Here is a 140,298-nt window from a genome sequence, read left to right as displayed (position 1 = left end):
GAAACTCATTGAGTGACTCTGGGCCAGTCATGCATCTCTCAGCCTAACCTACCTCACAGGGTTGTTGTGAGGATAAACGTAAGCATGTACACCACTCGGGGCTCCTCGGAGATATAAGCGGGATATAAATGTAATAAATAAATACATAAAATGGACAGGGAGCCACATTTATTTCATCTTTCTTAATTATTTTTCCCCTATGGAAACCACTTTGAGAACCTTTGTTGAAAAGCGGTATATAAATATTTGTAGTAGTAGCAGACAACAAGCTGTATCTCACATTTTCATCAGATGCAAGTGAGGTAGTGACTGTCCTGAACTGGTGCTTGGATGTGGTAATGGAATGGATGAAGGTGAACAAGTTCAGACTCAATCCAGACAAGACGTAGTACTACTATGGTTGGTCATTCATCAGGTTGAGTAAATGAGCTTCAGCCTGTTCTAGATGGGACTGCTCGCTCGCTCTCTCTCTCTCTCTCTCTCTCTCTCTCTCTCTCTCTCAAAGGACCAGGTTTGCAGTCTGGGGGTGCTCATGAATCCAGCATTGGCACTAGAGACTCAAGTGGCTTCCATGTCTTGGAGCGCCTATTCTCAGTTTATCACCACCTGCAACGAGGTCCAACCTGGAGACAGCTTGGACAAGTTGTCCATGCTGATAACTAGGGCTGTGCATGGAACTGGTTCGGAGGCCCTTTATGGTTCGAAGGCGGCGGGGGTCTCACTTTAAGAGCGGTGGGAGGGTGCACTTACCCCTCCCACCGCTTCCCCCCCACACCGGCCTCCATGTTTATTAATGCCCATCGGGGCGGCAGCATACCTCCCTGCCGCCCTGTTGCCTTTGTCTTCCGGATATTATTGGAAGTCGCCGATGTGCTAGCATGTGCAGGCATGTCGGCGGCTTCCAGTCATATCCAGAAGACAAGGGCAACAGGGCGGCAGGGAGGTATGCTGACGCCCTGATGGGCATTAATAAACACGGACGCCGACAGAGGAAAAGCAGCGGGAGGGGTAAGGGCACCCTCCTCCCGCTCTTAAAGGGAGACCTCCGCTGCCTTCAAACAGCCCCACTGCGGTTCCGTGCACATCCCTACTGATAACCTCCAGTTTAGACTACTGCAATGTGTTGTGTATGGGGCTGCCTTTGAAAATGGTCCAAGAATATTTAGTATTTAAGAGAGCGTCTTCTTCGCTATGAGCCCCACCGGCCGTTGAGGTCACTTGAGGAGGTCCGTCTCCAACTCGTTTGGTGGCTACACAGAGACGGGCCTTCTCGGCTGCTGCCCCGAGATTGTGGAATGTGCTCCCTGCTGAGATACGATCCTCCCCATCTCTGGCAATTTTCAGAAAACACCTGAAAACACATCTCTTCAGCCAGGCTTTCTTAGCTTTTTAAAACTTGTTTTTAAATTGTTCTGATTATTTAATTGTTGTTTTATGATGATTTTAATTGTTAATCATTGTTTTATGCTTTATAAATTTTGTTTTAATTATTAACTGATTTTAATGGTGTTTTAATGTAAACCGCACTGAGCCTTTTGGAAGGGCGGTATAAGAGTTTTAATAACAACAACAACAACAACAACAACTATAGCTGGTCCAAAACAGGGTCCCAAGATTATAAACTAGGGCTAGGCATTTTATTTTATTTATTTAGTACATTTATATACTGCCCCATACAAAAAAAGTCTCTGAGCGGTTCACAATATGTTTTGATCACATCACGCCAGTGCTTCATCAGCTGCACTGGCTCCCAATCAGTTTTGGGGCCCAATTCAAAGCTTTGGTTTTAACCTTTAAGGCCCTAAACAGATGGGGACCAGGTTACTTGAGAATTAGCACCTTGCCCCATATGTCCCTATCAGGACCTTGCAATCTTTTTCAGAGGCCCTGCTCTGAGCATCCCTGCCAAATGAGGAGAGGTGGGTGGCTACTAGGGAGAGGGCCTTTCCAGTGGTGGCACCCTCTTTATGGAAAACCCTACCTGCTGGCACCATCATTTTGGTCTTTTAGATAACCTTCTCTTCACGTAGGCCTTTTACAAAATGCTTTTAAATGTTTTAAAAATAACTTTGCACTTTACTGCAATTTGTTTTATTTTAACATGCTTTTTAATTGTATTATTTATTCAACTGTTTATTTTTTATTTTATTTATAGAGGCAGGCAGGCGTCAAAAGAGCACCAGGCAGTCCTGCAAGCAGGTAGCATTGCCCTGTCTTCCCTGCAATGTGCCACTCAGGTGCTTTATAGGAAATAAAGTCTTTGTTTTATTCACAATCACTCTTCTTCTTGGCACCCTGAATTCCAGTATGTATCATGAGCGGGCTTCTAAGAAAACAGTCACATACACGTGCTGCCATTTTAATCTCCATGCATCTGTCCACACACTACTACTACTATGAATATTTATATACCGGCTCTTCAACCAAAGTTCGCAAAGCAGTTTACATAGAAAAAATAAATACATAAATACGATGGTCCCCTGTCCCCAAAGGCTCACAGTCTAAAAAGAAACATAAGGCAGATACCAGCAACAGCCACTGGAGGGATGCTGTGCTGGGGTTGGATAGGGCCAGTTGCTCTGACCCTGCTAACAAGGAGGTGCTTGCTGGTTTTTCTTTTTTATGTCTTACCTTTTGATTGTTTTGCATGCATGCAGTTAAAGGGTGGCGTAAGATTTTGTTTATGAAGTAAATTCCCAACATTCCTAAGTCACAGAGGAGGCATCTGCAACTCGAAGAGCTGAAAAATGTGCCTGGCTCCTATATTTTTGGGCTGTCTCCTAGATCCAAAGGAAGTTTGTCAAGGCCTGAGGAAATTCTCCCTCCCATTGAGGAATGGGATTGAGAGTCTAAACAGGAAGTGGGAAAACAGATCCTGCAAAATGTGTTGACAGACCAGATCTCCCACTTATATGACAATGCCAGACCCAGAGAGGGCCAAGCAGGGGGCAACCCTCACAATTATGAGATTATGGAACAGCTGAAGTGTTTTGAGTTTTACATACGAGGCCTTGTGCATCCAAGAAGTGTCCTCATTACAAACCCTCCCATTCACCTATACAGAGAAACAATAGCAGCCGATGGAAGGAGGAGCCTTACCCAGAGAGGCCAGGTGCCCACAGGTTTCTTCCATGACATCTCTGTGGAGAGCCCTTTGGTCTGGATCCAGCAGAGCCCACTCCTCCTCTGAGAAATTCACATATACCTCCTCTAAGGTCACTGGATACTAACAGAAGAAGAAAACGGTTTGTCAACCCAGGTAACATAGCAATCCGATAAGATACAAATGGGTGGGAGTTCTCCGGCAGGGCCCAAAGCTCCCCTAGTAGCCTTCAAAGTCTTGGGCAGCTTGGACCAGCTAAACCAAGGGAGAGAAGCAGATTCTTTTAGGCCCAGGGATATGCACAAGGGACGGAGATCCCCAGAGGCTATGCTCCCTTCTTCTCCAGCAGGACCTTCCTCCTACCTGATCCAGTTGCACAGAGGCGGTCTCTGCTCTTCCACAAAGAGGAGAAGGCCCGGAAGGGAGAGTCACTGTGATTCCGCCACCTGTCAAGGAGACCATGGACAAAATAGGGCTTATTTGCTGCCTGGCCCCACTCAAAGGGTCTGTTCCGACCTTTCTTTAGTTGTCGAGATGGATAAAACATGTTTTAACAACAGATGAGAATTACATAAACATCTAAGACAAACAAAGTTCAACAGTAAAAACAGATTCAATCAATCACAGCACAGAAATGAAGATCAGGGACCATTAAAAGCCGGTGAGAACAAAAATGTCATCAGCTCTTGCTTAAAGGTGGTGCTTGATGGAAGTGGCAAAATGTAGGGAATTCCTAAGACGTCACACCCAAAAAGGCCCTGCTCAGAAGGTGGAGAAGAGTCGCAAAAGAGGATATGAAAAGTCAAGCAGGCTCCTTCCTCTCCACCCAAGCTTTACAGCTTTTAAAATTGTTTTAGGTTTTAATCTTTGTTTGATTTTAAATTGTTTTAAGTTTCTGTCTATGTTTTTAACTTGTTTTTATGTTATTGTTAACTGCCCAGAGACGGAATTTTGGGGGGGTGTACAAATCAGATAGATAGATAGATAGATAGATACGGGGTAGTTGGTAGGGGTGTGTCCGAACCGGTCTGGAGGCCATTCTAAAGGCCTCCGAACTTCCAGACCGGTTCGGACTTGGCCGGTCCGGGTCCGGGTGGGGGGTCTTCCTTTAAGGGCGGGAGGGCTTGCTTACCCCTCCCGCCTCTTTGCCCCCTCCAGCGCCCGTATTCTATAGTATAATTGGGGTGCTGGAAACCAGCCGCCTCCGCCGCCCCCCCCGCGCGAGCGGATTAGGGGCAAAGAAAAGCTGCTGCTTCTTCCCAGCGGGTAGACCGGGCCTCCGGCGAACGTTCTATTAGTTAAGGAGTTCTATCACGCGTGCGCGCGCGCCCAAGGCCCCAGTTGGGCCGGAGACTTTGGCAAGAGAGGAGCTCTGCGTGAGCTCCTCTCTATTTTTCGGGAAATGTGGTGAGCACTCGGGGGGGTGTGGGTGGGTGGGAGGGAGGGCGGCAGCAGCTTTTCTTTGCCCCTAATCCGCTCGCGTGGGGGGGCGGCGGAGGCGGCTGGTTTCCAGCACCCCAATTATACTATAGAATACGGGCGCTGGACGGGGCAAAGAGGCGGGAGAGGTAAGCAAGCCCTCCCCGCCCTAAAAGGAAGGCCCCCCTTCGGTGCTGGTCCGGACTGCTCCGGACCATGCACATCCCTAGTAGTTGGTCTTTCTGCTATTCTGGGCCCCAGTCATTTAGGGCTTTAATGGCCCCAACCAGCACTTTGACTGGGTACCTTTAAAGCCTTCAGTAGCCTGAGACCTGAGCCACTCCTCTTTGCTCAGGAAGGTCCACTGGAGATGCTTCACATCCCTGAGAGAGTCTGGAGCAGGGCCTCCTCCATCATGGCTCCTACCCCTTGAAATTGCCTTCCTAGGGAGAAGGGTGCAGCCCTCTCCTTATATACAGGCTCTCTACATGAGCCAAATGGGGTTTGGCGGGGAGAGTGGGCTTGACCCACCCTCCCTGCACACAATGCAGCCCTCCCTGGGCAGCCGGATTGGCCGCCCACATGATTACTGGCTCTATCATGGAGCCGGTAGAGGCGGTGGGGATCGAGGGCATCCTGGCCCCCAGAAGCCTCAGAATGCCCTGCGCAAGTGCAAGGGGCATTCTTGGAAGCCCCCCAATGTTGGGAGGCTGGCTGTAGCCACCCGGTCGGGGGTCTCCTCACAAGTCGCTACACTGTGGAGTGACTCACGATCCAAAAAATGGGGTCAGCGGAGCACTTGATCTGCTAACCTCGTGTAATGGGGGTGGGGCAATTAGGCGGGCTAGCCGCCGGGAGTCGTACAGCTCCCGGCGGTTCACACGTGCAGGGGAAACTGAGCTGGGTTCCCTTAGCCCAGTTTCCTCCATGTGTGTGAATAGCCTCACAGCCTCTTTCGCCAGGAGCTTCCCCGGACAGAAGGCTTTATTGTGGGTTTACTGTGAGTTCAAAGTGGCCCCAAAACACCAACGCAAAAAGTGGATTTTTTTTACCTCAGATATAAATCAGGCTACACTCTCTAACGCACAATAAAAAACCCGAATTGTGTGTGAAGTTCTCCCTGATGGCTCGCAGGGACTTTGGGGTAAATCTGGCCGATATGTGAACGCACCCCCTCCACTCCGGAGGAGATGCAAACTAAAAGCCGGGAGTGAAAAACTCCCAGGTGAAAATGTTTGGAACTATTAAGACATTTGTTGCTTTCCATTTATCCTGCTGAACTTGTGGCAAATTTTACTCGTCACTCTGCATTTGCATATATTACTTTGAGGGCTTAATATTGGAGGGCGGGGATCAAAATGGATAAAAAGTTAAATATTCAATTTACTACTGAAAATCTCCTCACACACTGAATCTTGGGTGCAATGCAACGTGCTTGACTGGACATATAAAGTTTGGGAGTTCATTTTTAAACTACAGGAGGAGGCTGGAGATAAGCTTTCCCTACACGAACTCTCAAGATGAATGAAGAAGCAGCCCACACATTTCAGGTATACTCAAGTGAATGTTTCCAAGATGCAACATGCCCCATTACGCCTTACCCATCAAGGTGGGCCCTCCAACCCCCTCTTGCACATTTCTCCTGAATAGCCGTTCCCGCCTGGGATCCGATAGAGCCTTCTCCACCTCAGAGAAATCAGTGCCTGCTGCTGAAGGCCTCAGTTCCTGAAATACCAGAGAGGCAAGGGGGGAGGGATTAGGAAATGGATTGCTTTGACCTGTTTCAGCTTCCCCATGCATTAAGATCTTCCTTGGGCACGTTGCTCCATGTGCCCTCCCTCTCTAAGCCATCTGGGACAGGGCCTTTTCAGCAGTGGCCCCAAGACAGGGGAAACTCCAGTCCCAGGGTAGCCCCCTCTGTTCCATCCTTCTTGGTTTTCAGGCACAAGGCAAAGGCAGATTTAGCTCAGAGGGCTTTGGGTGATATGGCAAGTAGGACGTGAAGCTCAGTAAACTACAGCTGCTGTGTTTTTATTTCTCTTGCTTGATTTCTATAGTAGTTTCAATAGATTTTGTAATCAAAAGATGGAATAGATCTCAATATTCAAATCATTTAGGGATGTGCACAAAACGGTTTGGTGGTCCTTTTATGGACTGCCGAACTGGTTCGAAGGGCCAGCAGTTTGGAAGGTTTGACAGCAGGGGTGTGTGTTCAGGGCTCCCCGCCCCCCGCAGCATTTTCCCCACGGGTGCGATCTTTAAAATTGCTGGCGTGGGGTAGCTGTCTACCTCCTTGCTGCCCTAGCCAGCATCATACGAAATGTCCAGTGCGCATTCACATGTGCACTGGCCACTTCCAGTCTGACGCTGGGCAGGGTGGCAAGGAGGCACACAGCTGCCCTGCGCCAGCGATTTTAAAGATAGCACTGGCAGGAGAAGTGCTGTGGGGGATGGGGTGAGAACATCCTCCCCGATCCTTAGTCCCCACCGTCGCACCAGCCATCGCCGGTTCTGTGCACATCCCTAAAATCATCATGATAAAGATATGGTGCAAAACAAGGGAGCTTGGAACAACCCTTACTGGAATGCTCCCCACACCAAAACTGGGCTAACTGCTGAGATTTCTAGGGCAGTCTTGTTCCCACATACAGCCCCAGGGAGTTACCAGGATGAAAGAGACACTCACCTGCTCTTCTTCTTGCTTCTTCTCCTCTGCCTGGCTCAGGAGGAAACCTTCTGCCAGGGCCACTGCCTGGCAACTGGTCTCTGCTCCACATTCTCTGATCCAGCTCTCCAGCTCTGGGGGAAGGAGGTCCAGGAACTGCTCCAGGATCACCAGGTCCAAGATCTGAGCTTTCGTGTGTCTCTCTGGCTTCAGCCACTGGTGGCAAAGGCTGTGGAGTCGGCTGCAAACCTCTCGGGGCCCCTCAGCCTTCTGGAAGTAGAACTTCCTGAAGCACTGATGCTGTGTATCTGAACAGGTGGCATCCTCTCTCAGCCTCTTCTGCTCTTCCCCCCAGAATTCTCCACTGTTTCCAGCCTCATGGCCTCTAACTACTCTGAGGCCAGCTGCATTTTCCTCTTCCATCTTTGCTCCAAGGAAGCTTCCAGAAATACCCAAAGATCTCCTTGCTCTTTGGCCAATTTCTCTCTTAAAGGAAGGGCTGCCCAGACATGTGGGACTATTAAGTCGTGTAATGGAAACAGATTCTTCTCTCCGCAGAATTACATCCTGCAATGCACTGGAAGGAATTTTACAAGCAAACCTGGATTATTCTAGCTGGCAAATGAGGCTTCTTCCTGTAAGAAAATCAGAGGAATCACAAGACACATGGAGATATGGGAAGCAGGAAAATCCTTCACTTGACTGATTTAACCCTAGCACAGCATCTCTCCAGTGGTTGTTGCTGGTATCTATTTAATATTTCCTTTTAGATTGTGAGCCCTTTGGGAGGACGGAACCTTCTTATTTCTCCCCCCCCCGCCCCCACTGTAAACTGCTTTGAGCTCTTTTATTGAAAAGTGGCATACAAATATATTTATACATATTACAGCATACATTTATTGTTGGTTAACTAAGCAGAAATATAATGGACAAGATGTTTTGGCTTATGCCTTCTTCAGTTGCACTGATGTTATAGACAAGATACAGTAGCTGCAGTAACAGTTATAGACTATCAGTTATAGAATATCGGTGATGTAGTGTTCAGCATCCTGGGACTGGCTTGCAGTAACAGTTAAAGAATGGCTAGTCAATCCTAGGCTGCTGAACACCACATCACAGAATTCTATAACTGTCACTGCAGCTACTGTAAAGGTAACGTGTGCCGTCGGGTCAGTGTTTTTCATTTGATTTCTCAGCACTGTTGCTTACTTTTGTTTATGTTGTTTATTTTACCTCCCTCCCTCCTCCGTAATAAAGTAAAGTTGTGCTGTTGAGTCAGTGTCGACTCCTGGCGACCACAGAGCCTTGTCTTTGGTAGAATACAGGAGGGGTTTACCATTGCCTCCTCCCGCACAGTATGAGATGATGCCTGTCAGCATCTTCCTATATCACTGCTGCCCAATATAGGTGTTTCCCATACATATAGGTGTTTCCTATTTCCCTGCTGGAAACATACCAGCAGGGATTTGAACTGCCAACCTCTGGCTTGCTAGTCAAGTCATTTCCCCGCTGCGCCATTAGGTACTTTGCCTATACATATCAGAGCAAATGAAGAAGGTGGAAGATGAAACCTTTTGCCCATTCCTGTCTGTTCAATCAACAATACATATATACTATTCTTTTTTATTAACATCTGGGATTGTATATGGAGTTCAGTTTGCAGCTTTACAAATAATCAAAATTATATGTGTTATATTTATATATAAATTTATAAAATATAAGATCTTTCTTATATTTTAAAATATAAGATATAAAATATAAATATAAATATAAAATATAAGATCTTTCTATTACAGTATAACCTGTTAAGCATACTCTGTTGTTATGTTTATCCTACTATTGCTGTAATATACAAATATATATTTGAATATATTTGTTATGCAAATATACACATACTCGTAGATGAGTCCCATTGTTGACCAGGCAAAGGCATTTTGCACAGACTACACTTATAGGAAAGTTCAAGAAATTAAATATATATAATAGAATTTTGATTAATGTGCTTCCAAAAGGGAAGTAAAATAACAGTTTGGAATTTGTAGGCTTTCAACTTCAAACAGTATTCATTTTATTTATCATTATCATATATGGTAAGTTTGAATCATAGTAAATTTGAATCCGAGAAAGATTTTCTGCTTCTCTTGAGCATGATATTTAATAATAATAATAATAATAATAATAATTCGATTTCTATACCACCCTTCCAAAAATGGCTCAGGGCGGTTTACAAAGAGAAATAAGATGGCTCCCTGTCCCCAAAGGGCTCACATTCTAAAAAGAAACATAAGACATACACCAGCAACAGTCACTGGAAGTACTGTGCTGGGGGTGGATAGGGCCAGTTACTCTCCCCCGCTAAATAAAGAGAATCACCACGGTAAAAGGTGCCTCTTTGCCCAGTTAGCAGGTGAATTATTGTTCTGACTGAGTGTTGGAATAGGACCGGGAAGGCCCGAGTTCAAATCCCCACTCAACCATGAAATTCACTGGGTGACTCTGAGCCAGTCATGTATGTCTCAGCCTAACCTACCTCACAGGGTTGTTGTGAGGATAAACATATGCATGTACACCCCTCTGAGCTCCTCGGAGGAAGAGCGGGATATAAATGTAAAAATAAAATAAATAAATAAATAAAATAACAAAGTATTATCTTCAGCATTTCTGCTAAAAAAAAAAAAATTATTTAAACCTTTCCCTGAGCATACTCAAGTGTAAAAAGTAGTGCATTCAGCTAATTTCAGTGGCAAGATTATGTATGCAAAATTTGGCATGTGTAGGTAATCAGGAAGTATAACTTGATTTCTCACCAAAATATTTCAATCAATAGATAAGATTTACAGATATAAAAACAGTTGTAGCTATAGCAGTAACAGTAGTAGATGGGCACTGGCCAAACCTCCATACAGCAGAGTAGCCAGCCGTCAGGCCCCCAAAACTCCCTCCCCACATACCTGTTTCCCTGTCTGCCCATGAACTCCCCTCTCACAAATGCTGGATCTTATAGTAAAACTGAGTTTACTCTACTGGGCAAACAGCAGAGGCACCTGCTGCATATCACCAAGCAGGAAGTAGAAGGCAGGCAGGGCTAAGGAGCATCGATCTCCTTCTGGCTCTCTGGAGCCTGTCCCCAGTGCATGTGCATACAGATATGGCACAGATTTACATACCACTTTTCAGCAAAAGTTCCCAAAGCGGTTCACATAGTCTCCTTGACAGTTCTTAGGGAAAAAGTAAAGACGTGGCTCTTCACCCAGGCTTTTAAGGGAAAGTATTGTTTCTACTGCTGCTGCTTTGTGTTTTATGTATTACTGTTTATTAACTTTTTATTAACTTTTAAAATAAAGATATTATTTTAATGTTTAGATTATCTGTACTTTTGAATTTTAGAGCCAGTGTGGTGTAGTGGTTAGAGTGCTGGACTAGGACCGGGGAGACCCGAGTTCAAATCCCCATTCAGCCATGAAACTAGCTGGGTGACTCTGGGCCAGTCACTTCTCTCTCAGCCTAACCTACTTCACAGGGTTGTTGTGAAAGAGAAACTCAAGTATGTAGTACACTGCTCTGGGCTCCTCGGAGGAAGAGCGTGATATAAATGTAAAAATAAATAAATAATAATTGAAAAAGTTGAAGAAAATGAAGATGTAAAAATATTATGGGACTTCCGACTACAAACAGACAAACATCTGCCACACAATACACCAGATATAACTGTAGTCGAGAAGAAAGAAAAACAAGTCAAAATAATCGACATAGCAATACCAGGGGATAGCAGAATAGAAGAAAAATAAATAGAAAAAATCACCAAATACAAAGATCTACAAATTGAAATTGAAAGGCTGTGGCAGAAAAAGACCAAAATAATCCCAGTAGTAATTGGTGTCCTAGGTGCAGTTCCAAAAGACCTTGAAGAGCACCTCAGCACCATAAGGGCCACAGAAATCACCATCAGCCAGTTACAAAAAGCAGCTTTACTGGGAATAGCCTATATTCTGCGACGATATCTATAACAATTGCAAATGTCTACCTTTTGGATTGAATCTCTCCAGGAAGGAAGCAAAGCCCCACCCTCTCTGTTTGCAGGTTGGGAGCATGTTGCTCAAGTCCCGCTGTGGCCATTCTTCAGGGCGTCGCTCCCTCCCCCCAAACTTGAAGCTATGCCGGGGTGAGGTGGGGAAGCAGCTCCCCGTCCCCAACGCAAAAGAGGGGGAGCGAGGGTGAAGGTGGCGGTGGGGTCCAAGACCATCTCTTTCCAAGAGGCAGGAGATGTGCAGGAAGGGACTGTCCCAATACACAAATTTGCAAACATCTCCCTTCTCCCCCTTCTTCTGAGGGAGGGAGGAAGGGGAATCCGCGTGCCTCTGCCCCCTGTCCATGTTTTTTGCGCCTGAGGATCACCTTGCTCAACTGACGCATGTACCCTTCTTCAGGGCTCAGCATGTCCCTCCCCACCACTGCAGAATCTGAAGCCATGATGGGATGCGGGGAGAGAAATAGCCCCCCCCCCCCATGCAAAAATAGGACAAGGGAAGGGGGAGATATCTCCTTATCTGGATCCCAATGCGGAGCCACCGCCTGAACACTTCCCTGCCCAGCCTTGTCTGGGGCTGCCTCCTCCTGCTGCCGCCATGGTCTTTACACTCACCAGGTCCTTGCACCAAGGAGCTGCTGCTGCAACAACTGGGGGGAACAAAGGCTCCTGGAGGGGCCGCCAGGGTTCAGAGGACAAATTTTGCAGTGAGCAGCACCACCCATCCATACGACTCTCTAGGAGTATTCACTCTTTCCTGTTAACCCTTTGCCTGCCTCGTCCTCCTTTCCCCTGCAAAGTGAAAGCACAGAATTAAAGATGTTATCCTGTGTTCTTATGGATAACTTCATAAGAATGTTGGGGGCAATATGCTAAACCATTGTAAACCGCTTAAAGCGCTCCGGCTATAGAGCGGTATATAAATATAAGTGCTATTGCTATTGCTATTCATGGAGGAGACGTCTATCGTTGGCTACTAGTCAGAGGGCTACAGGCCACCTCCAGCCTCCAAGCCAGGATGCCTTTGAGTACCAGTTGCGGGGGAGTAACAGCAGGAGAGAGGGCAGGCCCTCAACTCCTGCTTGTGGCTTCCAGCAGCATCTAGTGGGCTACTGTGCGAAACAGGATGCTGGACTAGATGGGCCTTGGGCCTGATCCAGCAGGGCTGTTCTTATGTTCTTAAGGGCTTCTGCTGGAAAAAAGACAGAGAGGAGGCGGGTTCTCGGACAGAACCCCCGTGAGCTCGTTCCCCCCTGGATGCCTGTTCTCCTTTGCTCCCTAGCGGTTGGCTTTTGCACTGCACTGTCTGTCCGCAGGGATGTCTGAACGAGGTTTGGTGTCGCGCTTTTATTCCTTGCTATTCCAGCTGATGGTGTGTGTATTTTGGATGGCAGGTTTAGAATGTAAAATCTTTTCCAGTGTTGCTAGTTTGGAATGTAAAATCTTTTCCAGTGTTGCGGAGGCGGGGCTGATTGCAGTACATTCTGTTACTTTCTCAAAAGTGGGGTTCATTTTTTGATTTAGGGACGAAAGAGATCGGTTGGCCTCCGTTTGGTTTTCCAAGCACAATTTGCAGAAGAGGAGAAAAGGAAAAACATGAGCCCCAAGCAATAAAGTTAGGCCACAGTAATCCAGCACTCCAAGGGCTGCAGAACTGGAGCAGGGGTCCATAAGGGAAACACCTAGGTAATTTTAGAGCTTGGACTGAAAGGCCTTTGGAGGCCCACCACTTGCTGGAGCCCCCCCCCCCCCGCAAATTAAGCATCATTCGCACACACACAGACGTCATGGGTTTTTGAGGGCACAAAAAGCAACTGAACTCACAAGAATGTAAGAATATAAAACAGGTATATTTATGCAAACATGCATTAGCAGAAACATTTCAACACATAACAACATATTCCCATCCATCCCACATATTTCTTTCCCCACTTCCCCCTCTCTCTCTAAAGCACCTGGCACAGGTCACAATCACACTCGGCTGACCGGCACAGTGCGGGCCAGTGGCAACCACACCACCCAGGCCAGACTAAAGAGGATTTGGAGGTGTGGGGTAGGGTTGCCATGTCCCCCAGAATTTAGGGTAAAGGTAAAGTGTGCTGTCAAATCGATTTCGACTCCTTGAGCCCACAGAGCCCTGTAGTTTTCTTTGTTAGAATATAGGAGGGGTTTACCATTGCCTCCTCCTGAGCAGTGTGAGATGATGCCTTTCAGCATCTTCCTATATAACTGCTGCCCAATATAGTACCAGTGGGGATCTGACCCTGCAACTTTCTGCTTGTTAGTCAAGCATTTCCCCAGTGCACTACTTAAGCAGGGAAGAACGTAGGGTAGCCCCCCGGATTTTGGCTCCTCCACCCGGCTGCTAAATTCCACTTGGATTTACACGGATTTCAAATGCACTGCCCAAACTGCCTAGATTTTACTCTGGATCTGACCATATGGGAGGGCAGAGAAGGAGGTGAAAGTATACAAATCTGTCAAATAAATAAAATGCAAATTAGTTGCCTCATACTTTGCGGATGGCCTAATGAAAATTAGGCCATCCGGATTTGTGAAACTTGGATGTGGCAGCCCTACTGTGGAGGAGGCCCTGGACTTCGGCCCTGAAGTCCAGGGATAAGAGTGCCAGTGACTAGGGAAGTGTGATGGAATGGACCATGGTTCAGCCCCAAACCTCATTCACGTTTCATATCAGAACTTCCCTCGGTTCTAAAAGCAATTTTGGCCTCTCCTGGTTGTCCTGTGTATTTCATGTCTCATACTAGCCTGTTGTGAATCAGGTCACAGGAAAAGACTCAAGAGTATGAATAACTACCAGAACGTTATGATCTCCTATTTTTAGCCTACTTTCCAGTAGGCTTATGAGTTCATCCAGCATTCCGTGTGTGTCTGACAGTGTGTCCATCCCCCCATAGGCGTAACTATAGCGGGGGCAGGGGGGCACGTGCCCCGGGCGCCACTTGGCAGGGGGCGCCAAAAAGTGCCCCTGCCGGTTTGCTGGAATTTTTTTTTTTAATTTTCTGCAGAGCTGTCCCCCTCCCCTGGTCCCGGCGCCCCCCCCCAATTGGCATTGCTCATCCAGCACTGGGCGCCGCGGTGTCTTCGCAGTCCAAGTCTCTGACTCTCACTCCCCGGCGCGCCCCGCCGCCCCGCCACCAGTCGCGCATGCGTCGAGAGGAGGACACGCACCAGAGCAAACTTCCTGAACAACTCCCTCTTCTGAACAACTTCCTGAACGCCCGAACCAGTTCCCCTTTTTGCTCATTCAAGTCCTTTCTCCCCTATAATCTAACCACGTTTTAACTGAAAAGGTTCAGGGAGGGGGAGATGGGGGGATGTGGAACCTTGGGTTCCACATCCCCCCATCTCTCCCTTCCTGGACTTTTTCACTATGTAATGCAAGCTAATTTAATTATATGCCATCATCAAAATGGATTAGCTGTTTCAGCCCATCAGGAAATTCTAAACCTCCACCGATTTAATTAACCAGACTGAAAATCAGATGAACAGAGAATGTTTTAATGAAAGGTGGTATATAAATTTAACAATAAGTAAAACTATCATTAGGAGCAATTAGCGATTACTTAAACATTGGTGCTGCCAAGCAATTTGTAAATAAAACTAGAAGCCCTTTGAAAATAAGCTGGAATTAATTGTAGGTTGGGCAGGGGGTGAAAGTATATACTTCTAAACATTTATTGTTAAATTTATATGCCCCCTTTCATTAAAAACAACCCCAAAGTGGTTTGGTTTTAGTCATGGATTTTAATTTTAATTGCTCTTTTTGTCAATGTGATGAAGATTAGTTAAATCTGAGTGGTCTTAGGCAACCAATGTTGCATCTGAAATGCCATTTCATTTTTTATTGTCATAAATACTCTCCAACCAATTTAAATAGCAAAGGTGTATATTATCGCTTTATTCAATTGCAGGGAATCTCAAAAAAGCAGGATTTGCAACTAAGGCAGTGCATATCTTCTCTAAAATGGCCCTTTTATAGTTTTTCTAACTTTGAAATCTTAACATAAAACAAAGCATAAATGCATAAATGCTTCCCTCTCCATTTGAAACCTATTCTGGTGTAAATAGCGCGCAGTTTTGGAAAAGGGGAGTCTTTCTTTAACAGCGGGAGAATAAGGAGTCTTTAGCACTATCACCCTAGTCCCTCGAATTACTTTGGAGTCCTTGGTTTTCGTTTTGTTAAAATACAGTCACTCACAAGGGAAAGTCAGGAACAGAACCAGGGCGTGAGGGAGGGGCATCATAATCATAATCATCATCATTGCATCATAATTCTCATGTTTGAGATACAAGCCAACTTCACAGGGTTGTTGTGGGGAAAAACCTAAGTATGTAGTGCATTTTGAAATTTTTGGTAATTTTTGTAATTTTTTAAAATTTTAAAATAAAAGTTTTCTGAAACGTGTGTCAGTCAGATGTATGTTGGGGGGGCGGCAGGGGGGACGTGGTGGTGGTGGGGCAATTTCAGTGCTTGCCCCGGGCGCCGTTTTCCCTGGTTACGCCTCTGCATCCCCCCTAGCAACTTTGCAATGCCCAGACCAATTTGAACCAAATTGGGTACGGTTGTAGGGACACACAGGGGCACCTCAACAGCGTATTTTGTGATGATGTCATCCACCCCAATCCAGAATGGATGCATAAACCTTTGAGGCGCAAGTGAGCTAACTTGTGAACCGCCTAACCGATTTGAATCAAATTTGGTACAGTTGTAGTGAGTGACACACAGGGACACCTCAACAGCATAGTTTGTGATGATGTCCTCTGCTCCAATTCAAAATGGTGGACATGTGAACATTTGAGGCAAAGGTGTTCACACTTGTTCCATGGTGCATAGAAGCAGCTCTTCATGCATTACCAGAGGAAGTGAAGGGATCCCTCTTCCTCTCTGCCCTCATCCCAATCTGGAAAAAGATTCTGGGGACTTCTCAGCCACTTGCATTGTATTCCCTTCCTGCCTGCAACTCACATGCCTTTTGCGCTCACCCAAGGGACTCTCCAGATGGCACTTTGAAATGGCTTCACTCTGTATAGGCTTTGCTCTCCGTTTGTATGATTTGGGTGTTGACACTGTCTTGCATACGGGAACAGCAAGGTGCCATTCGCATAGCTGCAGCCTGTTTCAAATCTTACCTTGACATTTCAGGCTTAACACGTTACATGTGCGCCATGAAATAGTAGCTGGTTTTCTGAGTTCTGGGAACAGTTTGCAGGCTCGCTGGGATTACTCAGAAGTAAATGATTCAATTCAATGGGCTTCCTCCTAGGTAAGAGTGCATAGGACTGCAGCTGTAGAAGTGTGGCTTGCTTTTAGAGGGGTGTCTGTCAATGACCAATTTTATTTTTTATTTTTGGCAAGAGTCCGCTGAAGGGCCGCAACTATAATTGAGTGCATGGTTCAAAGAACCTGCCCCCCCCCAGCTCAACCCCTCCCTACTTTCTTCATTGTCTCCCTCACTCTGAGGGACCACTGGGGAAAGGGGTGAACATGGGCTCCCTCTCTCCTAGCTACGCCCCTGGTCCACTGCCCTTGAGGGGAGAAAGGGAAGGCAGGGGAAACAGGGGGGGGGAAGCTGTCAATCACCTGCCCTTGCACAATTTTGAGTCTGCTGCCCTTGCACAAATTCACCAAGAGGGGAAAAGGGAAAAGGGGGCCAAGGAAAGCCATCGGCCACCCACCCCTCCTCCTCTTCTCCCTCAAGGAAGTGCCCTGTGTGCAGATCCAAGGGTGGGGGGGGTTGCTTCCTCTCCTCCGCCTTTCTCTCTCCCCTCAAAGCCTCAGCGAGGGAAGAAGTGGTGTAAAATCCAAAGCAGCTAACTCTTAATGGGTTTCAAAACATTAGGGCTAGCTGTTGGATTTCACCCCATTTCCTCCCACGCAGTCTGGAAAGCACCCAGGTCCTTGCATGGGGCCATCACTAAAGGAAGCAAGGAAGGAAAGAAAAAGTTCACTTCTAGGGAGGTGGAGGAATTGTGGGTGGGGGTCAAGGAACCCAGAGCCCCTCCCACACCCCTCTGCCTTCCTGGGCAGAGCCACCCCCAGGACTTCAGCTGTTATTCTTCGCTGCCCTTATTCTTTAGGGGTCAACTTTTGTCTCTCCCCAGCAACACGGGGGGAGGGAGTTTAGCCTCCCCACAACAGAGCAGGCCCCCCCCCCAGCAGTTGGGCAGCAGCTGCAGGGAAGGGTTGCTCCCCACAACTCCGGGGACCCCCACTCTCAGTCTCTCCGAGTGGGGAGGAGGAGGCCAAGTGCATCATAGTGGGGAGGGGAATAAAGTCTTTATTTATTTATTCTAGGGGTGGGAAGGGGAATGCCGGGAAGAAGTGTCAGTCTCCCCACCCATCCCACCACCCCAGGCTCCATGCACCGCCTGGAATACGGATGGTTTCGCACGGAAAATTAAAAATAATAGTCATTGATGAAAACTTTCGTTATGGATTCAGGATGAATATCCCATGAGCAGCAGGTACAGGTGTTGCTATGGGGAATAATAATGCAAAATAACAACAATAATAATTTCATTTCTGGATAATAATGCAATGCCAGAACTAATCAGGTGAGTGTCCTCAAATACCTTTCAAGGTTTCCCAGAGGGGAAAATGTGAGAATTTGGGGTGGGGGGCAGCAAGTGTCCCATCATTGGCATTTGTAATTCTAGTAGTGTAAAATAGACTTTGCATAGTCTGCAAGATCTCACTTGCCCCCCCCCGCCCTTCTGACATCTGCAGTGAGGCCAGTCACCTAACCAACCTTACAGGGTTGTTGTGAACATCAAAAGAGCCATGCACACCACCCTGAGCTTCCTGGAGAGAGAGTGCAAAAGAAATGCAAAACAAGCCATGCAAAGAACAAAAAAGGTGAGGTGGGCAGTGGGCTCCTTTCCAAGGCAGAATCCTCCTGGATTTGGGGACAGAAATGCTCCTAGCCTTTCATTACATTCTCTGGGCATTCAGGTGTCTGTACACATGTACATGTGTTTGTGTGAATGACTCTACATGTCTTCTGTGAGGGCTTTGCCTCAGCTGGCCCTCAGTTTATCAGCTCGCTGCCACCAGGTAGAGATTTTTAGCTTTTCTCACAGACCTTACCTCTAGTCTCCAAAGCCTCGGTCTTTCAAATCCAACAAAAGCACAGTAGTGTGGTGAGGCAATTGGGCATGGAGGCATGGAGTGTGGATTAAAATTAACAGACAGAGACACTATTGGAATAGTGGAAATTGAGAACAATTTATTTGTCTTAAAAAAGCTTTAAAACTTCAAAATCAAATCAGTACAAGAACATCAAAATTTAGGTTCAGTGTAGCAAGAGAACAAGTAAGGCAAGGGCAACAACAAGTCTGCTATCCTGTTCCACTCAGGCCTAGAGCTAAGTAGGCCGTTCCTTCACTTCACCCAGCAGCTTCTGCCCCTCCTAATTTGCAAAAAGTCTCTTCCTTTTATTTTTAAACCTTCCCTCCAGTTTCCCCCCACCTACCAATCACAATCATTTATTCTTTGGCCTGGAGACAGCCACCCAGAACCTTCTCTCATTTCTGCCTAAATATGACCCAACAGAATGATTTCTCTTTTTCCCTGGATACAACTGATCCACCCAATCAGGACACTTTCTCATCTTATTTTATTTATTTATCATATGTTCCCTCCTAAACTAGTTAATTCCACCTAACAACAACCTGTCAGCCAGGGGCTGCGAACGTTTGACCCTTGTTCTGCTTTTCAATACACCTACGGGGAATTAATACACATATACAGAACTATATAAAACACAATCACAAATAATTATGCAATACACAAAACACCAAAGGGAAAGATTCATTCCTTCACATGTTCATTTTAAAAGGTGATCCCGGGTCCAGGCCTCTAAAAAATACAAAGTACAGATCCACTGTACATTTAATTTAATTTGTTTATTTCATTTATATACCGCCCATCTTGGAACGTGTATGAATGCGGCTAAAACTTCTGGGTTCCTTGGCTGGCTTGTGGGAACCAGGTACAAGTCTTGTTGTACCCTTAATGGGTTCTACGCTTCTCTTTCAGGTTCTTCAGGGATGCTTTCATGCCTGGGGAGTGGTGTACGCCCAATTCCTCTCATGCAGCAGGCAATGGCTTACTGCAGCACCAGCTAGCATCCTCCACAACCACCAGCAGTGGGCCCAATGCCCCCTTCTATACATTTCCCAAGTGCCACACCCCCTCCCACACTGGCCCAAATGTGAAGGGCCTCTAGCACAGGTAGAGTTGTGAAGACCTGGGGAAACTGGGGCAGGAGAACCATTGTTTTCCCAAGGTCAAAGATGGAAACATTGGACATTTTCTCTGGACTTGGGGGAGCGGGGAGACACAACAAAAGGAAAACATGTTTTCCAGGCCTTCTCATCTCTATGTACAAGTGATCAGCCAGTCTCACCGCTCCTTTGGGCTCTGGCACATTTATTAATATTGTAAATGTAGAACCAATATGTTTTGAATTAAAACTGGAAGACATACATAACCAGCACATAGCCAAAAATAGGACAAATCTTCGCATTAGAAAAGGATGGATCTGTGAGTAGAAACAGGATTCTCCCTCAGAGTGGGATTGTATCCTGAATGTGGGTAGATTCCTCCACATGCTCAGAGACAGAACCATCCAATAAGCATTTGCTTACATCACCCCATGGGAGGATCTAGCCCTTGGAGTCCAGTTTCTGCCCTGTCTTTGCTCGGAGCATGAACCTTTTTTCCCAGCAGCTCGGTGCCCCTTGTATTTACAGCATCTCCCTCCCCTCTCTGCACCTTTCCCTTTGTGGATTAGTCATGAGTCAGGGGGAGAGAGGAGATGGAGGAGCGCATGATTGACAGCCACTTGGTGGAGAAGAAGGCCATTTATCCAGCCCTTGGGAGATCACCGCTAGCACATGCAGCTGCAACCACATGGCTGCACACGAGCCCAGGAGTGAGAGGAAGGCTTCCCCTTCCCTCTCTGAAGACTCTCTGGCTGCATCCACCTATGAGCTGGAGTGGCAGCAGCACATGGTCATCGCTACAATGAGAACTCCTTCCATGCCTGCGGGGCCTTCTCCTTCCACAAGGCCTCTGGAAAAGGCTCTGCCCTTGGGAAACACCCGCGATCCCCAGCTAGCCAGTGCTCCTTGGCAGCAGCTGAAGCTGCAGGCAAGGGAGCATGTGCCCTGGCTGCTGAGGGGGCCGCTCCAAGTAAAAAAGGCAAGGGCGTTCTGACGACCTCAGTGCCCAAGGAGCACACTGGCCAAAAGAAAGCCCAGAGCATTGCAACGCACACAGAGTCCTGAATCGGGAGCCAGTTAAGCAAAGGTGGTCTACGGGGTGGGGCACCTGTCTCTCCTAAAATTCCCAATAACAGGGGGCGTTCTACATATGAATAGCCCCAGTGAATCAGAGTGCGTCTCCTCCCCGACCAGGGACAGAGGCTCAGACTCAGACCAAGAACCGGAGGGAGTCAGGCAGCTGTTTCAGACAGGGAGAAGGGGGAACTCTCAGAAGATGAGGCTGATCCTTCATCTTCCTCTCAGTGCCCTTTTCACCTCGTGATTTTCCTGCTCTTACACAAGGTGCGTAAAGTCCTGAGTCTGGAGGGCAACTTTAACCCCACCCCCACTGAATTCAAAGGGAACCCAAGGACCTCCCCATTGTCCCCACACAGGAGATGGTGGTGTCATGTCCCCAGTTGTTCCTCAACACCATCCAGGCTGAGTGGGACAAGCCTGTGGAAGGGAAGGGCCCTCCACTGCCAGTCCTCAGTTGCTATACCGCCCCAGGGACATTATGGAAAAATTAAGGCCGAGGTGGCCTCTCTGGTCACTGGAGCTATTTTGGCAAAAGACAGGGAGGACCATCTGAAAAACCAGAATGTGCTGTCTCTTGTTTCAAAGACAGTGGAGGACAGACTAGTGAGTCAGACTAGAGGGTCAAGACATTGGTCATCCCTTCTCTACTGCTCTGACACTATCCCTTTGGAATGTAGATTGCGACTCTTAGGGACTACCTTCCTTCCTTCCTGCTTTGCACTTCCTCTCTCCCTTCTCTTCCTGTTCCTTCTACCTTGCAACATGAAAGCTCCTCTCCCTGCACCATGTGTGCAGAGATGCAGAATCCATCTGCATCCAGCTAGCTAGCTAGATTAGAGATCCTAACGCCTCACTTTCCTATCTAGAATTGAGTTTTCTAATAAATACCATTTATATTGATTTGAAACTATGAACTGGCTCCAAGTTACTTTACTCTCAGCATACACGCATGCCTAACTAAATTCTGCTGTGTTGTGCCACTGTGCACTCTGCTATAATGAAAAAGGGTTTCTCCTACCAGAGAGAATTCCCAACAAAGAGAGCATCCAGGGATCAGGGACCAGCTGGCATCCTCCTCAGTGATATCCCTACAGGCAAGTGATGTAGACCAACAAGAGCAGAAATTCCTATTTTCAGTGTCAATCTCTGCCAGGAATGAAGAGGGAGCCTTATCCAGAAAGGTCAGATGCTCCCAATTCTCCAACATGACTTCTCTCTGGAGAGCGAGAAGGTCTGGATCCAGCAGAGCCCACTCCTCGTTGGTGAAATCTACAGCCACCTCCTCAAAGGTCATCGAACTCTGAAAAGTGGGGGGAAATCTCCACAAGTACTGTGAGTGTCCCAAAATCTATTTAAAAAGTGAGGTGGGTGGAAGTTCTCTTGCTCCCAGGTTCCGCAGTGGCCTTCAAAAGTGCCCCTTTCAAGTGGGCAGTGAAACATGCAAAGGGGGAAAAGCAGATTCTGTAGGCCTATGGCCAAAAACAGTTTGGCTATCTGGCTTATTTCTGGCTTTTTTCACCAGCCATGAAAAAAGCCAAATAAGCCAAACCAATTTTTTTGAGTCACCACGTGCATCATGTCTCAGCGTGCCTCCCTGACGTCATCACCACGTTGTCGTCAACATCACACACACAAACACACACACAGAGCAACTCTCGCACCTCCCTCCTGGACACGGGGTGGGGACGACGACAGGGAGTTTGCGGGGGGGGGGGCTGCTGCTGAGTGGTCCACTGATTGTCTGTGACTGGGGTGGGCTCTGGCCTGCCACCGCCGCCATCGTGCAGCAATTAGAAGAAGAATTTAAAAGGGCTGGGGGTGCTGCACATTTATTACAAGACAACTGCATTGAAGGGCCAGGTGGTGGAAGGTGGCCACGTGTGTTTGTGGCTGTTTAAATGTTTTGCTCAACTTAGAGGGGGTGGGGGGAGAGTTTTTGGAGGGGGAATTGGAGACTTAAGACTTTGGATGCGGCGGGTGGCGGGGGAGAGTTTGGGGTGGTGGAGAAAGTGGCCATGCCAGTGGCTGGTTGCGTGGTGGCGACGCTGGGCTCTGCTGTGCGCTCCGGGCGATTCATTGATGCAAAAGCAAAGCGTGGGGGGGGGGGGGAGGCGGTATGATGATATTAGTGCGCATAAAAGGTGGAACCTACCATTGCCCAGTACTGAGTTAAGTCGAGTCTGTCCTCCTATATGGACAGAGCAACCCTATTCTTAAAGGGGCAGCAGCATCTGTTTGTTTTAAAGGGAAGGCGGTGGGGAAAAACCAAAACAAAACCAAAAATCAGAATTATTACATGATTCATAGCAGCAGTTTAGAAAAGGGATCTTTTGCTGCCCACTTCCAACCCCGCCCCCATTTGGGCACCGGTAGTACCCTGGTGGGCAGAGATGCATGTTGGCTTTATTTTCCTGCTACCACCACCAGCAGCGTTCAGTTTAAACACGTCCAAGGGAGAGAGATCACAGAGGTTTGGATGTACATGTACATAACTGCACAAGGTTTCAATTCTATCAAGTGCAGTTTCAGTCATGTTTAGTTGCGTAGGTCCAATTCCATAATCTATTATGCTTGATCTGGCCAGAGTGTAGTAAAATGCCTCTGACACTTAGCATCTTTCTGAGCTAACTTCATTGTACTATATGGTAGTTCTTCAATGACAGCAGAATGTGCACTCACATCCTCGGCTTTTTTAAAGCCAAACTGGCTGCTACAGAGTCGCTTGGCTCTATAAAAATTGTTTGGCTATTTGGCTTATTTCTGGCTTTTTTTCACTAGCCGATGAGAAAAGCCAAAAAGCTAGAGCAGGTGTGCGTGCTGGGGCTGTGTCCTCCCCCGACGTCATCACGTCGCCTCCACGTCGCCTCTCACACACCATCATCATCATCATCATCATCATCACATGACAGCCACCACGGGCCTTTTAATTTTCCCTTTCCTTCCGCCCCCCCGCACACGTGCTACCTGCCGCGTGCACATTGCGCTCCTCCTCCAGTCCAGCCTCCTCCCCTTCGTTTCCCCGCCCCCCCAGCCAGCCAGCCAGCCTTAAGTTTTTCGGCTCCGCCCACAGGTCCCCTCTTTGCCACGTGCTCATGTGCTGCTGCTCTTTCTCGACGGACGACGACCGACGTCACCGAGCGAGCGCAAGTGGACCGGACAGTCGTGGTCGACTCAACTGACACTGGTCTCCTCTCCTCTCTCTCCTCTTTCGGAGAGGACTCCAAGAGAACTCAGTAGCACTTACTCATAGCCAAGAATTCACTTGGCTCAGCTCTCAGCAGCGTGCAGCCGGGCCCCGGACTCAGCTGGTGGCATCGCAGATTCGGAGTCTCGGGACCCGTCGCTTCAGGACCAGGTCGGGTTTAATGATGGAGCGACTCGATGCATGGGGTGGGATTCAGAATGGGATGGTTACACTGCTGTGAGAAAATTAAGTCCTGTCCTCGAAGGAGGATTGTGTGTGTGTGTGCGTAACGTGTGTGTGTGTGCAAGCTGTGTGTGCACTGTGGTTATATTGATTGGGGGTGGGGATGGGGAAGGGGGGGAGCGCGAGTGTGGGGCCCATGCCCGAGGGGTGTGGGTAGCAACCCCGCCAGGGAGAGAGCCACGGGTTGTCGGTGTGAGTGTGTGTGCTGGTGGGCGAACTCCTCCGGGGGCCGGGCCGGGCATCCTTCATTCGTGCCGCGTCGGTCCCTGGCCTGGGGGCATGTGGTGGGTCGCGCCGTGGGGCGGCTGCGGCCGGTGGCGGCACGTGCGTCCCCCCCCCTGCAGCTGGTTTATTTGTGTCAGCTGAGTTGAATTTGAGGTGGAAGGGGATGCCTCATATGATTTCAAACTGAAGCAGGGTGGAGGAAAATGGATGATTTTTTAAACAGGATTTAAATTGGGTATGATTGTGTTGAATAATACCATAATTAAAAAGCCGAGTGCCGAGCCCCACTGGTTGGTGTGGTGGTTGCGGGCGTTGGAGAACTCCTCCAGGGCCGGGTGTCCTTCGCGCGGCAGATGGTCCTCCTGTCTTGGCCACGACCAGGGGCGTGCTGCAGGTGTGCCGGCTGCCGGGTCAGGGACCGGGTGGGTGGGTTGCACCGCGCCGGCCCGGCCATGGCGGACAGTCCTCCTCCTAGCCAGGGGCGGTGAAGCTGCCAGTGCCGGCCGGGCCCGGCCGCCAGGTCAGGGTCAGGGTGGGACTCATTGTGCCGCCAGCGGCAGGCAAGGCAAGCACGTGTGTCCGTCCCCCCCAAAAAGAGAGAGGCTGGCCCGGCGGCGGCTGCGCAGTGTGCATGCGCACGCAGATTGCCCGCGCACGCAGATCGCCCACCACGTCGTCCCCCCCCCCACCCGGTTTATTTGTGTCAGCTGCTGACTGTAATTTGAGGTGAAACTAGGGCATGCATCTGGGTGGAGGAAAATGGATGATTTTTTGAACAGGATTTAAACTGGGTGCTAATTGATTGTGTTGAGTAATGTACCATAATAATAATAAAAAAAGAAACTAACTAATAAAAGTTAACCAATGATTTAAAAGCAAATCTGAATTCAGTACAAACCTTTTAAATCTTACGTATCATTTCCTTAGAGCAGGATCATGACTATATAGCAATTGCGTTGCGAATATATCGCATGCACTGGAGGTTGCTTTTTTAATATAAAATGGAACCATGGTGGGGGGAAAGATCTGATTTCTGAGGTTACATATTATAAATGATATGAAGCCATGTGCTGCATGGATTATTGTGGGCCAGCATTTTACCAAAGTCCTCCCCCGGCCTGGTTCAGATTATGTTCTGAAAATTGTGGTTTTTAGATTGATCACAAATGACTGAACCATGGTGATGAGTGTCCTCCTGACTCTCCTGTGCCACTGCAATCATCATCTCGATTTACTCTAATAACCAGACTGAGAGAATTTGGGGAAGGGATATGATAATATTCCAGCCCCAGTTAGTGCTGGCACAATAAATGTACCCAAGGTACTACACACGTGGAACTCTGCATGTGTAGCAGAACTGGAGTTTCCTTTCAGCCTCTTGAGTTATGGGAGGGAGGGAAGGGAACTCCTGTGAGCATTCTGCCATGCTGAACGGAGCTATGATTAGCAGGAAAATAGGGGAGCTCACCCACAGGCCAAGATACTGCTTGCATGTGCCTGAGTGGCTCTTTGGACCCTGATCCTTAAATTCATGGGCCAGCAGATTTAATGAAGAATGACTTAAAATGGCATCAGCTTATTGGGTACACTTCTCCATGTTGTAGTCTGGGGGCAAAAGAAGACAGTAAGTGCACTCTGTCAATTGAATGATAAATGTTTACTGAAAGTTATGAAGAGTTCTGTTTTTGGGGGAAAATTTGGTTTGAGGTGGGGCCTTTGGATTTTTGATAGTGGTTCCTGAGGCCTTATGTTGTAGCTCTCACTTGTTTATGTTGGAGATTTTCTCTTCTCTTGTTTTGGATTAAAAGGAAAGATTAAAGGAAAGGTTTTAGTCAACCAAGGGTGTTTAAATGGACTTTTTGATTGGAACTTGCCTTTGCTGGACTATTGGACCTAGAGCTGCTTCATTCATGGCACACATGGAAAGCAGTTGCACTGCAGGCCTCCAACATGCTAGACCCGAGTTCAAATCCCCATTCAGCCATGATACTAGCTGGGTGGCTCTGGGCCAGTCGCTTCTCTCTCAGCCTAACCGACTTCACAGGGTTGTGGTGAGGAGAAACTCAAGTATGTAGCAGTACACCGCTCTGGGCTCCTTGGTGGAAGAGCGGGATATGAATGTGAAAAAATAAAAAGTATAAATAAATGGAAATAAATACTGTGTGGCTGTAAGCTGCTACTTGCTAAGCAGTTTTTTTTTGGGGGGGGGGATGTTGCTGAACTTGTCAATCTGGTCTTGTGACACTACATGGTTCCAAAACAGGGAAAAGCAGCTGAGGTGGCCGTTGTATTATTATTGTTGTGTTTGACTTTATTTGAAAATGACAGCAGAATGTGCACTCACATCCTTGAAAATCCTCACAATAGGGATCTGGGACAGTCAGCGCAGCGGCAGCTGCAGTGCACTGCAGACAGAGGACGACAACAAGTTAGCCCAGCCCCCAGGAGCAACAGGCAGCATTTCTTTGTGCAACTCCTCCTGTGACCAGCCATGTCATCGAAGTGGAGGGCAACATATGACAGCAACCGCAAATACAACACAGCTTGGAAGAAGACTTTCGTGTGGGTGAAGAAGGCTTCCGATGGGACCGAGGAAGCGTACTGCAAATTAGGCCACTGTAATATCTTGCCTCGGTTCAGCAACCTCCAGACCCACGAGAAGTCTGATAAACATAAGAAGCGCATTCCAGTACAGGGACAGGCGAAACTCCTCCCAAGGCTCCTTCAAGACTCCTCCCAGGGCAGATGACAAAGTCAAATCGGCAGAAATCCAGCTAGCTGTCAGCATGACTTGCCACTGCGCTATACCCCTGCGGTAGACCACCTGATCGACCTCATGGCAGCACTAGGGAAGGGCAGCACACTAGGGGTGTGCACGGAACCGCAGAGCTGCGGTCCGGCACTGTGGGGTGGGTTCCTTTAAGGGCGGGGAGGGTTTACTTACCCCCCCGCCACTTGCCCCCGTCCAGCGTGCGTATTTAATGTAATAATTGGGGCAGCAGGATACTTCCCTGCTGCCCCTTGTCCCTCTGCAATGCCGCCAGCTTTGACTCACAGTTTTGAAAATAAATTACTGCTGCCCAGTGCCAATAATGAAGTTGAAGAAGAAGCCGGCCTCCACTTCGGCGCCTCTCCACCCGGCGGCTCCCCCAGGAGCCGCCGCCGCCTCCCAGCAGCCACTGAGGGCGGCTCTGCCATGGAGGACGTGCCGCGGCGCCGCGGCAACCCTCACTTCCGGCTACCATGCGACTTTCCCCCACATACAGAGTGGCTGCATTCTGCCACTCTGTATGCGGGGGAAGTCGCATGGAAGCCGGAAGTGAGGGTTGCCGCGGCGCGTCCTCCATGGCAGAGCCGCTCTCAGTGGCTGCTGGGAGGCGGCGGCGGCTCCTGGGGGAGCCGCTGGGCGGAGAGGCGCCGAAGTGGAGGCCGGCTTCTTCTTCAACTTCATTATTGGCACTGGGCAGCAGTAATTTATTTTCAAAACTGTGAGTCAAAGCTGGCGGCATTGCAGAGGGACAAGGGGCAGCAGGGAAGTATCCTGCTGCCCCAATTATTACATTAAATACGCGCGCTGGACGGGGGCAAGTGGCGGGGGGGTAAGTAAATCTTCCCTGCCCTTAAAGGAACCCCCCCACCCGGACCCGGACCAGCCAGATCCGAACCGGTCTGGAAAGTCCGGAGGCCTTTACAATGGCTTCCAGACCGGTTCGGACACACCCCTACAGCACACTCGAACACGTTAAGCTGCATGGGACAAAATGTTCCTGTTTGATTCGAAATGTGATCTCCCCTGCATTGAAAAATGAACTGATTGCAGATCTGAAGGGCAAGAAATATGCCATTCTGATCGATGGATCAACAGACATTGCAGTCCAAAAACATCTATGTGTTCTGATTCGATTCTTTAGTGGCAGGAAGAAGACAATTCAGACTGCGTTTGTGGGCTTGATCCCGGTTGCTGATGCCACAGGAGAGAATATATTTAATTTGATATCTGAGGAGACCAAAAGATGTGGCCAGAATTTGGCTAACTGCATTGGCTTCGCTTCTGAAGGTGGCTCGAACATGGTCGGTTGCTAGAACTCCGTGTGGTCAAGACTGAAGACAGCATCTCCCAACTGTTTGCAGCTTAGATGCATCTGCCACCCGCTGGCACTGTCCATCCAGAATGCAGCATCGAAGCTCCCCTCGAACATTGGTCACATGCTGGCGGAGATACTCCGCTGGTTCTCCAAGAGTGACTTGAGACGGGAGGCGTATAAGCAGCTGCTCAGCGTGATGAATGTCCCGACGGATTTTGCACCAACATGGATTGTTCCTCTTCCCTTTGAAAAAACATCACAGACTCGGTGGCTTGTGCGCGGGAAGGTGATGTACAATATCTTGAATTGGCACGAGCTGCGTGCATATTTCACAGCCTGTGAAGATGCACAACCTACATTTGACGTGAAATTCAGAGCAAGGCAGATGAAAGAAATGCTTCAGGACGACAGGAATCGACTGTACTTTGAATTTGCCACACCTGTCGACCAGGAGTTCGAAAGACTAAACCGCCTTTTCCAACAAACTAAAGCTGACCCATACGACCTGCACAGCCAACTCTTTATTCACCAGAAGGGTCTTGACAGCAGACTTCATGATGACCGAGAACAAAAAAAACCTATTGGCCAAGTGGATTTTGGCATCAAGTTCCTGGCAGAATGCAACACATACCTGCAGCAAAGGAAGAATAGTGCTCAGGCTCATCGGGACATAGTCGGCATTAAGGAAAGATGTCTTTCCATGCTGGAGGAAGCTCTACAACATGTCACAAAGAGGCTTCCTCCAGCCAGAGACACATTCATGGGCCTAGCAAAACTCAGCCCCTCGGTGGTTTTGAATCAGGCCACAAGGCCCATGTTTGCGGAGTTGCCCTTTGTGCAGCAGCGGGCAGGGGACAACATCAACGCAATCGAGGAACAATACAGAAAATTGCCTTATGCCGATTGGGCTAAAGAAGAACAATTGCAGCAAGATTGTCTACCTACAGACACCGAGCAGTTTTGGCTCAGTGTATTTGAACATCCAGCTCTTAAAGAGCTCGCCAGCTTTGCCCTCACTTGCCTGGTCACGCCTGTGAGTAACGCGGTGGTCGAGAGGATATTCTCGCTTGTATCCTGCATTAAAACAAAGGCACGAAACAGGATGCGGCTTAATCTCCTCGATGCTATCCTGAGGATAAGGGCGGAATTGGTGCTTTCTGGCAAATGCTGCAGAGATTTCACCCCCTCACCCGAAATGCTACGGAATTTCACGGCAGACAAGGTCTATGCTGCCACAGCCACCACATCCACACAGGCGGTGGCAGCCAGCGGCGAGGGATCTACTGCTGATCCTGCCGACCTGGATCTGGACCTTTTCCTGTGACGTATGAAAAACATTTCAAATTATGCTTTGCCTTTTTTGGCCTTTTTGTGCTTGGCTTTCCTTGGGCTCTTTCTTATAACACTATGTGTCTTTAAAGGTGTTGTGTCCCTTCTCTTCTTCCACAGCAAAGACACAGGACGGGGAATGGGTGGGGCACGCTGGAGAAGAAGAGACACATCTTGAAGCTGCTGCCATCTGTGTGAACAGGTGATACACCTTGCTGTGCCTTTGAGTGTGTGTGTGTGTGTCTAGGGTGTCTGGGCTGATGCAGGAATGTCTCTGGTTTCTCATGGTGTGCGCTCATCTCCTGCCTTCCACAGCCAACCAAGAGACACACAGGTGTGCGTGCTGCCTGGGGGAGAAGACAGAATCAGAAACACCATCTCAACCTGCTGCTGCCACGCCAAGGGGGAAAGAATACACATCTTGCTTGCTTGCTGCTGCCGGCTGTGTGAACAGGTGATACACCTTCCTGTGCCTCGGAGAGTGCGTGTGTGGGTCTGGGGTGTCTGCGCTGATGCAGGAATGTCTCTGGTTTCTCATGGTGTGCGCTCATCTCCTGCCTTCCACAGCCAACCAAGAGACACACACCTCATCTTGCTGCCGCCACGTCAAAGGGGAAGAAGAGCTCCTCCTCTCCCTCTGGTCTCTTGTCGCGCTCACTCCAGTCAGTGTCAGAGTTGGGATGAAGGAAGCACGAGAGATGCGAGAGAAAGGAGTACTGCCACCACGGCGGGCAAGTTGAACTTGCAGACAGATGCGGAAGGGGGGCTGGTGGCGATGGATCGCGATGCTCGCCAGAAGCAGTGGCTGCAGCAGGACAAGGTCAGAGAAGGGTGGCTCCAACAAGCTTTTGTTTTGGTGCCAGCTGCCATTTTTTAATTTGCAGGCGCTACCATTCTCTCTTTTGTCTCGTGGGCTCCACTCCAGTGTTAGAGAGTGTCGGAATGGAGGCCCGAGATAAATGAGAGAAAAGAGTACTACCACCACGGCAGGCTAGATGGATCGCACTCTCGGTTGCTGCTTTCTCTACTTTACTGCAGCGGCAATAAGGAAGTGGCTAGCCTGAAAAGTCTGTCTCCTGTCCCACATATAGGAAGGGAGGCTGCGGAGTGACCTGTCTTGTGTGTTGATCAAAGTAACTGACAGGGCAGGGTACTCCGCTGCCTCCCCTTCCTATATTCCTTCATCAAAGGAGAGGGAGGGGCTGGGGCTTAATTACTTCAAGCGGTGGCACTGGCGAGAGAGAGAGAGAGAGAGAGAGAGAGAGAGAGAGAGAGAGAGAGAGAAAAGCTTTCTTGTTTTGGTGCCAGGCCAGCCACCATGGAGGAGCTCCCTTTCTCTTTTTTTTCCTTGTTGAGTCCAATCCAGTGTCTCAGAGTCGGAGTGGAAGCACAAGAAAAATGAGAGAATGGAGTACTATCACCATGGCGGGCTACGCTCACCAGAAGCAGTGGCTGGCTACAGCAGGACAAGGTAAGAGAAGGGCCTTCCCTTGCCTGCCAAACTTGGCAACCCCCCCCAATAAGCCCCAAAGCAGCCAAGAGCCCCCCCAAAAGGCCAAAACGCCCCCCCGTTCTGGCATTTTTGGGGCATTTGGCTTAATTTGGCTTATTTTTGGATTTTGGGGGCTTTTTCAGATTTTCAATCTGGCAACCCTCCTTCTACCTTGCAACATGCAAGCTCCTCTCCCCTGCACCATGTGTGCAGAGATGCAGAATCCATCTGCATCCAGCTAGATAGATGGATTAGAGATCCTAACTCCTCACTTTCCTATCTAGAATGGAATTCCTTAATAAATGCCTTATATATTGATTTGAAACTATGAATTGGCTCCAAGTTACTTTACTCTTAGCATACACACATGCCTAACTAAATTCCGCTGTTATAATGAAAAAGGGTTTCTCCTACCAGAGAGAATTCCCAACACTTTCTACAAAAGAATGGCCCAAATACCCTGAAACGCCAGGTAGCCACCATCTTTTCAATGTTAAATTACTATGGGTCTCCTAGCGTTGCCACTCACTCTCACATTAAGAGTTTCTTGAGGGGTGCTACCAGTACTAATCCACCCACAGTGCACAGGTTTCCCACCTGGGACCTCAATTTGGTTCTAACAGCTCTGACCAAGGCTCCCTTTTGAGTCCATTTGTTCTGTTTCTTTGAGATTTCTGACATACAAGGTTGCCTTCCTAATATTTATCACTTTGGCCCACAGGGTATCTGAACTGGGCACGCTGTCAGTTCACAAGGAACTCTGCATGGTGTTTCCCGACTACATGCTGCTTAGGCCTGAGCCTACCTTCATTCCCAAAGTGAATTCCCTTTTCCACAGGACTCAAGAGCTTATGTTGGCTTCTTATTGTCCGTGACCACCTTCCCTTAAGGAGAAAGCCTGACATTTATTGGATGTGCATAGAGCAGTTTGGGGGTACTTGCACCGCACCAAGCCCTTCGGGTGCTCTGAGTCCTTCTTCGTTTTGGTTAGGGAATGTTCTTTGGGCAAAAGGGTTTCTAAATCTACCCTGGCAAGATGGATCTGCCAATGCATTGCTCTGGCCTATTCTGCCCAAGGCCTTACGCCTCCGAAAGGAGTCAAGGCTCATTCAACCAGAAGTGCTGCGACCTCAGCCACCCTTTCTACCCTGGCACCATTGGTGGATATTTGTAGGGCTGCTACGTGGTCTTCCTTATCCATGTTCATCAGGCACTATTAAGATTCAGCAATTGGCCTCTGTAGTCGCCTCCTTTGGCTGCCATGTTCTGCAGCAAGTGGTTCCTTCTTAAGAGACAATCTTGCATCCCACCTGCACTGGGTCTGGGGCTTTGGCAGGTCCCATGTTCAGGATACAGTCTTACTCTGAGGGAGAATGATACATTGGCATTTAATTGAAAGTTCATTCTCCTCAGGGTTGGGGATTGTATCATCCCTGTCTGTGCTGCGTCTGGGAACTCTTCATATCTATTTTCTTCTTTCGGGCAGTTTCCCAAAAACATCTCCCCTGGGGTGTTGTGTTACTCCTAATTCACGTTCTTTAGGGTTTTTCCTTCCTCAGGTTATTTGTTCTTGTTAGTTGTTATGCTGTTCTTGTTACTTGTTTCTTAATGTTTTTATCTGTACCTGAGTGTGAGCTGACCAGAGCTTACAACTGGACTCCAGGGGCTAGGTCCTCCCATGGGGTGACATAAGCAAACACCCTGTCTCTGAGCATGTGGAGGGATCTACCCATATTCAGGTTACAATCCCCGACTCTGAGGAGAATGACCTTTCAAGGTAAGTGCAAACGTATCATTTTGTATGCAGACCTCCATCTCCATCCACTGGACAGAGTGATAGAATGCAAGAGCTAGAAGTAACCTTGGAGTTCAACCCCTTGCTCAGAGCAGGAAGTTGCAACAGTATCCCTTACAGATGCCTGTCCAGGCCCATTTGCAAACCTCAAGACCAGGGATTTTCAACCTTTTTAAACAAGTGTTAAAAGCTACCCACTCCGAACACCCCACCCCTGCCATATCTATTTCCGAAAGAGCTGGAAATGAGCTGGAAATGTTATGATCCTTATGGACAGATAACTGGAGCACCCGAAGGCAAATGGGAGGTACCAGAAGACTCGGGGTGGCCCGTGAATACGTTCAAAAAATCTGAAGAGAGAAACTTAAGAGGTCCAAAAACCCCACCCCAAACTGCCCCTTTCCAAAAACGTGCTCGATCTGGGGTTCGGGCACATCCCTACACCCATGGCAAGCATGCTGGGGCCTGTGCAGGGATGACCCAAGACATTTTGCTACCTACGGTAAATATGAAGCTACCCTCCCCTTTATGAAGGAAATATGAAGCTACCCTTTAGTCCCCTCAGCTCAGTGGAAAAACATAGTGGAAGGCCATAGCTCAGTGGAAGAACATTTACCTGCTTGCATGCAGAAGGTCCCGGGTTCACACCCTGGCATCTCCAGATAGTGAAAGACTCCTGCCTGTAACCTTTGAGAGCTGCTGGGATTCAGTGTAGACAATTCTGAGTTAGATGGACCAATGCTCTGACTTGGTATAAGGCAGCTTGCCATGTTCCTATTCAACCTTCCTAGCCAAAGCAATGGATAAGGGAGGAGCAGATATCTAAGGGGCTGTAAGTAGTTAAATGCCTTTTCCTGGTTGTGGATTCTTTGATGTTAATTAATGTCTTCTCTCCAGATGAAGCTTTTCCTACACTCTACAATCAGTTGGTTTCCCCCCTGCATGGATTCTTTGATGGGAAGTAAGCTGTGAGTTCTGACCAAAACTTTTTCCACACACCAAACATTGATATGGTTTCTCCCCTGTATGGATTCTTAGGTGGCAGCTAAGATGTGAGCTGCGGCGGAAGCCCTTTCCACACTCTGAACATTTGTACGGTTTCTCCCCTGTGTGGATTCTTCTATGGGAAATAAGGTGAGAGCTATTAATGAAGCTCTTCCCACATTCTGAGCATTTATATGGTTTCTCCCCTGTGTGGATTCTTTTATGGTAAGTAAGGCTTGTGCTGTCACTGAAGCTCTTTCCACATTCTGAACATTGGTGTGGTTTCTCTCCTGTATGGATTCTTTGGTGGGATGTAAGGCTTGAGCTGTATCTGAAGCTCTTTCCACACATTGAGCATTGATATGGTTTCTCCCCTGTATGGATTCTTTGATGGGAAGGAAGCTGTGAGCTGTGCTTGAAACTTTTTCCACATTCTGAGCACTGATATGGTTTCTCTCCTGTGTGGATTTTTTGATGGGCAGTAAGGCTCCAGCTATCTCTGAAGCTCTTTTCACACTCCGAGCACTGATATGGTTTCTCCCCTGTGTGGATTCTTTGATGGGAAGTAAGGCGAGAGCTGTCACTGAAGCTCTTCCCACATTCTGAGCATTTAAAGGGTTTCTCTCCGGTGTGAATTTTTGTATGGGCAGTAAGACCTGAGTTCTGGCTGAACCGTTTCCCACACACTGAGCACTGATACGGTTTTTCTCCTGTATGGATTCTTTGATGGCAAGTAAGATGAGATCTGCTACTGAAGCACTTTCCACACTGTGAGCATTCATATTTTTTCTCATTGGCAGGAATTCTTTTTTTACTGAAAAGGCTTGACTTACTGGCTAAGAATTTTGCATGTGGAGAGTATTTATTCCTTCTGTTTTCTTTACAATCTTTCTCTTGGACTGGAATTTCATGGGAGTAAGAGTGCTCAGAAGTGGTGCTCTTCAGCCACTGATGTTTTGCTTCTGGTCTCCCTCTCTGCTGCTCATCCTCTTTCTCGTTCTCTCTTCGCTGACCTGCAGGAAGACAGACAGCCTCCCGAGGAGGCAGAAATGGAGCTTCAAATAACAGAAGAAAGGAAATCTAATGCTGTCTGAATAAAAGACTATTAAAGACTTTGTAGGGCAGCAGAACCTGTCTCATACTGCACCTGAGCTGCACTCCCCCTCCTCCATCCCATTGCTTCCATCCCCCTCACCCATCTTGGTGTCACTCCTCCATCCCCCTCACCCCTCTTGGCTGCAGCGTTGTGGCGCCTACTGGCCAAGCTGCAGCCCCCTGTCCCTAGAGACCTCCCTACCTTCACCTGAGCCCCACTCCTGCTCCTCCCTAAAGGAGCAGCAGCAGCGGTTGACCAGACCCTTCCTCACTGCCGCCACCACCATGGCTGTTCGTTCCCCTCAGGCCGCTGACAGGCCCAGGCCCATCCCTTGCCTGCCTGCCTCCCTCCACCAATGGCCTCAGTAGCCCTAAACAGCAGCAGTGGTTGACTGGGCCCTTCCTTGCTGCCACTGCCGTAACTACTCACTCCCTTCAGGCCACTGATTGGCTCAGGCCTGCCCCTCACCCTTCCTTCTTTCTCTCTTCCCCTCCCTTCTTTTTCTCTCTCTTCCACTCGCTCCTCCCCCTGCTCCCCTTTCCTGAGCTAACAGATCTTGTTCATCTTGTTTCCTCATCTAATTTACACAATGGCAGCCTCCTTCTCCTGAAGGGGCTCTTTCCCTCTCATGACCCCTCTTCTTGCAGACCCCTGCCCACTATCCTTTTATATATATTCCTCTCCTCTACAATCAAGAGCATCTTCTGACCAGTTAACAGTTGCATTCCAACTGACCTTAACCATCACAGGCTCCTACTCCCTATTCCTGCATATGGAATCCCCACTGCCCAATCACCATGGTGCCACAGGCTCCTCCTCCCTATCTGCATATGGAATCCCCACTTCCCTATCATCATGGTGCTTCTGCTCTCACAGGCTCCTCCTCCCTATCTGCATATGGAATCTAATCTTCCCAATTACCACGGTGCTTCTGCTTACAAACTCTCATGAGAGCTGCCACGCACAGGATTAGCTACGGGTATGCCTTAGAGAATTATATAGATAGATAGATTGCTCCAGCAGCCTCTCAGATTTCTGAAGAAACTTCCCTGTTTTGATGAGGAATAACTAGGAACTTCCTTAATGTCTGGACTAAATGCAAAGATCAGAGTGGGAAAATAGATACAGCAGAAATCACTGAAGGACCAGATCCCCCACTTACATGCCAGTACCAGACCCAGAGAAGGCAAAGCAAGGGATAGCCTACACAATTCTGAGACCCCTGATAACTGTATGTATGTGCCCTGCTGAGTAAAGAGGCACCTTTTAAAAGTGGTGATTCTCTTTATTTAACAGGGGGAGAGCAAATGGGCTGATCCATCCCCAGCACAGAATCCTTCCAGTGGCTGTTGCTGGTGTTTATCTTATATTTCTTTTTTAGATTGTGAGCCCTTTAGGGGCAGCGAGTAATTTTCTTTATTTAGATCTATTTAATTTCTATGTAATTCCTTTGGGAACGTTGTTGAAAAGCAGTATATAAATATTTGCCATCGTATTCGTATCTAAGAAACACAGTCCAGCCACTGACATCCTCCCTGAAAGCCCTCCAGTTCACTGATGCAGACCAAGAACAGCAAAAGGGCCTTACCCAGAGAGCCCAGATGCCCACAGATTTCCTCCATGATTTCTCTGTGCAGAGCCCTTTGGTCTGGATCCAGCAGAGCCCACTCCTCCTCTGTGAAGTACACAGCCACCTCCTCTAAAGTCATTGGATCCTGAAAGAAGAAGGAAACATTCTCTCCTTAGAGATAAGGGCTGTTCTCATGGCCATAAACTGGGATGGACAAGTGTCCCACCCAGCTTTGAGAACTGTGAGCGCTTCTGATTGTCAGTAATGTATGAGTTAAAACCTAGGTAAGAGGAGGGGGAAGAGGTCACTATATTAGTAGTAGTACTATCACATGGGTGGTGGGTGCAGGCTCTGACAGCAGGATCCGAAGAAACTAAGAAGAAACTAAGCAGTCATGGGATAAGGGGACAAGTTCATGTGTGGATTGGTAACTGGTTGAAGGACAGGAAACGGAAGGTAGGAATAAATGGAAAGTTCTCACAATGGAGGGAAGTAAGGAGTGGGGTCCCCCAGACATTGGTACTGGGACCAGTGCTCTTTAACTTGCTCATAAATGATCTAGAAGTTGGGGTAAGCAACCAAGTGGCCAAATTTGTAGATGACACACTAAACTATTTAGGATAGCGAAATCCAAGACAGATTGTGAAGAGCTCCAAAAGGATCTCTCCAAACTGGGGGAGTGAGCAACAAAATGACAAATGTGGTTCAATGTAAAGTGATGCATACTGGGGCAAAAAAAACCCCAACTTCACATATACATTGATGGGGTCTGAGCTGTCAGTGACTGACCAGGGGAGAGTTCTTGGGGTTGTGGTGGACAGCTCGTTTAACGTGCTGACTCGGTGTGCAGCAGCTGTGAAAAAGGCAAATTCCATGCTAGGAACCATTATGAAGGGGACTGAAAATGATAATATTATAATGCCTTATACATATCTATGGTGCGACCACATTTGCAGTACTGTGTACAGTTCTGGACACCATATCTTAAGAAGTACATTGTAGAACTGGAAAAGGTACAGAAGAGAGCAACAAAGATTATAAGGGACCTGGACCGCCTTCCTTACAAGGCAAGACTAGAGTATCTGGAGCTTTTTCGTTTGCAAAAGAGGTGACTACAGAGAGACATGATAGAGATTTATAAGAGTACTAGCTGGGCTGGGCGGAGAGCATCTGCATCTCTGGCCGGCCTACCCACCACTGCTACCTTCCCGCCCCCCCGCTGCCAGCCAGCCCAGCTTTCTGGCCAGCCAGCCAGCCTGCTTCTCCCCCCTCCCACTTCCCCACCCCATGCTTTCTAGCTGGCTGGCTGGCGCTTCTCTTCCTCCCTTCTCCGCACACGACTGAAAATCAGGACCGCACACAGCTCCTGAAGTAATGAGAAGAAGCCCACTATCTTTTTTAGACTTGCAATCCATGTTTCGATACCTGACTGCATGATCTAAAGAATTTGAGGAGGTAACAGCTGAAGATGGTAAAATGGAATCTGAAGGAAGTGATGGGCATGCTGAATTGGAAGAGTGCTTTCACGAAGAAAGTTCCGGCATCATTTCTGAAAGTGACAGGGAAGGTCTGTCAATGTTCACTTAAGCATGAAGCTCACTGGGTAGTGGTTAAGCATCTATAGGCATAAAAAGCGATGACATTATTAGTTCAGCATTTTGTGGGGTCTCTTTGACCCAAACTTCATGACCATAGGTAGGAGGAGGGGGAAGTGATTGTGTGGGAGGGAGCCCTACTATGTAGCAATGCAAGAGAGCATTGGTGGCTGGGAGTTCTCCTGCAAGGTCAAAGCTTCCCCAATTGCCTTCCAAGTCTCCTGAGTGGGCAGCTTTGACAGCCTAAGCCAAGGAAAAGAGGCAGATTCTTCCAGTCCCAAGGAGATGCTCGGGACAGAGGCCCCCAGGTTGTGCCCCGCTCTTCCCTGCATCATCCCTCCCCTACCTGGTCCAATTGCACAGAGGCTGTGTCTGCTCCACCACAAAGAAGAGAAGGCCTGGACTGAAGAGCCAGTGGGATTTCGCCACCTGGGAAAAGACAAAAAATACTTTGTTTCCTACCTAGACACACTTCAGGGGTTCCTCTTTACCTTCATTTTTAAATTTTAACTAACAACTTTTTTAAAAACTCTGCCTTTCAGTCAAATGGTCCCAAGATGCCTAACAACGAATTTTATCCATGTGATATTTACCATTCAGGGCTGGTTCAGGTGAGGAATGCCCTTATAAGGCTGGGGATGTGCCAAGAACATGTGCACCCTGACATTACAGGAAGATGTCCTGATGCGCTCCCAGGGTGTCCCTCAATCATATGAGGGGGGAGCTCTTGTGTTTTGGAATACCTGTAGAGGGCTGATTCAGATTAATGCCTCCCTCTCGCAATCAAGAAGTGCTTGGAGATCAGGACGTCCTTCTGTGATATTGGGGCAGGTGTACTTGTGCCAGATGCTCCTGGAGGCAGTGGAGAAGGATGGAGAAGGATCAAGAGGATGGTGGGTACTCCTGGCAATGGTTGCTGGGGAAACGAGAATGTTGGGGAGTGGCAGTGAAGGAGGGGAGGACAGTGGGCAAGGGAGAGGAGGGAGAGGGATGAAAGAGAGTTAAGAAGAGCAAATAGCAGGACTGAGACTTTGGCAAGTGGAGGGAGCTGTGTATTGTCAGTACAATAGAGGCAAGGAGCAGGAAGACTGGAAATGAAGAATGACGGGAGTTGAATTTCAGGGGACTGAATGGCAGGGAGGAGCATTCTGCAGTGCTGACCTACATCGCGGGACCATCAACTTCTTGGACCACTCAGGCAACACAGTGGCAACTACGAGGACTCCTTTTGTGGCATACTGGAAAGCAGGGAGGGGGAGGAACTCCTGCATAGAGGAATTTTAGATGTTTGTTTCTATTTATTGTGATTCCTTTATTTCTAGAAAAGCCATTTGAATAGCTGAAGTGTTTGTTCTGGGTTCTATCTCTTCTCCCAGATTATGATTCAAGTGGACTGTGGCTTGGGTTGGCCACATGCTCGTGGCACATCCTCGACGTCATCACGTGTACCGGGCAGCACTCCTCCAAACCAGCCTAGAACATGATGGAGAGTTTTAAAAGATAGTAAAAAAGTAGATTCAATCAACTCAAGTGGTAAAATGAAAATCAGACTCCCTTACAAGTCTGTGAGAATAAAAGCATCCACAGCTGCTGCCAAAAGGCAATCAGGGTGGATGGAACTACCGTAGTAGGGGTAGGAACTCTCAAAGATGAGGCACCACAACTGAGAAGGCCCCACTTAGAAGGTTGAAGTGAGCCTCCAAAAGAGGATATTAAAGGCCAGTCAGTCTCATATGAGGAAGGAGCTCCTTCACGTACCTCAGGTCCTGGTCATTTAGGGGTTTAAAGGACCAAACCTGCACTTTGAAGGGGTACATCAGGCTCTGACCTGCATACCTCAAAGGTAGCTTTCTCTCCCTCAATATCTCCTCATTGCTCATGAAGGTTCCTTGGAGAGGCCTTGCTTCAGATCTCTCCATTTAACATGCTTTAATCTTAGAAGCCTGACAAACTTTACTCTGCCGTATTTCAATTTAGATATGTGACTTTGAGTGCTTAGGTGGTGGGGGTGGGGGTGGGGGAGGAATCTAGGTAATAAAAATATAATAATACATACATACATCATTTAATTTTTTTGAAAAAAACCTTCCCAAAATTGGATCTTGGGCACAGTTCAAAGTGCTGGATTGGAACTCGGAGATCTTGAAGTGTTGAAGCTAAACTCATTTTCAAACTAGGGGAAGCAGCTGGAGAGAAGCTTTTCCCCTAGCAAAGTCCCAGGGGGAGTGAAAAAGCAGCCCTCAGATTTCAGGAGGGAGAGTGACTGGGTGGAAATATACTCCCCATTCATTCTTACCCATCAAGGTGACCCTTGTGTCGCCCTCTTGCACAATCCACCTAAACAGAAAACGCTGGTGTCTGATGGAGCCTTCTGTCTGGTGTCTGGTGTCTGACGGAGCCTTCTCTGCCCCAGAGAAATCTGTATCTGCTGTTGACAGCCTCTGCCCCTGAAAGACCAGAGAGGGAAAGAGGAAGGGATTAGGAAATGGTTCACATCTAGTTCTGCTTTCTTTCACATGAACACATGATGCACTGAGATCTTTCTTGGAGATACCGCTCCATATCCCCTTACAGCAGAAGTTTACATTTCTGACTAAGGACAATGGGTCTTATAGTGCAGTTAGCTATGATTACTATGTTTTTATAAGTCTTGATCTATTTCTACTATTTTTAAAAGCTGTTTTAATACAATTTTGTTGGCTACTCTCTAGATTTATCAGTCAATCAATATTTCAGATCAACATCAATGAGACTCTTCCAGCTGGCATCCACTCCTCAATCTCCACCACAGTTTTTAGAAAACAAGTAGAGAATGGCTCTTCACCAAGGCTTTTATATGAGAGGACAGTTTCTACTGCCGCTTTGTGTTTTGTATGTTACTGTTTTATATAGGGTTTTAAACTTTTAAATAGAGATGTTATTTTTATATTTAATATTTATACTTCTAATTTGTATTTTAATTGTGCATTGTTTTAATTATATTGGAAACAGCTTGGGGATTATTTTAATGAAAAGCGGTATAGAAATAGAACAATAAATAAAATATAGTGCAGTCAAAAGGAAGAAGTTTGAGGTAGCCCCTCTTGGAACGGTTTGCCCCACCAAAACTGGTTTATCAGAGGTGATTTCTAGATCAGTCTTGTTAACATTTTCAACCCTTGGGAGCTACCAAGATGAAAGAGATGCTCTCTCACCTGCTGCTGTGTCTGCTTCTTGTCCTCTGCCTGGCTCAGGAGGAAACCTTCTGCCAAGGCCACTGCCTGGGAACTGGTCTCTGCCCCACATTCTCTCACCCAGCTCTCCATCTCTGGGGGCAGGATGCTCAGGAACTGCTCCAGGATCACCAGGTCCAGGATCTGAGCTTTTGTGTGTCTCTCTGGCTTCAGCCACTGATGGCAAAGGCTGTGGAGTCGACTGCAAACCTCCCGGGGCCCTTCAGCCGCCTGGTAGCAAAACTGTCTGAAGTGCAGGCGCTGTGCATCCAAAGTGGTAATGTCCTCTCCTGGGATCTTCTGCAAGGATCTTTCCCAGAATCTTCCACCGCTTCCAACCTCATGATCTCTAAGTGGTCTGCATCCAGGTGAGTTTTCCATTTTTGCTCTGTTCTCTAAGGATGCTTCTATGAATATCACCAGGTCCAAGGTCTGAGCTTTGGTGCAGCTATGAAGTCCTGTATAACCAATGGGTTTCTCTCTCTACAGTATTACATTCTGCAATGCTGCTGGAAGGAATTTTACAAGCAAACGTGGGTTATTCTACCCAGCTATTCCCCAAGGATAGACTAATGGTAAAAATCACAGAGAAACCAGAGACAGTAGGGGAGGATCCTTCACCTGACAAGCACTGGCCAAACCTCTACACAGCACTCTAGCCACTGCTCTGTCCCCCTCACATCCCCTCTGTCTGTCTCCCTTCCTGCCCTGGAGCTCGCCTATCTCACAATTGCTGCTTCTGCTGGTTGGAGTGGGCCAATTTTGGGCCAACTCCAACCGGGATGCAGACAGCAACCTAACTGTTTGCCTCACTGGAAGAACGGCTAAACAGTAGGGAAAGGGTTCCCCTTGCAATTTGATGCATTTTCCTCATAGTTTCTAAGTGGCCCCAGAAATATGAGTGTAGGATACACTGGATCAAGCAAATGTAGTAATTCATCACCAGTGACTGGCTGCCTCCTGGTTTTTTCTCCCTTTCCCCTGTTTGGCCATCTCCATTTGAGCATTAAAAGTGCTCCTCCCTCCCACTTTCCTTCCTAGCATCTGCAGCTGCACCACACATGTCCTTGTCGCTCTGCTTAGCAGATCGGCCCCACTCCCCTAAGGGGCGTGTATGTTCGTGTGCACATTGTTACTGTCCCACTGCACTGCCCCCTCTTGCAAATGCCTTCCTCCAAATCTGGCCTCTCTCTCTTCACTTGGGCTGTCTGCACAGGAAGCAAATCCTGCCCGCACCTGCCCCTGTATTTGCATCTGGGGAAATATCTTGCTCAATCCCTGCATTGCTATCCTTCTGGGCTCAGCTCCGCCCCCGCCCCCAGCTCTGCAGAAGCAAAGCTACTTTTCTGCGGTGAGGGGGCGGCAATTCCCCAATGCAAAAACAGAGCAGGAGAGGGAAGAGATGCTCCATTGCCTCTGCCCCACTCTGGAGCTGCTTCCCTGCGCCCCTTCTCTGCTGCATCCCACATGCACTTGGTTGGTGCGTGCTGCTCACCAGGTCGCTGGATGGGGCTGATATACCGCAGATAAATCAATAGTGGTGGGGGAGAAGCGGAAATTCAAGATAGTAAATGCAAATACTCCTTTCCGGATTGGGGGAGGTGGTCCAAAGAGGTGGAAGAATCGGTTCCTGTCCCAATCCCAGGTCTCTCTAGGAGTCTCCACTCACTGGCCTTAACCCTCCGCATCCCTCCAACCTCAGCTCGCTCTGCAAAAGCGTGAGAGACTTCTGCTAGACGAGGCGGCAAGTTCCGGGGAGAGCTGGGACTGGAGTCCTGCATTTGAATGATCCTCACTGAGAGCATTCATGTAGCCGTTTGGAAGGGAGCAATACATTTCAATCAAAAGGAAAAGGAAAGGTTGTGCTGTCGAGTCGGTGTTGACTCCTGGCGACCACAGAGCCTTGTGGTTTTCTTGGTCGAATACAGGTTTTCTTGGTCGAATTACCATTGCCTGCTCCTGCGCAGTCTGAGATTATGCCTTTGCACCTTTCTATATCGTTGCTGCCCGATATAGGAGTTTCCCAGAATATGGAACACACCAGTGGGGATTCGAACCAACAGCCTCTTGCTCTCTAGGCCAGTGTTTCTCAAACTTTTTGGAGTCAAGGACCGCTAAATTCTTTGTGCAGAGTTTCAAGGACCGCTACATTCTTCATGCGCAGTTTCCCGGACCAGCAGTTAGTAAAGGGGTTGGTTTCAAGTCTATCTATCTATCTATCTATCTATCTATCTATCAGACTTCTATACTGCCCCAAACATGCATCTCTGGGCAGTTTAGAATGAAAATAATATAAGCATTAAAATAATTAAATTTGGAATCTTTTGCAAACATGGAATATTAGGGGTTCTTAACCTTGGGTCCCTCAGTTAAACTCCCATAACCGCCAACAACAATGGCATTTGGCCATTATGGCTGGGGATTATGGGAGTAGAAGTCCACCAACGTCTGGGTACCCAAGGTTGAGAACCCCTGAATCTAAAAGCCTGGGTGAACAAATTTGTCTCCAGTATGTCTTCAGTATGTGTGGGGTGGGGGTGGAGGTGCTTCTGATTACTCAGTGGAGAGGGTATGTTGGGCCATTAGAAAAATTCAAAAGCTACATGGGGCCAATGAAAACAACATACAAGCAAGCCCCACTGATGCAAAAGGGAAACAGCGTTCCCTCTCAAGGCGCCTTGACCACAACAGGCAGCTGGGTTTCAATCAACCAACCTTTGGCTGCAAATAATGAGCATGCAAGAACCAGCAGCCCTTCAAGTGGCGCTCACTGCCATACTTTTTCCTCCATGCCCCCGCACTGCATACAGTTTGAAGCTGTAAAGATAGGGAATAAGATAGCTGTAGGAAGATCTCAGCAGCACATGGAGGCAAGGCACAAGAAGGGTCCCATGCCTCCATGATACTCTTCCTCTTCCGTGCCATGTGCAAAATTGAGGAAGTGAGTGCCTTGATTTCAGTTGGGGGTGGGGGGGGTTGACTCCCAGTCAGGGACCGGCACTCAAGCCTTCGGGGACCGGCAGCGGTCCAGGGACCGGTGGTTGAGAAACACTGCTCTAGGCAATGGCAGGTTGCTTCCCTGATGTGCAACCAAGTCAAGTTTTATTATGGTCATAGATCAGCACAAATGCATTTCTACGGCTTGGGTCCAAGGTATTTAAGAGAGCACCTTCTTCTTCATTACCTCATGGCCTGTTAAGATCATCTGAGGAGGTACGGTTTCCCCTTCTCGGAATGTTTTTAAGAAGAAACTAAAAACATATCTGTTTAGTCAGGCTTTCAGTTTATGGTTTTTTCAAGCTTCGGTTTTTAGAGTTTTTATTGTATTTTTAAATTTTAATTATGTTACTGTGTTGATAGGTTTTATATTGTGAACTGCCCAGGAACTTTTTTGTATTTAGTACAAATGTACTAAATAAATAAAATAAATAAACAGAGGGAGAAGGGGCTGGTTTTACAGTAGCGAACATGAATTTTCTTCTTTGCTTAGCCTGTTTCACTTTGGTTTGCATTTGGGTCATTAGATGGGTACATGTGAGCGCTGTTTGATACTTGCCTTAAGGGATGTGGCCATTGCTCAGTATTATTATTATTTCAGTTTCTATACCGCCCTTCCAAAAATGACTCAGGGTGGTTTACACAGAGAAATAACAAATAAATAAGATGGATCCCTGTCCCCAAAGGGCTCACAATCTAAAAAGAAACATGAGATACTCACCAGCAACAGTCACTGGAAGTACTGTGCTGGGGGTGGATAGGGCAAGTTATTCTCCCCCTGCTAAATAAAGAGAATCACCATGTTAAAAGGTGCCTCTTTGCTGCTGCCCAATATAGGGGTTTCCCATAATCTGGGAAAAATACCGGAGGGGATTTGAACCAGCAACCTCTGGCTTGCTAGTTAAGTCATTTCTCTGCTGCGCCATTAGGTGGCTAGAAGCCCCTATACTAGCCATTATTTCAGGAGACTGCATTTAGTAGAAAAAGAACCAGCAGAAAAAGTACATCTCAGCACCATCCTGAAGGTATCTGAATGAAGCAGGAGAACTGCAACATACTGTGTTTCTGAGACATCTGTAGGAAAACAACCCCTAGTTTTAGACACTGTCAAAATCAGTTTCTGTTTTTTTAAAAAACAGAACATTAATTTTGAAAGAAAGAAAAAGAAATATGAAGTTCCAAATCTAAGGTGAATACATAATGGGCTAGTTTAGATGATGTTTCCTCAGCCCATGCAATTAAAAGTGGACACTCCAAGAGCATGCCTGTTGTGACATCTTTCACAGTTGTTCTGATACCTACATGGCACATCTCCTTATCATGGGGTTGGGAGGGAGGGAAGTTCATTCAAACTGCTTGCTCTATACGGAACCTAAATACTAGTTTAAACTGGATAAAATGTAATTGAGCTGTTAGGAAAGAGTGTTTGCCAACCATCTCAGAATGGATCATAGTACGCTAGTAGCAAGTAGTAGTTTTATTTACAGTATGTAGCCAGTGGCTGTTCAAACAAATTTGGGCAAACAGCCCTGGAAAAGAAAGTTTCAAGACTTAAAAATTATAGAAAATACCTAGCATTAGAAAGAACTGCCTTATATGTCCCACCCATTTTCTAATGCAGTCTTTCCCAAATTCACTTTGACCTCACACGATCTCTGGTGTCGTCCTCTTTGAACAGGAATGTGTGAGGCAGGTTTATAGACCAGGGCTGCTCAACTGCAGCCCTCCTGCAGATGTTGGCCTACAACTCCCACAATCCCTGGCTATTGGCCACTGTGGCTGTGGGACTATGGGAGTTATAATCCAAAACCAGCTGGGGGGGGCTAAATTGAGCAGGCTTGTAGACCCACCCTTAATCCTGACTCTAGCATTGAAGCCCTTAAACTAACCTCCCCAGGGAGTAAAGAGTATTTACTTCTTTAGCTCTTCTCTAGCAAGAAACAGGAAGTGAGACAGACAGCATGCATGTGCAGTACTGCCACTGAGGCTGGAGACAGATAACAAAACAGATAACACAGGGTTTTTTTCAAGATAATAATTGGAGACAACAGTGGGAGAAAATATGCACATGTGCAGTGGCATAACGAGGATGACGGTTGCCCCTGTCCAGACTGCCACCACCGGCCCCAGCCACGCCCCTGGCGTCTGACATCATACGCCTGAGTCTGATGTCAGACACAAGGGGCGTGGCCATGTCAGCAAACAGGGCCGCATGCCCCATTTGGAAGTAAAATTTAGCCAGCCCTGCATTTGCAGCATGGCCGGGGATGGCTTCTTCTTGCTTGCAAAGGCAGAGAGAGGTGTGCCCAGCCAGGCTGGGAGCTCAGCACCGGCTGAAACTTCTCAAAAATGGAGTGGTGCAGCTCCATTTTTTTAGAAGTTTCAGCCAGCGCTGGGCTCCCAGCCTGGTCAGGAATGCCTCGGGAGAAACCATCCTGGCCACACTGCAAATGCGGTGCTGGCCAAATGTTACTTCCAAACAGGGTGTGCAGTCCTATTTGCTGGCATGGCCACGCCCCTTGCATCTGACATCAGCCAGGCGCGGCTCCCGGAACATGGCGGCTGGGTTTCTTTGAACCCATTTGCTCAATGGCCACTCTGCCCCTGCACATGTGCTCTGTGGGATGCAAAGTCTCTCCCAAACCATTTACGACTGTCTTAAACATGATTGCTTATCTCCAGGTAGATCCTAGCCAGAGTTCAGGCATGCGTATTGATTCAGAGGGACTGAAAAAGCAACTAATTCTACACAGAATGGGGCTGAAAGTCTCAATCCAAATTAACTCATCAGGAACAATCAGCACACCTAGTCAGGATGTTAGTTTATAGAAGCATTGCGTTTGCATATAGGATTGATGTATAGACAATGCTTAAACTTCTTTAAATTCCTGTTTAAGTGTGATCATCATCACAGACATCCCTGAAGAAATAAGATCACCTTCTACAGTTCGTAAAGAATATAATTAATTTAGAATCAAAGAACTGATCAAGCAAAATTAGGTTAACTTTGAAATATATTTTATAAGTGGAACCTACCCAAGTTCCAATATTTTAACTTAGAACATTATCCAAAGATTTTTTAAGGACAGTCTAAAGTACTAAGTATCAAGAACACTGAGGGATGGGGAAAAACAAAGATTACCACAACTTTATAACCTACTTTTACAATATGCTACAGATTAGGGCAAGTCAAGGACTTTATGGTTATGGACACAGGCTACAGGAGATAGTTTCTCCGTGTATGTGTGGGAGAGCATATGGAAAAAGGAACACAGAAAGGTCTTTCACACTATCATCTGGAGGTGGTTTGGAGGATGGAAGTACCCTGATCCCTGCAGATGAGCAAAGTCTCAGTTTGCTTCCACTAACTCGCCCCATACACTATGCAGGCAGCAGTGGGCTCCATCTTTGAAAAACATCCACCTTAGATCATCCAGGATTGAGGGAGGTATCCCATAATGCATTTTCCCCAAGCAGAGAGGCAGCCCTCAGGACAACAAGAGCTCTCCTTGACCCCTCTAGCTACAGAACTCTATGACAAACATGGCCACCAGCTGCTAAGCACAGCTTTAACCAGCAATTTCAACAGATGCTCAAACTCTGAGGTAAAGCAACTGCTGTTTTTGTCCTACCTTAGTAAAAATCTAGGTACAAAAATTGGACAACCCACATTTGAGGAGACTGAGTTGGAGGGCTTCCTGTGAGTTCTTTCAAGCAGCAATAGCTGGGTTTGCTGCTTCCTACATTTATGTTGCTGATCTTGAGAATTAGCCCAGATTGTCTTGGAATATGAATTTATGGGAGCATTGGTATATAGTAGCATCCAGACAACAGTATAACTCTGTACACAGTTATATAGAACTCTCAAATATGCATGTGTCTTGGTCTTTGCCCCTCACAGGATGCATGGTTGCTGTTACTAGATGAAAGCACAAACTTCGGCCCTTCCTAGGGCATGTCTTTGCTTGTGGATTGTTGCCTACTTTCCTCTTTGATCTGGAGAGGGGTGGATACACTGTCCTCCTGATTTGGCCCCTGTTAATCTTGGAGCTGTTTTCTCACCTGAAAGAACTGCAACATGGTGAATCACCCTACCACATGGAAACAAGCAGCCTATTGACCTGCCTGCCTGTGGGGAGAAAGTCAAACGGGGAGATGTTTCAGGAGCCTCTGAATCACTCCTACAGGAAGAGAACTCCCTGAAGAGAGCTAACTTGGTAATCCCATTCTCCCTACTTTAAGGGAAACATGAAGTGGAGCGGGGGGCTTATATATTGGGAATTTGGCTTATCTTTCTGTCTAACACCTCAAAGACCCAAGACGACAGAACGTTCTAGCCAACACGATTCCATGAGCTTCTATGCATGTGTAAAGCATCTTGGACTATGCAAAATGCCTCCGGCCATTATGGGTTATGAAGTGGGGAGGGAGGCAAAGCCCGTGGGAGAGCTCTCTCATGTGTACCAACGAATTCTTACATCTCCCAGGATGGTAATGATTCCCCAACTGGCCAAGTGTGAAAGCACAGGAAGCATATATGTGGCTGCCAGGTTTCGATGAAACAGACTTTTAGGGCCAGTAAAACAGTGAATGATTTTACCAGGGTTTAAAGGGAAGGCTTTCTCCACAGAGAGTAAAGGCTCAAGCTCTAGCTGAAGCTCTTTCCACACTCTCTAAGCAATGACACAGTTTTTGCTGTCTGGGTTGTTTGCTGTTTGTTTAGGGTTGAGCTGTACCTGGAAATTGCTTCTGCTCTCTGGACACATACACAGTTTCCTCCTTTGAGTTTTAGTGTCAGACTATCAATAAAGCTCTTTCAGTATTCTGAGCATTTATATGGTTTATCCACTTGATGGATTCTTTGATGATAAGTAAGACTGGAGCTGTGGCTGTAGCTCTTTCCACACTCTGAGCATCTATATGGTTTCTCCCCTGTGTGGATTCTTTGATGGGAAGCAAGGCTTGAATGGTTGCGGAAGCTCTTTCCACACTCAGAGCATTTATATGGCTTCTCCCCAGTGTGGATCCTTTGATGGTAAGTAAGGCTTGACATGTTGCGGAAGCTGTTTCCACACGCGGAGCATTTATATGGTTTCTCCCCTGTATGGATTCTTTGATGGGAAGCAAGGCTTGAGATGCGGCTGAAGTTCTTTCCACACACCAAACATTGATATGGTTTCTCCCCTGTGTGGATTCTTCGATGGTAAGTAAGACGTGAGCTATGGCTGAAGCTCTTGCCACACACTGAGCATGTATATGGTTTCTCCCCTGTGTGGACTCTGTGGTGATAAGTAAGGCTCGAGCTGTCACTGAAACTCTTTCCACATTCAGAGCATTGGTATGGTTTCTCCCCTGTGTGGATTCTTTGATGGGAAGTACAGCTTGAGCTGTCACTGAAGCTTTTTCCACATTCTGAGCATTTATAGGGTTTCTCTCCTGTGTGAATTCTTTGATGGGAAGTGAGGTGTGGACTCTGGCTGAAACTCTTACCACATTCCAAGCAAATATATGGTTTCTCTCCTGTGTGGATTCTTTGATGGAAGGTAAGGCTTGAGCTCTGGCTAAAGCTCTTTCCACACACCAAACACTGATATGGCTTCTCTCCTGTGTGGATTCTTTGATGAGAAGTAAAGCTCGAGCTGTTGGTGAAACCTTTTCCACAGTCTGAGCATTGGTAGGGTTTCTCTCCAGTGTGTATTCTTTGATGGTATGTAAGACTCGAGCTCTGACTGAAACTCTTTCCACACACCAAACACTGATATGGCTTATGCCCTGTGTGGATTCTTTGATGAGAAGTAAAACTCGAGCTGTTGTTGAAACTCTTTCCGCATTCTGAGCATTGATATGGTTTCTCCCCTGTGTGAATTCTTAGATGGGAAGTAAGACTCGAGCTCTGGTTGAAGCTCTTTCCACACACTGAGCATTGATACGGTTTCTCCCCTGTGTGGATTCTTTTATGGGAAGCAAAGCTTGATCTGTCACTGAAGCTCTTTAAACACACGAAGCATTGATATGGTTTTTCTCCTGTATGGATTCTTCGATGGGAAGTAAGAGTCGAGCGGTGGCTGAAGTTCTTTCCACACTCTGAGCATTCATATTTTTTCTCACCTTTATGAATAGTTTGATTACTGCTATAGCTTGATTTACTGGTTAATATTTTTGCATGTGGAGGGTGTTCATTCATTCCATTTTCTTTACAATCCTTTTTTTGGATTAGAATTTCATGGAAGTCAGAGTGCACAGAAGCAGAAGATGTCTTCACCCACGGATGTTTTGCTTCCACCTTCCTTCTCTTCCACCCATCTTCTTTCTTGCTCTTCCCTCCGTCACCTGCAGGAATTAAGAGAGCCTCTTGATGAGGGAGAAATGGAGCTTAAAATCACAGAAGAAACCCAACTTACTGCTGTCTGAATAAAATAATGCAAAAGTCTTTAGAGGGAAGCAGATCCTGCTCCACAGAGTTGGAAGGACCCTTGGAGATCCTCTAGTTCAATACCTCCTCAGAGTAGGAATCTGCTTTAGCAGCCGACAGACAGCCATCTAGCCTCTCTCTGAAAACCTTCAGCCAAGGAGAGCCCATCACTGCATGAGGCAGGCTGTTCCACCGTCCAACAGCTTTTACAGTTAGGAAATTCTTCCTAACGTCTAGCCCAAATCTGCCTCCTTGTAATTTCAACCCAATGTTTCTAGCCTTGCCCTCTGCAGCAACGGAGAACAAGTCTTCTCCTCTTTCTATGGGATACACCTTCAGATAGTTAAAGATAATGATCATATCTTCTCTTCTCTTCCCCAGACTAAACATAACCAGCTGCTTGGTCTCCAGGCCCCTCACATCTTTGTTGCCCTCCTCCAAATCTGTGATAGAATGAGGTTGGAGGGGGAAAATGTATAGAGTGGTTTGGGTAAAGTAAAGGTAAAGTTGTGCAGTCGAGTCGGTGTCAACTCCTGGCGACCACAGAGCCATGTGGTTTGCTTTGATAGAATACAGGAGGGGTTTACCATTGCCTTCTCCCGTGCAGTATGAGATGATGCCTTTCAGCATCTTCCTATATCACTGCTGCCTGATATAGGTGTTTCCCATAATCTGGGAAACATACCAGTGGGGATTCGTTACCGGCAACCTCTTGCTCCGTAGGCAAGTTACTTCCCCACTGTGCCATTAGGTGGCTAGAGTGGTCTGCGTATGAAGGGGTTAAATCTCATACAGAGTTTGGCTGGCAGAGACAAGCCCTGCAGTTGAGTCTGGAAAACCCCCTTGTGGAGAAAAGCAGTGTTGGAATTTTTAGGGAGCGACAATGATTAGAGGTTGACAGTGCAAAGAAGTCTGACTGGTAGGAGGCTGGGAAGTAAAGAGAACCAGTTCAAGTTCTTAGTGGGAAAATATGTTACAGTGAATCAGTTACATGAGCTTAGAAAGCCAAGACTCATGAAGGTGTTGATTTTGGCAGAAGTAAATGTAACGATACTGTAACAACAATCTTGTCACTAAGTAAGCAAGTGACTCTACTTTCTAAATAAATAATCAAGTGACAGTCAGAAAGGGTTACGAATAAACTTTATTTTTATTCAACTTTAAAGAAACAGAGTGGCCTTCTCCATACCCTCCCTGCTGCTTAAAATGCTACACTTCCAGTACAGGAGATCCACACTTATGCAGATCCCGTTTATACAGAGGCTTCATTAATGTGGCAGTGAAGAAAAGTAACGCTGGGAGAATTTTTTTTTTAAAAAAACCCCATTAAACAAACACTAACAAGAGCTCTTTAAAAAAACCGCTCTCGTGATATAATCCCTTCCCATTTATCAATATCCGTCTTCAAATGGGGCCCCCAGAACTGGTCTGAGCAGTGCAGAATAGAGTGGTCTCAAAAAGTAATTGTTGGACACTATGAGTTGGACGCTATGCTTCTGTTAATGCAACCTCACTCTTTGTAAACCACCCTGAGTCATTTTTGGAAGGGCGGTATAGAAATCGAATTAATAATAATAATAATAATAAATAATTTTAGTAGCTGCAACGCACTGCTGGCTAATGTTCAACTTGACCACAAAGATACCTAGGCCCTTTTCACCTATCCTGCTGCCAAATGAGACTCCCCCCATTCTGTATTTCTTACCCAAATGCAGAACTTCACCTTTGTCTCTTTTGCACTTCATCTGGTTGGTTTTTGACCCAATATGTGAGCCTATCCGGATCAGCCTGAATCTTAATTCTGTCTTCTAAGGTGTTAGCTATTCCTCACAGCTTCCTGTCATCTGCACATTTGACAAGCATCCTCTCCATCCTCCATGCCATTTATGTTCACCCAGGCTTTTAAATAATATTGTTGTAATGGTTTTAATACTGTTTTAAAATATAGTTTTAAAAAATTAAAACTGTTGTAATGTTTTAAAAATTTTGTTTTTGTTTTAACTAATGTTCTTACTTTCTGTTTTTATTTTGTTGTAAACCGCCCAGAGATGTAAGTTTTGGGTGGTATAAAAGTATGATATAGATAGATAAAATATGGGCCAACAAGAGCAGCAAAGGGCAGCAGGAGCCTTACCCAGAGAGGCCAGATGCCCACAGATCTCCTCCATGACTTCTCTGTGCAAAGCCCTTTGGTCTTGATCCAGCAGGGCCCACTCCTCCTCCATGAAATTAACAGACACTTCCTCCAATGTCACCACACCCTGAAATTAGAAACAAACATTTTGTTCATAGAGCCAATGCTGCAATTCAAGAAGGGAGCAAAGTCAGAGTAGCTGGGAGATGTCCTGCAGGCTCCAAGCCTTCCTTAGTGATCTCTTTAAAGCCTTCTGGCTTCTATAGCCTAAGCCAAGGGAGATAGGCAAGTTTTTCCAGGCCAGAGAGATACATGGGATAGAGGCCCCCAGAATGTGCCCCACTCTTGCCCTGCACGATCCCTCCCCTACCTGGTCCAGTTGCACAGAGGCTGTCTCAGATGCACCACAAAGAGGAGAAGGCCTGGAAGGAAGAGTCAGTGTGATTTCACTACCTGGGAAGGAAATAAAAAGGAGAAAATAAATCTTTTTCACTTCCTGGCTGCCCTCAAGGTGCCTGTGCTCACCTTTGTTTATTTTACTTATTACTAATATTTTTCAACCTTGCTTTTCAATCAAATGCTTCTGAGATGGCTAAACACGCAATTCAGCAATATACATGAACCAGAAAAACTTTTAAAAGAAATAAGGCAACAGGCTGACATCCGGGCTAAGTTGTTACCACCACCACCACCACCAACTACTACTACTACTTATCTGATGAAAAATTTCTCAAAGCATTTTACACAGAAGATGAATAAGAATATGGTTTTCTGTCCCCAAAGGGCTCACAATCTCAGGTTACTCAATACTCATAAGTTCCTCTAAAGGACTACTTAATTTTAATGGAGCCACTCAGTCACAACATAGTCTGGATTCCTCAGTGTCATGTTTCTGGTCTACACTTCATTAGTTAGGATGTCAGCCAGTAGCTTTAATTATGGGGTGGTCATGTAGCTTTATATTTTAATAATATATTAATTTTTAATATATAATATTTATATTATATAAAAAATATAATTATATAATAAATTATAATGTATAATATATATAATATATTATAATATTATAAATATATTATAAATATATTAATATATTAAAATGATTATATAAATATATTAATTTATATAATAATTAATAATAATAATAATTAATATATTATATAAATAAATAATAAATAATAATAAAAACATTTTATTGATTTTTCAGTAACAATACAGAGCATAGACTAGAAGGACTATCTGTAGCATAGGAAATTGTATTGACAGTCCCGCCCTGTGACAAAACCAAACCCTCCCCCCACCCCAAATCAAGTCCAAGTACCATAATTCACCAACTCCTAAATGTTCAAAGATTATTTTGTTCCATCTAGCTTTCTTAATTGGATAATCTTTAGAGATGCAAGCAGAGTTAAGATCTATTCTAAGGGTAGGGAGTATATTAGAGCCTTTCTCCAGGTTACAAGCAGATAGTAAGGATCCCTAACAGCGAATTTGCAAGCAAAAATGGAAGCCCCAGCAGTAACTGATATGCGCTGAAGACAAAGCCTCAGTGATTGGTTTCATGTTTTTCCGACTTTTGAATATATTTGGTGAAATGTCTGAGTAGATCTGAATGAACAATGTAAAATATCAGCAAAGGGGCATCATGACCCTAAAGCATTTGTTTGCTTAACATTTCCTATAACCCAAAGGGCCATCACAGTGACTCCAACTGCACAGTGGTGAATGCGTCCGTACACTGCCCAGGGAAGGAGGAGGCACTTCACGCTTGCATGCCGCCATGAGTGGGGAGGAGTCAGTGATTATTTTTCTTCCCACTCCCCCATCCAGCCAATAACGCTTCTGTGCCTGCCAAGGTGAGTCAGGGCAGGTGGGGGAGGGAGAGCAGTGGGCCACTCCGAGTCCACTCCAGCCTCCAGTGACTGCAGCAGAGACTTGGGTGCCAGACAGGGTGCTCTCTCCCCCACTCCCCTCCAGATTCCAGCCCAGGCTTTCCATCATGCATGTAACTAGGCCAGGCCTCGACAGGGAGAGGAGAGCTTTGTGTCTGCACAGCTCCGGTGGTGTGTAGGCAGGCAGACTGATGGGGTGTGCAGGTGTAGGGCCAAGCGCAGTGGGCAGCAGCAGCACCCTCTAGGCCAGGCCTCGACAGGGAGAGGAGAGCTTTGTGTCTGCACAGCTCCGGTGGTGTGTAGGCAGGCAGACTGATGGGGTGTGCAGGTGTAGGGCCAGCGCAGTGGGCAGCAGCAGCACCCTCCACCCTGCACGGAACTGGTTTGCTTGCTCGTCGCCACTGCCGTCCACAGAATCAGCCGTGGGGCAGCAGGTGCACATGCACCCCAAGGAGAGCTTTGCTGCTGCCAGTGGGCAGGCAGGCAGAAATGGTGGGTGGGTGCAGGCAAGCTGACAGTGGCAGGGCCCTCTGCCCCGTGCTGAATTGGCTGGCTTGCCTCGTCGCCTGGTCCTTGCTAGAGTCAGTGGTGGGGCGGCAGGCACCAATGTAAACTATACTTTTGGCTCGCACTGGCCAGGGTGGTGGCCTTGTGACTCATAAGAACATAAGAACAGCCCTGCTGGATCAGGCCCAAGGTCCATCTAGTCCAGCATCCTGTTTCGCACAGTGGCCCACCAGATGCCGCTGGAAGCCACAGATAGGAGTTGAGGGCGTGCCCTCTCTCCTGCCATTACTCCAGCTACTCCAACACAGGCCTTCAGCAGCTCTCCCCACTTTGTTTGCACCCTAGGGAGCCACTTGGTCTGCCTGGTTGGGCCAGTCCTGCGTTCCTATTGCTGAATTTTGTGTCTAATTTTACTGTGCCAGATTTACATATGTTACTTTAAGGACTAGGTAACGGAATAAAATATGAATAACATTTCATTTGTGTGAAAACAATCTCTTTCCACACTGAAGCTTAGGCATCAAAGTAGAAAGGGGGGAAAAGAGGGAGAGAAACCCAAAGATGCTGAATAAATTGGTATTATCTTTATTCTGTAGCCTGATGTGTTTCAAGCATTGCTGTTCCTCAGAGGCAAATATGCTGTATCTTTCTCCTCTTATTGGAAATTATATCCTGCACCAGCAGGAATCTCTGTGAGGGAACAAAGAGAAAGCATATTTGCCTAAAAAATAAGAGCAACACCCAAAATGAGTCAGGATACAGAATATAGATAATAATGTATTCAACACCTTTGGGTTTCTTCCCCTCTTTTTTCTTCCTGTTCTTTTGGTGCTGCATCATTTTTCAACCCCTTCTTTCTCCTGCTTCTCCTCAAAGTACAAGACTGGACATATTAAGTCTTGAACTGTTGAAGCCAAATATTTATTTATTTATTTATTTATTTACTGCCTTTCATTAAACAATCCCAAGGCGGTTTGCAAAAGTTAAAAAAAATATATAATAAACATTAGGGATGTGCACAAATGGTCTTCGGCACCGGCGGGGGTAGTACTTTAAGTACTTTAAGGTACTCACCCCCCCGCCGCGTTTCCCCCGCCAGCGCTCTGTAAATTTTAAGCCCCTCGGGGCGGCAGCGTTCCTCCCTGCCACCCCGTTCCCCCTGTCGGCCGGAAGTTGCGAGCGCATGTGCGCCTGTTGTGCGTATGCGCATGCACCCGTCTGCCGTGCACGCACAACGGGCGCATGCGCACTCGCAACTTCCGGCCACTTCTGGCCGACGGGGGGAACGGGGCGGCAGGGAAGAATGCTGCCGCCCCAAGGGGCTTGAAATTTACAGAGCGCCGGCGGGGGAGGTAAGTACACCTTCCCCGCCCTTAAAGTACTACCCCCGCCGGTGCCAAAACACCGAATACCGCCCAGCGCTGAAACGTTTCAGAGGCCTTACAATGGCCTCCGAAACGTTTCGGGCACATACCTAATAAACATGACAATTAAAAGTATTAAGATAAAAATATGAAAACAAATCAGATTTAAAATATATAACATACAAACACAAAAACTGTACATGGATAAAAACACATAGAAGCAGCAATAAAACAATCATGTAAAGGCCTGGATAAAAAGCCAAGATTTAACAAGCTTTCTAAAAACTGTGATGGAGTCTGAAGAGAGAATGGCCACTAGGAGAAAATTCCAAAGTCTGGGGGCAGCAACAGAGAAGACCCTGTCCTACGTGCACAACAACCGAGCCTCCCTCATTGTCGGTACCCGGAGCAGAGCCCCCTCAGTCAAGCGGGCAGCAATGCTTGGGAGCAGGCAGTCCTTCAGGTATCTTGGGCCCAAACTGTTAAGGGCTTTAAAAGTCAAAACCAGCACCTTGAATTGGACCCAGAAACACACTGGTAACCAGTGCAGCTCTTTCAAAATAGGTATGATATGATCACACCGGGCAACTCCAGATAGAAACCTAGCTGCCGCATTTTGTACAAGCTGCAGTTTCCAGATATTCTTCAAGGGCAGCCCTACGTACAGCACATTACAGTAATCCAGCCGTGACATGACTAAGGCACGGGTAACTGTGGCCAGATCTGCCTTCTCAAGAAATTCAATTTTAAACTAGGACAAGTTGCTGCAGATAAATTTTCCTCACACAAAAGCTCAAAGAAAATGATTAAGTAGCCCACAGATTTCACAAGGGAGGGAGGGAGAACAAGCTGAATTACAATCCCCATTCATTCTTACCTAGCAAGGTGGACACTCGCTCATCCTCTTCCACAATCCACCTGAACAGTGGCTTCTGTCTTGGGTCCAATAAAGCCTTCTCTGCCTCAGAGAAATCCATGTTCACATTTGATGGCCTCCGCCCATCTCTCTGAAAGGCCAGAGAGAGAGAATGGATTAGGAAACAGTTTCCATCTAGGCCTGCTTTCTCCCATATTGACCCACCCATACACCATAGTCTTCCCTGAGGACACTGATCCAAGGTATTGGGGACAGGGCCTTCTCAACAGTGGCCCTGAGATGGTGGAACTCCACTCTCAGGAAGGTTCCCTGTGCTCAGTATCTCTTGGTTTTCAGGCAAAAGCAACTTTGTTTCAGAGGATATGGAGGGATAAGAACTTTTAAATTTCTGGTTGAAGGCGATGGTAGCTCTTGTGGCTCAATTAGCTGTGCCTGGTGTTTTTTTGTTTTGGTCTTAACTGATTTCTACTAATTATTATTATTATTATTTATTTATTTAGTACACCTGTTTCAATACATTTTGTTAGCTGGTATATGGATTTTTAATCAGAAGGAAAGATATAAATATTTCAAAACCATCACCAAAGCATGCTAGTAGGTCTTCATTTTGTTTATTTGTTAAGTAGCTTGGGTCTAGCCTTCCTGGAATGCCCCTGGCACCCACATGGATTGCTAGGAAAAGTTTGTCCATATTTTCAGCCCCTGAAACCTACCAGAATGACTGAGACACTCTCACCTGCTTCTTCTCCTCCGCCTGGCTCAGGAGGAAACCTTCTGCCAGGGCTACTGCCTGGGAACTGGTCTCTGCTCCACATTCTCTGACCCATCTCTCCATCTCTGGGGGCAGGATGCTCAGGAACTGCTCCAGAATCACCAGGTCCAAGATCTGACCTTTCGTGTGTCTTTCCGGTTTCAGCCACTGACAGCAAAGGCTGTGGAGTCGGCTGCATACCTCGCGGGGCCCCTCGGCCTCCTGGTAGCAGAACTGCCTGAAGCGCTGGCACTGTGCATCTGAGATGGCTGTTATCTCCCCCAGAACCTTCTGTTTAGTCCTTTCCCAGAATTCCCCAGGGCTTCCAACTGCTGGGCTTCCAACTGCTCCAGAGTCGACTGAGTCTTCCTCTTCCATGTTTGCTCTGTATTCCAAAGCTGCTTCCAGGAATAGCCAAAGATCTCCTTGCTCTTGGACTAATTTCTGTTATAGAGAGAACCAACACAGGTTGGTTCTAAGTCCTGGGAAGCCAACTCCTTCCTCTTTCTGCAATATTATATTCTGCAATGCCCTGGAAGGGTTTTTACAAGCAAATGTGCGTTATTCTAGCTAGCAAAAGTGGTCTCTTCCTGTAAGAAAGCCAGAAAGATGGTAAGTCTCACTGAGAAACCAGAGATTTATTTTATTGTTCAGTTTTTATACCGCTTTTCATCAAGCATCCCAAGGCGGTTTACAAAAAAAATACAACAGATGCCATAAAAATCTCACATAAAACCTTAAGATCAGTTAAAACAATAAAAACCATAACACCAAACAAACAAAAACCAACCATAAAAAGGCAATAGAAACAGGAGAGCTGAGAGACCTGGCAGCCCCTAAGGGGTGAAAGTCTATTTTTACCCTTTTGCTCTTCCACTACCATCCCCACTGCTCACTTGACAGCTCTAGAAAGGGACGGAGGAGATCCTTTCCTTGATGAGTACTGGCCAAACCTCTACACAGCACTTGCTCTGGTTATTGTGTTGTCCCCCAAACCCAGCTCTGCTGTCTCCTTAGGTACCCCTCCCTGAGCACTTTGGGTTATATTCCCCCATAATTTGCAAATATAGTGACCCTGGCCATGCAACCGAGGGTACACCCCTGTAAGATGGATCCAAGCAAGTATGCATGGTAACTCACCGGCTGCCTCCCTGCCTTTCCTCTCTATTCCGTTTGGGGCATCTCCCCCAAATAGCGGGCTCCTCCTTCCCCACTTTCCTGCCTGGCACCCTCTGCTGCCTGCACCCCACATGCCCTTTGCTCTCCTCGGATCCCAGGCAGGTGGAAATCCACCTTCCCCGCAAGTGGTGGGGGCAGTTCAGGAAGCGGAGATCTTGCAAGGCAAGCGTTTCTCTCGGAATCTGGAGTCTCGCTCACTTGACTTCGACCGAGTCAGAAGAGAAAAAGCCAAGCCACCCCATGCCCTCTGGGGGCCCTGCCCCTCGGCTCTCCTTGGACACTTCCAGCCTCCCCCCGCCCACGCAAACCCCGCATGCCCTTTGCGCTCACTGGCCGGGGAGGGAGCTGATGCTCCAGGTGCGGAAAGCAAAAGCTCCTTTCCGGAGTGGAGAGGGATCAAAGGCAGGTGGAGGGGGACCCACTCCTCAATGCAGAGACCTTCTTCTCGGCCTTTCTAGGAGTCTCCACTCTCTCCCTTTAACCCTCCACTTGCCTCGTTTCTCCGGATACCTTCTTAGCCCTGCCAGTTAGCGAGAGCTGACTTGTAGCCTTCTGATGGAGGAGGAGCAGGGCCGGTGCCAGAGACTACTTTGCGCCCTAGCCAAGGCTAAGTCCTTGCACACACACACCCCAAAAAAAGAATTTCAACTTCGATTTTCAAAAACAGATATGTTGTAGAAAAAAATTAAAAACACAAAACATGAAACAGCTAAATTTATTTTAAATTGCAAGAAGAGGTAATATTCTTTTTTCGCATATTTCTACTCATTATTCTGGTTTCTCACAGTCTTGGCACTCTACACGCTGCACCCCTCTGAGGTCTGCGCTGTAGGAGGCTGCCTAGTTGGCCTAATGCTGGCGTCGGCCCTGAGGAGGAGGAGGCTGTCTAGTCCAGTCCAGCCCAGTCCGGTCGCAGTTGCCCCAGGACTTTGCTGCTGCTGCTCCAAGGGATGCCAACTGCCTTTGTTCCTTAGAGGTTAGCTTTTATCTTTTCAGTGAGGAGCACAGGAAAGCTGAGCTCCACTCCTCCCATAATCCCCAGCCCCAGTGGCCTTTGGTTGGGAATTATGGGAGTTGAAGTCCAATAACATCTGGGGACCCGAAGTTGTGAATCCCTGCATGCTGACTGGCAGCAGCTCTCTAGGGTTTCAGACTCCCAGCCCTACCTGGAGATGCCAGGGAGTGAACCTGGGACTCAGCAGCATTCTGCATCAATGAGCAATCATTGAATGGATTTTTAAAGCAAACAAGTATGTTAGAGCTGAAAAGTAATTCTTATAAAATTTAAGGGATGTCTTAAAACAAACACTTTGGGACAGCAAGCAAATCAAAGGAACTTCCCTGCCAGCCTGCCCTCTGCTGGAGTATTGTGTCATTCCTGAGCACTCTGATGATCAATTAGCATACAAACAAATGCTAATGCATTTATATGCTGAACATATACTGAGAGAAGCTGGATTGGAAGAAGATGAGCATGGTTTCAAAGTTGGAGGAAGAAACATCAATAAACTGCACTATGCTGATGACACCACTCTGATAGCTGAGAATGAGGATCAGAGGCGTAACTATGGGGGGGCGGGGGGGCACGTGCCCCGGGCGCCATCTTTTCTGGTCACGTGGGGGGCGCCGCCATGACCAATTTTTTTAAAAAAAAAATTAATTTTTTGTTAATACAAATGTTTCCTGCTCAGTGCAGCAGCGCTGCAGCAGTCAAGGGAGCACATCGGTGCCCCCTTCCCCACGAGCGGTCCCTTCCGCGCCGCCTCCGCGCCCCCCCTCCCGCATTGCTTTGCTGGTGCCTGGCGGCCAGTCAGTGGCCTGGCTTGGCAGCGGCGGCGAGCGCTTGTGAGGAAAAACCTAAGTATAATGTAGTATGTTGGGGGGGCGGGGGGCGCCATTTCAGTGCTTGCCCCGGGCGCCGTTTTCCCTAGTTACGCCTCTGATGAGGATGATCTGCAAGCTCTAGTAATGAAAGTCAAGGAACACAGAGTGAAAAAATGGGACTACACTTAAATGTAAAGAAGACCAAACTAATGACAACAGCCTCAGAATTGGCAATGAAGACACTGAAGTGGTGGATAGCTTCTGCCTTTTAGGATAGACCATCAACAGTCAAGGATCCAGCAGCAGTCAAGAAAAATGCCGCAGACTAGTACTTGGTAGGGTACTAGTCCACCAAACCACATCCCCCGCCCGTCTGACATCAGACACTGACGTCTGATGTCAGCCTAGTGGGGGCCACTGGCAGCGGGCTGAACAGGGACAGCCGCTGACCTCCCTCCACTGCTGGCTGAGATAACAGCTTTTTAAAATATCGTCATCTTTTTATTTGTAAGAATTCTGCCAGAGTTGTTTTAGGAGGACTTGTTTTAGGAGGAAAATAGAGCAGCACCACATTGTGGGGAAACAGTGGACACCCAGTTAAAATTTATTTTAAAATGCCTTGCTCTCCAGGGGTTGGCTTTGCTTCTGACCAAAAAGCTGAGTCCCCCTGCCACCCTGCCCTGTCTGCAGAACGGCAGCAGCTGCAGGGCAGGGCTGGTCACTGGTGCACTCCGCCGCAGCCTCCACCCCATCCATTATCCAGAGGACTCCGCTACCTGGTCCTGCCCAAGTCCCAGAAATGGCATTTATTGATTCGGACAGAATCTGGGCACGGGGCAACATCCGTCCTGATGCCACCAGGAACCGGGAGGTGAGTAGCCATGCCCGAACTTTTAATGGCATTAAATCTGCTCATGTTGGATGAACATAAAAGTACCGTATATGAACCGCTCTGAGCTCCTTGTGTGAATGACTGTACATGCACTCGTTAGAAATAATTAAAAAAGAAAGAAAGAAAATGATGCACACGAACCCTCTAGCAGCTGGTGTAGCGGCAGACAAAGTTTCCTGCAGTACTACACATCCCAGCAGTCTGTGCAGCTGAGACAGGAAGTGGCCGCACCAACAGAGACCCGGCGGAGACCGAGAGACAGGTAGGAAACAAAAGGCTTGGCAAATCTGTTGCGCTCTATGTTGTTTTTAAGGGCCTTAATGTTATGTACATACAACTCTGGAGCTATTTGTTAAAGGCTCAACAAGAGAGTACACAACCCCGGGAGGATCGATCTGGGAGCAAACCTTCCCTGCTGGTGCTGCTGCCCTGCTGCTTTGGGAAGGAGGCGGCTGCTGCTGGGGAGCGAGAAAAAGAGAGCGGGCAGCCCGAGTAGCAGCAGCAGCAGCAAAGCGCTGGTAGGTGGCTCTGCCGGGACCTGCCTCTCCCCGCCCTCTCATCAGCAGAAGCCTGGAAGTCTGCACTGTAACAGGCGGCGAAGGGACCGAGTAGGACTTGGGCAGGCGGAGAGTTAAAGGGAGCGTGGAAACTGCTAGAGGGGCCTGGAAGGGGCAGAGCACTGGAACAGCCTTCTCTGTCTTGGCTCCTCCAGCCCCGAGGAGCAGCCCTTGCCGCATAGCCCTGTTCAGGGATCCCGTGAGTGCAGAGTGAACGTGGTGGGGACTGGCTGCGGGAGCCAGCGCACCCCCCTCCCCTGGAAGCAGCTCCAGACTAAGTTTGTGGGAGTGGGGCAGAGGCAACGAAGGATTCCTTCTCCCCGCCCCTTGCCTCCTTTTAGAAGCTGCTTTTTTCCTCTCCCCGCCCCCAAGATCCAGCTTCTCCAGATTTGGGGAGGGAACCGCTGAGCTCTGAAGAACAGCAGTTCAGTTCCAGAGATAGAACATGAGACTCCATTTCCTACTGGAGTCATTTGCAACCGCAAATCTATTTCCTGCACAGCCCTCGCTGCCCCTTTTGATGTTTCCACCCGTCTGGGATATGGGGGGAGCAAAGTGCATGTGGGGAGCAGCAGGGAAGGGTAGGCAAGAGGTTGGGGAATACCAAGGACACAGTTCTAGCGAAGGAAGGAAGTGAGCAATAATTCCTCCCCCTCCCCCATCAGAAACTGCTTCTTTGCTTGCAATGATCTGGGGGAAGAGGCTTTGGATTTTCATACCTATTTGGGATCTGGGGGGAGCAATGGGTATGTGGGATGCCGTGGGTGCTGCAGAACAGGAGAGTGGGGAGGGAGTGTTCAGCTGAAGACACTTACACAGTGGATAGCAGAAGTCGGAGGGAGGTGGCCAATCATTTGCTTAGACCTGTATATCCTTCCCTTGCATGTAACCTTGGATGAGTGCCAGAGACCAATATATAGTGACACTATGGAGAAAATATAATCAGTAAAGCCACGCTGCTATCACAGAGTGAGCCCTGAATTATTAGCAGTTGTGCATAGGAAGCTCAGTGGGAGCCAGGGAAACAGAAGAGGTCTGTGTGGTGGAGGACAGAGTGCTGTGTGAAGGTTTGGCCAGTGTTCATCCTTCATCCAGCATCCTGTTTCACACAGTGGCCCACCAGATGCCTCTGAGAAGCCTACAGGCCGGAGTTGAGTGCATGCCTCCTCTCCTGCTGTTGCTCCCCTGCAACTGGCATTGAGAGACACCTTGCCTCTGAGGCTGAAGGTGGCCTGTAGCCACCGGACTAGTGCTCTGCCTTTTCTGCATACTATTCATCTGATTTTTGTACATGGAGAAACTGTGGCCATTAGTGAGAAAAATCTACCTTTGCTTGTAAAACTCCTTTTGTCTGCCTTACAGGATGTAATTCTGCAGAAAGAGGCTTCGCAGTTAGCTTTGTAGGACTTAACAGACCCACTTGTCTGGGGCAATCCACCTTCTGGTAAGATAAAAATTGGCAGTGAAGAGCAAAGAGATCTTTGAGTCTTCCTACAAGCTGCTTTGGAGTACAGAGCAAAGATGGAAGAGCAAAGCTCAGCTGGCCCTGGTCATGAGGTTGGAAGCACTGGGGAATTCTGGAAAAGAACCACGCACAAGGTCCTGGGAGAGGACACCCCCAACTTAGATGTACTGCACCAGTGCTTCAGGCAGTTCGGCTACCAGGAGGCTGAGGGCCCCCGAGAGGTTTGCAGCCGACTCCACAGCCTTTGCCGTCAGTGGCTGAACCCAGAGAGACACACGAAAGCTCAGATGCTGGACCTGGTGATCTTGGAGCAGTTCCTGAGCATCCTGCCCTCAGAGATGGAGAGCTGGGTGAGAGAATGTGGAGCAGAGACCAGTTCCCAGGCAGTAGCCTTGGCAGAAGGTTTTCTCCTGAGCCAGGCAGAGGCCAAGAGGCAGGAAGAGCAACAGGTGAGAACGTCTCTTTCATCCTGGTAGGTCCCAGGAACTGAAAACGTTGTCAAGGTGATCCTAGAAATCCCTGCTGGCTTTCCAGTTTTGGGAAGAGGCATTCTAGAAAGGTTGTCCCAAGTTCCTTTCTCTTGATGATGGCTTTGAAGCAAAGATGTTACTAGAGACTTAGATGATCTGGGGCCTGCCCCCACAGGGCTTGGCTTGGGCTCACAGCCTCCCCTGCCCACCCTTGTTTTGATAACATTATGTATTTGATTGATTGATATAACTAACCCTATTTCTGCAGGTAAACCAAAATTCTCTTCCATTTTTTAAGCCGTCGATTACCAGAACACCCTTTTTATAACTGGTATTTCACTCGCAGCACTTGCTTTATGTTTAAGTTCCCTTCCCTTTTGCAATCACTTCTCGCAGTGGCCTCACCACCGTGAGAAATCTGGGAGATGAGAGGTTGTTCTTTACATTTCTATCCCACTCTTCCTTCAAAGGGGCTCAGAATGGTTTACATGGTTATGTTTATCCTTATGACAACCCTGTGAGGTAGGTTAGGCTGCTGTACAATTTTTTTAAATAGAGGGGTTTTTTTTTGGTGGGGGGAATAAACCATAGTTTGGGGGGAGGCTACTCACGTACTCCTGAACCATTGCCATCACCTCATCCACTGAGCCCAGCACCTGGGTTGCTGCTGCTGGTGAGACCCACCCACAACCCCTCTCCCATTCTCAACAGGTGGCTTGCCCCCAGGAACTGTGAGGGCTACCCGCTGCCCACTCCACCATCACTGACAACTGGGTAAGGGCACATGGGGCAGTGACCCCAAAGAAGACTTTAGACTGCAGGGCTGCTCAACTTTGGCCCTCCTGCAGATGTTGGCCTGCAACTCCCATAACCCTTGGCTATTGGCCACTGTAGCTGGGGATCATGGGTGCTGTAGTCCCAAAACAGCTGAGGGGGGCCTTATTTGAGCAGGCCTGCCTTAGTGCATGGGAAGGTGGATATTTGAGAAAGCGCTCCTAGATGTAAACCATTTCCTAATCTGTCTTCCCTTTCCCCCTCAGGCCTTTCAGGAGCAGAGGTCATCAAAAGTGGACATGGATTTTTCTGGGACACAGAAGGTTCCATTGGACCCCGGACCAAAGTTGTTGTGGGGGATCGTGCAGGAGGTCAATGGAGGGGCCACCTTGCTTGGTAAGAAAGGGAGGAGAGTTTATTTCAGCTTGGTTTCCCTCCCTCCTGAAATTCTGGGCTGCTTTTTACAATCCCCTTCAGGTTCTGTGAAGGGATATGTAAACGTAACTCCATCTTCTTGCCCTAGTTTAGAAAGGAATTTACCATCGACTCTTGGGACTATGTTCCCATCCATTGCTCCCCGTAACAGGGATTCCCAGACATTGTGGACTACAACTCCCACGCTCCCCATCCAAAGCCATTGCAGCTGGAGATGATGGGAACTGTAGTCAAGAACAGCTGGGGACTCCTGATAAAGGGGAACGCTGGTGCTATCCAGTGCTTTGAACTTAACTAAACTTAATTCTCTCCTCAGCATTTAAGCCCTCAAAATAATATATCCAAATGGAAAAAATAGCTCAGAAATTTTGCTGCAGAGTCAACAGGAACATAAGAACAGGATCAGGCCCAAGCCCCATCTAGGCCAGCATCCTGTTTCACACAGTGGCCCACCAGAGGCCTCTGGGGGCCCACAAGCAACAGGTGAGGGCATGCCCTCTCTCCTGCTATTGCTCCCCTGCAACTGGTATGAGAGGTATTGTACCTCTGATGCTGGAGGTGGCCCACAGCCACCAGACTAGTAGCTATTGATAGACCTGTCCTCGATAAATTTGTCTAAGCCCCTTATCTAAGGATAAATGGGGAACAGTGACTATCTTAGCAAACTCAAATAGGAAGGGGTCCACTCTTGTCTCTCCAGGAAGAGTGGTTGCTGTGAGGAAGAAGGCCCTGCTCCAGATCTTTTCTCAGATTACTTAGGAACATAGGAAGCTGCCTTACTGAGTCAGACCTTTGGTCCATCTAGCTCATTACCGTCTACACAGACTGGCAGTAGCTTCTCCACGGTTTTTGGCGCTCTCAGCCCTACCTTGGAGATGCCAGGGAAGGAACTTGGAACCTTCTGCATGCAAGAATGCAGGTGCTTTTCCCAGAGCAGCCCCGTCCTCTAAGGGGAATATCTTACAGTGCTCCTACGTGGTCTCCCATTCAAATGCACACCAGGGCAGACCTTGCTTAGCAAAGGTGACAATTTATGTTTGCTACTATTCATGCCTACTCTCCTGGTCTGAAGCAGACTGAAGCCTGTTAAATGTAGGGATGTGAAGCAAAGCCTTTCCAGGTAATATTCAGGAGCGAGGAGGAGGTACCAGGGGAGGGCAAACCACCTCTGAGGCAGGCAGGTCTCCGACCATGAAGGGCTTCAGAGGTTAACCATCTAGAGTTCTGGTTTGTGTCTTTTAAAAAAGTAAATGACCTAGGTCTGAGCTTCCTGAAGTATCCGCTACTGCATATGAGGTTCCCAGGCGCTTACTATCTTATTTAGAGACTCTAACCAGAGTTCTCCAACTTCTAAGCGGACCTTCTCGGTTGTGGCATCTTATCTTGGGAATTTCCTATACCAGCTGGTTATATCAAGCACCCACCCTGACTGCCTTTTGGCAAGAGCCAAAATCTAGGAGCTGATATCTGAGTCCCGAAGTGTACATGCTTTCAGCCCTCCTGGCAAGGTAACGTAACGTGTGTGCTGTTTTTGCAAGAGGACTGCTTTGGAAGTGCTCCGTAAGATCAAAAACATTTTGCTGCCATTACTGGCTTCTAATGGTATCTGGTGTTAGTTTTTGTGCTTTGACTGATTGAATCTGGTCAGGCTATTTACTGTATTGGTGATATTATTTTGAGTATTTACATGATGAACTAGATCTCTTTTGTCTTTGTTGGTCTCCTTCACAGATGGTGAAATTGCACTGCCTTTTCATTCCAGGCCTCCTCCTCCTTGTGGCAGAGCAGACACAGCCTCTGGGCAACTGGACAAGGTGAGGGATATGTCCTTTGGGAGAAGAGGGGGCCAACATAAGAATATAAGAACATCCCTGCTAGATCACACCAAGGCCTATCTAGTCTAGCATCCCGTTTCACACAGTGGCCCACCAGATGCCTCTGTGAAGCCCACAGGAGAGGTGAGGGCATGCCCTCTCTCTTGCTGTTGATTCTCTCTCGCTGCTGTTCCCCTGCAACTGGTATTTAGAGGCATCTTGCCTGTGAGGCTGGAGGTGGCCTATAGGCCTCATGCTAGTAGCCATTGATAGACCTGTCCTCCATGAATTTATCTAAATCTCTCTTAAATCCATTCAGGTCGTTGGTTCTCACCACATCTAGTGGCAGAGAATTCCATAGGCTAATTGTGTGTTGTGTGGAAAAGTACTTCTTTTTGTCAGTCCCATATTTCTTGGCAGTCAGTTTCATGGGATGACTCCTGGTTCTAGTGTTATGTGAGAGGAAGTAAAAATTATCTCTCAACTTTCACCACACCATGCATGATTTTATAGACCTCTATCATGTCTTCCCTCAGTCGTCTTTTTTCTAAGCTAAAAAACCCCAGGTGTTGTAGCCTTGCCTCGTAAGGAAGCTGCTTTAGGCCCCTGATCATCTTGTTTGCCCTCTTCTTCACCTTCTCCAATTTTATAATATCCTTTCGGAGGTATGGTGACGAGAAATGTATGCAGTACTTCAAATGTGGCTAAGCCATAGTTTTGTATAAGGGCATTACAATAGCAGTTTTATTTTCAATCCCGTTCTTAATTATCCTAAGCTTAGAATTGGCCTTTTTCATGGCTACCATACATTGAGTCTACAGTTTCACCGAGCTGTCCACCACGATTACAAGATCCCTCTCCTGGTCAGTCACTGATACCTCAGAACCCATCAACGTATATGTGAAGCAGAGCTTTTTTTGCCCCAGTATGCATCACTTTACACTTGCTTACATTGAACTGGATTTGCCATTTTGTTCCCCACTCACCCAGTTTGGAGAGATCCCTTTGGAGCTCCTCACAATCTGTTTTGGATTTCACTACCCGAAAGAGTTTGGTATCATCTGCAAATTTGGCCACTTCACTGGTTACCCCAACTTCTAAATCATTTATGAATCTAGTTAAAGAGCACTGGTCTCAGTACAGATCCCTGGGGGACCCCACTTCTTTCTTACATCCATTGTGAAAACTGTCCATTTATTCCTCCCCTGTTTCCTGTCCTTACCAATCCACATATGAACCTGTCCCCTTATCCCATGACTGCTAAGTTTACTCAAGCGCCTTTGGTGCGAACTTTGCCAAAAGCTTTTTGGAAATCCAAGTATACTATATCAGCCGGATCACCCTTACCCATTTGCCCGTTGACAGAAAACTCCAAAAAGTTAGTGAGGAAGACTTGCCCTTGCAGACGCCATGATGGTTCTATTTCAGGAAGGCCTGTTCTTCGATATGATTTCCATCAATTTACCTGGCACAGGCCTGTAGTTTCCCAGACCCCCCTTGGATCCCTTTTTTGAAAATTGGAGTTGCATTAGCTACTTTCCGGTCCTCTGGTACAGAGCCTGATTGTAGGAACAAGTTATATTTTTTGCTAGGAGATCAGCAATTTTGCATTTGAGTTCCTTCAGAACTCTTGGGTGGAGGCCATCTGCCCCTGGCCATTTGTTAATTTTTAGTTTTTCAAGACAGTTTAGAACATCTTCCCTTGTTACCACAAATTGGCTTAGTTCTTCAGCCTACGAGCCTGAGAAGCTCAGTTCCGGAGAGGGTATATGTCAGTATCCTCTGTTACAAAGACAGATGCAAAGAACTCATTCAGCTTCTCTGCAGTCTCCTTATCCTCCTTAACAATCCCTTTCATGCCCACATCATTGAAGGGCCCAACTGTCTCCCTGGCAGGTTTTCTACTTCTGATATATTTAAATAAGTTCTTGTTATTCTGTTTGACACTTCTAGCTATATGCTCCTAAACTCTCTTTTTGCATCCCTTATTGTCATCTTGCATTTCCTTTGCCAGAGTTTGTTCCTTTCAATTCTCTTCATTTGGGCAGGACTTCCATTTTCTGAAGGAAGTCTTCTTCCCTTTTATAACTTCCCTGACTCTACTTGTTAGTCATGCTGGCATCCTCCTGAATTTGGTGGTACCTTTTCTCCTCCTTGGTATACATTTCAACTAAGCTATTATAGTGCTTTTGATTAAGTTCCATGCATTCTGGAGTGATCTGACCCTCCTGACTTTCCCTTTCAGCTTCCTTTTCACCAGTCCCCTCATTTTTGAGAAGTTCCCTCTTCTGAAATCCAGTGCATTTGTGTTGGACTTCCTTGGCAATGCTCCACTCGCATATAAACTGAATTAGATCACACTTTGGCCACTATTCCCCAATGGTTCTACAACTCTGACATCTCGCACCAGGTCCTGGGCTCCACTTAGGATTAAGTCCAGAGTCGCCTTCTCTCTGGCTGGTTCTGCTCTAAGGCACAGTCATTTAGCATGTCTGAAATTTGGCACCTCTGTCATTCGCCCGAAAATGGATTTGCATGTGAGGGTAATTGAAGTCACCCATTATTACAGCTCTGCCTCTCTTTGATGCCTATCAGATTTGCCTCTACAACTCTAGGTCACTCTCAGCATTTTGATCCAGAGGGTGATAGCACATCCCTAGTAACACATTTCCTTTCAGTCCTCATATTGTCACCCATAATGATTTTGTGGAGGACTCTGGTCCTCCTGGGTTTTCTAGCTTGTTGGGTTCTATTCTTTCTTTAATATACAGTGCTACTCCACCCCCAATCCACTCCTGGTATATCTGAAAAGTTTGCACCCTCACAACTTAGGGGGTTTTGCTTGCCGAACCAGATATCACCCAATTCCTGTTGGCAACCTCCTAGGCATCGTTTTAAAACATGCTCTGTAACCTTATTTTATTCTAAGCACCAGCAGTTTGGTTCCATCTTGGTTCAAGTGCAGCCTGTCCCTTTGGTACAGGCTTGCCTTAACATATATCCCAGTGCCTAACAAATCTGAACCCCTCCCCACAGCACCACCATCTCATCCACACATTGAGACCCCTCAGTTCTGCCTGTCTCACTTGCCCTGCATGTGTTTGGAACAGGTAACACTTCAGAGAACGCTACCCTGGGGGGTCCTGGACTTCATTATGCTACCTAGCAGCCTTTAGGACCTTCTAAATTTGGCCTTTAGGACCTTCCAAATGCATTTCCCAACTTTGTGGGTACCAACGTGCACCACGAAAGCTGACTCCTCCCCAGCACTGCCTAACAACCTTATCTAGACTCTGAGGGGATTCTCCAGATCGCCCAAAAGCAGGCTAAGGGAGCCTAGCCTGCTCTTGGGCGATCGTGTGCTAAGCCCTCTCTCCCCACAAACCCCCATACAGCTCTTTTCACTGATCATGAGAAGAGCTTAACCGTGTGACATCCACAACCTTCGCACCAGGCAGGCAAGTCACTGTATGTCTACACGCGGGTCACAAACCCATCTCTCTATGCCCCTACTGATTGAATCACCTACTAATAGGTTGACTACTGTAATGCGCTTTACGTGGGGCTGCCTTTGTACATAGTTCGGAAACTTAAAGTTAGTTCAAAATGCAGCAGCAAGGCTGGTCTCCGGGGCAACCTGGAGAGACCGTATTATGCCTGTTTTGAAACAGCTGCACTGGCTGCCGATATGTTTCTGAGCAAAATACAAAGTGCTGGTTATTACCTTTAAAGCCCTGAATGGCTTAGGTCCAGGTTACCTTAGAGAGCGCCTTCTTCGGTCTGATCCCCACCACACGCTAAGATCATCTGAGGAGGTCCGGCTCCAGTTGCCACTCGTCTGGTGGTGACCCAGAGGCGAGCCTTCTCTGTAGCCGCTCCTGGACTGTGGAATGTGCTCCCTGCAGACATCTGTAATTTGAATTCTTTATTGGAATTTAGGAGAGCCCTAAAGACCTACCTGTTCGGCCTGGCCTTCCAGTGCTCTTAAATTGTTTTAAAGGGTCTTTGATGTTTGTGTACCGCCCTGAGCTATTTTGTAAGGGCGGTCTAAAAATCAAACAAACAAACAAACAAACAAACAAACAAATAATAGGAGGCCCCCAACTCCCAGAGGAGTATACTCTGTGCATATGGGTGCATCACCCAAGGAAGGGGCCCTTTCTAAGGGAGCACTCCCTTCTTCCTCAGACTGATGTCCTCCTTCCCTGAGACCTTCAATCTCCATGACAGCAGAGAAGCTGTCAACCTGAGAGTGGATGCCTCTATCACATCCCCGAGGATGTCATCCACATACCTTTCTGCCTCCCTGGGCTTCACATACCCACAGCCTCTGCCTCTTATGTAGATATACAAGCAACACTCTGTGCAATACACTGGGAAGCACCCCCTGCCCCGCTTGCATTCTTCCTTCGTAACTGGTTTTATTGGCTACTTAGAATATGTAGAGCTTGTTTACTTGAAAGCTAGGTCTCAACTTCAATTGTCAGCTAATTAAGAATTTTAAGCTCTGTCCTCCAAGAAAATTTCAAAAGTGGGGTAGTACTCGCCTTCTCCTTGTGCTGGGAATCTCCTTTGTGATAAAGGGGGATCACGTGTGCCTCCCTGCAAAACTCCTGTGATATCTGTTAGCAAACTCCTGTTCACAAAGTTTCAGGTAGCAAAGTGGTCTTTTCCACAAACGGTGTGACTCCCCTGTGGCTAATCTCCACCCACTGTCTCCCTAGGCACAACCAAAACTGCTCTGTCAAAAACAAATCTCAGAAAAGACTAGCCCTAATCAACTCCCTTGTTTTGTTGTTTGCTTGCTTGCTTGCCTCTTTATGATGGAAAACTAAAGTTTGCTGCCTCCCCTGCTCTGAGCCTTGTCTTCTCAAGAACTGCTTCCAAACAACCTGGTGGCCTCTGTCCCCTGTGCATCCCTCTGGGTCTAAAATAATCTGTGTCCCTCCCTTGGCGGCCTCTGAAGGAGAAGACCCAGCTCTGAAGGAGAAGACCCAGCCACTGCTGCTGCCTTGGATTGCTGTATTATCTGTGACGACAACTTTTCCCTTCTTCTTTCAGAGTCTGGTGACTCTTGAGGAGGTGACTGTGGATTTCTTGGAGGAGGAGTGGGCACAGCTGGATCCAGATCAAAGAACTCTTCACACGGAAGTCATGGAGGAAATTTGCAGGCATCTGGCCTCTCTGGGTAACGCTTCTCCTCCTTTGGTTGCTATTTTTGGTTTGAATCAATTAACTTGAGGGCCACCATCATGGGGGGCCCCCACAGTGGGGGCAAGAAGGGGCACCCCCCCCCCGATTGAGACTGTTCCCATTGAATGAAATATACTCCCAGGGCGGGTAGTATTGGATTGCTGGTTTTGTCCCCACCCGAGATGCCCATGAAGAGTGTAGGGCCTGGTTTATATTCTTCAGTTTTGTATTCTTTGATTCAGATAATAATGAACTAGATTTCTTCTTGATTTCCATCTCCATTTTCCCCTCCTTGGGAGGCTTTTTCTTTTCCTGCAGGTGATGTAGGGAAGAGTGAAAAACAATTTGAACGGCAAAGAGGGGAAATGGAAGCAAAATATCAGTGGATGAAGAAATCTGTGGCTGGTCAATGTTATAACTTCCATAAAATTCCAGTAGAAAAACAGGATTGCAAGAGAAACAGAAGGAATGAACACCCTGAATGTGCACAGACCTTAACCAATAAATCAAGCCTTGGCACACGTCAAAGAATTCATACAGGTGAGAAAAAATATGTATGCTCAGAATGTGGAAAGAGCTTCAGCGATGGCTCGAGCCTTGCTTCACATCAAAGAATTCATATGGGGGGGAAACCACATCTGTGCTTAGAGTGTGGAAAGAGCTTTAAGAGAAACTCAGATCTTATTTCCCACCAAAGGACGCACACAGGAGAGAAACCATATGAATGCTCAGAGTGTGGGAAAAGCTTCATCCACAAATCAAGGCTGACTTTACATCAAAGAATCCACACAGGAGAGAAACCATTTACATGTTCAGACTGTGGAAAGAGCTTCTGTGGCAGCTCAAGCCTTATTTACCATCAAAGAATTCACACAGGGGAGAAACCATATCACTGCTTGGAATGTGGGAAAAGCTTCATCCAGAGCTCAAAGCTTACTTTGCATCAAAGAATCCACACTGGGGAAAAACCATTTAAATGTTCAGACTGCGGGAAGACCTTCAGGAGCACTTCAAGCCTTACTTACCATCAAAGAATTCACACAGGGGAGAAACCATATAAATGCTCAGAATGTGGAAAAAGCTTCATCCAGAGCTCAAAGCTTACTGTGCACCAAAGAATCCACACAGGGGAAAAACCATATAAATGTTCAGTGTGTGGAAAGAACTTCAGCCAGAGGTCAAACCTTACTTACCACCAAAAAATTCATACAGGGAAGTAGTCATATGAATGCTCAGAGTGTGGGAAAAGCTTTAGGAAGAGCTCACTTACCATCAAAGAATCCACACAGAAGACTAACCATATAAATGTTCAGAATGTGGAAAGAGCTTCAATAACAGCTCAGACCTTACCATCAAAGAACCCACACAGTGAAATACCTGAGCAGGTCAGGTGTGGCAAGGGGCAGGTTGAAGTCACACAAGCAGAGGGTCAGGAGCCAAAAGTCTGTTGGTCAGTAGCAGACACTGTCAAAGTCAAAAGGAGCAAGGAGTCAGAGACTGAGAAATCCAAGAACAGGAATGGGGGCTCCTCGGACCCTGTCTCATTCTGTGAATCGTCTGCACCAGGGTCAGGAGCCAACACCCCTTCACCCCAAAGCTCCCCAGTGTGCAACTTGGGGGTCATGGCCCCCTCATCTTGGGATGCTTCAGTGTCCCACTTGAGGTTCATGAAACACAGGGGAGAACCATGTGTTGAGTCCAGATGTCCACGGTATAAACACTGGAGTAAAAAACAAAGTAGCCTAGGAAGTCAGGAAGGGAAAATGTGAGGAGCCAGATAAGGCTCCCAGAATTCCCTAAACATCTGGCTCTCTGTAAGACCTCTCTTCTCAGCTCTTCTGAGACTTAGAAACAGGCCTCTCATTGTGTTCTCTATTTTGCTGTGTTCTGACCTTGCATTCTTGCCCTGCTAAGCAAGATAGTAAGTTGCTTTTGCCCTGCATCCTCCCCTGCCTGTGAATTGAAGGTGTCAGGCTTATGTGTCCATATCTGTGATCACTGTTGGCTAATAGAGAGGGTCTTTAATATTGTCAGTCATCAGCACTTTTTGGAAATGAATATATATGAATATGGTGAATATTTATATACTGCTTTTTAACAAAAGTTCCCAAAGCGGTTTACGTGGATAGAAATAAAATGGCTCCCTGTCCCCAAAGGGCTCACAATCTAAAAAAGAAACATAAGATAGACACCCGCAACAGCCACTGGAGGGATGCTGTGCTGGAGATGTATAGGGCCAGTTGCTCTCCCCTTGCTAAATAGAGAATCACCACTTTTAAAAGATGCCTCTTTGTTCAGTTAGCAGACCATTATCTCATATTTGATCCAGTTCTCAGAGATTTTATTTTTGGAAGTTAGCATTTTTTGCTCCTTATAAGAAGCCCCACCTTTCCACCCCTAATCTTTCCTGGAACCATTTTACCCCTGTCTTTACTCAGATCTTCACCCATACTTTCACACAGAGCTTCAATCATACTTACATTCATATCTTCACTCCTTACTTATATGCATACATACACCTTCCTTCTGCCCTTTTGAGGTGCAAGATCTTGGGGTTGTATCCTAAGATGGCCTACCTTGCTACCCGTTTCAGCACAGCTTGTGGTCACTTAGCCTCATCACCAGCACGTCAGACAGGTATGTTAGGGAGTCATCGGTCCCATCCTCCACTCCTGAAAAGTCTATTCCCCCGCCTCCTATTATTTTGCTTTTGGGTGTGCATGGAACGGGCAGGGAAGGCTCAGCTAGAAAAGCCAAATTAAGAGATCATTCACACAATTGAAAACTGTGTTCTACCTGGATTTGGGAGCTGTGTGTGCTCCCAATTTTCAATTGTGTGGAAGCACACTAAGAGGAAAACCTGAGTAGAAGTGATTGTGTGGAAGCAAGGTAGGAGGAAAACCTGGGTAGCTTTTTTCCTTCTACCTTGCTTCCACACAATCACTTCTACCCAGGTTTTTCTCTTAGTGTGTTTCCACATAACCAAAAATTGGGAGAGCACACAGCTCCCAAACCCAGGTAGAACATAGTTTTCGATTGTATGAATGACCTCCAAGAGAGTTCCAGCAAGTAGTTTAAGGGTAAGAGGGATGTTGGTTCGACTCTTACAGTCTCCTGCCTCTACTTTATTCATCTAGCACCGTTAACTAGCTGCTGGGAGCTCTCACTCCTAGTCAGTTTGCAGACAATCTTCCCAAAGTCTCAGTGAGATGCTAGAATTCAGTCATTCTGTGTATTTTACTTACATTATCTTGCCATGGGTAAAATTACAAGCAGGGAGACAAAACAACGATTTCCCCCCTTTAAAAGCAAAGCTGTTTCTCTGACTTTTTCTTTTACATGTCCCTGAATGTGTCTGGCTTTCTGTGTCAAATTAATCTGGGTTCCTGACCTGGAAGCATGAATGGGACCAATTCTCGTTGTGTGCCCGAACTTCATCGGATTAGGCAGTGTTTTTTCTCTGTTGTGTGCCTGAACTTCATTGGATTAGGCAGTGTCTTTTCTCTGTTGTCTTCTGTGGTTTGTTTCCTTTGCCTGAACTTTGTTTTACAGTCCCTGTTTTATGTCTGTGTTTCTGCATAGTTCCACATTTGTCTCCCTTCTTGGAGATCTTGTTCCTGCATTTCCCAGCTTCAGAGTTTTTCTCTGTCATGTTTGTGCTCTCAGCTCCTAGCCTTTTATTAGTTAACCCCTTTTTCCCCTGCCTTCCCAACTCCCCTTCCTTAGGTTTAGGATAGGAAACTTTATATTTAAGACATATTGGGGAATTCACTGTTAGTTTGTTTTCATTACTTCATTTGAATAATCACACCCCCAGATAAAGTTGCAGCAGGAAGGCTAGCTGAGAGCCTTTCTCCTTTCACAAATACAGCCCGCTTCCTGAGTGAGTTCAGTTTTCTGAGATGGGCTTAACTTGGCCATGGAAGCCCAGACTGGACTGACCTGTCTTAAGAACCAGAATTCTCTCTTAGATTGGGTTTAGTCTGTACTCAGTTACTTTTATAATGTGTTTTAAATGCCCTGTTTTGTTCTAGAGCTCCCCTCAACATTAGCAAGAGAATTTAATTCGGTCAACCTCTTCCTATCCTGGTTTCCCATTTCCCCCCTTCTTTAGATTTAAAATTTTAATAAGGGCCTCCCCATCTCTGACAACTTTTAAGAAGTCTTTAAAGACACTTTTTTTTTCCACCCAAGCTTTTTAGCTAGACTTGTGGTTTTAAATCTTTTAAAGGTTTTTATGTCTGTATGTTTTATGTTGTTGTCAACCACCCGGAGACGGAAGTTTGGGGCAGTGTACAAATAAAAATAAATAGATAGTGCCAGAACATGCATTCCATCTTGTGAGTTTTATGACATGTGGGAACATACTATTTGGTTAGATGATTCTAGCCTCACTTTGTATTCAATAAAATTTATTATTAGGTTCAAAATCTGTGGATGTTTTCTGGAGTCGCCTATTTCATAACCGTAGCCTTAAAAGTCCCAAGGAAAGAAGGAAGGGGGTGTCTATGGCTCCCCTTTCCCCCTTCATAACAGGGAGCAACCAGATCAATGATCAGTTGGTGGAAATACTTTTAGTGATCGTTTGTTTGTTTGTTTATTCGATTTTTATACCGCCCTTCCGAGCTGGCTCAGGGCGGTTTACAATTAAAAACCAGAAATCATTAAAAACAATTAAAACAGAAATACAAATATCAACACCAATTTAAAAACATCTTAAAAAACAATTAAACTATCAAAACAATTAAAACCCTGAAAACCAGGTTTACATTAAAACAATTAAAACCAATTAAAAACCCTGAAAGGCCAGGCCAAACAGATGGGTTTTAAGGGCTCTCTTTAAGGTCAGTGAAGAATTAAGATTACGAATTTCTGCCGGGAGTGCATTCCACAGCCCAGGAGCAACAACAGAGAAGGCCCACCTCTGAGTTGCCACCAAACGAACCGGTGGTAACTGGAGACGGACCTCCCCAGATGACCTTAACGTGCGGTGGGGATCATGTAAAGATTAAGTTTGAGTCTTAATTCCCATCAAAGTATACACATGAGAGAAACTGTACAAAAGTACACCTTTTGTAGACCTTCAGACATGAAACGCTAATTAATATGAACAGAGAGACAGGAGAGAGCATTTAAATCTGCAGCTATCTTAAGACCCTTTGGGTAGTGGCTTCTGTGACAATGTGGGTAGCAAGAAGGACCTAGATGGGAGAGCCAGGTTGAGACCACCTCAGCTGTAAACCTCACAAAGGAGGGACTTCAAGGCAGAGGCTTCATCTGCCTCCCAAGATTCTTGTGAGCTTTAAATGGAATGGGGAACTCAGTTCTCCTATTGCTTGGATGGCATACAAATTCATTAAACAAATAGAATGCAATGCTTCTCTTTCTCTTACACCCACCAGAAGACAACCCAAGGGGCATCTGGTCCAGGTTACTTTGAGATCTTCAGCCCAGTTCTCTGCAATCTTTGGTGTCGCCTCCTCTGCATCAGTAGCTGGAAGGAGACAACAGAAGTGGTTTAAGAAGCAACCCATGGGGCAAAATTTCTACAGGATTCAGTTTGTCTCCAGACCAGTTTGTCACTGGAAGGAAGAGAGGGAGACGGAGAGCTCTGCTGCTGCCTTAGCAGCCCAGCCGAGACAGAAAGTAGTGCCTGGGTCTGTGAGGCTGAAAGCAGGGGCAGCAAGGGGTATGGGGGCAGAGTTTAGTCTTACTAGGGGGCAGGGCAACACATTGCCTTTTGTGTCAAGCATAGGAACATAGGTCCATCTAGCTCAGTATTGTCTACACAGACTGGCAGCAGCTTCTCCAAGGTTGCAGGCAGGAATCTCTCTCAGCCCTATCTTGGAGATGCTGCCAGGGAGGGAACTTGGAACCTTCTGCTCTTCCCAGAGCGGCCCCATCCCTTGAGAGGAGGAATATCTTACAGTGCTCACACTTCTAGTCTCCCATTCACATGCAACCAGGGTGGACCCTGCTTAGCTAAGGGGACAAGTCATACTTGCTATCACAAAACTAGCTCTCCTCTCCCTAGGAGAACAGGCAAGTTCACAGCTACGAAAGCTAAAAAATGAGCTCTGTAATCTTTGGCTCTTTCTATTCTGAAAATGCAAATTAAGATAGTGTTTTGTTTTTGTTTTTTAAACCCCATATCAGATTTTACTGAGAAGTAATCTGGTGATAGCAGTAAAACCACCCTATGTCCCCTGACACCCAACTATGTACAGCGTGGGTGTCGAACTCAATTGGGTGGTGGGATTCTAATGCACAGTTGGGGGGCTGCACCTAGCCTCATGCCACTCTCTATTGCCTTATGCCCACCTTCCTGACCCCTCCCCCCCATCCTTTCTCCCTCCCTCCAAATAGATTTGAAATTATCCTGGTCAAGCTGCAGCAACTAGCAGCTTCTCCTGGGGCCTGAGTCCACCGAGCAAACAATTGCTTCAGTACGAGTTTGCACAAAGCTCTGACATAACAACACACCCAACACGCTAAGCAGTGTGTGTCTGTTAAAATACACACGGAGTGGGTTAGGGTGGGGGTCAGTCCCCTTCTGAGAATGTGAAACCCGGCAAAAGCCAGCAAAGTCCTAAGAAAGGGCAGAGGAACACTGGGACAGAAGTCTGCTCTTGCAATGTGTGTCAAGAGGGGACTGAGAGAAGAGGAAGCCCTTTAATTGCTTCGCTTCTCCTCTACAACAGGAGGGGAGACGCTCGTGTGTGTGCTTATGAGACAGGAGAGCAGTGTTCTCTCATTTTTTTAAGTCTGTGGGGAATGAGTTTTGTTCTGGGCGGCAGTATCGAGGCAGTGCGTGTGCACATGCATTCAGAGTGGGACTTTCCTGATTCAGCCTGAGTGGGATCTAAAATTTACTGAGTGGACATTAAAAAAAAAAGTATGAGCGTGCGCACATGCGCACGCCTTGGAACACTGCAGGATAGGCGGCTGCTCCTTTCAGGCAGGTCGGGCAGTGACTGTAGGGGCAGGGCCAGTGCTACCATTCGGCCAAGTAGGCAGCCGCCTAGGGCACAGACCTCAGAGGGGCGCAGAGTGTATCAAATCAATCAAAAATGTGTGTGCCGAAATATTTTATTTTGTATTTGAGAAAGAGAATCAAAAAAATGATGTATTGCATATGCTTGCAATTTAAAATAAATTGAGCAGTTCCAAGATTTGTGCTTTTCATTTTTTTCCCTACAAAACATCTGTTTTTGAAAATCGAAGTTGAATTTTTTTTGGGGGGTGCAAGTACTTAGCCTTGCCTAGGGCACAAAATAGTCTGGCACCAGCACTGATTAGGGGTGGTGGGGGACAGTACCTGCCTCACCCCCACAATGGTGACCTCAGTTTCTCTCAGAGGCCCCTGACTCTCCAACTCCGACACCTGCAGGCTTTCCCCCCCGCTGCTGTGTTGGCTTAGACTCTGGTTGCAATGAAGCCCTGCCCAGTTAAGTACTCGCTCCGGGCCGAGGAGATGGAACACAGGAAACTGCCATATACTGAGTCAGACCATTGGTCTATCTAGCTCAGTATTGTCTACACAGACTGGCAGCGGCTTCTCCAAGGTTGCAGGCAGGAGTCTCTCTCAGCCCTACCTTGGAGAAGCCAGGGAGGGAACTTGAAACCTTCTGCTCTTCCCAAACAGCTCCATCCCCTGAGGGGAATATCTTGCAGTGCTCACACATCAAGTCTCCCATTCAGATGCAACCAGGGCAGACCCTGCTTAGCTATGGGGACAAGTCATGCTCGCTACCACAAGACCAGCTCTCCTCTGCCTTAACTCTGGGCTCCCACTGCCTGAAGTTTCTTTCCTGGCTCCTCCCTGCCGCTGCTGCGTTAGCTCTTGCCCCGGCCAGAGCAGGAAAACCGGCTCTGCTTGCAGCAAGAGCCTATTGGAAATGGCGGCGGTCGGGCATGAGCCCTGATGCCATTATCAAGGCGCACGCACTCACCTGTCGCTATTTTCAGGAGGGCCCTTGCCACAGCGAGGCAAAGGCAGCAGTGGGGTAAAGAGGCCCAGCAAGATGGAGCAGCAGCCGTTGCAGCCCAGCCCAGGGTGAGACTGCTTGACTGCTGGCTGGCTGCTAAAAACAGCTGCGTGGTCCAGGGGGGCAACATGATGGTGCCCGTAAGCCTCGGTGCCCATGGCCAGTGCAATTTTGGCCCCTGCCCTAAGCCGGGAGAGCAACTGGCTGTTCTTACCCATCCCCAGCATAGCATCCTTCCAGTGGCTGTTACGTTTCTTTTGTAGATTGTGAGCCCTTTGGGACAAGGAGCCATTTTATTTATTTACTGTATATCTATGTAGGAGAGAAGAGCTGGTCTTTTGGTAGCAAGCATGACATGTCCCCATAGCTAAGCAGGGTCTGCCCTGGTTGCATATGAATGGGAGACTAGAAGTGTGAGCGCTGCAAGATATTCCCCTCAGGGGATGGAGCCGCTCTGGGAAGAGCATCTAGGCTCCAAGTTCCCTCCCTGGCTTCTCCAAGATAGGGCTGAGAGAGATTCCTGCCTGCAACCTTGGAGAAGCCGCTGCCAGTCTGTGAAGACAATACTGAGCTAGATAGACCAATGGTCTGACTCAGAATATGGCAGTTTCCTATGTTCCTATGTAAGCCACTTTGGGAAGTTTTGTTTGAAAAGCGGTCTATAAATATTTGTTGCATTCCTATCATTAGCACTTAGGAGATGTTAAACAGGTTGAAATGAAACCTTTCCCCCTTTTTCTTCCTTTGCCCTGAGCACCTCTCCAAGATTTCAGGCACGGAGCTTTTCCAGCCCTATCTGGAGATGCTGCCAGGGATTGAACCAGGAGCCTACTACATGCAAAGTGGATGTTCTACCACCAGCTGAACTATGGTCCTATGCTGGGGAAGCTCTTATTCCAGTGGAACATAGGAACATAGGAAGCTGCCATATACTGAGTCAGACCATTGGTCTATCTAGCTTAGTATTCTCTACACAGACTGGCAGCAGCTTCTCCAAGGTTGCAGGCAGGGAGGGAACTTGGAACCTTCTGCTCTTCCCAGAGCGGCTCCATCCCTTGAGAGGAGGAATATCTTACAGTGCTCACACTTCTAGTCTCCCATTCACATGCAACCAGGGTGGACCCTGCTTAGCTAAGGGGATAGGTCATGCTTGCTACCACAAGACCAGCTCTCCCTCCAATGTGGGAGAGCACAGATAATGGTCTGACTCAGACTTGTGCCAAGAGATGATGGCACCCAGGACAGGAGCTATTGCCAGCTGGTCCCTCAGGCCAGTGTGAGGGGACAAAAGAGAAAGCTGTAACAGTCCTTTCACAACTGGGCTTGGATCTTCTCTACTCACCCATCTATTTGTTAGCTATCAAGTATCAAATGGTGGTGGGGGCTGGGGGAAAATTCTAATGTTGGAGTATAAATGCTTGTAACAAAGAAAAGACTTGGCTCTCGATTTGGGTACGACCCTGATAGTCTTACTTTCTGCAGAAATAAACTTTTAAGCTTTTCCTCTGGTTGTGTGTGTTGATTGGCGTTTTACACCACCCAGACAAGAACCAGCCTATTTTGGTATATCAAAGGGAAATGAGACCTGTAATGTGTTTATGTAAGTGAGCTGAATTCAGCAAACAGAATGGGCAGGGCTAGGTTGGGGAAGAGAGACCTGTGTTGTCTTTATGACAGTGAGCCGTAAGTGTGAGAAGCAATCAGAAAGAAAAATTGGTCTGCTCACAGGTTTTGGGGGCAAGCAAGGCCTGTACAAAAGGGACGGGCTGCACTTGAACCAAGATGGAACCAGACTGCTGGCGCTTGAAATCAAAAAGGTTGCAGAGCAGCTTTTAAAATGACACCTGGGGAACAGCCGGTGGGAGCTGGGCAGTATCCCGTTTGGCAAAAACCATCCCTTAAAGTGTGCATGTGCAAAGGATTCAGATAAAACTGAAGGGGACAGAGCAGAACCTCATAAAGAGCCGACGGAAGCCTGTGCCAGCAGGTCAAAGAGTCAAAAGATAGATAGCGTACATCAGGTGAGAGATTCAGTGTATAGGTGCTTATATGCCAATGCCAGAAGCCTCCAAGCCAAGATGGGTGAGCTGGAGTGCTTGGTTGCTAACACAGAAATAGACATAGTGGGCATAACAGAAACATGGTGGAACAGTGAGAACCAGTGGGACACTGTTATCCCTGGGTATAAACTCTATAGAAAGGACATGGAGGGGCGCCTTGGAGGAGGGGTAGCACTGTATGTTAAAGAAGGGATAGAATCTAACAGGCTAGAAAACCTAGGTGGACTGGAGTCCTCCACAGAAACCCTGTGGATGACAATACAAGGCCTGAAAGGGAACGTGCTACTGGGGATGTGCTATCGCCCTCTGGATCAAAATGCCGACAGTGACTGGGAGTTGCAGGAGGAAATCAGGGAAGCATCAAGGAGAGGCAGGGCTGTAATTATGGGTGACTTCAAATACCCACACATAGACTGGGTAAATTCACAGTCAGGTCAGGACAAAGAGGTCAAATTTCTAGATACACTAAATGACTGTGCCCTAGAACAATTGGTCTGGGAACCAACCAGAGAGAAGGCGACCTTGGACCTAATTCTGAGTGACACCCAGGACCTGGTATGTGATGTCAGTGTCATCGACCCTTTAGGGAACAGTGACCATAGAGCCATCAAATTCAGCATACATGCGGGGAGAGAATCACCAAGGATGTCTAACATGGACATTTTGAATTTCAGAAGAGGAAACTTCTCCAAAATGAGAAATATGGTGAAAAGAAAGCTGAAAGGGAAAATCAGGAGAGTCACTTCACTCCAGAGTGCATGGAGTTTACTCAAAACCACAATACTAGAAGCCCAGTTAGATTGTATACCCAAAAGGAGGAAAGGTACCACTAAGTCCAGGAGGATGCCAGCATGGATAACGGGTACCGTCAAGGAAGCCATAAAAGGGAAGACTTCCTTCCAAAATTGGAAGGCCTGTCCAAATGAAGAGAACAGAAAGGAACACAAACTCTGGCAAAAGAAATGCAAGGTGACAATAAGGGAGGCAAAAAGAGAGTTTGAGGAACATTTAGCCAAAAGTATCAAGGGGAATAACAAAAACTTCTTTAAATACATCAGAAGCAGGAAACCTGCCAGGGAGGCGGTTGGGCCATTAGACAATGAGGGAGTGAAAGGGATTATTAAGGAGGATATGGAGGTTGCAGAGAAGCTGAATGAGTTATTTGCATCTGTCTTCATGGCAGAGGATACTGAGCATATACCTGTTCCTGAACCAGGCTCTTTAGGGATGGAGGCTAGAGAGCTGAGTCAGATAGAAGTGACAAGAGATGATGTTCTAAACTGTCTGGAAAAACTGAAAACTAACAAATCACCAGGGCTCGATGGCATCCATCCAAGAGTTCTCAAAGAACTCAAATGTGAAATTGCTGACCTCCTTGCTATAATATATAACTTATCCCTGAAATCGGGCTCTGTATCAGAGGACTGGAGAGTAGCAAATGTAACACTGATTTTCAAAAAGAGGTCCAGGGGCAATCCGGGAAATTACAGGCCGGTTAGCCTAACGTCCGTTCCAGGCAAATTGATGGAAAGCATCCCCAAGGATAAAATTGTAAAGCACATAGAAGAACAGGCCCTGCTGGGAGTGAGCCAGCATGGCTTCCGCAAAGTTAAATATTGCCTCACTAACCTTTTGGACTTCTTTGAGAGTGTGGATCAAGGTGATCCAGTTGACATAGTATACCTGGACTTCCAAAAAGCTTTTGACAAAGTTCCTCATCAAAGACTCCTGAGGAAACTTAGCGGTCATGGGATAAGGGGACAAGTACATGTGTGGATTGCTAACTGATTGAAAGACAGGAAACAGAGGGTAGGTATAAATGGAGAGTTTTCACAGTGGAGGGAAGTAAGAAGTGGGGTCCCCCTGGGATCTGTACTGGGACCAGTGCTTTTTAATTTATTCATAAATGATCTAGAAGCAGGGGTAAGCAGCGAGGTGGCCAGATTTGCCGATGACACCAAACTCTTCCGGGTAGTGAAATCCAAAATGGATTGTGAGCAGCTCCAAAAGGATCTCTCCAGACTGGGGGAGTGGGCGACAAAGTGGCAAATGCGGTTCAATGTTAGCAAATGTAAGGTGATGCACAGGGGCGTAGCTATAATTGAGAGAAAAGGTTGAAAGAACAATGCACATTGGGATGAAAAACCCCAACTTCAAGTATATCCTGATGGGATCTGAGCTGTCGGTGACTGACCAGGAGAGGGATCTTGGGGTCATGGTGGACAGCTCATTGAAAGTGTTGACTCAATGTGCGGCAGCTGTGAAAAAGGCCAATTCCATGCTAGGGATCATTAGGAAGGGGGTTGAAAATAAAATGGCTAATATTATAATGCCCTTATACAAAACTATGGTGTGACCACACTTGGAGTACTGCGTACAATTCTGGTTACCACATCTTAAAAAGGACATTGTAGAACTGGAAAAGGTACAGAATGTTGGAAATTCTCTGTGGTGAGAGAATCCCTTTTTCGTTATCGCAGAGTGCACAGAGGCACAACTCAGCAGAATTTACTTAGGCATGCGTGTATGCTGAGAGTAAAGTAACTTGGAGCCAATTCATAGTTTCAAATCAATATATAAGGCATTTATTAAGGAACTCCATTCTAGATAGGAAAGTGAGGAGTTAGGATCTCTAATCCATCTATCTAGCTGGATGCAGATGGATTCTGCATCTTCTCTGCACACATGGTGCAGGGAGAGGAGCTTGCCATGTTGCAAGGTAGAAGGGACAGGTAGGGAAGAGAGAGAGGAAGGAAGTTCATCCCTAAGAGTACCAAGAGTACCAATCTACATTTCAAAGGGATAGTGTCAGAGCAGTGGAGAAGTGATGACCAATGTCTTGACCCTCTAGCCCTCTGACTCACTAGTCTGTCCTCCACTGTCTGAGACAAGAGACAGCACAAAGTCCTTTAACTTCCAACACAGAAGAAGGCAACTAAATGATCAGGAGCCTAGAACATCTTTCTTATGAGGCAAGACTACATCACCTGGGGCTTTTTAGTTCAGAAAAAAGATGACTGCGGGGAGACATGATAGAGGTCTATAAAATCATGCATGGTGTAGATAGAGAGAATATCTTTTGTGGATAGAGAGAAATTCTTTTCCCTCTCACACAACACTAGAACCAGGGGTCATCCCATGAAATTGATTGCCAGGAGGTCTAGGACCAACAAACTGAAGTATTGTTTCACACAACGCGTGATCCACTTATGGAACACTCTGCCACAGGATGTGGTGACAGCCAACAACCTGGATGGCTTTAAGAGGGGGTTGGAATGGATAACTTCATGGAGGAGAGGTCTATTAATGGCTACTAGTTGGAGGGCTACAGGCCACCTCCAGCCTCAAAGGCAGGGTGCCTCTGAGTACCAGTTGTGGGGGAGTAACAGCAGGAGAGAGGGCATGCCCTCAACTCCTGCTTGTGGCTTCCAGCAGCATCTGGTGGGCCACTGTGCGAAACAGTGGATGCTGGACTAGATGGGCCTTGGGCCTAATCCAGCAGGGCTGTTCTTATGTTCTTAACTAGGGTGTGTGGGGGAACTGAGGACCTGCAATGTGTTGATGTGAGCAAGAAAGACAATAAGTCAACAAACAACAACAACAGAGAGAGGGGGAGTGGAGCAGCCATTTTAAAATCTTTTCATCTAACAATCTTCCAGAAGAACTGGGAGTGTTGGTTTCTGTTCCCCCTCTCTTTGCCCTCTCAGCTTGTGTTTGATAGGATGTGGTTTCTTACTGTTATGAATCTGGTTGGTTTCTTCAGAAACCAGCTCTGCTTGTTTCCTGCTGAAAAGGAGTTTTTATCCCATTTTCAATGTTGTGGGTTTTTTATGTGGGGGGGGGGGGATGGGGGTAAGAACTCCGGCTGGTTTCTTCCTTGCTAAAAAGCTTATATTTCAATACAGGGATTCTGTACAGACATTACACATGGTGTCAGTACACATGTATATGCTTTTGTGTGAATAACTGTACCAGAGTTCATTTTAAGAGTGAACCTTGTACAGGCCTCCTCAAAGCCACAGGACAGGAGATGTATTACTGTCTAATAATAATAATAATAATAATAATAATAATAATAATGCCCCCAGTGAGGCACTACCTTAGCCCCCAGTGAGGCACTACCTTGGCATGGTTGTGGGGCTTGTGTGCTCTGAGGAAGGTGAGAGCTATGCCAGAGGTCCAACCATACTGGACAGGTCTCACCAGAGGAGCCAGACAAAGAGTGCCTCTCCCATCAACAATATGGTGAGATGTAACTTTAATAAATCTATACTGGATCGGTCATCGCCTGAGTCAACAAGGACCACGCCAGGTGCTGGAGTCCCTGGACATCTGGTGGCAAGTGGACAACAGGACTCAGGATCTTCAGTTGAGCAACCAGGGCTGAAGACAGCAAAGTTACTGGAAGAAACGTTGCTTAACTGAAAAAAATATACTAAACCCAAATGCCGTTTAACAGAAAAGCAACAAGAACTAAAGCAAAAAATAACTGAGCACATGAACCAAACAATCACCAGGGTTCGACTTCCAGCTCTAAAAACAGTTGCCAAAAAACAACTTGCTCAGGTATTAAAAGATGTCAATGCTGCACTTGCAGAAATAACAACCAATAATTTGCAAGCAACAAACCAACTAATGTACAGTGCAGCAACAATAACAACACAAGAGCTCGGACAGAGGCGTAACTAGGGAAAACAGCGCCCAGGGCAAGCACTGAAATTGCGCCCCCCACCGCCGCCCCCCCAACATACGTCAGCTCAGCATACCAGAAGGCTGTCTTCAAATAAATGCTTTAGATTTTAAAATGTACTATACTTAAGCACCTTATAAAGTACTGGCGTTCCAAAGTTTTAATAGGGAGCTGCTCTCCAAGAGGAATGAAAAATGTTTTTAAAATTTAAAATGTCAAATTTCAATACTTAATGTCTGTGCCATGTTTACTTTCAGACCCAACATCAAAATTAGGGGAAACACTGCAAAGTACAGGTTAGAAGAGCTACTGGCATTTGAAAGAAGTTATTAAAGATTATCACTGTATATAATTACTGCAGTCACAAGTAAAATCTGTGAGGAAGCGATCAGGCATATATCCATTTAAAATAAGAGTTGAGAGACAAAATTTCAGATGATTACAATTTGTCTTACTCAAACCACAAGTAAATAGACGCATCATGAGGATGCCTTTTTGTACAGTAGCTATTACACATTTTGGGAGGGAGAGTGTGTCTGTATGTTTTCACTGCTACCAAGAAGTAAGGTCTCCAGAATAGCTGAAAAGAGATAAGTATTAGCCTCTCAAGCTATATTATTTTAAGGCATATAGAAGAACAGGATCCTTTCACATGGGTTTATGGAATCTCATGGCTCCTCTATCCCTTACAGATACATTTATACACAGAGGAAGATGGCTGGCCAGCAGAGCCCCTCCTTACTGCTACATGTCCAGAACAGAAACATCTCAACATTCCACTCCATCTATACTACATCATCTTTTAGACCATTCTGTTTCTATAGTGCCAATAACGTACACTACATCCTTAGATTTCACAGTACTTTAATGTACATTCTTTAAACTGATGTAAAATATAAGTAAGGTTTGCACTGCACTTCACAGCAATTCACTGGCCAGCATGAACAACCATCTCCACAAAATACTTCTTACTCCCCTCCATCTCATCATTAAAACCACTTACACAAGATCACACAGGCTTTTACTTTGTGCCAATTACTGTAGTCTCGAATAAGTACCATCGTGGATCTGTATTCGCAATTACTAATGCAGATTAAATTTTCCACTTCACTCTTTCATTGAAGCATTGAAAAAGTGAGGAGGGGTGGGACACGCATGCTTCTCTCAGCCACTATGGCTGCAAGTACAAGGTGGGGGGGGGCAAAGAGGAGGTGACAAGTTCATATTAAGTCATTTTGAACATGGGATCCGAGTTGAAATTTGGACAGAGGAGAGAGCTCACTTGCCAGATTTCGAAAAGGCTGTCCTTTATTTTGGGGCGACACAGACCTGCAGAATACATGGGGGGTGGGCTCAAATAGGGGAATGGCGAGCAACCAACTCACTGACAGCCTCTTTAATGGAGAGACATTTCAAAAGTAATCTCTTGGCCACAGCTTCGCCTTCTCTTTCAGAGACCAGGAGTCCACGATCTTATTGGCGGGGGGGGGGGGGAGAAAATGGGGAAAACCCACAAACCATTAAAGCCAACCGGAAGCGCCTACATGCCTCAACCTGAGGCCGGGGGAGGGGGGGAAGAGATGAATGAGACAACAAGCTACTGACCCACTCTTCCTTCTCCTATTAGCCGCCTACAGGAAGGCAATCAGGATAGGTGGGAGGTTCCCCCCGCTCCTTCTCATCCTCCCAGTGCAGAGGGATTTCTTGTTCCATTTTGCCGCGCGAGGGGTGGGGCGTGAAAGATGGGGAGGAGGAGCACACGCCGGAGCGGCGGTGGGAAGAAGAAAGCCAGGGGGGAGGGCAATGCAGCGAATGCGGGGCCGCAGGACTCACCCCTCTCACTCTCCTTTATTTGCTTCCTTCCTCCTTCTCTGCAGCGGTGGTAGCAATATCCAGCACCGTCTTTCCTTTTACATCTTCATACACCCGCCACCGTTCAGCCCCTCCTCCGTCCTCCTCCACTGTGTCTGGTGGGCTCGTGCCAACCTGGTCCGTTTGGACTTGAAGTTCGAAAGATCCCTTTCAACAAGCGTCCCTCTCGCGGGCAAGAGCTTGTGAGAATTCGGCGGGTGGGGGGGGGAGTGGTTGGAAGTGAAGTGGGGGAGCGAAGAAAACGCGGACCTTCCCCCACACAAAGCTTCACAATAGATACACCCAATGCAGCTATGCGCGGAAACCTGCCCCAGCGCTCTCTTGCTCGGGACCACTGTGCCACATCGCAGCTAGCCACGAAGCTGGGGCTTGGACTGCTCCGAGTCCGACTCCCTGCCTCATCACCGTCGCACGTGCTGCAGACGGTGAGCTGGGAGAAGGACACCACCACGCATACGCGACTGGTGGCGGGTGGGGATTGGGAGTGAGCGGAGTACTTGCTGTGATTGAGTCGACAAGGTCAAAGGCAAGCAGGCAGGCACTGCACAGTCAAGCTTTAGGCACCCGCGCACCAGAGCCGAGCAATGGGAGGGCGGAGGGCGGGGGGCGGCGCCAGGACCGGGGGAGGGGGCGCCACGCCACCACTTCACTCGACTGCTGCGCACAAAAAAAATTTTTTTTTTTAAAAAAAAGCAAACAAACCGGGAAAGGCAGGGGATCCGCTGGGGCACGTTTTGGCGCCCCCCACGTAACCAACCAGGGGGGCGCCTAGGGCACGTGCCCCCCCTGCCCCCCCTATCGTTACGCCCCTGAGCTCGGATATAAGATCAATTGACCTGTAAAAAAAGAAAGCAGTACATCACCTAAATGGAAGATTAGATTAGAAAATAAAATCTCCAGGCTTAGATCAGATGCTAGTAAATTGAAAGATATGAAAGACAAGAAGCTGAAGAATGAAAACACCAAACAGTATCTGATCCAAAAATACCACCTAGATTCAAGGAAAATTCGAGAAGTCCTGGAAATAATAAAGCAGCAAATAACAGCAGTGTCAAAGAAGATTAGCAGATATGAAGCCAGAACTACACAACACAGGCAAAATCTCCAATTCCAGTCGAATCAGAGATGTTTCTACCAAAGCATAGAAGGAGAAACTGCAAGAAACGTAGAAACATCAAATAAAGAAGAAACAGTGCAATTCTGGGGGAAATTATGGGACAATCCAATAGATTATAATAAAAAAGCAGGCTGGATGAAAGAGGTCAAAAATGTAACCAACAAATGCAAGATCTAATAATACCACCAGAATTAATAAGTGAAAGAGCAAAGAAAATTAAAAATTGGACTGCTCGAGGCGACGATGAACTGCATGGCTTTTGGCTTAAACACCTAACAAGCCTTCATAAACAACTATCAAAACAGTTCAATCACATTTTGCAAGGAGGTGATATTGAACAATGGCTAACAACTGCGAAAACTCATCTCATCATGAAAGACCCAGCAAAAGGTGCAGTTCCAAGTAATTATAGACCGATAACCTGCCTGCCAACCATGTTCAAATTATTAACTGGGATAATAGCAGATGAAGTGATGCAACACTTATTAACTAACGAACAGCTTCCAGTTGAACAGAAAGGAAATTGCCCGAACACCAGAGGCACAAAAGACCAGCTGCTGATTGACAAAATGATTTTAGAAAACTGCAAGAGAAGAAAAACCAATCTAAGTGTTGCATGGATTGACTACAAGAAGGCCTTCGATTCATTGCCTCACACATGGATACTAAAATGTTTAGGAACAACTGGTGTCAGCAAAAACATTCAGATATTTATAAAAAAAGCAATGAGCATGTGGAGTACACAGATAACAATCAATGGCGAGACACTTGGACAGGTTAGCATTAGAAGAGATATTTTCCAAGGGGACTCACTATCCCCTCTGTTGTTTGTAATCACCATGGCCCCACTTTCACAAATACTAAACAAAACAGGCCTCGGATACCAAACATCTAAAACATCAAGTAAAATCAACCATCTGCTGTACATGGACGATCTGAAGTTGTATGGAAAGTCCCAGTCAGAAAACGAATCACTGCTAAACACTGTCCGTATATTCAGTAGTGATATAGCAATGGAGTTTGGACTAGACAAGTGTGCTGCATTAATAATGAACAGAGGGAAAATAACAAAAACAGAAGGAATAGAACTGCCCAATGGAAGCAAGATCAAGAACCTGGAAGAGAAAGAACCTTACAAATACTTGGGCATTCTCCAGGCTGATAATATCTCACACACTGAAGTTAAAAGAAAAATGGGAAGTGAATACATCAGGAGAATTAGAAAAATCCTCAAGTCCAAACTCAATGGCGGGAACACCATACAACCAATAAACACCTGGGCTATACCTGTTATCAGATACACTGCAGGAATAATAGACTGGACCCAGGCAGAGCTAGAGACACTAGATCGTAAGACCAGGAAAATCATGACCATCAATCATGCTCTGCACCCCCGCAGTGATGTCGATAGGCTATACCTCCCTCGCAGCTCAGGTGGAAGAGGAATGCTGCAAGTCCATCAAACAGTAGAGGAGGAGAAAAGAGGCCTTGAAGAATATATCAAGGACAGTGAAGAAGATGCACTTCAAATGGTCTATAATGCGAAACTATTCAACACCAATGAAACAAAGCAGGCCTACAAGAAAGAACAAGTCAAGAACCGAGCAGAAAAATGGAGAAATAAGCCATTGCATGGTCAATAATTGCACAATATAAGTGGAAAATCAGACATCACCAAGACCTGGCAATGGCTTAAGAATGGCAACTTGAAGAAAGAAACAGAGGGTTTAATACTGGCTGCACAAGAACAGGCACTAAGAACAAATGCAACAAGAGCAAAAGTAGAAAAGTCAACAACAAACAGCAAGTGCCACCTTTGTAAAGAAGCAGATGAAACAGTGGGCCACCTAATCAGTTGTTGTAAAAATGTCGCAGAGACTGATTACAAACAAAGGCATGACATGGTAGCAGGGATGATACACTGGAACATCTGCAAAAAATACAAGCTACCTGTAGCCAAAGATTGGTGGGACCATAAAATTGAAAAAGTTGAAGAAAATGAAGATGTAAAAATATTAAGGGACTTCCGACTACAAACAGACAAACATCTGCCACACAATACACCAGATATAACTGTAGTCGAGAAGAAAGAAAAACAAGTTAAAATAATCGACATAGCAATACCAGGGGATAGCAGAATAGAAGAAAAAGAAATAGAAAAAATCACCAAATACAAAGATCTACAAATTGAAATTGAAAGGCTGTGGCAGAAAAAGACCAAAATAATCTCAATGGTAATTGGCGCCCTGGGTGCAGTTCCAAAAGACCTTGAAGAGCACCTCAAAACCATAGGGGCCACAGAAATCACCACCAACCAGTTACAAAAAGCAGCTTTACTGGGAACAGCCTATATTTTGCGACGATATCTATAACAACAACAACACTGACAATAAAATTCAGCCATCCCAGGTCCTTGGGAAGGACTCGATGTCTGGATAAGACAAACCAGTCAATAACACCTGTCTGACTGTGTAAACAAGAAATAATAATAATAATAATAATTTGATTTCTATACCTCCCTTCCAAAAATGGCTCATGGCTTATTATTATTATTATTATTACACAGAGCAATAACAAACAAATAAGATGGAACCCTGTCCTCAAAGGGCTCACATTCTAAAAAGAAACATAAGGTAGACACCAGCAACAGTCACTGGAAGTACTGTGCTGGGGGTGGATAGGGCCAGTTACTCTCCCCCTGCTAAATAAAGAGAATCACCAGGGTAAAAGGTGCCTCTTTGCCCAGTTAGCAGGGGTACTGAAGATAATGTGTGAACAACTGTACAGACTTGTATGTACATACAGTTATTTTATGTGTGTTGAACATACATGGGAGTAGGACTTGTGTTATGAGAGAGGCGTATTTGCCCACTTGTCAAATACAAGTGGACAGATTGGAATAGTTTCTTTTTCTAATTTCTGTCTTATATGTGAGAGAGAGCTGGTCTTGTGGTAGCAAGCATGACTTGTCCCCTTAGCTAAGCAGGGTCCGCCCTGGTTGCATATGAATAGGAGACTACATGTGTGAGCACTGAAAGATATCCTCCCTTAGGGGATGGAGCTGCTCCGGGAAGAAGATCTGCGTTCCCTCCCTGGCATCTCCACAATAGGGCTGAGAGAGACTCCTGCCTGAAACCTTGGAGAAGCTGACCTTTGCCTTCATAAACAAGGTAAAACACCCCCCAAAAAACACCCCCATTTGAACCAACAGCCTCCTGCTCTCTAAGCAGGTTGATTCCCCACTGTGTGTCATTAGGTGGCCTCCAGTCAGGGAACTGTGTGTTATCATGTCCAAGGAATTTAACAGCTGGGGAACTGAGGTTTTCATCTGTGCTCATTTGTTTTACTTAAACTGAGGATGGTGTGTCACACGGAAACGTCTTATGTTTCTATGTTTATCCATTTTTAGTTTTACTTTGTGTGGGCAATTAAAAGGTCTTTTTGTTGAGAGTTTGGAGTTAATATGCACATCACATCGCCGGCATATTGACATTATATATGTATATTTAAATTGAAGTGGATTGGACACATTATTGGTTTTTAATATTTTTTGAATTTTAAAAGGCCATCAAAAAAGTGCTATAAGTGGCTAGATTCATGGCAGAAAATTACAAAAACTTCTGGAATAAACTACACACACACACACACACACACACACACACACACATGTGGAATGGAGAAATACCTTTGTAATTGCTTTGTTCTGTAATTGCTTTGTTCTCGTGGAATGAGGAAGTGCCTTCTGTAAATTACCTCGTTCTTCATTCTCCAAGATCGAAACTGCACGTAGCTCAGGGCGGTGGCACAGCCACAAAGCACGCATGTGCAAGAATGTATACTATGTGTAAAAATGTGATTGGTCTCCAGGGCTGAATGTTGACGCCCAACTATGCAACTGTGCCAAAGTATAAAAGCCTGTGACGAAAGCAGGCGCGCGCGACTCTCTGGCAACGCCATGAGGCACAGGGAGCCCGCCACCAGCGCTGGCAGAACATCGCATCGCTGGCATATTGACATTATATATGTATATTTAAATTGAAGTGGATTGGACAAATGATTGGTTTTTGATATTTTTTGAATTTAAAAAAGGCCATCAAAAAAGTGCTATAAGTGGCTAGATTCATGGCAGAAAATTACAAAAATTCCTTCAATCATCCTAGTCGTTTGGTTTGTGGATCTGGGGTTTCCCCAGGTAACACACATGCATTATGCTCAAGCTGGTTTGTAACCCAGAAGGTCTGAGTGAGAACTGTGAAGCATGTGTTGTGCTTCATATTTTTTCTTTCTTTAGAAATGCACTATATGTCCAAGCGGGTTGGACATCACTCACTCACTTGCATTATTTACACAGTATGTCATCGGTCTGTATGATGCTGTAATGATAGGTTGATCAGCACATGCCGATTCGCCCCCAGCCCCGCAGCCCTCTAGGGACAGCCCTGCGCAAAGCAGAGAGCCAGGAGGAGGGAATGCGCCAGGTGGCCAAGTGTGGCAAGAGACCTGCGGCAGGGCGGGGTCCCTCCAGCCTGCTCTTCCAGGTGAGTTGTGGGGGGGGGGGGGCAGGGGGTGCGAAACAAGGGGTTTCCTCAAGGAGCAGGAGGAGCAGCCGCTCTGCATGGGACCCGCCTCTCCTCCAACAGAAGCCTGGTGGAACTCCTCGCTGCCCTCTCGCTTTGGCAGGACGAAGGAGGGGTCCGGTGCGACGCGGCAGGGGGAGGGTTAAAGGCAGCGAGTGGAATAACCCAGAGAGGCCTGAGAGGAGGGGCTGACTCTGAGCAGTCCTCCCAGACTTGGCTCCCCCTCCCTGCAAGGCAGGCTTTGCTTTCCTCGCCTGCAACAGCAGCCCTTTCCGGGGATCCGGTGAGTGGCTTTAAAGTGCACTTGGGGAGCCGGAGGGGAGTGCCGAGGGAGGTCGCTCTAGAGTGGGATGGAGACACTAGAGAGGGATCCCTTCTTTCCACCCCCGCCACCCCCATCGGAATCTGCTTCCCCACCCCCTTCTCCTACAAGATGCAGCAGCTTCTGAAGGCGCGAGCCTTTGAACCCTGAAGGATTTGAGCAAGTTGGTCCCTAGATGTGGGAAAGGTCCCCCGGGGCAGCTGGTGCATGGGCTACTTCTTCCTTCCGGGCAGCTTCAACCTCAGAGAGAAAGCGTGAGGCTCCGGACTGCGAGAGAACTTTGCAGCCAGAGATCTACTCTCTGCTGCACAGGCCCTTGGGATGTTTCCACCCTTCTGAGATGGGCGATGGGGAGCAAAGTGCATCTGGGGAGCACACGGTGGTGGCACTAGAAAAAAATATGAGGGGGGGGCACAAAGGGGCAAATGGCATGTCTGGGTGGGCGAACTTTGTCCCACATGTTGCATTTTTTTGGAAACAGAAATAATAGTATATTTCACATTAACACTCTCATCATGAACCTATTTTAACTGAAATAAATCCTGTTATGAGTACGAATACGAATATAAGTATTTATATACCGCTTTTCAACCAGAGTTCCCAAAGCAGTTTACATGCAGACTTAATTAATTAATTAATTAATTAATTAATTAAATGGCTGCCTCTCCCCAAAGGGCTCACAGTCTAAAAAAGAAACAGACCAGCAACAGCCACTGGAAGGATGTTGTGCTGGGGTTGGATAGGGCCAGTTGCTCTCCCCTTGCTAAATAAATTGCATCACCGCTTTTTAAAGATGCCTCTTTGCTCAGTTAGCAGGGGTTGAGTTCATAAAGCGGGTGGGGGAGCATGTTCATAAAGGAGAGGAGTGGGGTTTTTTGGACTACTTGTCTGGGGGAGTGCTTGGCCTCCCACTGCCTCTGGAGCTACACTTGGGAGCAGCAGCGAAAGGAAGGCTGCAGTTGGGAAGTGCTTGGGGGGTGGCTTCAGAGAAGGAAGGTGCAGGGGGAATGAGTAGTACCCTCTTTGCCCCTGGCACCTCCATCAGGAACTCTTTCTTTACTCCCACCAATAAGGGGAAAGGCGCTTTCTAGCCTATTTGGGATCTGGGGACAACAAGGGGCATGTGGGGTGCAGCCAGGATGCCAGACAGAAAAGTGGGGAGGGAGTGCTTGCAGTGCTCAGTTGGAGACACCCAGAAAATGGATAAGAGGAGGAGGAGGAAGAGGGAGGCGGCCTGTGAACTACCCTGCTTGCTTGCATCGTATAACCTACAACACAGGCATGCAACTTTGCCAGAATGTAAAATTCTGGGGATTATAACCTAGCAAAACAAAACTGAGGATCAGTATCAGCTGGGATAGCCACACAAAACCATGGAAAAGCAGCTGCTGTAGAAAAGATTTATTCCAACGTGGGGAGACATGATAGTGGTCTATAAAATCATGCATGGTGTGGAGAAAGTGGATAGAGAGAAATTCCCCCTCTAACACAAGAACACTAGAATCCCATGAAATTGATTGCCAGGAAATTTAGAACCAACAAACGGAAGTACTTTTCCACACAATGCATAATCAACTTGTGGAATTCTTTGCCACAAGATGTGGTGACAGCCAGCAACCTGGATGGCTTTAAGAGGGGTTTGGATAACTTCATGGAGGAGAGGTCCATCAATGGCTACTAGCTGGAGGGCTAAAGGCCACCTCCAGCCTCAAAGGCAGGGTGCAACACAGCAACCGCGGATAGTTGAGCCAAGAGACGTAATGCCATTAGCCAAAAATGTAAACTTTGTTATCTCCCAAAGCCCTCTTTAACAAAGCTGCCTTTGCTTTGTGCCTTAAAGCCAAGAGACATGGACCAGAGGGAACCTCTCTGGGAATGGAGATCCACTTTCTCAGGGCCACTGCTGAGAAGGCCCTGTCCTGGCTACCGTAGACACTGAGTTCACATGGGCAGCATCTCCAAAGATGATCTTAGTGTATGGGTAGGTTGATACATGAGAAAGCAGTCCAAGATGCAATCAATTTCCTAATCCCTCTCCCCACTCCCTTTCTGATCTTTCAGGGGCAGAGGCCATCAAAAATCGACATGGATTTTCGTGGAGCAGAGAAGGCTCCATCAGACCCTGCTGGACCAAAGCCGCTGTTGTGGGGGATCATGGAGGAGGGCAGTGGAGGAGCCACCTTCTTAGGTAAGCATGAGTCTGGAGTTTGTCAGGTTGGTCTTCCTCTGTTCTGAAATCCTGGGCTGCTTTTTACATTCCCTTCAGGTTCTGTGTGGGGAACAAGCTTATCTCCATCTTGCTGCCCTCGTTTAGAAATGTGTTTACCATCAACACTGAACACTATGAGGTTGTTCTCACGACCAGCCCTACCTGGGGAGGGCAGAACTAGTCTTGGGAGGGCAGGTCGTGAGGACCACCGGAATGGCTCCCAATCCAGGCATTCCTCTGCCAGATAGCCCAGGTTTGAAAGATCTCCTCCCTTACTGCCTGGTCGGGTGCATCATTGGGGCTCTAAAAACAGCCACCCGGCGATACCCGATTGCAGCGCCTTCAGGGAGAGAAGCCCTGCTGCAGGGCTTCTTCCCCAGTTCTTCACGGTCACTCAGCTCTGCCTTACTTTCTAGGCAGGCTGCAACAGGGTGTGAACGTGGAGAGCAGCAGCCGCAGCTGGCGAGGGAGCCCTGTGCTTGTAACTCCTCAGCGCAGCCTGCCTAGAAGGTGAGGCAGCGCTGTGCAATGGGTGAGGAAGGAGGGGATGGCCCAGCTGCATGATGGGCAAAAGTGGCGGTGGGCAGCGCACACAGGGCTGGGGGAGGTGAGGTTGGCCCCAGCCATCATCCTGTCGCACTCTCCTGGCTTGGATTGCCGCTGGGTCACTAGATGGAGGGCTCGCTTTCTCTCTTGCAAGTAGGGATGTGCCCAAACTAGTTCGGCACCTCCTTAGGGGAGCACCGAACTGGCTCAGGTGCCCACATTCGAACCGGTTCGTCATGGTGGGGATCGGTTCCTTTCAAAAGCAGGTAGGCAGGTCCTTACCTGCTCATAGGAAGCTGCCATATACTGAGTCAGACCATTGGTCTATCTAGCTCAGTATTGTCTTCACAGACTGGCAGCGGCTTCTCCAAGGTTGCAGGCAGGAATATCTCTCAGCCCTATCTTGGAGAAGCCAGGGAGGGAACTTGGAACCTTCTGCTCTTCCCACAGCGGCTCTATCCCCTGAGGGGAATATCTGACAGTGCTCACACTTCTAGTTTCCCATTCAAATTCAGACCAGGGCAGACCCTGCTTAGCTGTGGGGACAAGTCATGCTTGCTACCACAAGACCAGCTCTCCTCCTCCGCAGCCCCACCGCTTTTCCGGGCATGGCACCCCTACTTTCCAAAAGGCCACATGCGGCTGCCGTGCTGCTTCCAGCAGCCTGTGCACGGCATCGGCATACACATGACAGAGGAGCAGGTAAGGACTGGCTCACCTGCTTTTTTAAAGGGACCAATCCCCCCCGCCTGCAGCTGCCCGAGCCAGTTCGGACACATCCCTACTTGCACGCCCTCCATCCAGTGACCTGTCTGCAAACTGGGCTCAGAGAGTCTGACAAAAGGGGCACAGCAAAGGAGGTGGAATTTATTTATTATTTTTTTTTTTTTTTATTTTTACATTTTATATCCCTCTCTTTCTCCAAGGAGCCCAGAGCAGTGTACTACATACTTAAGTTTCTCCTCACAACTACCCTGTGAAGTAGGTTAGGCTGAGAGAGAAGTGACTGGCCCAGAGTCACCCAGCAAGTCTCATGGCTGAATGGGGATTTGAACTCGGGTCTCCATGAGGGGCATGACTGAGGCACCATGCATGCTTACATTTACTCTGGGCACCACTCGCCCCATGGGACGGTTCTGCTAAGAGTAAGACCCATTATTTTTAATTTTTCCAGACAGTTTAGAATGTCATCTCTTGTCACCTCTATTTGACTCAGTTCTTTAGCATCCCTGAGAAGCCCAGTTCATGGAAGCATTCAAGTCTGGAAACACGTCCCTTACGTCACTGGCTGTTACTAGTGTCTGGAGATAGTTTTTGCCCTTTGACTATTTGAATATTTTCATGCTATTTTACTGTATATTCTCTTTGTTTTCAGTGTTTATGTGATGAACGTGATCTCTTTGGGGTCTCTTTCACAGGTGGCAAACTCACAATGCCTCTTCCTTCCAGGCCTTCTCTTTGTGGAGTAGCAGAGACAGCCTCTGGGTACCTGGACCAGGTAAGGAAGGGATCCTGCAGGAAAAGTGATGGGCACAGCCTGGGGGCCCCTGTGCATCTCTCTGGGCCCAAAAGAAGGTGCCCTCCTCCTTTAGTTTACAGCAGGGCTGCACAACTCGCATCCTCTGCTGGGCCAGAACCAACCATGACTTGGTGTGCGGGGGCTGAGGTCACTTTTCAGTACCACTTAAAAGTACCACTTTTCAGTATCACATTAAAATTAACTAGTAACATTAATTATTAGTTACTTGTGGATCTTTCCCCCGCCATCAAGGGACCCACACTTTTAAACAACAATAGTGGTCAGAAAATAGACCCTGCCCTGTTCAGTTAGTGGGGCACCTAGAGTGCATGCCAGCCCCAAACAAATGCCAAGTCCTCTTCTCCTCCTAAATCACTGTTGCTTTCAGGCTGAAATCCTAGCCATGCTTACTTGGGAGTAAGTGGTACAGGGTCCACATGGGACCTATATCTGAGTGCATAGGATGGCACTGGAAGGCAGTTTTTTGAGAAGAAAGAGAATGGCCCCCCTCAACGAAGAGGGAGTTGATCGAAAGTGAGGCCTGTCTGTCTTTCTGTGGTGTGCTCTGTCCGTGCTTGGCGGCGGCTGCTGCAGGTAGGAACATAGGAAGCTGCCATATATACTGAATCGGACCATTTGTCTATCTAGCTCAGTATTGCCTACACAGACTGGCAGCAGTTCCTCCAAGGTGGCAGGCAGGAGTCTCTCTCAGCTCTTGGATATGCCAGGGAGGGAACTTGTAACCTTCTGTTCTTCCCAGAGTGGCCCCATCCCCTGAGTGTGGAATATCTTACAGTGCTCACACATGTAGTCTCCCATTCATATGCACCCAGGATGGACCCTGTTTAGCAAAAGGGACAGGTCATGCTTGCTACCACAAAACTAGCTGTCCTCCTGAGTTCCAGCCCACACCATCCATCTAGTCTCACTGTTGCTTGTGAGCAGAATAAGCCAAGAGCTCTTCATGACTCCTGATGTTATTGCAAGATATTCCTACCTGGGGGCAGGGCCGTCCTTAGGGCGGGGCGACCGGGGCGATTGCTCTGAGCCACGTGCTGGCACAGGCCCTGTTCTGGGCACACTGAAGTGCAGCCTACCCTTCTCTCTCCCGCAGTCCCAGTCACTTTCCCCGCGCGTAGCCCAGCTGGAGCCGATCTTTGTGTGGATGTGCAGCACAGGCTTGAAAGGCTCCCAGGCAAGCTGCTCTAGAGCTTCTTATCTCTCCACCTCTCAGCTGTTTGGTGGGTGGGCGGGGCTTCCAGAGAGGACTCCATGCAGGCCTCACTGAAGCCTGAAGCTCAGGAAGGAAGGGAGGAAGGAGAGAGGCAGGCAGGCAGGCAGGCAGGCAGAGTGTCCAGTGCTGCCTGCCCTTGCCCATCACAGCTCTGTGCAGACCCTCTGCCCAGCCTTTTGCCTGCTTAGTAATGGAGGTATAATGTGATTTCCTTGTTGTGGTTATTCCTGCCCCACCACCGAATATTTAGGGCTTGGCTTGCCATAGGGCTTTGGTACTGAGCGGAGGTGTTGGGCAGGGTGGGAGGAATATGTATATTTAACTTGAAGTGGATTGGACAAATTGTTGGTTTTTTAATATATATTTTTTTAAATAATAAAGGGTAAAACACCCCCTCCCCTTTCAGCCTCAGCCTTTAGATCACCTGGAATGACTTGGCATAGGGCTTTGGTACTGAGCAGAGATGTAGGGCAGAGTAGGAGGCATATGTATATTTAAATTGAAGTGTATTGGACAAATTGTTGGTTTTAAAATACTTTTTTGAATTTAAAAAACCCATCCAAAAAGTCCTATAAGTGGCTTGTTTCATGGCAGAAAATTACAAAAATTTCTGGAACAATATATCATATATATTTATTTATAAATATGCTATGCTCAAGTTGATTTGCAACCCAGAAGGTCTGAGTGAGAACTGTGAAGCATGTCTAGTGCTTTTTATTTCTATTTCTTTAGAAATGCACTATATGTCCAAGCTGGTTGGACATGTCCAGAAACCTGACTCACACTATTTACATGGTATGTCATCAATCAGTATGATTCTGTAATGTTATGAAATGTTAAGGAGGCCCTGCACATGCTGATTCACCCCCAGGCCCGGCCCCACCCCGCTAGGGACGGCCCTGACTGAGGGACACCAATATAGTCCTCGCAGGCTGGATCCAACTTCTGGGCCTTATTCTGTGCAGACCTGTCCAAGGCTGTCCAAGCTGCCCCCTCAGAAGCCTTTGAAGGCCGTGAGGAAAGCGTTGGTTTCTGCAGGAGAAGTCCCAACTACCTTGTCTTTGCTGCATTACCTGTGAGGACAAAATGTTTCCTTCTTCTTTCAGGGTCCAGTGACCTTTGAGGAAGTGGCTGTGCATTTCTCAGAGGAGGAGTGGGCCCTGCTGGATCCAGACCAAAAGGCTCTGCACAGAGAAGTCATGGAGGAAGTCTGTGGGCATCTGGCCTCTCTGGGTAAGGCTCCCCTTCCCTTTGCTGCTATCATGGATCTGGGGCAGTGAACTGGAGGGCTGTCATTTAGGATGTTGAGTGTCTGTCTATTCCTCAAATGCACAAGACCACATATGTCAAAAAGTCAAAAGAGAATAGTACAACAGTTCTATGATCTCACAATCTTGGAATAATGAAATCTTGTCTCTTGCTTTGCATTCTCTGGGACTGGTATTGGCCCAGAAGTGGGGGATCTGGTCCCTCAACCATTTGTGCGGGGTCCATTTTCAAACTTCCCTCATTAGACTTAGTCCAAACTTCAAGGACCTCTGTGCTCATTGTGAATGGGAGTTTCCTGTGAAGTTTGAAAGGCTGACCACCTGTTTGCTGTAGTAATTAAAAATATGTTCTCATATTGAACTCCTCCCCACCCCGTCCTAAAGTTTATACAACTCTCCTGTGGCCAAATCTAGTGCAGGATGGCTTTCTTTCCTTAAAGGTGTTACCATACTTCCCCCCTGGGATAACACACAACTCTTTCTTGAAGGTATGCCTCCTGTTGTAGTGAGAATTTTTGCTACCACTGAAGCCCCAAAATGGGGTCACAATCCAGGTTGTCAGTTAGAGTCAATTCACAGGGGTTCTTAAGCATGTAGCAGGTTCTGTTTCCCCATTAAGATTATGTTGCTGTTTATATATACAGCAGTAAATTGATTTTGTTCTTGATTTGAATCTCCGTTTCTCCTTCCTCAAGAGGCTTTTTCTCTTCCTGCAGATGATGGAAGAGAGAGCAAGAAACAATTTGAAAGGCAGAGGTGCAAAATGGAAGCAAAATATCAGAGGGTGAAGAAATATGTTACTTCTCAATACTCTGACTTCTATGAAATGCCAATGGAAAAACAGTATTGCAAGGGAAACAGAAGGAATAAATACTCTCAATTTGCACAGATCCTAGCCAATAAATCAAGTCTTAGCACACATCAAAGAATTAGTGCAGGTGAGGAAAAAAATGAATGCTCAAGATGTGGAAAGAGCTTCAGCGATGGCATGAGCCTTGCTTCCCATCAAAGAATCCACACTGGAGAGAAACCTTTTCAATGCTCAGAGTGTGGAAAGAACTTTAAGAGCAACTCAGATCTTACTTCCCATCGAAGGATGTACACAGGAGAGAAACCGTGTCAATATACAGTGTGTGGAAAAAGCTTTAGCCAGAGCTCACAACTTACTTTGCACAAAAGCATCCATGGAGGGAAGAAACCATATAGATGTTCACACTGTGCAAAGAGCTTCAGTGACAGTTCAAGACTTTCTTACCATCTAAGAATTTGCACAGAAGTAAAACCATATCACTCCTCAGAAAATGGAAAGAGCTTCATCCAGGGTTCAAAGTTTCCTTTGCATCAAAGAATCCACACAGTGGAGAAACCATATAAGTGTTCTGACTGTGGAAAGTGCTTCAGTGACATCTCAGGCCTTATTTACCATCAAATAATTCACACAGGGGAGAAACCATATACATTCTTAGAGTGTGGAAAGAGCTTCAGCAGCAGCTCAAACTTTACTTTGCATCAGAGGATCCACACGAGGGAGAAACCATATCAATGCTCAGAGTGTGGAAAGAGCTTCAGTCACAGCTTACATCTTACTTCCCATCAAAGAATCCACACAGGGGAGAAACCATATCAATGCTCAGAATGTGGAAAGAGCTTCAGCAGCAGCTCGCACCTTACTTCCCATCAAAGAATCCACACAGGGGAGAAACCATATCAATGCTCAGAATGTGGAAAGAGCTTCAGTAATAGCTCTCACCTTACTTCCCATCAAAGAATCCACACAGGGGAGAAACCATATCAATGCTCAGAGTGTGGAAAGAGCTTCAGCAGCAGATCGCAACTTACTTTGCACAAAAGAATCCACACAGGGAGAACCAGGATTAGTTCACAACGGAGAAAGGAAAAGTCTAGAGATTCAGCCAGGCACCGAAGGAGCAAGGAATCGGAGCTGTTCTATGAACTTGCTCATCTATTGCCGCTTCCCCATCACGTAAGTGCACATCTTGACAAAGCCTCAGTTGTGAGGCTAACAATCAGCTATCTGCGCCTGAGGAAGCTGCTTGATGCGGACTGCCTGGAGGCAGAACCAGACGTGGAGGCAGAGTTGAATGGCTGTTACGTAAAAGCGATGGATGGGTTTGTCATGGTGCTCTTGGAGGATGGTGATGTGATCTACCTGTCTGAAAATGTGAACAGGTGCCTGGGACTCAAACAGTTTGAGTTGACCGGATGCAGTGTGTTTGATTTCACTCATCCAAATGACCATAAAGAACTGAGAGAAATGCTCGCCCACCAGAATGGTCTGGTGAAAAAGGGAAAGGAGCTGAATACAGAATGTAGCTTTTTCCTCAGAATGAAGTGTACGTTGACCAGCAGAGGAAGAACTGTCAGTATAAAATCTGCCACATGGAAGGTACTTCATTGCACTGGGCACATTCGTGTCTATAACAGTTGCAGCAGTCAGACAGGGTGTGGGTATAAAAAGCCTCCTATGGTGTGTTTGGTGTTAATCTGTGAGTCTATCCCTCATCCATCAAATATTGAAGTCCCCCTGGACAGCAAGACCTTCCTCAGCTGCCATGATCTGGACATGAAATTTTCTTACTGCGATGAAAGGATTACAGAACTGATAGGGTACGGCCCCGAAGAGCTCTTAGGTCGCTCCATATATGAATACTATCACGTCTTGGAGTCTGATCATCTGATCAAAACACATCACGACATGTTTGCTAAGGGACAGGTTACTACTGGGCAATGCAGAATGCTTGCTAAGCAAGGGGGCTATGTTTGGGTTGAGAGTCAAGCCACGGTCATATACAACACCAACAATTCCCAGCCACAGTTCATAGTGTGTGTGAATTATGTCCTGAGTGGCATTGTTCAGGGGGACTTGGTTTTTTCGCTCCAGCAAACCAAGTGCATGTTGCAACCAGTGGATTCTCCAGAAATGAGAATGATCAAAGTATCTGGCAATGCTCAGAATGTGGGAAAAGCTCCATCCAGAGCTCAGAGCTTACTTTGCATCAAAGAATCTACACAGGAGAAACCATATACAGTGAGGGAAATAAGTATTTGATCCCCTGCTGATTTTGTCCGTTTGCCCTCTTGACACAGAAATGACCAGGCTATAATTGGAATGGTAGGTTTATTGTAGCTGTGAGAGACGGAATAACAACAAACAAACCCTCAAAATCCCAGTGCCCAAAAGTCAGCAATGGATTTGCATTGTAGTGAGGGAAATAAGTATTCGATCCCCTATCAACCAGCAAGATTTCAGGCTCCCAGGTGTCTTTTCACTATATGCAGGTAATGAGCTGAGATGAGGAACACCCTCTGTAAGGGAGTGCTCCTAATCCCAGCTTGTTACAGTACCTGTATAAAAGACACCTGTCCATAGAAGCAAGCAATCACTCAGCTTCCAAACTCACCACCATGCCCAAGACCAAAGAGCTGTCGAAGGATGTCAGGGACAAAGTTGTAGACCTGCACAAGGCTGGACTGGGCTACAAGACTATCGCCAAGCAGCTTGGTGAGAAGGTGACTACAGTTGGCACGATAACTTGCAAATGGAAGAAACACAAAATAACTGTCAATCTCCCTCGGTCTGGGGCTCCATGCAAGATCTCACCTCGTGGAGTTGCAATGATCATGAGAACGGTGACAAAGCAGCCCAGAACTACACGGGGGGAAGTTGTCAATGATCTCAGGGCAGCTGGAACCATAGTCACCAAGAAAACAATTGGTAACACACTACGCCGTGAAGGACTGAAATCTTACTGGAGCCAGTGTGGTGTAGTGGTTAGAGTACTGGACTAGGACCGGGGAGACCTGAGTTCAAATCCCCATTCAGCCATGAAACTAGCTGGGTGACTCTGGGCCAGTCACTTCTCTCTCAGCCTAACCTACTTCACAGGGTTGTTGTGAAAGAGAAACTCAAGTATGTAGTACATCGCTCTGGGCTCCTTGGAGGAAGAGTGGGATATAAATGTAAAAATAATAATAATGATGATAATAATAATAATAATACATCTTATAAACACTTAAAACAATTGTTACTTAAAACAATAAAATGTACACCATTACTCACTAAAAACTTGATAACCCCCAGAATCTTAGATCCCCTCACGATGGATGAACATAATCATGAGCACTGCTCTGAGCTCATTGTGCGAATGACTGTACATGTGCTCGTTTTATTCAGTCAGTCAGTTTTTATTACAGCCATTGGCAAGCTCGTTTTATTTATTTATGTATTTATTTATTACAAATACAACAAATATTTATATATCGCTTTTCAACAAAAGTTTCCAAAGTGATTTACATAGATATCAATCTATCTATATAATTCTCTAAGGCATACCCATGGCTAATCCCATGCGTGGCAGCTCTCGCGAGAGATCACAAGTAGAAGCACAATGGTGATTGGGCAGTGGGGATTCCATATGCAGATAGGGAGAAGGAGCCTGTGCCACGGTGGTGATCTGGCAGTGGGGATACCATATGCAGATGGGGGGAGGAGCTTGTGATTGTTAAGGTCAATTGGAATGCAACTGTTATTGGTTGGAAGATGTTTTTGATTGTAGGGGAGAGGAATCTATCTATCTATCTATCTATCTATCTATCTATCTATCTATCTATCTATCAAAGGATAGTGGGCAAGGGTCTGCGAAGAGAGGGGTCATGAGGGAGGAAGAGCCCCTTCAGGAGAAGGAGGCTGCCGTTGTGTGGATTAGATGAGGAAACAAGATGAACAAGATCTGTTAACTCAGGAAAGGAGAGAGAAAGAAAAAAGAAGGGAGGGGAAGAAAGACAGAGGGGAAGAGCGAGTGAAGGAGAGAGAAAGAGAGAAAAAGAAGGTGGGGATGAGAGAAAGAAGGCGGGGCGAGGGATGGGCCCGAGCCTGTCAGTGGCCTGAGGGGAACGAGTGGCCATGGTGGTGCCTATTGGGAGCAAGGAAGGGCCCAGTCAACCAGTGCTGTTTGGGGCTACTGAGGCCATTGGCGGAGGGAGGCAGGCAGGCAAGGGGTGGGCCGGGCTGGTAAGCAGCCTGAGGGGAATGAGCAGCTATGGTGGTGGTGGCGGCAGCAGCAAGGAATGGCCGGGTTAACTGTTGCTGCTGCTGCTCCTGTGGGAAGGAACAGGAGCGGGGCTTGGGTGAGGGTGGGGAGGCCTCTGGGCGTAGTGGGCTGCAGCTTGGCCAATAGGTGCCACAACATTGCGGCTGCAACCAAAAGGGGTGAGTGGGGTGGAATCAACGGGATGGAGGAGGAGCAGGAGGAGGAGTGCAGCTCAGGTGAGGGTGGAGAGATCTCTGAGGTGAGGGGGCAATCAAGTACTAGTGCGCAGATGCTCTGCGTGGGTTAAGCTAGTAAATAAATAAAATGGCTCCCAAAGGGCTCTTAACTAAAAAAGAAACGCAAGATGGACAGTAGCAACAACCACTAGAGGGATTATGTGCTGGTGGGGATGGATGGGGCCTGTTGCTCTCCACTGGGGCTTAGCTAGGCCAGAGGGGGCTGTGTTCAACCCTCTCTCTGGCGGCCCCCCAGAGTGAGGGAGATAATGAAGAAAATAGGATTGGTGGAGCTGGAGGGCCCTCAGGAGCTGGGGGGCCGTGTTCTTTGAACCCTTTCGCTCAGTTATCGCTACACCCCTCCCCCTGCTAAATAAAGAGAATCACCACTTTTAAAGGTGCCTCTTTGCTCAGCAGGGGACATTATTACATTTTAATACTTCCAAAAACAAGTGTCTCGTGACGGTTCACAGCAAAAAAACAAAACAATAAAACGCAAGCTAGTTGAAAATAAGTTAAAAACAACAGTAAAGCTAGCTTACAGCTGAGCAAAGGTTTGGCTCAAGAAATGCCTCTTGAGAGCTCTTTTCCAGGCTTCTAAAGAGGGTGAAGTTCTTACAACCACAGGGAGGCTTATCTGGGGGCAGCAAGGGCTATGGCAAAAGTCGCCACTAGAGCAGCTGGTGGCAACCACAGGCGGTGGCAGACCTCTCCAAATAAGAGGTTTTAGAAAGTGGCTGGTCACTCTTCACCATCACCCATGTAGACTGTCCCTTCCCTTGCTCAGTCCTCTAACTCAAGTGCTGCCTCTACCACATAAATCCTTCCAGAATTCCCTTCCTTTAGGCAGCACTAAAAGCAGAATCAGCAATGCTGGAAGTAAGAGGACACAACCAGAAACAGATTGCCAGCAATATCGGAAATATATATTGCAATGCCAGCATTTCATAAGTTCTGCTGCGCATTCACAGTGAAGTTCAGGGAGTTGGAGGAGGGCATCAGTACTGAGTTTATTTATGACCCAGAGGAGCCAGGACTCAGAACTGCCCTTGAACTGTGCTTCTACTTCTAGATCATTTATGAATAAATTAAAAAGCACCAGTCCCAGTACAGAATCAGATCCCTGGGGGACCCCACTTCTTACTTCCCTCCATTGTGAAAACTGTCCATTCATCCCTACCCTCATTCATCCCTACCCTCTGTTTCCTGTCTTTCAACCAGCAAGCAATCCACACATGTACTTGTCTCCTTATCCCATAACTGCTACGTTTTCTCAGGAGTCTTTGATGAGGAGCTTTTTTTGGTGTGATGAGAAACAGAGTGGTATCATCAGTGTAGCGCAGGTTATTGGTGTTTCTTCCTCCAACTTTAAAACCACGCTCATCTTTTTCCAATCCAGCTTCTCTCAGTATATGTTTAGAACGTTAACTCCATGGAGTTAATTAGCAGTGCTCTCCTTACTTGTGCACTTCTGCTGTAAGTGGGATAGACAAATGATCTGCCCCCTAAATCTCTCTAACAATGATGGAAATACATTATTTTACATCATTACTTGAATGCTTATGTTTATGTAGTCTGCATGTCCCTTCACCCACAACAGTTCACAAAACAAAATACTTACTTTGACCCGTTCAGTCTCCATGAGCCGCACAGCAAGGGGATTTGCAGGGTACTGATTAAACTGTTAAAAACCTGTGTGTGCACTACTTTATCTCTTGTTTTGCAACCCTGTATGAGTAAGGGGATAAGATGGAACTGAAAGACCTTTTTTGTGCAACACGGATCCCTACAGCCCCACACCATCCCTAAATCTTCCCTAAATCATAGGAACATAGGAAGCTGCCATATACCGAGTCAGACCCTTGGTCCATCTCACTCTGTATGGTCTACCCAGACTGGCAGCGGCTTCTCCAAGGTTGCATGCAAGAATCTCTCTCAGCCCTATCTTGGAGATGCCAGGGAGGGAACTTGAAACCTTCTGCTCTTCCCAGAGCAGCTCCATCCCTTAAGGGGAATATCTTACAGTGCTCACACATCAAGTCTCCCATTCATAAGCAACCAGGGTGGACCCTGCTCAGCTAAGGGGACAAGTCATGCTTGCTACCACAAGACCAGCTCTCCTCACATTCATAACTGCCGTAAAAATCCCAGTGTTCATTTCTCCAGACATTCCTCCCTCTAAGCATTCTCTTCCACATGCCACGCTCAAAGTTCACTACAGTTTAAACTACTGATTTATTTAAAAGCTGAAAGACCCACTCAGATCACACTGAGAGGCATAGCGTCCTACGACCAATTTTTGTAAGAAAACAAACATGCACAGACCTTCTTCAGCTCCTCCCACAAATATTCTTTTCCAAATGACACCCCAGTGGGTAGGTGGGTGGGTTGTGGAGGAAAATACAGCCTCCTTTGCCCCTCTTGTTGCATCCCACAGACCAATGCTTGCTGTCTGTCGCCCGCCCCTAGAGCAGGAGGGATTAGAGGAAAAGTTATCTTTTAAAGAATTGACGGCGCCTGTTGTGCCACAAAATGAATAAAGACAGAGTCTCCAGTTCTTGAACACTGGCTCTTTTTCAGAACTTGCTACATACTTGATTCAGCCTGGGTTTTTTGGAGGGGATCGAATGAACAGTGGTCTCTGTGCAGGAGGAGGAGTTTTCTCTTCCCCTGTCCGAGGACAGCAGCCACCTCCCGCTGCTGCTCTCTTCCAGGCCCCTCCTCACAGCCCCCTCCCTCCTGTTCAGGTGCCAGTGCCAAATGAGAGTGGCAGGCAGATGAGACTAGGCAGTGAAGGCAGGCAGGAAGGAACCCTCCCTCTCCCCAACAAGAAAACAAAAGAAAACAAGTTGTTCTAGTAAGAACTTATCAGCCTGCTTTCCTTTCACTGTCTCTACATCTGGACTAAATTTGGTGCAAATCAAGGTCCACAAGTTAGATCTCTTGTGCCTCAAATGTTCATGTATCCGCCATCTTGGATCGGGGTGCATGTCATCATTATAAACTGTAGCATTGAGGTGTCCCTGTTTGTCACTCACTACTGCTGTTCCAAATTTGGTTCAAATCAGTTAGACAGTCCTTACGTTAGCGCACTTGTGCCTCAAACGTTTATGCATCCGCCATCTTGGATCAGAATGGGTGACATCATCACAAACAACACCATTGGGGCATCCCTATGTGTCCATGCAGCTGTAGCAAATTTGGTTCAAATCAGTTAGACTGTCCACAAGTCACTGCACTTGCACCTACAAAGTTTACGTGTCCACCATCTTGAACTGGAGTGGATGGCATCATCACAATAATCGCCATTGAGGTGTCCCTATGTGTCCCTACAGCTGCAGCAAATTTGGTTCAAATCGGTTAAGTGGTTCACAAATTAGCCCGCTTGTGCCTCAAAAGTTTACGCGTCCGCCATCTTGAATCGCTGTGGATGACATCATCACAAACTATGCCATGGGGCATCCCTATGTGTCACTCACTGCAGCTGTACCCAACTTGATTCAAACAGGTTAGGCAGTCCACACATTAGCCCGCTTGCACCTCAGAAGTTCACACAGCCACCATCTTGCATTGGAGTGGGTGACATCATCACACACCATGCCATTTGGGCATCCCTTTGTGTCTCTACAACTGTAGCAAATTTGGTTCAAATCAGTTAGGCGGTTCACAAGTTTGCCCACTTGCGTCTCCAAAGTTTACGTGTCCGCCATCTTGGATGGAGTGGGTGGCATCATCACAAACTACGCCCTTGAGGTGTTCCTATGTGACCCTACCACTGTACCCGGTTTGGTTCATATTTTTGAAAGAGCTGCACTGGCTGCCGGTTCGTTTCCGGGTCCAATTCAAGGTGCTGGTTTTGACCTTTAAAGCCCTAAACGGTTTGGGCCTGGGGTATTTGAGGGACCGCCTACTCCCAAGGGTTGCTGCCCGCTTGACATCTGAGGGGGCCCTGCTCCGGGTGCCGACAATGAGGGAGGCCCGGTTGTCATGCACTCGGGACAGGGCCTTCTCTGTTGCTGCTCCTAGACTCTGGAATGCTCTCCCAGTGGCCATTCGTTCCTCGGACTCCATCACGACTTTTAGAAAGCTTGTAAAGACTTGGCTTTTTACCCAGGCTTTTACATAATTTTACTGCGGCTTCTGTGTGTTTTTATCTGTTGTATTGTTTTTATGGCTGTTTTTATATGTTTTTAGCTTGATGTTTTTTTATTGCTTTTTTATTGTATGTTTTAATTTTTGAAAACCGCCTTGGGGTTGTGTTTTTAACGAAAGGCGGTATAGAAAGGCAAAAATAAATAAATAAATAAATAAATAAATAAATAAATAAATAAATAAATAAAATATTGGTCCAGGTGTTGCCAAGTTGATGCACGGGGGACACACAGACACATACAGAGAATGCTGGAGTGATCTCATAAGCAAAAGTAGGCTAAAAAAGCAAGCTCTGGCTGCGGTAAAACTTACTGCTACCTGCAGAGCCTGTTTAGAAATGAGAGAACGCCCAGACGACAGCTCCTTGAAGCAGGGAGCCTCCCCCACCTGTACCTGCACCCCCCGCCCTCACCACAGCTTATTCCAGCCCCGCCCCTTCTTCGCTGCTGCTTTGATGGCTTTGCAGCGATCCCTGCTTTGATTTTTCCCACCACTGCAAAGAAATACAAGGCGAGCAACCCGCACTGGCCACGGCCTCGAGGGAGCGCCCAGACCTCAGAAATGGACGGACATCGCGCCGCTAGCAGAACAGCACATCTATACCTGTAGCATAGCATGCAAATATACAGCTACTAGGTCAAATGATATAGACATGTTATCTTATTGTATCAGTTTTTCTTGGTAGGGGGTTTTAATGTTTGCAAAGGGTTTTGTGGAATTGGTTGCTTTTTGCAAAGGGGCATGGAGAAGTAAAAGACAAGAGTGTACTGCAAAGGCATAATAGAAATGTGAAATAAGGAAAAGGCCAGACAGCGCCCGCGGACTAGAACCACCAGCAAACTGGTATCGGTACTCTAGTTTGCCGAAGGAACCGTTAGGCTAAGCTGACCCGGAGAAGTTCTTTCCTTCGGAATATACAAGAGGTTACTACCAGTGGGTGGGACGCTTCTAGCTTGCCAGGAATCGTCTTCTCCTGCTGCCAAAAGTCTCACCTACGTCACTGCCTTGGCTTTCTTTGGACGGAGCGCAGGGCCCTAGCATAGAAAATGCTAGAGTCACGCAGGCTGGGATTTTCATCGGGGACGCTTTGCTCACAGCAGGCTTTTCCCTTATGGATTCCTGGGGGAGCAAAAAAGGCCAGGCAGCGCCGTGGGACTCAAACCACAGCAAGCTGTGATTAGCAAGCGAATTCTATAGAATTGCAATGAGAAGGAACCACTGAGCTAAACTGGCCTGGAAGAAGGGGGTCATTCGTCGGATACAAGAGACTATTATGTGGCAGGTGGGATTATTAACACTCCTCCCGGGGGCCATGCTGCAGCCGAATCAAGAAGCAACTTCCTCTTATATACTTTGGATTTCCGAAATCTAGGAATGAGAGGTTACAAATAAAAGCACAGCAAGCTGCAGTTAGGAAACTGATTTGAGAAAACCGCAATCCGAAGGAAGCGCGCTAGGCTAAACTGGCCTGGAAGAGCCGCTCATTAAGTCAATTACAAGAGGCCATTAGGCAGCGAGTGTACTTGGGCAAGCAAGCGATGGTGGCCCCCTTTGTCCTCTCCCAAATCCCTGTCGAGCGTCAGCCGCTCTCCGGTTTCGCTGCCGAACAGCAGCACATCTATAACTGTAGCCTCGAAATCTACTGCTCTGCGCCGAATGATGTAGCCCTTGTGATCTTGTTGTATCTGTATTTGTTGGTTTGGGGCTTTCATGCTTGTAGGTGGAGATGGTTTCTCTTTGCAGAGGGGCATAGAGATGCTGTAAAAGAAAGGAATGTAGTGCAAAGGCCTAATAGAAATGTGAAGGAGGGAAAAGGTCAGACAGCGCCCGCGGGACTCGAACTCCCAGACCGGGAGATAGACTTTCTTGTAAGTCGAAGGAACCGCTGGGCTAAGCTGGCCCGGAGAAACCGCTTCACTCGGAATGTCCAAGAGGCCTCTGCGCAGTGGGCGGGCGGGAGGCTTCCGACACGTCACCGATCCTCCTCCCCTGCAGCTGACAAACGCCTCCCCAATGTCACCGCCTTGCCTTGCTTTGCACTCACGCAGGGTCTACTCCTCGCATAGACAATGCTAGAGTGACGCACATTTCGCAGCTTCTTCTGGGAGCGGCATTTGGAGTTTCGACGCTTTGCGTGGACCAGGCTTCTGCACGCAGTGAAGTATTGAATGGCGGTAAATTGCGGGACTTTTCCGGGGCACGGATGATGGCCCTTGCTGTCGCCTGACACCTCCCTTCTGCATCGTGGATATTAAAACATTAGACCACATTGCAGGTGCTTGTTCTAACCCCCTCTCTCATCTGCAATCTTCATGTTAGTCGACACTGCAGGGCTGTGGGAAGCCATGCTCTTTCAGCTATAGCCCCTTCTCAGCCAGAAGGGGAGGAGGACAAAGGACTGTATTTCCTTTTAATTGGCGGCAGGGCATTTTTTGTAATGTCTAAAAACGAAAAGAAAAACAAAGCCAGTGGACCAGACTCCTGTCTTTGCTGACGCCTTTCGCTTGCCTTTGAAACGCGCTGCTGCTCGTTCACAGCTGGGCTACAATGCCGGCTTTCCCCATTGTTTCCTAAGGGTAGCTCACTCTGCCCCGCTCCCCGCAGACCCTCCCACTCAAAAAAACCGTCTAAAAGTTTAGAGGTGACCTCGCGAGTAAACACTGAAGTCGTAAGTCTGCCTTTTTAATGACATCTATGCCCCTTGGCGTCCAAACCACAATCTCCCCCCCTCCCTCCCTCCCCGTGTCAATACACACAGCCTTGCAAGTCGGTAAAGAGGGAGGGGAGGCGAGTACTTTTCGCAGTTTCCAGGAGGGGCAGCCCTCCCTGCTTGGGGCTTCAGTTTCTGCCGGGGAAGGCCTCCTCCCTCTCCTCAGCCAGAGGGGGCTGGGAATTGGTGACTCGCTTTCGGGGTCTCGGTTGTGCTGGCTGCTGCCGGGACAGAGTCGGGAAGTTTCACGGGGCTTGTGTTGGGAAAGCTGAGATCTCGCGTTGTGCTGCCGGCCTAGGATGGAGTCCTCTGACTCTTGGCAGCAGCAGGAGCGTGAGACCCAGCGCATCTGCTCCAATGCTTGTTTGAAAAGCCAAACAAATAGAGCTAAACAAACAAGCAAATAGCTAAAGGAGATCCTGAACACACCCGGTTCACAAAGGAATCTTGAACAACATTGAGTTTCACAGCTGCAAAGGCGACAGGTGGGAAGGCCATGATTTGCTAGGTGTAAGGTGAATCAAAAGACTAAAGGAGAGAAGGGGTGGCTTTATCATAGGAAGACAGGGAGCTGCCATATACTGAGTCAGAGCATCGGTCCATCTAGCGCAGTATTGACTGCACAGACGGGCAGCGGCTTCTCCAAGGTTGCAGGCAGGAGTCTCTCCCAACCCTGTCTTGGAGATGTCAGGGAGGGAACTTGAAACCTTCTGCATGCAAGCATGCTGGTGCTCTCCTCCATTCCCTAAGGGGAATATCTTACAGTGTTCACATGTAGTCTCCCATTCAAATGCAAACCAGGGTAGATATCCTGCTTAGCCAAGGGGAGAAGTCATGCTTGCTACCACAAGGCCAGCTCTGCATGTGTTGGCACAGGTTTGTGACGGGTCCCTGCCATGTGATGCTGTACTTCCTGCAGGGCCCCCACAACTGACTTGCCTCCCAGATGTGGGTAGCCTTCATTTCATCCCGGACTGGGCTGCTTGGGGTTCTTCAGCACGGCCTCCCTTTACAGCATGGGCTATAGTTGGTGGTGGCTGCATGTGTGCTGTGGTGTCTTAGCCCTGCTAACTGTGCAAAGAGGCACCTTTTAAAAGTGGTGATTCTCTTATATTTAGCAGGAGGAGAGCAACTGGCCCTGTCCACCCCCAGCACAGCATCCCTCCAGTGGCTGTTGCTGGTGTCTATCATGTTTCTTATTTAAGATTGTGAGCCCTTTGGGGACAGGGATGCATCCACTCCCAGTTGTGTGTGCACAGGTGACACTTTGTGACAGGTGTGGATCAGTTCTGCAAGCCTGTCATAGATCACCATGGTTCTGGGCTCCACCCTAGAGAGCTAAATTGGGCCTCTATCTCCTTGCATTTCCTCTTGTGGAAGTATAAGCAGTCACGACACTGGGTTTGGTGGTGCAATCATGACTCCTGAACGTCATCTCCTTTGAGATCCACTGGAACACTTCATGCTTCTGATATTTGCCACGGAGTGCTGCCTGCACTCAAGAGGTTGACCAGGGTCAGTCTAGCTTGGTGGCTCTCCAAGACTGCAGGCAGGAGTCTCTCCCAGCCTTACTTGAAGATGCCAGGGTGTAAACCTGGGACCATCTGCATGCAAAGCAGGTGATCTGCCACTGGAGCAGCCACTGTGATCTGCCACTGTGATGTCATTACATAACTGAATCTGATTGGCTACCTCCTGGAATCACTTGTTCGTGAGAGTCATTCATAAAGAGAAACAAGCACTAGCAAGTGGGAAAATAGTAATGAAGAAAAGACAGCACAGGTAGCAATGCACAAAATAAGATCAACAAGAAGTTCTGGCAAGAGCTAATCAGCCTACTTTCCTTTCATTAGAATCTTAATGGATAATAACCATCTTTGCAAGTTAGCCCACTTGCACCAAAAATGTGTTGGAAAATCTCTGTGGTGAGAAAATCCCTTTCTCCTTATAGCAGAGTGCACAGAGGCACAACACAGCGGAATTTAGTTAGGCATGTGTGTATGCTGAGAGTAAAGTAACTTGGAGCCAATTCATAGTTTAAAATCAATATATGATTATGAGCCAATTCATAGTTTAAAATCAATATATGAGCCCCTGGTGGCGCAGTGGTAAAACTGCCACCCTGTAACCAGAAGGTTACAAGTTCGATCCTGACCAGGGGTCAAGGTTGACTCAGCCTTCCATCCTTCCAAGGTCGGTAAAATGAGTACCCAGAATGTTAGGGGCAATATGCTAAATCATTGTAAACCGCTGATTGGCTGGGCTGCTGAGGCGCCTGATTGGCTGTCGCACCCAGGAGAATTGACTGGCTGGGCAGATGCGAGGCGGTGGCGGCAGGCCGGCCATGCAAGGCGGCGGCTGGCAGGCCCAGCTCGGCCACGTATGTAAGGCGGCAATTGGCCTGTTGGCGGCGGCGGCCGCCACATCGGCAGCACTCAGCCCACTGGCGGCAGCGGCCGCTCTCGCCCCCGTCAGAGGCGGGGGTTGAAGAGAGAGAGGTAGCCGGCCCCAAAGAGCGCACAGATGCTCTTTGTGGGGTCGGCTTGTATATTCCAATTTCACATGTCTGGGCGGTGGGTCATTTGGATGGGTCTGCTGTTCTTGAAACAAGGAAGATTTTAATTACACTGCAGTAATTACACTTTAATTGTAGCACCATTATCACAATGTTAATTACTTGGAGTGGCAAAAAGAGAACACATTTTCCATGATTCATGCAATTTATTGGTGCATAGCAAAACAAGGCAGTTACACTGATTAATCATGGATTGGTCAATTGCATTTATTCCACATCATACAGCCTTCAAGAGACTGGGAAACAGGTCGTTTGAGAAAGCAGCACAATAATATGCTGCTTTATTTATTTATTTATTCTTAAATTTCCATGCTTCCTTTCATTAAAACTATCTCAAGGCTGTTCATTTTTTATTTTGTGTTGAGTTTCATCCTTCCATGCTGGCCTCCTTTGCACTGTGGAACCGACTTGCCAGTAGAATGCACTCCGGTAGTCTCTGGAATAAATAAATCATAATTTTTACACACTTTGGAGAACCAAGGAGAGGTGTACAGTTAGTCAAGTTTAGGTTTAGGTGAGGTGGATGGACTCTGTATAGGCTTGCCAACTGTCCCGCGCTGTGCGGGATGCCCTGACCTTCAGTGGGGAAATGCTCGTCCTGTTGGGGACACAATTTCTCCTGCTTTTTCATTTTCACCTTTAAAATAAAATAAAAACAACTTTTAAAGCCGCCGTTGAGTGGCGACGGGGCAGGACGGTGGCAAAAGCAACTCTCCAGACTCCCAAACCATGAAAGGAACAATGGCTGCTCTCTGGGGCAGAGGTCAGGACTCGCTGGGGTGTGTGGCGTGCTGGCGAGTGGCGTCAGGCACGCACTGCGGCTAGAAGAAAGCCCGGAGAGCCGAGTACTCACTGCCACGGCTGCCGGCCAGCCACTCACTGATGTGCGCAGAAGTCTGAAATGGGCCCATCTGCCTCATTTGGAGACAGGCAAGGCAGAGAAAGGGAGCCTTTTGCCCACCCACCGCCCCTGCACCCCCAGTTACAGTCACATCAGTGAGTGGACGGCTGGCAGCCGCGGCGGCGAATGTTCTCCTCTCCAGGCTTTCTTTTAGCAACAGCCTGTGTCTGCCACCACTCGCCAGCATGCCACCCGCCCCGGCCAGCCCTGGCCCCTGCCCCAGAGAGCAGCTCTTGTTCTGTTCATCGTTTGGGAGGCAGGAGAGCTGCTCTGATAGAGCAACTGGCCCTATCCATCCCCAGCACAACATCCATCCAGTGACTACTGCTGTTGTCTATCTTATGTTTCTTTTTAGATTGTGAGCCCTTTGGGGACAGGGAGCCATTTGATTTATTTATTCTTTCTCTATGTAAGCCACTTGGAAACTTTTTATGAAAAGCGGTATATAAATATTTGTCGTTGGCTTTCCATCATAACCCGAAGTGCTACTGGGTGCCCAATTATATGCTATTGAATAAATGAGGGACAAATGAAGGGCAAATGTTGTCCCTATAGGGACCAACATTTCATCCCTGAAATGAGGGACATGCGGTGTAATGAGGGGCAGTTAGTAACCCCATGCATGTAGATCATTAGTAATGCATTTTGAAACAACTTTCAGTAACAAGAAAAGTAGACGCTGTTTCTTTTAAAATTCTGCATCATCTTTTTTCTTGTATATTGCTCTTTCATTGCTGTAATTCCAAGTTTTCTCTCACATGACAGAAAAACAATGTCTTTCTTCTTACTTAGAAAGAGGCTGTTTGTGATGATGCAGGGTCTCCTGGGGTCCAAAGAGGAAAAGACTGCTTCTTCATCCTCACTTTATCTCCTAGGAAAAGCAACACCAGCAGGTGTCTTATGATGTTCTTATATGTTGACGACTTGGTTTCCTTTAAAATCTCGGCACAGTTTGGACATATGGATCAGGATTTCGGATTCTGGGGGGAAATGAACAGTTATAAAACCTTTTGTACATGTAAAAGTGTAAAGCTGCATCAGTTAAAAATTATTATTTTCCGGAATGTTTGTGTGGCTCCAGCATCACAATTCTTTTAACAAGGAGACTCTGATATAATAGCTGTGAAGTTCACAACACTTTTCACTGGCTCAATGCAAATTGTTCACAACAATTTAAACTGGGCTCCATCTCCAAATATGCTTACCCAGAAGTGCCATTTAGTCTCATTCCATGCGGCGGGTTCACAAGTGAGTTTCAGCTCCTAGCTTCTATTAGGCACAGAGCGGGACTGCCAGCGGCCTGTGTGCAGAGTCGGCGGCCCCGCTGACCCCGCCCCTCACGTCTGACATCAGACGCGGGGCTAGCCATGCCCCTGTGTCTGATGTCAGATGCAGGGGTGTGTGGTCTGGCTCCGTTTGGGAGTTGCATTCGCAGCACCAGCCTTAGTTTAGCTCCTAAAGGGATTGTGCGGCCCCCGCTCAGGAGGTAAACTAGCACCCCCGCATCTGATGTCAGACACCGGGGGGGAGCGATGTTGGGGCCGCAGGATGCGGCCCCTGATTGGGCGCGGCCAGGGTTCTTTGAACCCGTTGGCCCAGTGGTGGCTGCGCCCCTGGCTTCTGCTATACAGCATATAAAGATAGATCCTCTCAATCATCTTTATTACAGTCAAAGACCAGCACAGGATATAGTACAGATTCAATGAAATAAGGTATAACTTATGACCGGATAGGCTACTGGCTGCAGAATTCAGTGCCGGGAGACGTTCAGACCACAACTCCGAGTCCCAGCTTCCAAGGCGGGCAGGCGGTGCTGGCGAGTTTGAGGAGTGGAATACAGTTCCCCAGAAGTGGAACAAGCTCGTTACTCAATCCAGCGATCCGCCGCCGGCCGAGCGTGTGACTCTCCTGGGGCTACAAGAGATCCCTTCCTCTTCTCTCATCTTTTGCGGCAACCTGGAATCCCGCCCTCAATCCAGCCGCAGGGACCGAGCTGCCGTCAGTCCGCTAATCTCCGCGTTTCCGATAGGGCTGCGCAGTGCCGTATCACATGGTGCTCACTGTTTTTTGATGGACAAGTGGATCGAGTTTCTCGCAATTGCTGCACGCAATTGCAAAACCTCTGTCCTAGAAGTTTAGCGTGCTTGGCTGGATTCCTGCCTTTAAAACCCGATTTCATTTATCGGCATGAGTGATGAAGGGACAGAGAGGCTGCATTTCTTCATTAACTCTTTCGTGGTACGGAGAGCCGTTTAAAAGCCCTTCGTGGTTTCCACGTCAGGCCCCTCCTCCCCCCGCCTTCGTGCTCCGAAGGTCAACCTCCACTACACATCAAGCCTGAAGTGAACTATGCTCGCTGGGTTTGCCTCCCGTCCCGTCCTCGCATTTTCCCGCTTCCAGATATTTTTTTGGCTGGATTTTGAAAAGCAAGCCCATCGACCTCCAAGGGTTTTACGATTTCTTAGTAGGAGGGATTCGGCAGTGCGTGCAAATGTTCCGCCAGCGAGAAGGTCACGCACATTGGCTACTACTCAGGTGAACCCATTTCCGTGTTCCAACTCGGTCCGCAAAGAGTGGGGCAGGGAATGATGATCACACACTTCTTAGTACTAGGACGAGAGATAGGAAGTTGAAAGGATGGGGCAGCATTGCGTTTTTAATGCCTCCTGGGTGCCACAAATGAGAGAACTCCCAAGCCGACAGCCCCCTGAAGCGGGGAGTTTCCTCCACCAGCTGCACCTGTCCCCCTCGCAGATCCCTCCCCCAACTCCCTCCTGCCTCCCCCAAACTTATTCCAGCCCCGTCCTGTCTTCGCTGCTGCTTGGATGTCTTTGTGGCGAGTCCTGCTTTGGTGCTTTCCCCCGTTGCAAAGAAACACATGGCGAGCAAACCTCACTGGCCACAGCCTCCAGGGGGCGCCCAAACATCAGAAATGGACGGACTTGGGACCTAAATTCTCGGCTTGGCAGGCACCACACAACTAGCAGAACAGCACACATCCTACCATAAAATGGTTACATGTGCGGCCGTGCTGCCCGTGTCTTTTTGGGCCGTTCTGGGCATGCGCGGAGCGCATGCCCAGAACGGCCCAAAAAGACACGGCTGCCCAGACATGGGTGGCGGTGGCCGCGGCGGGGCGACTGGCTTTGATGGCAGCGGTGGCCGCCATGGCGAGACAGCCAGGAGGAGGAGAAGCGGCGGCCCGAGGAGAAAGATATGGCCCCAGGGACATGGGCGGCCATGTTGGCTCCCGGACCAGGAGCAGGGAGCAGGGAAAGACAGCGGCGGCGGCAGGAAGGACTGGCTCCGCTGGCAGAAGACTGGCCCAAGAAGACTGGCCGCCGCGGCAAGAAGACTGGCCACCAGCCACCCCCGCCGCCCCCCACCTGATTAAGGGCCAAATCGGCCCAAACAATTGCCGCCGCCGCCCGCCCAACCTCCCAGCTGGCCGAGTCCTCCACACCCCAGTCTTCCGCCGCTTCAGTCAGGCGATCAAGAAACATGAGCAGAGGAGAGAGGAGCTCGCAAACAGAGCTCCTCTCTCTGCCTGGCGTCCTTTGCGCCCAAAGCGGCAGTTTGGGCCGAGGCTTTGCAGAGAGAGGAGCTCTGTTTGCTAGCTCCTCTCTCCTTCTCTGCTCATGTTTCTTGATCGCCCGACGGAAGCGGCCGAAGACTGGGGTGAGGAGGACTCGGCCAGCTGGGAGGGTGGGCGGGCGGCGGCAATTGTTTGGGCCGATTTGGCCCTTAATCGTGGGTGGGCGGCGGGGGCGACTTATAGTGGCAAGTGAGAGAGCGGCGGGAGGGGTAAGTAAACCCTCCCAGCGCTCTTAAAGGTACCCCCCACCCAGTGCCACTAGCGCCCGTTATTATAACAGGCTGAAAAATACTAGTACTGTATATCTATAATAGCATGCAAATAGACAGGGCGCTCTGTGGTCGCCAGGAGTCGACACCGACTCGATGGCACGCTTTACTTCAGGGCCGAATGATATAGACATATTATGTTATTGTATCTGTATTCCTTGGTTTGGGGTTTTGACTTTTGCCAATGGCTTTGTGGAAATGGTTGCTTATTGCAAAGAGGTATGGAGATGTTGTATACGAAAAGAATGTACTGCAAAGGCATAACAGAAATGTGAAGGGAGGAAAAGGTCAGGCAGCGCCCGCGGGACTCGAACCACCAACAAGCAGGGATTAGTACAAACTACAAAGAACTGTCAAAGGAACCGAGGGGCAAAGTTGGTCCAGAAAAACGTTGCCACTCAGAACGTACAAGAGGCCACTAGGCATTGGGTGGGCGGGATATTGAAGCACGCCATGAATCCTCCTACCCTGCTGCCGCCAAATGCCTCTCCCACGTCACTGCCTTGGCTCTCTTTGGATGCGAGCGCTGGGCCCTAGCATAGAAAAAGCTAGAGTAAGGCAGGCTGGGATTTTCATCGGGGACGCTTTGCTCACAGCAGGCTTTTCCCTTATGGATTCCTGGGGGAGCAAAAAAGGCCAGGCAGCGCCGTGGGACTCCAACCACAGCAAGCTGTGATTAGCAAGCGAATTCTATAGAATTGCAATGCGAAGGAACCACTGAGCTAAGCTGGCCTGGAAGAAGAAGCTCATTCGTCGGATACCAGAGACTATTATGTGGCAGGTGGGATTATTAATACTCCTCCGGGGGCCATGCTGCAGACGAATCAAGAAGCAACTTCCTCTTATATACTTTGGATTTCCGAAATCTAGGAATGAGAGGTTACAAATAAAAGCACAGCAAGCTGCAGTTAGGAAACTGATTTGAGAAAACCGCAATCCGAAGGAAGCGCGCTAGGCTAAACTGGCCTGGAAGAGCCGCTCATTAAGTCAATTACAAGAGGCCATTAGGCAGCGAGTGTACTTGGGCAAGCAAGCGATGGTGGCCCCCTTTGTCCTCTCCCAAATCCCTGTCGAGCGTCAGCCGCTCTCTGGTTTCGCTGCCGCACAGCAGCACATCTATATCTGTAGCCTCGAAATCTACTGCTCTGCGCCGAATGATGTAGCCCTTGTGATCTTGTTGTATCTGTATTTGTTGGTTTGGGGCTTTCATGCTTGTAGGTGGAGATGGTTTCTCTTTGCAGAGGGGCATAGAGATGCTGTAAAAGAAAGGAATGTAGTGCAAAGGCCTAATAGAAATGTGAAGGAGGGAAAAGGTCAGACAGCGCCCGCGGGACTCGAACTCCCAGACCGGGAGATAGACTTTCTTGTAAGTCGAAGGAACCGCTGGGCTAAGCTGGCCCGGAGAAACCGCTTCACTCGGAATGTCCAAGAGGCCTCTGCGCAGTGGGCGGGCGGGAGGCTTCCGACACATCACCGATCCTCCTCCCCTGCAGCTGACAAACGCCTTCCCAATGTCACCGCCTTGACTTGCTTTGCACTCACGCAGGGTCTACTCCTCGCATAGACAATGCTAGAGTGACGCACATTTCGCAGCTTCTTCTGGGGGTGGCATTTGGAGTTTCGACGCTTTGCGTGGACCAGGCTTCTACACGCTGTGGAGTATTGAATGGCGGTAAATTGGGGGACTTTTCCGGGGCGCGGATGATGGCCTTTGCTGTCGCCTGACACCTCCCTTCTGCTGCATCGTGGATATTAAAACATTAGACCACATTGCAGGTGCTTGTTCTAACCCCCTCTCTCATCTGCAATGTTCATGTTAGTCGACACTGCAGGGCTGTGGGAAGCCATGCTCTTTCAGCTATAGCCCCTTCTCAGCAAGAAGGGGAGGAGGACAAAGGACTGTATTTCCTTTTAATTGGCGGCAGGGCATTTTTTGTAATGTCTAAAAACGAAAAGAAAAACAAAGCCAGTGGACCAGACTCCTGTCTTTGCTGACGCCTTTCGCTTGCCTTTGAAACGCGCTGCTGCTCGTTCACAGCTGGGCTACAATGCCGGCTTTCCCCATTGTTTCCTAAGGGTAGCTCACTCTGCCCCGCTCCCCGCAGACCCTCCCACTCAAAAAAATCGTCTAAAAGTTTAGAGGTGACCTCGCGAGTAAACACTGAAGTCGTAAGTCTGCTTTTTTAATGACATCTATGCCCCTTGGCGTCCAAACCACAATCTCCCCCCCTCCCTCCCTCCCCGTGTCAATACACACAGCCTTGCAAGTCGGTAAAGAGGGAGGGGAGGCGAGTACTTTTCGCAGTTTCCAGGAGGGGCAGCCCTCCCTGCTTGGGGCTTCAGTTTCTGCCGGGGAAGGCCTCCTCCCTCTCCTCAGCCAGAGGGGGTTGGGAATTGGTGACTCGCTTTCGGGGTCTCGCGTTGTGCTGGCTGCTGCCGGGACAGAGTCGGGAAGTTTCACGGGGCTTGTGTTGGGAAAGCTGAGATCTCGCGTTGTGCTGCCGGCCTAGGATGGAGTCCTCTGACTCTTGGCGGCAGCAGGAGCGTGAGACCCAGCGCTTCTGCTCCAATGCTTGTTTGAAAAGCCAAACAAGCAAATAGCTAAAGGAGATCCTGAACACACCCGGTTCACAAAGGAATCTTGAACAACATTGAGTTTCACAGCTGCAAAGGCGACAGGTGGGAAGGCCATGATTTGCTAGGTGAAAGGTGAGTCAAAAGACTAAAGGAGAGAAGGGGTGGCTTTATCATAGGAAGACAGGGAGCTGCCATATACTGAGTCAGAGCATCGGTCCATCTAGCGCGGTATTGACTGCACAGACGGGCAGCGGCTTCTCCAAGGTTGCAGGCAGGAGTCGCTCCCAACCCTGTCTTGGAGATGTCAGGGAGGGAACTTGAAACCTTCTGCATGCAAGCATGCTGGTGCTCTCCTCCATTCCCTAAGGGGAATATCTTACAGTGTTCACATGTAGTCTCCCATTCAAATGCAAACCAGGGTAGATATCCTGCTTAGCCAAGGGGAGAAGTCATGCTTGCTACCACAAGGCCAGCTCTGCATGTGTTGGCACAGGTTTGTGACGGGTCCCTGCCATGTGATGCTGTACTTCCTGCAGGGCCCCCACAACTGACTTGCCTCCCAGATGTGGGTAGCCTTCATTTCATCCCGGACTGGGCTGCTTGGGGTTCTTCAGCACGGCCTCCCTTTACAGCATGGGCTATAGTTGGTGGTGGCTGCATGTGTGCTGTGGTGTCTTAGCCCTGCTAACTGTGCAAAGAGGCACCTTTTAAAAGTGGTGATTCTCTTATATTTAGCAGGAGGAGAGCAACTGGCCCTGTCCACCCCCAGCACAGCATCCCTCCAGTGGCTGTTGCTGGTGTCTATCATGTTTCTTATTTAAGATTGTGAGCCCTTTGGGGACAGGCATCCATCCACTCCCAGTTGTGTGTGCACAGGTGTCACTTTGTGACAGGTGTGGATCAGTTCTGCAAGCCTGTCATAGATCACCATGGTTCTGGGCTCCACCCTAGAGAGCTAAATTGGGCCTCTATCTCCTTGCATTTCCTCTTGTGGAAGTATAAGCAGTCACGACACTGGGTTTGGTGGTGCAATCATGACTCCTGAGCGTCATCTCCTTTGAGATCCACTGGAACACTTCATGTTTCTGATATTTGCCACGGAGTGCTGCCTGCACTCAAGAGGTTGACCAGGGTCAGTCTAGCTTGGTGGCTCTCCAAGACTGCAGGCAGGAGTCTCTCCCAGCCTTACTTGAAGATGCCAGGGTGTAAACCTGGGACCATCTGCATGCAAAGCATATGATCTGCCACTGGAGCAGAGAAGCAGAATTGGTACATACAACTTTTAGGTCACCCAAGAGACCAACCCAGTTACATTTGTGGCAGGCCTCTTTTCATTCTTCAGGTGCATAGGGAGTTGTGCAGCCCTGGATTAGAGGGGCTGGTTCCATGGAAGCATTGCCTTCCCTTGCTGACTGTGATGTCATTACATAACTGAATCTGATTGGCTACCTCCTGGAATCACTTGCCCGTGAGAGTCAGAGAAACAGGCACTAGCAAGGGGGGAAATAGTATTGAAGAAAAGACAGCACAGGTAGCAATGCACAAAATAAGATTAACAAGAAGTTCTGGCAAGAACTAATCAGCCTACTTTCCTTTCACTAGAATCTTAATGGATAATAACCATCTTCGCAAGTTAGCCCACTTGCGCCAAAAATGTTCATGCACCCACCATCTGGAATTGGGATGGATAACATCAACACAAACTACACCGTTGATGCATCCCTGTATGTCCCTGTATCTGTAGCTAATTTGGTCCAAATCTGTCCAGGCATTGCGAAGTTGATAGGGACAGACGCTCAGATGCTTAAAAGTATGGCATTTATTTTTAAACCCCTCTCCTTAAGAAAACTGATATTTTTGAACCAAAATACGAAACTGGGAGGTGGGTCATTTGGATGGGTCTGCTGTTCTTGAAACAAGGAAGATTTTAATTACACTGCAGTAATTACACTTACAATGTTAATTACTTGGAGTGGCAAAAAGAGAACAGATTTTCCATGATTCATGCAATTTATTGGTGCATAGCAAAACAAGGCAGTTACACTGATTAATCATGGACTGGTCAATTGCATTTATTCCACATCAAGAGACTTCAAGAGATTGGGAAACAGGTCGTTTGAGAAAGCAACACAATAATATGCTTTTATTTATTTATTGTTAAATTTCCATACTGCCTTTCATTAAAACTGTCTCAAGGCTGTTCATTTTTTATTTTGTGTTGGGTTTCATCCTTCCATGCTGGCCTCCTTTGTACTGTGGAACCGACTTGCCAGTAGAATGCACTCAGGTAGTCTCTGGAATAAATAACTCATAATTTTTACACACTTTGGAGAACCAAGGAGAGGTGTACAGTTAGTCAAGTTTAGGTTTAGGTGAGGTGGATGGACTCTGTATAGGCTTGCCAACTGTCCCGCGCTGTGCGGGATGCCCTGACCTTCAGTGGGGAAATGCTCGTCCTGTTGGGGACACAATTTCTCCTGCTTTTTCATTTTCACCTTTAAAATAAAATAAAAACCACTTTTAAAGCCGCCGTTGAGTGGCGACGGGGCAGGACGGTGGCAAAAGCAACTCTCCGGCCTTCCAAACTATGAAAGGAACAATGGCTGCTCTCTGGGGCAGAGGTCAGGACTCGCTGGGGTGTGTGGCATGCTGGGGAGCGGCGTCAGGCACGCACTGCGGCTAGAAGAACGCCTGGAGAGCCGAGTACTCACTGCCACAGCTGCCGGCCAGCCACTCACTGATGTGCGCAGAAGTCTGAAATGGGCCCATCTGCCTCATTTGGAGACAGGCAAGGCAGAGGAAGGGAGCCTTTTGCCCGCCCACCGACCCCGACCCCCCAGTTACAGTCACATCAGTGAGTGGACGGCTGGCAGCCGCAGCGACGAATGTTCTCCTCTCCAGGCTTTCTTTTAGCAACAGCCTGTGTCTGCCACCACTCGCCAGCATGCCACCCGCCCCGGCCAGCCCTGGCCCCTGCCCCAGAGAGCAGCTCTTGTTCCGTTCATCGTTTGGGAGGCAGGAGAGCTGCTCTGATAGAACAACTGGCCCTATCCATCCCCAGCACAACATCCATCCAGTGACTACTGCTGTTGTCTATCTTATGTTTCTTTTTAGATTGTGAGCCCTTTGGGGACAGGGAGCCATTTTATTTATTTATTCTTTCTCTATGTAAGCCACTTGGAAACTTTTTATGAAAAGTTTCATAACTTCTTATGAAAAGTATAAATATTTGTCGTTGGCTTTCCATCATAACCCGAAGTGCTACTGGGTGCCCAATTTTGCTGTGGTCCACTTTGCAAGTATTCTGTGCCTACTCTGCAGTGTGTTGGCTGAAGCTTTGGCCAGCCTTGACCCCACAAGAGATAGTATTTAGTTTAGAAGTTTGAAGGTTTGGAGGAAATAGTTTGTTTCATTATTGCACTGCTAAGAGTTCCATCTTATTTATTTATTATTTCTCTATGCACACCGCCCTGAGCCATTTTTGGAAGGACAGTATAGAAATGAAATCAATCAATCAAATAAAAAAGAAAGAAAGAAAGAAAGAAAGAGAGAGAGATAGAGTTGTAGGGAATTCTATTCTGCCAAAATTACACAAATTGTCTGGCTCTCAGGCAAAGGTGGTCCAGAGGCACCTAAGCCTTGCCAGCAAAAAGGGTGGAGTGTTTCAGAGGCACTTCAACTTGGTAAACTATAATAAATTCTCTCTCATTGGTTATGTAACTCCAGTTCATCTGAGAACGTGATCTCAATTTAAACCAAACTGCTTCACTACAAGCTTTGGACAGGGAACTAGATTTTGCGGAACACACCCCTTGGTCAGGAGTTAAGTAACATAGGAAGCTGCTGAGTCAGACCATTGATCTATTTAACTTAGTATTGTCTACACAGACTGGCAGCAGTTTCTCAGAGGCGTAGCTAGGAAAAATGGCACCTAGGGCAAGCCCTGAAATTGCACCCCCTGTCCAAACATCTGACACCCATCTTTCAGATAACTTTACCATAATATCAGCTGACAAATACCAGTCAAGCTCGTTAATCTTTTAATATTTCAAAATCTATTTAGCAGTGGACATAGCCAGACCAAAAAATGCTGGAAAACCACAAATTTCAGTATGTAGGGGCTCATGAAATACCCAAATACTATGTGGAGGTGTACTTGGAAAACTAAACAGAAGTGCCTGTCTATTTCTTTACTATGCATTGTAGCATCACTATTACATACGTTTTAAAAATAAATGGAGAATTTGATTTCTCCCAGATACTCTGAAAATAATTAAAGGATATGCATAGTAAACTGTGTCACTGCTTGGAATATATTCTAATATTTCAGAAAGACAATTAAAATGAGAGAAAGAGAGCAAGAAACTCCCAGTGCGCCTTAACACTAAGGATTTCACACTGATTCAAAGACAAACTCACCATTAATAGCCATATTATTAAGACATCACATTTAACTCACTTATCACAAGAAGCAAAGTAAGAGCAAATGAATACAATCCTAGCTCATAAGCTTCAGCTCAGTATTCACAAGCCCTGATTCTCTGTACATAGTGCCAAACTAAATATGTGTACAGTGACATATATATATATATATATATATATATATATATATATATATATATATATATATAATTTACCTGTAGCCCCTCTGTGGGGGCTTCAGGAAGGCCATGGTGGGGGTCTGCAAATGTTCCCCCTCCCCCCGGCTGGCCTATAGGGCCTTGCAGGGACCATTTGAGCATGTGCGGTGGCCATTTTAAAAAATAATTTTTGTTTTAAAAAAATGGCTGCTGAAAACAAAATGGCTGTTGCACATGCTCAAATGGCCTCTGCGAGGCCTGGCATGGCCTAGGGCCTCACAGAGGCCATTTGAGCATGCGTGGTGGCCATTTTGTTTTCGGCAGCCATTTAAAAAAAAATTAATTTAAAAAAATGGCACCCCCCTTCAAGTGGTGCCCGGGGCACGTGCCCTGCCTGCCCTACCCTAAATATGCCCCTGCAGTTTCTCCAAGGTTGCAGGCAGGAGTCTCTCCCAGCCCTATCTTGAAGATGCCAGAGAGGGAACTTGGAACCTAGATGCTCTTCCCAGAGTGGCTCCATCCCCTCAGGGGAATATCTTACAGTGCTCACATGTAGTCTCCCATTCAAATGCAACCAAGGTTGGCCCTGCTTAGCAAAGGGAAGATATCACGATGCTTGCTATCAAAGACCAGCTCTCCTCTCTATAAGGAGACTTATGGGTGGATTCCCACACAGAAGCCATGAGCTCCATCTTAGGCATATTTTACTTCTAAACAAGTCTTCCAACAGCCCTTGAATCTGACCATTTAGAGAGGACTCCCCTGTACCTTCCCATTTTGAGCAAAACCGTAAGGCTGTTCACACGATTATTGTGAAGAGCCTCTAGGGGGTTTGCGGGGAGAGCAGGCTTAGCCCGCTCTCCCTGCAGACGAGCAGAAAGTCTGCTCTGAGCGGCCGCAGAGGCCACCCGCACAACTACTGGCTCTGTCATGGAGCTGGCCGGGACTGGGGAGTTCGGGGGCCACATCATGGCCCCCAAAAGCTCCAGCATGCCCTGCATGAGCGCAGGCATCCTGGAGAGACCCTCGAGCCTTGAGGCTGCTTTTAAGCCTCCGGGTCGGGGGTCTACTTGTGAGTTGCTGCAGCGCGGAGGACGCTGCAGCGACTCATGATTTTTAAAGCTGGGTTTGTGGAGCGATCGCTCTGCAAACCCAGTTTAAGGGGAGGGGTTGTTTGGCGGGTTAACCACCCGGAAGCCACCGGGCTCGCCTGCAAGCCTGGTGGCTCCGACAATCAGGCAAAATCGGCTAGGCTCCCTAGCCCGATTTTGCCTGATGGTGGGAATAGCCTCCATGTGTAACAAAGCTCTCCATCCCTGTTCTACATGCGAATGGGGCAGATGCCTGTCTTTCCTGTTATGTCTCTCTTGAGGGTGTGGGGGCGGGGGAAGAAGTCTGTTGAAAAGACACTTCACAGACCCTGCTGATCATTTTCTAACCTGTGTTGCTTTCCCCAGGGAGGAGGGCCAACTTTCTCAATGGGATGCTCTGCATTTAACACTGGGAAGTTGTCCTCCTTCATCAGTGAGTATCCAAAGGCTGTGATTTGGAAATTGTGCAAGGGAAAGAGTGAAGAGCATGCTGTTACTCAGCTGCTGGGCCAACTCTCCCTCAGGGGCCCAGGAACATCTGAGTGTGTGCATGCACACACGTGTTCAATTATAGCTCTTTTTACACATCCCTTACTGTCTCCTTGCATTTTTTTTGCCAGAGCCTTGGTCCATCCAGCTTGTCTACACAGACTACACAGACTGGCAGCAACTTCTCCAAGTCTGCAAGCTAGAATATCTCTCAGCCCTATCCTGGAGAAGCCAGGGAGGGAACCTGGGCGGGCCTTTCTGCACGCAAGCATGCAGGTGCTCTCCCTAGAGCAGTCCCATCCCCTAGTGGGAGCATCTTACAGTGCTCACACGTGTAGTCCAGTGTTCCCTCTAACAGGATCCCCAGATGTTGTTGACTACAACTCCCAGAATCCCCAGCTTCGATGGCCTTTAGCTGGGGATTCTGGGAGTTGTAGTCAACAACATCTGGGAATCCCATTTATTTATTTATTTATTTATTTGATTTTATATCCCACTGTTCCTCCAAGTAGCCCAGAGCGGTGTACTACATACTTAGGTTTCTCCTCACAACAACCCTGTGAGGTAGGTTAGGCTGAGAGAGAAGTGACTGGCCCAGAATCACCCAGCAAGTATCATGACTGAATGGGGATTCAAACTCTGGTCTCCCTGGTCCTAGTCCAGCACTCTAACCACTACACCACATGCTGGCACCACACAGGTTCCCTCCAGTGTTAGAGGGAACAGTGATGTAGTCTCCCATTCAAATGCAAACCAGGGTGGACCCTGCTTAGCAAAGGGGGCCATTCATGCTTGCTGTCACAAGACTGTCTCTTCTCCCATCAAAGACAAAGTAGCCTTGTCCCCTTTGGACAGCAAAGGGAGTCATCACTGGCCGCTTCTGAGTCATCACACTGGTCCCTTTCCTTGGATGGACATTTTTTGTGTGTCCTGATGAGAAAAAGAGAGAGGAGAGCAGAGGAGCTGTGGCAGAGCCCCTTGTTGGCACAGTTGGGCTCTTCACTCACTCTTCACTTTCTCCTTAGCGTGGTCAACAATGAAGTGTGTGTGTGTGTGTGTGTGTGTGTGTGTGTGTGGAGGAGCAGTCTGTGTGGGGCATGAGCTGGGGAGAGTTGGACTGGAATGGCCAAACACTTTGCTCCTCAGAAAATGGTGAAGCCTATCACCATCCATTCCCCACCACAGCCTTGAGGAATTTGGTTTCAGTGGAGGGGGCGCATTTTTGTGTCTGCATGTGCGTGGTCTTCAGTGTGGTTGGTTACAGGGCAAGTGGAATAGTGTCAGTTATAAACTGGATGTATAGGGTTGCCAACATTTCATTGCCAGAATGAGGGACACAAGTTTGTGGGGGCCGGCTGGCGGGCCTGGTTGGTGTATGCAGTGGTAATTAAGAGCCTGAGTATCATTGACTTTATATGTAATTGAATTATATGCTATTGAATAAATGAGGGACAAATGAAGGGCAAATGTTGTCCCTATAGGGACCAACATTTCATCCCTGAAATGAGGGACATTTGGTGTAATGAGGGACAGTTGGTAACCCCATGCATGTAGATAATTAGTAATGCATTTTGAAACAACTTTCAGTAACAAGAAAAGTAGATGCTGTTTCTTTTAAAATTCTGCTTCATCTTTTTTCTTGTATATTGCTCTTTCATTGCTATAATTCCAAGTTTTTTCTCACATGACAGAAAAACAATGTCTTTCTTTTTACTTAGAAAGAGGCTGTTTGTGATGATGCAGGGTCTTCTGGGGTCCAAAGAGGAAAAGACTGCTTCTTCACCCACACTTTATCTCCTAGGAAAAGCAACACCAGCAGGTGTCTTATGATGTTCTTATATGTTGACGACTTGGTTTCCTTTAAAATCTCGGTACAGTTTGGACACACGAATCAGGATTTCAGATTCTGGGGGGAAATGAACAGTTATAAAACCTTTTGTACATGTAAAAGTGTAAAGCTGCATCATTTAAAAATTATTATTTTCCGGAAAGTTTGTGTGGCTCCAGCATCACAACTCTTTTAACAAGGAGACTCTGATATAACAGCTGTGAAGTTCACAACACCTTTTACCTAATAATTTAAACCGGGCTCCATCTCCAAATATGCTTACCCAGAAGTGCCATTTAGTCTCATTCCATGTGACAGGTTCACAAGTAAATGAGTTCCAGCTCCTAGCTTCTGCTATAGAGCATATAAAGATAGATCCTCTCAATCATCTTTATTGCAGTCAAAGACCAGCACAGGGTATAGTACAGATACAATGAAATCAGGTACTTATAATAAGGTAACTTATGACCGGATAGGCTACTGGCTGCAGAATTCAGTGCTCAGAATGCTCATCAGTTAAAAAAACAAATAAACCCAAAGATATTTAGATGCCTGGTATGAAAATCCAAATGACACCCCTGTAGGTGGGTGGTGGTGGTGGGGTGGTGGTGAGAATTAAAGCCTCCTTTGCCTCTCTTGCACCCCACAGACCAATGCAGGCAGTTGAGACTAGGCAGTGAAGGCAGGCAGGCAAGAACCTCCCAAGCCGACAGCCCCCTGAAGCGAGGAGTTTCCTCCACCAGCTGCACCTGTCCCCCTCGCAGCTCCCTCCCCCAACTCCCTCCTGCCTCCCCCAAACTCATTCCAGCCCCGTCCTGTCTTTGCTGCTGCTTGGATGTCTTTGCGGCGAGTCCTGCTTTGATTCTTTTGACTCACACCAGGCTTTTCCCTTATGAATTCCTAGGGGAGCAAAAAAATAATAATTAAAAAAAAAAGGCCAGGCAGCGCCCGTGGGACTCAAACCACAGCAAGCTGTGATTAGCAAGCAAATTCTATAGAATTGCAATGCGAAGGAACCACTGAGCTAAGCTGGCCTGGAAGACGAAGGTCATTCTTTGACCTAGGCTAAACTGGCCTGGAAGAGCCGCTCATTAGTCAATTACAAGAGGCCATTAGGCAGCGAGTGTACTTGGGCAAGCAAGCGATGGTGGCCCCCTTTGTCCTCTCCCAAATCCCTGTCGAGCGTCAGCCGCTCTCCGGTTTCGCTGCCCTACAGCAGCACATCTCTATCTGTAGCCTCGAAATCTACTGCTCTGCGCCGAATGATCTAGCCTTGTGATCTTGTTGTCTGTGTATTTGTTGGCTTGGGGCTTTCATGCTCGTAAAGGGTTTGGTGAAGATGGTTTCTCTTTGCAGAGGGGTATGGAGATGTTGTAAAAGGAAGGAATGTAGAGCAGAGGCCTAATAGAAATGTGACGGAGGGAAAAGGCCAGACAGCGCCCGCGGGACTCGAACCCCCAGCAGGCTGGGGAATAGAGGACTTGCGCTGTCGAAGGAACCGCTGGGCTAAGCTGGCCCGGAGAAAACTCGTCACTCGGAATGTCCAAGGGGCCTCTGCGCAGTGGGCGGGCGGGAGGCTTCAGACACGTCACCAAGCCTCCTCCCCTGCTGCTGACAAACGCCTTCCCAATGTCACCGCCTTGACCTGCTTTGCACTCACGCAGGGTCCACTCCTCGCATAGACAATGCTAGAGTGACGCACATTTCGCAGCTTCTTCTGGGAGCGGCATTTGGAGTTTCGACGCTTTGCGTGGACCAGGCTTCTGCACGCAGTGAAGTATTGGAAGGCGGTAAATTGGGGGACTTTTCCGCGGCGCGGATGATGGCCCTTGCTGTCGCCTGACACCTCCCTTCTGCATCATGGATATTAAAACATTAGACCACATTGCAGGTGCTTGTTCTAACCCCCTCTCTCATCTGCAATCTTCATGTTAGTCGACACTGCAGGGCTGTGGGAAGCCATGCTCTTTCAGCTATAGCCCCTTCTCAGCCAGAAGGGGAGGAGGACAAAGGACTGTATTTCCTTTTAATTGGCGGCAGGGCATTTTTTGTAATGTCTAAAAACGAAAAGAAAAACAAAGCCAGTGGACCAGACTCCTGTCTTTGCTGACGCCTTTCGCTTGCCTTTGAAACGCGCTGCTGCTCGTTCACAGCTGGGCTACAATGCCGGCTTTCCCCATTGTTTCCTAAGGGTAGCTCACTCTGCCCCGCTCCCCGCAGACCCTCCCACTCAAAAAAACCGTCTAAAAGTTTAGAGGTGACCTCGCGAGTAAACACTGAAGTCGTAAGTCTGCCTTTTTAATGACATCTATGCCCCTTGGCGTCCAAACCACAATCTCCCCCCCTTCCCTCCCTCCCCGTGTCAATACACACAGCCTTGCAAGTCGGTAAAGAGGGAGGGGAGGCGAGTACTTTTCGCAGTTTCCAGGAGGGGCAGCCCTCCCTGCTTGGGGCTTCAGTTTCTGCCGGGGAAGGCCTCCTCCCTCTCCTCAGCCAGAGGGGGCTGGGAATTGGTGACTCGCTTTCGGGGTCTCGGTTGTGCTGGCTGCTGCCGGGACAGAGTCGGGAAGTTTCACGGGGCTTGTGTTGGGAAAGCTGAGATCTCGCGTTGTGCTGCCGGCCTAGGATGGAGTCCTCTGACTCTTGGCGGCAGCAGGAGCGTGAGACCCAGCGCTTCTGCTCCAATGCTTGTTTGAAAAGCCAAACAAGCAAATAGCTAAAGGAGATCCTGAACACACCCGGTTCACAAAGGAATCTTGAACAACATTGAGTTTCACAGCTGCAAAGGCGACAGGTGGGAAGGCCATGATTTGCTAGGTGAAAGGTGAGTCAAAAGACTAAAGGAGAGAAGGGGTGGCTTTATCATAGGAAGACAGGGAGCTGCCATATACTGAGTCAGAGCATCGGTCCATCTAGCGCAGTATTGACTGCACAGACGGGCAGCGGCTTCTCCAAGGTTGCAGGCAGGAGTCGCTCCCAACCCTGTCTTGGAGATGTCAGGGAGGGAACTTGAAACCTTCTGCATGCAAGCATGCTGGTGCTCTCCTCCATTCCCTAAGGGGAATATCTTACAGTGTTCACATGTAGTCTCCCATTCAAATGCAAACCAGGGTAGATATCCTGCTTAGCCAAGGGGAGAAGTCATGCTTGCTACCACAAGGCCAGCTCTGCATGTGTTGGCACAGGTGTGTGACGGGTCCCTGCCATGTGATGCTGTGCCCTGGGGTACTTCCTGCAGGGCCCCCACAACTGACTTGCCTTCCAGATGTGGGTAGCCTTCATTTCATCCCGGACTGGGATGCTTGGGGTTCTTCAGCACGGCCTCCCTTTACAGCATGGGCTATAGTTGGTGGTGGCTGCATGTGTGCTGTGGTGTCTTAGCCCTGCTAACTGTGCAAAGAGGCACCTTTTAAAAGTGGTGATTCTCTTATATTTAGCAGGAGGAGAGCAACTGGCCCTATCCACCCCCAGCACAGCATCCCTCCAGTGGCTGTTGCTGGAGTCTATCATGTTTCTTATTTAAGATTGTGAGCCCTTTGGGGACAGGGATCCATCCACTCCCAGTTGTGTGTGCACAGGTGTCACTTTGTGACAGGTGTGGATCAGTTCTGCAAGCCTGTCATAGATCACCATGGTTCTGGGCTCCACCCTAGAGAACTAAATTGGGCCTCTATCTCTTTGCACTTCCTCTTGTGGAAGTATAAGCAGTCACGACACTGGGTTTAGTGGTGTAATCATGACTCCTGAGCGTCATCTCCTTTGAGATCCACTGGAACACTTCATGCTTCTGATATTTGCCACGGAGTGCTGCCTGCACTCAAGAGGTTGACCAGGGTCAGTCTAGCTTGGTGGCTCTCCAAGACTGCAGGCAGGAGTCTCTCCCGGCCTTACTTGAAGATGCCAGGGTGTAAACCTGGGACCATCTGCATGCAAAGCCGATGATCTGCCACTGGAGCAGCGAAGCAGGATTGGTGCATACAACTTTTAGGTCACCCAAGAGACCAACCCAGTTACATTTGTGGCAGGCCTCTTTTCATTCTTCAGGTGCATAGAGAGTTGTGCAGCCCTGGATTAGAGGGGCTGGTTCCATGGAAGCATTGCCTTCCCTTGCTGACTGTGATGTCATTACATAACTGAATCTGATTGGCTACCTCCTGGAATCACTTGTTCGTGAGAGTCATTCATAAAGAGAAACAAGCACTAGCAAGGGGGGAAATAGTAATGAAGAAAAGACAGCACAGGTAGCAATGCACAAAATAAGATTAACAAGAAGTTCTGGCAAGAACTAATCAGCCTACTTTCCTTTCACTAGAATCTTAATGGATAATAACCATCTTTGCAAGTTAGCCCACTTGCGCCAAAAATGTGTTGGAAAATCTCTGTGGTGAGAGAATCCCTTTCTCATTATAGCAGAGTGCACAGAGGCACAACACAGCGGAATTTAGTTAGGCATGCGTGTGTCCTGAGAGTAAAGTAACTTGGAGCCAATTCATAGTTTCAAATCAATATATAAGGCATTTATTAAGGAACTCCATTCTAGATAGGAAAGTGAGGAGTTAGGATCTCTAATCTATCTATCTAGCTGGATGCAGATGGATTCTGCATCTTTTCTGCACACATGGTGAAGGGAGAGAGGCTTGCCATGTTGCAAGGTAGAAGGACAGGTAGGGAAGAGAGAGAGGAAGTTAGTGAATCCCTAAGAGTAGCAATCTACATATCCAAAGGGATAGTGTCAGAGCAGTAGAGAAGGGGTGACCAATGTCTTGACCCTCTAGCCCTCTGACTCACTAGTCTGTCCTCCACTGTCTGAGACAAGAGACAGTGCAAAGTCCTTTAACCTCCAACAAAATGTTCATGCATCCGTCATCTGGAATTGGGATGGATGACATCAACACAAACTACACCGTTGATGCGTCCCTGTGTGTCCCTACAGCTGTAGCTAATTTGGTCCAAATCTGTCCAGGCACTGCGAAGTTGATAGGGACAGACACTCAGAAAGCTTGATAATCTCATAAGCTTGCTTTCCTTAAGGAAAGTAGGCCAAAAAGTATGGCATTTATTTTTAAATCCCTCTCCTTAAGAAAACTGATATTTTTGGACCAAAAAACGAAACTGGAGACTATTTGGCACACTCCCTAGATATGAGTGGTATATCCCTTGGATGGGATTAGTGGAGTGTGGCTCTGTTTGCTAGGTTATTTCTTTATTCCTTGTTTGAATTCACATTCAGTACATCCTCAAAATTATATACATACATACACCAATTTCACAACATGTCTGGGAGGTGGGTCATTTGGATGGGTCTGCTGTTCTTGAAACAAGGAAGATTTTAATTACACTGCAGTAATTACACTTTAATTGTAGCACCATTATCACAATGTTAATTACTTGGAGTGGCAAAAAGAGAACAGATTTTCCATGATTCATGCAATTTATTGGTGCATAGCAAAACAAGGCAGTTACACTGATTAATCATGGACTGGTCAATTGCATTTATTCCACATCAAGAGACTTCAAGAGACTGGGAAACAGGTTGTTTGAGAAAGCAACACAATAATATGCTGCTTTATTTATTTATTGTTAAATTTCCATACTGCCTTTCATTAAAACTATCTCAAGGCTGTTCATTTTTTATTTTGTGTTGGGTTTCATCCTTCCATGCTGGCCTCCTTTGTACTGTGGAACCGACTTGCCAGTAGAATGCACTCCGGTAGTCTCTGGAATAAATAAATCATAATTTCTACACACTTTGGAGAAACAAGGAGAGGTGTACAGTTAGTCAAGTTTAGGTTTAGGTGAGGTGGATGGACTCTGTATAGGCTTGCCAACTGTCCCGCACTGTGCGGGATGCCCTGACCTTCAGCGGGGAAATGCTCGTCCTGTTGGGGACACAATTTCTCCTGCTTTTTCATTTTCACCTTTAAAATAAAATAAAAACCACTTTTAAAGCCGCCGTTGAGTGGCGACGGGGCAGGACGGTGGCAAAAGCAACTCTCCGGCCTCCCAAACTATGAAAGGAACAATTGCTGCTCTCTGGGACAGAGGTCAGGACTCGCTGGGGTGTGTGGCATGCTGGCGAGTGGCGTCAGGCACGCACTGCGGCTAGAAGAAAGCCCGGAGAGCCGAGTACTCACTGCCACAGCTGCCGGCCAGCCACTCACCGATGTGCGCAGAAGTCTGAAATGGGCCCATCTGCCTCATTTGGAGACAGGCAAGGCAGAGGAAGGGAGCCTTTTGCCCGCCCACCGGCCCCCCCCCCAGTTACAGTTACATCAGTGAGTGGCTGGCTGGCAGCCGCGGCGACGAATGTTCTCCTCTCCAGGCTTTCTTTTAGCAACAGCCTGTGTCTGCCACCACTCGCCAGCATGCCACCCGCCCCGGCCAGCCCTGGCCCCTTCCCCAGAGAGCAGCTCTTGTTCCGTTCATCGTTTGGGAGGCAGGAGAGCTGCTCTGATAGAGCAACTGGCCCTATCTATCCCCAGCACAGCACCTCTCCAGTGACTATTGCTGTTGTCTATCTTATGTTTCTTTTTAGATTGTGAGCCCTTTGGGGACAGGGAGCCATTTTATTTATTTATTCTTTCTCTATGTAAGCCACTTGGAAACTTTTTATGAAAAGCGGTATATAAATATTTGTCGTTGGCTTTCCATCATAACCCGAAGTGCTACTGGGTGCCCAATTATATGCTATTGAATAAATGAGGGACAAATGAAGGGCAAATGTTGTCCCTATAGGGACCAACATTTCATCCCTGAAATGAGGGACATGCGGTGTAATGAGGGACAGTTGGTAACCCTATGCATGTAGATCATTTGTAATGCATTTTGAAACAACTTTCAGTAACAAGAAAAGTAGACGCTGTTTCTTTTAAAATTCTGCATCATCTTTTTTCTTGTATATTGCTCTTTCATTGCTGTAATTCCAAGTTTTCTCTCACATGACAGAAAAACAATGTCTTTCTTCTTACTTAGAAAGAGGCTGTTTGTGATGATGCAGGGTCTCCTGGGGTCCAAAGCGGAAAAGACTGCTTCTTCATCCTCACTTTATCTCCTAGGAAAAGCAACACCAGCAGGTGTCTTATGATATTCTTATATGTTGACGACTTGGTTTCCTTTAAGATCTTGGTACAGTTTGGACATACGGATCAGGATTTCGGATTCTGGGGGGGAATGAACAGTTATAAAACCTTTTGTACATGTAAAAGTGTAAAGCTGCATCAGTTAAAAATTATTATTTTCCGGAAAGTTTGTGTGGCTCCAGCATCACAACTCTTTTAACAAGGAGACTCTGATATAACAGCTGTGAAGTTCACAACACTTTTCACTGGCTCAATGCAAATTGTTCACAACAATTTAAACTGGGCTCCATCTCCAAATATGCTTACCCAGAAGTGCCATTTAGTCTCATTCCATGCGACGGGTTCACAAGTGAGTTTCAGCTCCTAGCTTCTATTAGGCACAGAGCGGGACTGCCAGCGGCCTGTGTGCAGAGGCGGCGGCCCCACTGACCCCGCCCCCCCACGTCTGACATCAGACGCGGGGCTAGCCATGTCCCTGTGTCTGATGTCAGATGCAGGGGTGTGTGGTCTGGCTCCGTTTGGGAGTTGCATTCGCAGCACCAGCCTTAGTTTAGCTCCTAAAGGGATTGTGCGGCCCCCGCTCGGGAGCTAAACTAGCACCCCCGCATCAGATGTCAGACACCGGGGGGGGGGGGATGTTGGGGCCGCAGGATGCGGCCCCTGATTGGGCGCGGCCAGGGTTCTTTGAACCCGTTGGCCCAGTGGTGGCTGCGCCCCTGGCTTCTGCTATACAGCATATAAAGATAGATCCTCTCAATCATCTTTATTACAGTCAAAGACCAGCACAGGATATAGTACAGATTCAATGAAATAAGGTATAACTTATGACCGGATAGGCTACTGGCTGCAGAATTCAGTGCTCAGAATGCTGA

General features: G+C 47.5%; 2 protein-coding genes, 4 long non-coding RNA genes and 2 pseudogenes across 6 annotated transcripts in view; 4 read left to right on the top strand and 4 right to left on the bottom strand.

Annotated features, from left to right (window-relative positions):
• The window catches only part of LOC128341622 (zinc finger protein 420-like), an 18,153-nt gene extending 6,103 nt beyond the window's left edge, over window positions 1-12,050 (bottom strand). The window contains exons 1-5 of the mRNA XM_053287975.1: window positions 11,830-12,050; window positions 7,209-7,822; window positions 6,124-6,247; window positions 3,467-3,549; window positions 3,100-3,226 (exon numbers count right to left, since the gene is read on the bottom strand). Of these exons, the coding sequence (XP_053143950.1) occupies window positions 3,100-3,226; window positions 3,467-3,549; window positions 6,124-6,247; window positions 7,209-7,610 (736 nt within the window). The 5' untranslated portion in view covers window positions 7,611-7,822; window positions 11,830-12,050. The remainder of the gene's footprint in view (window positions 1-3,099; window positions 3,227-3,466; window positions 3,550-6,123; window positions 6,248-7,208; window positions 7,823-11,829) is intronic.
• A 19,133-nt stretch (window positions 12,051-31,183) lies between these two features.
• LOC128341666 (zinc finger protein 420-like) lies at window positions 31,184-59,933 on the bottom strand (annotated as a pseudogene).
• LOC128341663 (zinc finger and SCAN domain-containing protein 31-like) lies at window positions 38,065-43,021 on the bottom strand. Its single transcript, XM_053288076.1, has 5 exons — window positions 42,850-43,021; window positions 41,337-41,863; window positions 40,439-40,589; window positions 38,489-38,571; window positions 38,065-38,096 (listed from the first exon to the last, which is right to left on the bottom strand). Exons 2-5 carry the CDS (start codon window positions 41,733-41,735, stop codon window positions 38,091-38,093), a joined length of 639 nt encoding a protein of 212 aa, XP_053144051.1. The 5' UTR covers window positions 41,736-41,863; window positions 42,850-43,021; the 3' UTR covers window positions 38,065-38,090.
• A 2,779-nt stretch (window positions 59,934-62,712) lies between the features above and the next one.
• LOC128341674 (zinc finger protein 420-like) lies at window positions 62,713-109,464 on the top strand (annotated as a pseudogene).
• A 5,385-nt stretch (window positions 109,465-114,849) lies between these two features.
• LOC128341681 (uncharacterized) lies at window positions 114,850-118,982 on the top strand. Its single transcript, XR_008314511.1, has 2 exons — window positions 114,850-114,957; window positions 118,711-118,982. It is a non-coding gene; the product is annotated as an uncharacterized LOC128341681 (long non-coding RNA).
• On the bottom strand, window positions 117,155-124,193 carry LOC128341683 (uncharacterized). Its single transcript, XR_008314512.1, has 3 exons — window positions 124,079-124,193; window positions 118,707-118,898; window positions 117,155-117,453 (listed from the first exon to the last, which is right to left on the bottom strand). It is a non-coding gene; the product is annotated as an uncharacterized LOC128341683 (long non-coding RNA).
• Window positions 124,043-132,514, top strand: LOC128341680 (uncharacterized). The gene is made up of 2 exons (XR_008314510.1): window positions 124,043-124,491; window positions 132,238-132,514. It is a non-coding gene; the product is annotated as an uncharacterized LOC128341680 (long non-coding RNA).
• A 2,209-nt stretch (window positions 132,515-134,723) lies between these two features.
• On the top strand, window positions 134,724-139,592 carry LOC128341679 (uncharacterized). Its single transcript, XR_008314509.1, has 2 exons — window positions 134,724-135,171; window positions 139,320-139,592. It is a non-coding gene; the product is annotated as an uncharacterized LOC128341679 (long non-coding RNA).
• The last annotated feature ends 706 nt before the right edge of the window (window positions 139,593-140,298 follow it).

The sequence above is a fragment of the Hemicordylus capensis genome, chromosome 2 (assembly GCF_027244095.1).
Source record: "Hemicordylus capensis ecotype Gifberg chromosome 2, rHemCap1.1.pri, whole genome shotgun sequence".
NCBI classification, from domain to species: Eukaryota; Metazoa; Chordata; class Lepidosauria; order Squamata; family Cordylidae; genus Hemicordylus; species Hemicordylus capensis.
Note: the sequence above shows the minus strand (reverse complement) of the source record. Positions and strands in the feature narration are given on the sequence as shown.

Bases quoted from the DNA above. Each gene is read 5' to 3' on its own strand.
- LOC128341663 (XM_053288076.1), bottom strand. From the start codon at position 41,735: ATGGAAAACTCACCTGGATGCAGACCACTTAGAGATCATGAGGTTGGA. The intron at 40,590-41,336 runs GTGAGAGAGCAT...CTGGTCTTTCAG, and splicing joins AGAAGCAGACACAGCAGCAG to GGGCAGAGGCTGTCAACAGC. The intron at 38,572-40,438 runs GTAAGAATGAAT...GTCTTTTCCCAG, and splicing joins CACAAGGGTCACCTTGATGG to GTGGCGAAATCCCACTGGCT.